The sequence below is a fragment of the Triturus cristatus genome, chromosome 7 (genome assembly GCF_964204655.1).
Source record: "Triturus cristatus chromosome 7, aTriCri1.1, whole genome shotgun sequence".
In the NCBI taxonomy this organism is placed as follows: Eukaryota; Metazoa; Chordata; class Amphibia; order Caudata; family Salamandridae; genus Triturus; species Triturus cristatus.
The window spans coordinates 510,304,769-510,448,947 of NC_140590.1; positions in this window are offsets into that span (position 1 = coordinate 510,304,769).

The following is a 144,179-nucleotide window of genomic DNA, read 5'->3' on the forward strand; positions in this document are numbered from 1 at the left end:
CTGTAAATAATCTATTTTTCAAACCAATGAACTTGATCTGGATTCTGTGGCTTTAAATTGTTTTGCCTTACAATTAAGTTGTGACAGTTTCATATAATTTATGTCACTCTCCCCTTTTACCTCACTCAATTCACTACCCCCTCTTCCCCTCCATGGCACCCCGCACTGTTTGATCACAGTCGATTGTATTTATGAAAATGTGTAGGTGTGATTAAATAACACTTTGTCATCATTCTTTTTTCATCGTTATTGATTGTTTGTTAGCTCCTAATAAGTCTGTATATGCTGGGACCCGTTTCCCCTCTATACTGCTTAATTACCCAGGTCCCAGTGAGTTTTGGGTTTACCCTTTGCTTTAACGTCCGTAGCTAAGTGCTGCACATGATTATTGTGCTTGGTTGACACCAGTCGGTGGAGTACACCGCAGTAAAGCAGGTCAGAACAGTGGAACGGGGTCTTGATCTGAAAATGGACGATGTTAGAACTGCATCTGAGAGTGCAGATGAAGGTACTCCCTTCAACCAGGTGTAACCAACTCTAGGTCCCAACCATGGAAGGGTGTCTTGATCCCAGAATGGACGATGTCCGATACTATGTGCTGCTTGGGTTCCACAGAACTCCCTCCGTTGAGGTGCATCAGACTCTGTGCTTCCGTAGCTAACTGCTGCACATGAATATTGGGCTTGGTTGACTGCAGTCGGTAGAGTACACCGTGGTACAGCAGGTGGGAACATTGAAACAGGGTCTTGATTCTGTGATTGAGGATATCAGAAGTTAAAGTTTGTGATGATTTCTGTGTACCCATTCCGATCAGGTGCAACCAACTGCATGCTTCCGAATCCAATGGCACGTGGCTGTGAGGCGTTAATGACAACTGCCTCTGGCCTACAGTGCAGTCAGCATAGCTCACAATTCAGATGGAGTGGCGATTGTATAATTAAAGAATCCAGTAGGCAACTAACTACAACGTCTATTGAAATATACACAATAGCCTTTTAGTATACTTGATGAAGAAGTTTTTTAAGATGACTTATAGGTCTAGTACAATGACCAAATTCTTCTTGGTAGTGGTAAAGAACACTGAATAACAGTGTACACAGTGGACAGCAGAGATCGCAATTCAAATTGTTTTGATTTATTTATTGCAGAGTTTTGTGTAATTTATGTTGTTGTATTTTGTGAAGAGGACATGAGAAAAAGTATTCATGGAAGACTGCTCACTACTGCCTTCAATTTGCACAGCAGACAGCAGTGTTCACAATTCAGATTGACTCGCTATTGTAGATGACGCAGTCCTGTAGGCAAAAGACATTGCTCCAGTGCGCTCTGTCCGCACCACACATATGCATCATCACAGGGTCCGCACACGGTTTTTGTTGCTTCACGTACGGCAAACTGGGCAGCTCAAGTCAACGCCACGTGGCTGTGGGCCCTTGCTGACCGCTCTCTGGCCTACAATGCAGACAGCAGTGTTTACAATTCAGATCGAGTCGCTATTGCAAATGATGTAGTGTTGTAGGCAACAGACATTGCTCCTAGTACGGCCCGCCCGCAGCACGCATCATCACTGGCTGTACACATGCTGAATCCTTTTACTGTGGCTATCTAAGTGCACTAGACCTGATGGACCCTTTATGATACAATCTTTTTGTGTATTATTTCAGATCTACTGCCTGTATCTTAGTATACCACAAGTTATGGTTGTTTTACGATAGAATCTTTTCTGTATTATTTCACATCTAGTGTCCCTACCTTACTGCAGCACAAACTTTTGACCCTTTTTTTATTGAATCTCTGTGTGTGATCCAATGATTACTGTTGTATTTGATGCAAGCAGCAGCCATTCCCTGAGGGCTGCTTTACACTCATCCCACACGCATCCAGCACAGACGTCACTGGATATGTAACCCTGGTAATAAAAAGGAGTCGAGTGCACGTGCCCGTACCCACTTCCACCATCTATCTGTGTCTGTGTGTTCATTATGTATGCATGATACTGCCCCTGGGCCGTACCACATTACATTGTGCTGTGGACAGCGTATGCAACCATGTTACCTCTGGCAGTGGGGAAATGTTCTGTTATGTAGCTTTTAGATGCATGGCTATCACAGGTGGAAGACTGCTTTACAGAGCATGAATATTGATGAAGATGATGGTTGCATGTTGTCTGTACTTTCAGATATGTGTACATAGCAAAAGGTTTTCAAAAAATCTCTGTAAGCAGAAGAGGAGTCTCTCATCAAACGCTGTAGAGAGAATGGCGAAAAAGGGTGGGGTTCTCCAACTGTTACAATGGGAAATGTTATGAACCAATCAAATGCTTTTCTTTAAGGTCACATGGCAATCGCGCAGCAAGCGCGCAAGTAGGCTGCACGCGACACGATTTTGAGTAAATATTACCATAATATAAGTATATTACAGATAGAAATATATACATTTTTAAAATATTTTAGATCATCGCTTGTTCTCATATACACTTTAAACTTATTTAGTTATAGTTTTGAGATGAAAAAAAAAAGAGGGAATTGTGTTCCTGGCGGGACACCATACATCTATGATATAACGCAGGGCCTGGCAGCGTGCACTCATCGCATACGCAACACGCAGCGGGCGTGACCCCATACGTACATGATGTAAGGCGCGGCTTGGTACTGTGTACCCGTCGCATACCAAAGTAGCAGCTGGCACGACCACATACATGTATGATGTTACATAAGACGTGGTGCCACGAACCCGTCAGATACAAAATGTGCATCCTTTACGAGTTAAGCAATATGGCAGATAGGATTGGCGTACTGATGGAGCTTGGTACACTACTGATACGGGACTTCAGTTTTCTCAACAAAAAAAATGATATACATACTTTTTTTTGAAGATATAAAATATTACATATTTTTCAAATTAAAAACAAAAAAAGATAATGGAGATCCAAAATATTACAAAAAAAAATAGAAAAAATATAGGTTTTATAAATATTAAAATATGAAATTAACATTTAAAAAACCTTCGAAATTTACTGAAAAAACCATAGGTTTTACAGACATTATAGTTAGTTGGACATTTGACTTATATAAAACCAGAGAAAATCGCCAGGTATAGTTAGTTGAGCTAACTATAACTCGTGCACCCGCAATGCACTGGTGATGACGTCACATATTACATCACTCATGACATGGTCAGTAACATCACTGATGACATCACTGATGGCATCGCAAAAGACATCACTGATGACATCATCCAGTGAATGTGTGTTTGTGTAAAGTTTAAATATTTTTCATATCTATGTATACCAAGGTGTATTGAAGAAAGAGTGAATTTACAAGTCCCTGAATGGATTATTTAGTAGGTGCGTGCCTGACTGTATAACTGAGTGATTGAACATGTGTTACTGAATGTATCGGTTAGTGACTAAATTGTGTGAAAAGTAAAGAGATAGCTCTTGGTCTGCTTTTTTTTAAAAGGTGTAAATTCGTTCAGTAGTTTTTGAGATATTTAAAGATTTACAGATATCAATATTTGAGAATTGTGAGATCTGATTGGCTGAGCCCACCCGAGCCAGAGATTGCCTCTGATTGGCTGCCAACACTTTAAACTAGGAAGCCTTGGCAGCAGTCTTGTGACTCGGTTGAGACGAGTAGGGGGAAAAAGGGGGAAAAAGTAAAGGAGGGCAGGGTAGGAACACTGCGACTTCCCTAGGGTGCTCAGAGGGTGCCACAGGGTGTCCAAAGGTAAAAAACCCATGTTTTATATGTTTTTAACGTGATTTGCATAGGGCCTGGAAATCATGGTGGGAAAAAGAAAAACGAACTGCGGTGTCGCGCGCTTTGTTTAATTAAACCCCCGGGTGGATCAGTTCCCAGAAGCAATGTTGAGTTATGATGCGGGATTTTTTATGTCACAGGGACCGCCTCTTCCTTGGAGCAAATATAATGATATGGGGGGTACGTGTCTTCCCTCCACTCCACTCCGAAGAGCAGCACATCTTTGGAGATAAACTTAAAATTTAAGTGTGGAGGGGTGAAGCTTCCCCCATACTGTTCCGGGGGCACTGCTTTCCCGGACATTCAAAAATTAAAATGGGGGGTCTGTTGCAGACTGCCGGCCCTGGGAGTATGATGTTCATGGGTCGTTAATAGGATGGAGGGGTATCGTCAAATTTCCCGTGAGGATCTTACCATGGCCCTAGGTATCGTTATCGCCAAGGGCCAGTTTCAACACTGACCCGTGGTGCCTACCCCTGGGACATTGTAGTTTGCTATGGCAGAGCGGGATCTATGCAGAGTTTCCGCTCTGTCATAGCTAACGTCTGCTTTGCTTCATGGAAGCAAGAGGAGGAAATTTGATTTCGCTTTTATGAAGCGAAGCAGATTTCCTTTTGGGGAAGGGAGTTCTCATGAAGCAGCTGGCTTTGTTCAAAAGGATTGCCGGCTGCCGCAGGAGGCGGGGAGGTGGCAGGGACTGCAGGGGATTGGGGCTCCTTGCGCGGTTCCCAAACATTGTGGCCAGGCTCCAGGGGTTGCAGTTCCCTGGGCCTAAAATTGCCCAGCCTAGTTCTGAGTTATAGCGTGGCTCTAAAAAGAACCCTTGTTTTCATAACAAGTTTGTTGGAGCTACATGTAAGTGCGAATGCACAGCTTCAGGTTGTTGAGAAAAACTGTTTCCTTGATCTGTGAAATGAACTTCATCACTTCTGTATATGTCATCCATATGAAAACATAGATTGTTGTTGTAGCTGGAACCCATTCTATGATCTCTGAGGAATCTAGTCACAGCTTTATTGACATTCTTCTTAGCTTTCTCAATCTGAGGACAGAATTGATTTGACCATTTCCACTTCTGTCTTTGGCACATATTGGAGTATACAAAGTCAGTTTGAGGCAAAAGCAACATCAATTGTGCAAAGGTATCCTTCATGAGCATTTCCAGACCTACCCCTGACACTGTGCCTAGGTCACTGCCACCACAGTGCACAATCATGAAGTCAGGGTGTTGTAGATGCAAATAGGTTTTAACCAAAGGCAACAATTAGTGCCACTTTAATCCTCTATAGGCAAACCATTTAATGTCCACATTTTGTAAACCTAGCTCTTTGTCAATACGTCTGTGTTCAGAATACCTTTTACACCAGAAAACTTAGCTGTGTCCTATGATCCATACTAGTATTTTGAAGGTATGGCTGGAAGGAATCAAAAGACGTCTGCAGCTCATGTAGTCCGTTGATAGAATGAGAGATATGTTCACAGGTGGAGAAGAAGCTTTTTTTGAGAAAACGATTACTGATTGGCTGATGAAGCACATTGTGCAGTGAAAACTAGGGTGCATGTTACTTTCGTGAAAAAGTATGTTTCTGATTGGTTAATACAAAAATGTTTGAAGCGTACACTACATAGGATACGATAGGACGTGCAGAATTCAACCACACCTGCTACTTGCATTTGGAAGGTACTGTTCTGAACTTGAAAAAATTGTGAACTTGTGACCTGCACCTGCCGTTGAATGTTGTAGAGACTGTAGGGATGAAATATGGTGAACTTGTAACCTGCACCTGCTGTTGAATGTTGCAGAAACTGTTGATATGGAAACTGGCAGTAAGGTGATTGGGGGACGAGTAGAAATAACTGTGGTATTAAAATATGAAATGCAAAATTAATTACAACTGATAAGCTATTAAAGTTAGTTTTTCAAAATGAGTAGTATGTTTAGAAGAAATGTGTTGTTCAGAATTTGCAGTAGTATTATTAGAAATAGGGTTCTGAATTGTCTTAAGGGTTGTATGGTGATGCGGCAGTGTGGGGGAGTTTCCAATCCACAAAATAAGAGAACCACTTTGGGGCATTTTAGAAGAGTGTTAGAGAGAGTCAAAATGAGTAATCAATAGAAATGTGTTTTGCAATTTGAAATGATGAAGGAAGGATTTTAATTTGCTATTTACATCTATTTCTGTGCTGAAAGAGAGGGAAATTTTGGCATTTCTGGTTCTATTCTTGAGGACAGTCTTGAATTACATTTATTGTGTGAGAAAGAAAATATTGCATGCATTTGTGAAATTTTAAATCTACATACCAACTACAGAGGTGAGTTACAAATTAATAAGGTGTGCTATATGTTGTGTAGTAGTGGTTAAGGGCCCGATTCACAGAACTAACTTAAGACAAAATGCTAAACTTACTACCATTTTGGTATTCACAGAAGGCACGTACTCATTTTGGTATTCACAGAAGGAACTTACTCATTTCGGTATTCACAGAAGTTAGGAGTCCTAACTTTAGGACTCCTAAATGCCTTCTGTGAATAGCGAAAGACTTAAAATTAGGATTTTTCTCAGTTTAGTAGTAGTATAGTTAGGACTCCTAACTCTAGGACTCCTAAATGCCTTCTGTGAATACCAAAAGTCTTAAAATTAGGATTTTTCTCAATTTAGTAGTAGTAAAGTTAGAACTCCTAACTTTAGGACTCCTAAATACATTCTGCGAATACCGAAAGCCTTAAAATTAGGATTTTTCTAAGTTTAGTAGTAGTATAGTTAGGACTCCTAACTTTAGGACTCCTAAATACCTTCCGTGAATACCGAAAATCTTAAAATTAGGATTTTTCTCAATTTAGTAGTAGTAAAGTTAGGAGTCCTAACTTTAGGTCTCCTAAATGCCTTCTGTGAATACCGAAAGTCTTAAAATTAGGATTTTTCTCAGTTTAGTAGTAGTATAGTTAGGAGTCCTAACTTTAGGACTCCTAAACTGAGAAAAATCCTAATTTTAAGACTTTCGGTATTCACAGAAGGCATTTAGGAGTCCTAAAGTTAGGACTCCTAACTTCTTTGAATACCAAAGTGAGTAAGTGTCTTCTGTGAAAACCAAAATTAGTAAGTGCCTTCTGTGAATACGAAAATGGTAGTAAGTTTAGGATTTTGTCTTAAGTTAGTTCTGTGAATCGGGCCCTAAGTCTTTGGGGCAATATTTTTAAGTTTGAAAATATATATATATTTTAAATAACATAGTATTACCAAACTGTGCTGTTTCACATTTGTTAAAAAATGTGCATTGAGTGTGAGTAGTTGCCGAACAAGTACCCCATATATATTTAGGTATGTTTAAGAAAGAAGAAGTGTAATCTGTCATGTTCAAAGGAGTGTATGGTTTTGAAAGTGAGGCACAGGGCTAATTTGGGTTCCAAAATTGACCGGGGAAACATAAAGGAAATGTTGCACGTTTGCAGATTGTTCCTTGTCAAAAAATACTGGCGGGGGGGATTAGAAGAGCCATGTTTTATTAACTTGAGGGAGATGAAAAAAAATGGAAATGTTGAGTGCAGATGTTGTGCTTGGACTTTTGACACTGGTGAGCTACATTTGAATATAAGTGAAGACAACTGTCAAACACACTGGCCGTGCAGAATGTGCAGACATTAGAAGGCCGGCAGATCGAGAGACTAAGAATGACACGTCCCTTCCTACATGTATTTTTACAAGTGTTATGTATTGGAAGATCCGATACCTGTAAAACATTGGTATATTTCTATTTGTATGTTTCTTGTAAGTATGTGCTACTAGAAAAAGGCACAGCCAGATGTACGCATGCTTTCAGTAATATGGTGAGACTTTCAACTGTGATATGGAAAGGGTTTCTGCTTTGCATTTGGGTAGAATCAACACTGTTAGTAGTTGCTGAGTAGTGAAGATGCAAAAGACAGATGAGGTCAAAAACATGCTGGTAAAGGGATCAGTGATTATGGTACTTCATATGAGTCTTTGGGAAGGTATTGTTGAAGTGCGCCGTATATATTTAAGTGTCTTTGTGAAATGAGGAATGCAGTCTCTTATGTTGAAAGGACTGCATGGTGTTGTGGCAAAGGTACAGGGTTGAATTAAGATCGAAAATTGGCCAGGTCAATGTAAGAGAAATAGGGATGTTTGTAGATTTTGCCTTGTCGGAAAATACAGGGGGGCGGGGCATTTCATTACAAGAGATATAGTTTATGAATGTCTTGGAGATAAAAAAGAAATGGAAATGTTCCCTTCATATTTTGTGTACGGATTTGTTCACACTGGTGAAGTACATGTGAATATAAGTGAATGTAATTGTCAGGCTCTCTCCCTGTGCTGAATTTGCATATATTAGAGGGCCGGCAGATCGAGAGTTTGGGAATGACAAGTCCCTTTACCCCCCCCCCATTTTCTCATGCCCAACAGTTCCTCCCTCTGCTCTTTTTAAAAACAAAGTAACAGAGGTCCATCTCCTGTGAAAAATAGCACATAGACCTGTTGGTGGCATCTGTAGAGCACAGAGAAAGTTGCAATCACTTTCAATGCTACACGAGTGCAGTGTGTCATGTTGCAAGGAGTACATGGTGTTGTGACTAAGTTACAGGGATAAATTGGGGTCCAAAATTTGCCAGGGAAAGGTAAAGGGAGTGGCCTTCTGCAGATTGATCCTTGTGGGAAAATACTGGGGGGGCTTTAACAGGGACATGCTTTATTAACTTCAGGGAGATGAAAAAATAAAATGTTGCATACACACTTGGTGCACGGGTTTGCACACACTCTTGAAGCATACGTGAATATAAGTTAAGGCAATTGTCAGGCTTCCTGCTCGAGCTGAAGCTGTGTACATTACAGGGGGGGCGATCGAGAGACTGGGAATGACACATCTCTTGACCCCCCTCCTTCCTCACACTCTCTAACGGTTTGTCTCCCATTGTTTGTGAAAGGAAGGTAACAGAGGCCCATCTACCATGAAAAATAGCACTTAGACATTAACTGGCTTGTTGGTGGCATCTGTACAGCACAAAGAAAGTCGCAATCGGTTTCAATGTGTCAGGATTCTGGGGCCGGTAACACAATGACGTCCCAGAGAACGCAAAGAAACAGGAAGTACCGTGCAAAACTACAATTCCCAGCGTCCTTCGCGGGAGCGCGCAACACGTGACAAGACTACCGGCGAAATTCAGATATAGGGACGTCAGACGCCGCTACCACTGCCGATGATTCTTGGATTACCAGCGGCAGTGGCGGATTCTCTGGTTGGCGTGATCCGGGATGTAAGGGTGCTGTCGGCACCACGTTCTGCTTCTGTTGGTGATACCGCTGTGATTTATGTGCACGATGACACGCCTTCTCAGGCGTTCCTGACCCGTGCTTCTCCGTTGGCTGTAACCGCACTTTCTGCTGCTTACATGCGGAGGAGCACAGCGGGCACTGCTAAGTGTTAGTTTCCTGGGAAGAGAAAAGTTGGGGTTACAGCGGAACTTTGTATGCTTGTTTCCCTGGGGAGAGCGCGTAACACGCTCCATTGTATACCGTGACTTACACGAGGCGGGAGAGAACCTATCTTCGCCTCGCTCTCTATTTTCATTTCTTACCCCTGTTGGCGAGACCCGGCGCTCCTGGGTGCTCATGCAGGAGGTGAACTGTTCTTTGTTGCCTTTCATAGGCTTTGTATTACAGAGGGATCCATGGCAAACAAACATCCTTGAAACCCTACTCATGGTTTGATAAACAGTGTTTCCAGAGAGTACTGAAAGGTGGCTTGAAAACTCCAGTTCCTATACATGGGGTATATTGAAGACATTATTACAGTCTGTATAAAAGACACCCCATGCCACGTTTTGTTTTGATTATTTTTGTTTGTTCTTCTCTACCGTTTCCTAGGGGAGAGAGAGAGTATCTAGAGCGTTATGAACTCCCTAGATTGTGATTGACCTCACTTTTGCATAACCAGGGTATGTGAATCACAGAGCGATGCCGCAATATTAGAGTGGAGGGCAAAGGGAGAATGTTGCTTTAGTAACAGCTGTACTTTCTCTAGCTCAGTGGCCTATGCAGAGGACCGCTATCGCCCTCTCCTCTCTTCTGGTGGACATCTCCTTTGTTTCCTTTACAGGTAGTGTGCTCTAGCGCAATCCTCCTAGGAATCACTGTTGTAGTTGTTGTACTGCTGGTTCACTACTGTTCACTTACCTTATTTTATGTGTCTTCCATAGGTCTCCCTCCCTGCTATTCCTTTCCTTTCCTTCCCTCACTTAACTAGCTCACTAGTCCGCATATATCTTACATTCCGGACTTGGGTCAGTTGAGAGGTGGACCCATTTGAGCATCAGCACCATCCCGAAGATTCAGAACGGGGAACCTGACACAATGCTACACAAGTGCAGTGTATCATGTTTCAGGGACTACATGGTTTTCTGACTAAGGTACAGGGATGATTTGGGGTCGAAAGTTAGCTCAGGAAATGTAAAAAAACATGGCCTTCTGGTGATTGAACCTTGTGGGAAAATACTCAGGGGGGGGTTTAACAGGGACATGCTTTATCAACTTCAAGGAGATGAAAAAATAAAATGTTTGCTCACACTGGTGAAGCACACGTGAATATAAGTTAAGGTATTTGTCAGGCTTCCTGCTAATGCTGAAGCTGCCTACATCACAGGGATGGCAGATCGAGAGACTGGAATGACATGTCCCTTGACCTCCCCCTCCTCCTCCGGCTCTCTAACAGTTCATCTCCCCTCGTTTGTAAAAGTAATGTAACAAAGGCCCATCTGCGTTGACCCTCACTGGGCTGCTGAGGGCATCTGACGAGACACAGTCATCTCCTGAGGCGGAAGCCGGGAGACCAATCGCTGGCAGATTTTAAGAATTGCATCCTAAATTGTGTTTTTAAACCTTGAATCGTTCTCCCTGGGCACTTATATTTGTATTTTGCACTTACCCTCATCTTCCTGCGCAGCGGATTTATCGCTGCCGCGGTATACAATCTATCTCCTTGATGCCATTACCTTGGGATTCCCCAGGTCACGCCCACTACTGTTGGCCACGCCCACCCACCGCCATCACTACATAAAGCGCTGACTACGAGCGCGACCTTGACACAGTCATCTCCTGAGGCGGAAGCCGGGAGACCGATCGCTGGCAGATTTTAAGAATTGCATCCTAAATTGTGTTTTTAAACCTTGAATCGTTCTCCCTGGGCACTTCTATTTGTATTTTGCACTCACCGTCATCTTCCCACGCAGCGGATTTATCGCTGCCGCGGTATACAATCTATCTCCTTGAGGCCATTACCTTGGGATTCCCCAGGCCACGCCCACTACTGTTGGCCACGCCTCCCCTCATTGTCACTTCCTCTATAAATCATGTGTATTTACCGGACGCGCAGCGGCGAGCGCAGCGGGCGCGCCATTTGCGCGCCGTTTGCGCGCCTAAGGCGAGCCCGTCTGCGCCCGTCCGCGCCGAGACCGGGCCCAGGGCCACCCCCGCTGGCCCATTTCCCCCTACCTCAATCAAATATACCTCCTCTCAACTACTAGCACTTAATCCTTTAGCTAACTCACCGCACTCTTTACCTCAACTTACCTATACGAATCCTCTAATAGGTCCATTTAAATGTCCCGCCTGTACTAATCAGACCCTCCCTACCAATACCAATAAGCAGGTTCTAGTTGCTTTAATAAACGTTCGTTCACTCCCAAAACACAAACTCGACATTCTAGAGTTTACTGTGTCATATAACCTTGACTTATTGTTTATTACTGAAACTTGGGGTGATAACTCGTCTGGCCCTGACTTTAAAGCAGCCCTTCCTGAAAACTATTGCGTTCACAGATTGGATAGAACCAAAAAGAAGGGTGGTGGTATAGCCATCATCTACAGAAACCTCTACACAGTAAAAATTACAGACCTCAACTACAGAGATTGTGAAGCATTTTCCTTCTCTATTAGCCTTTCAGGCAACCAGTCTTTTACAGGCACTTTACTCTACCGCCCTCCAGGTCCTAGACCTAGCTTTTTTAACTGTCTCAATAATCTAATTGAAGTTACAGCTGGAGCTCCTCATTATACCATTTTAGGAGACTTTAATTTTCATTTAGAATCCCCAAGCGACAATAACACGAATGCCCTTATTAGTGATCTTTCAACAGTAGGACTTCATCAAATTGTCAACCATCCTACCCATATAGCAGGTCACACTCTTGATGGAATATTTACTAACAATCCTGAGATTTTAATTTTCTCTCTCATTCCCCTCATTTGGACAGATCATTTAGCAGTCTGTTTTTCCATTAAAACCAAATCCTTGCCACTTCAAAGTGGACCATCTCTTCCTATTACAACACGAGACTGGAAAAACATTGATACTGATCAGCTTACATCTATGCTGACAGAGGGCATTAATATTATGGAACAGGATCCATCATTGGCCTCTAGCAATTACCTTGACATTTTGGGCACAGCATGTTCCAAACTGGCACCTCCCAAAACCTCTCAACGCAACAGAAAATCCCCTTCTGCCCCTTGGTTCTCCGAATTCCTAGGTCTACAAAGACAACACTGTAGGAATTTGGAGAGGCATTGGCGCAGGCACTACAACCCTATAGATAAGATCTCATATAAAAGCGCCTTATCGATATACAAAGATCTCATTACTTCGGAAAAGACGATTTACTATACTTCTCAAATCTGTCAAGCTCAAAACTCCACAAGAAAATTATTTCAAGTGGTCAATCATCTCTCTAACCCATCTGTTGCCCCTCCTGACACGTCTCAGGTCCTTTGCAACTCCCTTGCAGACTTTTTTATGGATAAAGTTACGACTATCTTCTCAGCCTTTCTTCACAAGGCCTCCTCGACCAGTATACCTAAACAATCGCCAGCCATTAATGTTCCTTCCTTCTGTAATTTTAACTCCGTTTCGGAGGAACAAGTCTCCCACCTAATCTCTAGTACTAAATCAGGATCACCCTTGGACCCATGTCCACCTTCCATTCTCAATCTAATCCCGGATGCCATTTCCCCCGCTTTAACCAACATTTGCAATACTATGTTCACTACTGGCTCATCATCATCATCAAGAAAGCTTTATTCGATTTTGAGATTAAAATCATAAAAGCGTACATCAGAATATTCATACATATATATATAAAGATAAAAGTTCTAAAAAAGATTTGATTATACATAAACAAAGTCAATCAGTATAGTCCCCTGTTAATGGCTCATATCTCACTGTTTATAAAAAGGCTATCATTAAGCCACTTTTAAAAAAAACCACTCTCGACCCCTCCTCCCATCCAGCTATAGACCTATTGCATGTCTTCCCTTCCCTGCAAAAATATTCGAAAAGGTCATGAATATACAACTTTCCAAATTCATTGACGAAAACAATCTATTGGACGATACCCAATTCTGATTTAGGCAGGGACATGGAACTGAAACAGCCTTAATAAAAGCAGCTGATGAAATCAGGATGACATTAGACAAAGGCGGTGCGGCAATATTAATATTGCTCGACCTATCTGCAGCTTTCGACACGGTCGATCATGCTACATTGATCGACCGTGTCTCAACAATCGGCATTCAGAACAAGGCCAAAGATCTTCTTGCCTCCTTTTTGGCAAATCGATCTCAGGCCATAAAACTAGGCTCTTTCCTATCTCATACATTCTCCCTTCCATGCGGAGTACCACAGGGTTCCTCGCTAAGTCCGACCTTATTTAATATCTATGTCTCGGACTTGGCGAGGGTAATCAAATCCTACGGCATCAATCTTACTACCTATGCCGATGATACTCAATTGGTCCTATCAGTTTACAACGACGGACCTACAGTTGCAGCAAATTTTCAGGAGGGAATGCTCGCCATCAGTTCCTGGATGTCATCAAACTGTCTTAAACTGAACTCTATAAAAGACGGAGGTGATGACATTCGGGAAACTGGAACCTGTTTGGTCTCCCCTATGGTGGCCTGATGAGATGGGACCACCACCAGAACCTGTCACCAAGGTTCGTAACCTTGGAGTGATCTTTGACGATAGACTGCTTTTCCACCACCACGTCAACTCGGTAGTCTCTACCTCCTTCTTCACCTTGAAGAAGATCAAGAAGCTCCTCCCATATCTTCCTACCTCATCTGGTAAAACTTTGATAAGCACCCTCGTCTTTGCTAGAACTGACTATTGTAATGCCCTTCTTCTCAATGCACAAGAAAACATCCTTAAAAAGCTCCAATTAGTACAAAACGCCTCAGCCAGAATTTTACTGGGCATCCCTAAGTTCACTTCCATCACCCATTATCTTCGACAGCTTCATTGGCTTCCTGTTAAAAGCCGCACAAAATTTAAGGCACTGTGCATTGCGTACATATCTATTAACAACTCGGGACCGCAGTTTCTCAAAGACGCCTTCCATCCTCCTGAAAACCTTAGAACTCTTCATTCATCTTCGGCAAAATTGCTCTATGTCCAACGCACAAGGAAAGCCAACTGGGGTGACAGATGTTTTGTGATTTCCACAGCCAGGCTATGGAATTCACTCCCTCTTACCATCAAAACGGCCCCAACTCTCCTTAGCTTTAGGAAGAGATTAAAAACTTGGCTGTTCCCACATTAAAAATCTGCCATAGCCATCATCTGTTCAGTTAAGCGCCGAGACACCCCTGGGTAGTTGCGCGCTCTAAAAATTGCCAAAACATAAACATAAACATAAACAGAGAAAGTTGTAATCAACTTCTGTGCTATACAAAAAATTAGCACACAGATGCGACTTAGATATTGCCCCAATTTACATTGGTCGACGATTCGTCTTAACAGTTTAATTTTGCTGAGGTATATCTATGCTCCAACATGTATTTTCACACGATTTATGTATCGGAAGATGCAATACCTATCAAACACAGGTATAGATCTATTTGTATGTTTGTTTTAAGTATGATGCCACTAGGAAAAGGCATAGGGAGATGCATGCATTCTTTCAGTAATATTGTGAGACTTTCAACTGTGACGTGGAAAGGGTTTCTGGTTTGCATTTGGTTAAGCCCAACATAGTTAGTAGTTGCTGAGTAGTGAAGATGCAACAGGCAAATTAGGTTAAAGACATGATGACAAAGGAATTAGTGATTATGGTACTTTGTATGAGTGTTTGGGAAGGTATTGTTGAAGTACGCACTATATATTTAAGGGGAATGAGTAGTGTTTTGATATTTGAAATCAAGAAAATAGTAATGTAAATATTTGCTTGGTAGTTAATATCAGTAATCATATGTAATTATTTCAAAATATTGAAAAAATGTAAGAAACTATTGAAACTGTTCTTTTTTTTGCAGAAAATTATTTTGTTTCGATCACAAATTCAAGATGAGAAGAAAAGATTGAAAAGAGAAGGAGACAAAGAAAAGAGAACTATTTAAAGAAAAGTAATAAAACTGTGTTACAAACAAATTCCATTGTTACTAAGGTTAATGTTTGTTTAGGTAAGAGCACTAAACACATTCTTAAAAGAGTTGTGGAGTTTTTCAACTAAGGAGAAGAAGAATGACACTTCAAATGGAAAAACAAAATAGTTTTTGGGAAAAAAACACATGTTACACGAAGACAAAAACAATTTCAACAGATTCGACAACTACTCTTTCGAAGTAGAGTAATTCAGAATTTATTGAAAGATTGTAAGAAGTATAAAAGAAGATGACTAGCCTATAAACAAAAGTAGCAGATTGAAACTGTAGTAGATATTGCATTAAATTTGAAACGAAAATTATTTATTTTAATATCGAATAGAATGAAATCATTGGATAAAATAATGAAGTTTCTGAAAGGCAAAAGTAAAAGACTTGTTAAGGAGTAACTTTTCTAAAGGTTTCAGTGGTGAATGAATACACACTTTTACTAGCGAGCCTTTCTTCAATGAAGAAAGCTACTTTCAACAGACTACATTGGCGTTTTCAGTTGATACTCGAGGTTGCTGTTGCGAATTTCGGAAAGGTTTTCCCATTCCGAAAGAAGAAATCATTTTTAAGAATGCAGATGAATTAATAGCTAAAGAAGTGCTTGGGAATCGCACACAAGCTCCTGTATATAAGTGGGATTGTAGCAGTATTCAACAGGAATCTATTGATGTAATATTACATTTTTTACAACACTATGTAAACAAAAGTGATAACAGAAGACTATGTTGTTACAAGGACTAGATCCATATAAGGTAAGACAATATACAAAGTTGCACGGACATTCTCTGGCTTGTCTTTAAAGAAAAGTGTGAAAAAGTACTTTTCATCACTTAAGAATGTTAGCAGTACACCACTCAGGAATGTGGAAGTTTGTAAGGAAAGTGTACTATGTAAAAACTCCTGCATTAAGTGTAAGTGAACTAACACGGTTGTTTATCAGATGTAGAAAAAATGTGTGCTGAAATTGAGTATAATTTTTTTGGTTGAGAATAGCAGTGTGTAGAAAGTGGGAGCATGACAAATGCAGATGTTGAAGAACATGGGAAAGAGATTAGCATTGATAAGTTTGTAGAAGAAATTAGAAAGTTTAAGACAGTGTGTTCTGAAAAACCAAGCTATGTTTGTATTTGTTGTCGACGTACTCATTATAAAAGTCAAACTAGGAATGGTAATTTATATTTAAAAAGTGAAAAGGAGAACAATAATAGATGGCGGCAATTTAGAGCTTACTTGTGGGTGGAAGGTAGATTTGATTTGGGTACTGATCAATGTATTTGTAAATATTGTTACAACAAATTAGAAGAGAACAAAATGCCAGCTAGAGGAGTACATAACAACATAGAATTAGTAGCTATTGCAGAGGGACAGGCAGATTTGAATACATATGAGGCAGTTCTTATTCAATCTGTTCACCCATTTCAAGCTATAATTCATATGGAGCCTAAAACAGGTAAACTGCCACCAACATATTTCCAAAAACGTCTGAAAGGAGGAGTTATGTACTTACCTTTAGATTTTAAGAAAAATATTGAAACTGTTGGTGGAGACAAAGAGGAAATGAGCTAGTAGTTATTCTAGTAAACGGTGTATCAACAAAGAGTCGGAAAATATGGCAAGAGTTTGTAGATGTTAATAAACTTCAAAAGGCTACGTTATTTCTTGTAGAGAACAATATTTATTATAAAACTATAAATGTTGATGAACAGGTAATATGTTTAGAAGATGAATAAGAAATTTCAAGTGGTCAAATAGAGAAAGTTGACAAGTTGAGGAGTGAAGAGATTTATGAAGATTACACAATTTGCCCTCCACATTTAAAAGAAGTAATAGGAAACAGCATTGAATTATTTCAAATGAAAAAAGCACAGGGATTTCCAATGAGTGTATGGGAAAAAAGCTGAGAAGCTCGTTGTTTCCCACAGCTGTTCCCCACTGGACAAGATGGGTGATTTGATGAGCGACCTGTACAGATTCCAGCTTCAGAATATCGCTCAACTATATTTTGACAGTGAATTCCATATATATTTCACCTTTTGTTTGAAAGTGATTTGTCTTCTCTTTCGTATGCAGTGAACCACATACTTAAATCGGGAGCTCATCAATCACTTGTTTCAGCCAAAGAATTCATGGACAAAGTTCAACGAACAGATGAAAATTTATAAGCACAGTTAATTAATTTGATGGCATGTCAGCGTGGAACCAATGAGTATTGGTTTCATTGTCATGGTGAACTTAAGTGTATGTTAAGAAACTTAGGTAGACAAACATAGTTTGTAACACTTAGCTATGCTGAGTAGGCATGGGAAAATGTACTTGAATTTCTACGAGAAGCAAATTACAATATAAAAAATATTGAAATGAAGACACCTGGAGAACTGCGTTCATTAGATCCTGTAAATGTGTGCAGGTATTTTAATCATAAAAATGCAATAAAAATAATGGAGAAGTTGTTGATTTTTTTGGGCAAAAAGAGAATCAAGCGAGAGGTGCTCCACATATACACATGCTATTATGGATAAGGAATGCTCCGAAATTTGAAACAGATACTGATGAAACAGTATTGTCTTTCATCGAACAGTATGTTACCTGTGAGATTCCAAAAGAAGGAGGAGAAAAAAGCTTGAGACAACAAGTTTACGTTTCCAAAGTCACTGTTGTGGAAAGTACTGTCGACGAAAATACTAGTGTAAAGGAAAAATTTATACCTAGTGTCAGTTTGGATTCCCATGTCCAGTAATTTCTAAAGGAAGAGTAAATTATTTTTTATCTGCTGTAAGTCATACAACAACTTGGAAATCTCCGAAGAATACGTACAACTTAATAAGAGCAGAACTGTCAAAGTATATTAATGACTACACTCCAGATATTTTGAAAATGTGGAATGCAAACATGGATATTCAAAATGTTGCAGATAACTCAATTGCCGTTGCACACTATGTTTCATCATATATGACGAAATCAGAAAAGACAGAGATGAAAGAAATGTGGGAAGAAATTTCACAAGAGAAGAGCGTTAGCAAACAATTGTAGAGCTTTAGCTTAAAAATGCTTTCCCACAGAGAAATTGTATCCTATGAATGTTCCGTTTGCTTGTGCTCTTCCAGTTTATATTAAAAGTTTTGAGGAATCATTTGGGTAAGTTTAGGTCTTGCCTGAAACCGAATTGGAGTGTTGAAAACATTAGAAGAAATTGAATACTTAGCAGTGAATGAACCAGAAAGTACAGAAATTCTTAAAACTAATATGTTGGAGACATACTATCCCAAAAGGAGTCCACATCTGGAAGAGCAATGTCTGTAAGAAATATTTCAACATTACAGCTTTAAAAGAAATGTTACACCAAATATAAAACAAGGAAAATATGCAGTAATTGGATGTGACGGTTGTTTAGTAAAACATGCCAAAGGAAATCTTATTAAACACAGAAAACTCAGTTGCTAAACTCCAGATAAGAGAGAATGTTTCTATTTAGCACTTTTGCAACTGTTTAAGCCATGGCGTAGCAAAACTGAATTACTTGGACATTTCGACTGCTATGAAGATTCTTTTAATGCATATGCATTGCGTGGACAATTTTCCCTGCATAGCTACAAATGTTAAATGATGAAATTGAACAAGAAAAGACTATTGCAGCTGAAATAGCTATTGGCAGTTCTCAAGATAGTCAAAGTTCTGGTCCACCTAGTCAAGATCCACTGGAACAACCAATAATTGAAAATGAAGCAGCAATAGCCATGAATGAAGTAGAAATTGCAATGCAATAAGCACAACAGGAGAATACTATGTTGGAAAACTTAGGAAAACAACTAAATATTGAACAGAAATAAATATATCTAAAAGTGACAGAAGAGATACAACATGGTTTGTGGCATGAAAAAAAAGAATGTGTATGTTCATCATTTAAACCTATTCTCATGTACATCAGTGGTGAAGAGTAACCAGGTAAAAGTGTTTTAATTAAAGTTTTGACCAGTTATCTACAAAAAACTACAGATTCACATTTATCTTGTATTGTAACAGCTCCGACTGGATTACCAGCTCACAATATTAAAGGAATTAATTTACATATTTTACTTCTGCTACCAGTTGAACATGATAATAAATTAGAATATCAGAAGTTGTCTGGAGATGCTTGTTATGAAGTGTCAATAGTGCTGAAAAAATTAAACATTTAATCATTGATGAGGTGAGCATGGTCTCAAACATAATGCTTGCCTTTGTACACTTCAGAATGCAACAGGTTTTAAAAACAGATCACGATGTTTTTAGAACATGTGTGCATGGAGACACTAGGAAATGTTTGGGAAGTATTAGAAATGTGAACATTTGGTTACATTTTGAAAACAAAGAACTTATAAAGAATATGAGACAAGCAAGGTAGTAATGAAGATTATGGAAATATTCTCAAAGATATAAGAATTGGTGTCCTAACCAAACATGGTAAACAAGCTTTAGAAAGTCGACTACTAAGGAACTTGTTTACAACTGAAAACACAGCAGCTGAAGTAATGTACAAGAAGATTGGAGAAAAGAAGTCTATAGCTTGCCTAATGCCTACACTGCAAGAGTGTTCTACATTTAATCAAGAGCTTCTGAAATTGGAAAAACAAGAAATGGTTCACATTAAAGCTATTGATAACATAGAGCACCAGGAAGTGACCATTCTTCTTTCAGAGAAACTACTGACTAAATTGCACTCTTTTGAAAAGTCTGTATCTAAAACTGCTGGCTTAGAAAAATCTTTAGATGTATGTATGAACTGTCGGGTAATTTTGTGGCGTAACTTGAATGTAGAAGAAGGTTTCCTAAATGGAGCAATGGGGAAAGCTGTTGATATTGTAAAATATCAGAATAGAGATGGAATAGAATTCTTGAAAATAAAAAATTGATCAGAATACAGAGGTGAGACAGATTGGGTATTGTGCTGTACGTTTTTTACTCGTAAAAGACTTGTATGTTCGCAGAAAACAGTTTCCTTTGTCTTTAGCATATGCAGTCACTATTCCTAAAGCTCAAGGTTTAAGTATATACAGCTACTTTGGAAAATATTGGAAGTACAGTGTTCAAAGAGGGAATGGCATATGTTGCATTATCTAGAGTAAGAGCATTGTCTGTTTAGTATTTGATTGATTTTGATGACAACAAGATTAGTGCTGATGTAAATTGTGTAGGAGAATATAATCGTTTCAGAACACTTTATAAACCAAATTTAGGTGAATATCCCATTTATAAGAAATGTGTTGTGTGTTCAATACAAAAATATGTTAAAGAATCAAGTGTGGTTAAAAACAACTAAAACAATTGAAGAGAATGGAAAAGGTGTAAAGAAACAGAAAATAGAAAGTGTTGATGACGTTGTGGGATATAAATTTTAAAATAGTTCAGGTATCAACCGTTACACTAGTGTGATTCTGAATGTTGTATTTTATCTACAAGATCCTCATCATAAAGTCATGGGAAATCATGAAAAAAGATTATGTCCTGCACTACATTATGTATTTCAACAATTGACAACTGACAGAAGTAAAATCCATACTGCTTGTGTTATTCGCCATCTCTTGGATATATGTACTGGTTCTTAGACCTTCAGTATTAATATACAACAAGATGCGCAAGAATTTCTAATGGTTATGCTTGGAGTATTAGAAGATGAAGGAATGCAGATTGAAAACTTATTTGGACTAAGTTACAAATGGGATCATAAATGTGAACAGTGTTCATTAACTTCAAACACTGAAGTCGACACAGGGCTATTCATATAATTAACAATACCAGACTGCAAATCTGTAGCTTTTAACACATTAGGAAAAATGGCAAATCATGATATGAAATGTTCTCATTGTAAATCAGAGTTGTTATCTAAATTACACATAGAAAGATGTTGAAAATATCTGATTTTAATGCTACAACGTTGTAAAGCAAATGGAAGAAAACTGGAAACCAGAATTAAACATTTTGTTGCCAGTCAAATATCTATTCTGGAAGAACATTTACGAAAGTGGCTATTATTTTCTATGTTGGACCTACTACAACATCTGGACACTATACTGTGTATTTAAAGTGTAATAAAGGATGGATACATTGCAATGATGCACACTTGGAAATAAAACCCACATTGCCTAACGAATTACCAAATTCATATTTGATATTTTTGAAGCCAAAGTTTTGAATACATCATTCAGCCTATTGGGAAGATGTAAAGATTCTTTAATGAAGTCATATTGGATAGTTTGCAAACCAAAGTTTTGAATACATTATTCGGCCTATTGGGAAGATGTGAACAGAAAGTAGAGAACACTGGAAACAATTACTAATTATAAGTAGTGTTGGGACTATTATTTGTGCTGATTGGTATTTCATTTGGAAAAATTGTGTTGAAATGCAAATAGTTTACCTATTTGTTCTGTATATTGTAGGAGATGTAAATAAGTGTACATTTTGAAAATGTTCCTGAGATAAATAAAAGACATCCTGTAGAAGAAGGATGTAATAAAAAAAATTCTAAGGAGAAACACATATAGGTACAGATATTGAAAATAATGTTGTGCGCTGATTTTGTTTTTTTTCAACAATCTAGTTGATTGTTTTTATTCCCCGCTGTTTCATGATGATACTACATTGACATCACTGTGTATAGTGAAGTTAAGTGGAATCTGAGAACAGCAATAAAGGAAAAATTAAATGTTATATAAATCTTCAATTATGTTGTAGTCTTAAAAAAGTAACAGTGTAATTTGTGTAATACATTACATTACATAACAGTTTTTTGGTTTTTCATGTACGTAGTGGTAAACTTTAAAAAGAGTTGTAATGATGAATAGCACAATAGTACTTTGAAATTCACTGAAATAAACATAGGTTTCAGGGATGTTATAGTTATTAATTAGCATATAAAAAACCTTTGAAATTCACTGAAAAACCATAGGTTTCAGGGACGTTATAGTTAGAAATTAGCATTTAAAAAACGTTTAAAATTCACTGAAAAAACCACAGGTTTCAGGGATGTTATAGTTAGAAATTAGCATATAAAAAACCTTTGAAAATCACTAAAAAAATCATTGGTTTCAGGGATGTTATAGTTAGAAATTAGCATTCAAAACACCTTTGAAAGTCAATGAAAAAAACCCTAGGTTTCAGGGACGTTATAATTAGTTGCACATTTCACTCGTACAGTTGAGCTAACTATGAGTCATGCCCCCGCAATGCACTGCTTATGATGTCACATATTACATCACTGATGACATGGTCAGTGACATCACTGATGACCTCTCAAATGACTGAGGCACCGACCAGATATATATATAAATTTTCCCTTTAATATCTCAAAAACTACTGAATGGATTTACAATCATTTCAACAAAACCGCGCTTTCTGGACCAAGACCTTTCTCCCTACCAAATTTGGCATAATTCCATTCAGCAGTTTGACCTGTAGTCTTGTCTAAAGTTTCCTATGGAAAATCCATTGAGAAAACATGTTTTCATCCCCCCCTTTTTTCTCAGCCCCCCCTTGACCAATCACCCCTAAACTTTCAAGATAGGAGCTCATCAAAAAAGAGAAACTTTTTGGAAAATGTAAGAAACAACGCCAAAGTTATAAGCAGATGGAGAGCTCCAGGAGGGGGGCCGCGTAACCCCCCTCCCAACATGAGTGAATCCCTGAGACTACGGGGGCCCAGCGGGCACCCTGCAGCCCCAGCAAGCCCCCGCTATTTTTTTTTAAGAAATACCCCCGGGACCTACCCCACCCCGGGGTCTCATTAAAATAAAACACGGGAACCCGCGACCACAGCGCGAATTAAGTCGATTTAAAAAAAATGATTTGGGGCCCTGGGGGTCCTTCTGGGACCCCCTGACCAGGCCTAGGGGGTCAGGGTGTTTCTATTCACTGAAAAAAACATAGGTTTCAGGGGTGTTATAGTTAGCTGGACTTTTCACTTGTACAAAACCATTGAAATTCCCCCGTTATAGTTAGTTCAGCTAACTATAACTCGCTCGCCCGCAATGCACTGCTGATGACGTCACATATTACATCACTCATGACATGGTCAGTGATATCACTCATGACATCACTGATGACATCTCAAATGACATCACTGATGACATCATCCAGTAAATGTGTGTTTTTCTGAAAATTAAATATGTTTTATATATGTATATCTCAAGGTCGATGGAGAAATAAATGGGTATATAAGTGTCTAAATGGATGATTTGTTTTTGAAAAATTGATTGTGTAACTGACTGATTAAGTGTATCATAGTGAATACATGGCTTAGTGGGGGCCGCCAGGAACTTTTGGAGCGCTACGAAACCTCACGCACTTGCCACGCTCACCTGTTATTCTTAGGCTTGGCTCTCTGGGGTTGCTGTGTTCTCGCCATTGCCTCGCTGGTCTGGGTCGTTTCTCCCCCCCGCAATCGCACTGGTGTCATCAGCGATAGGAGCGCGGGGGGGAGCAGCAGTACACTACATTTCCCAGGCTCCCTTGCCACAGGAAGCGGACCACAGCATCTCGCGCCCGAAGGCGCTACAAAAACAGCTCCACCCCCGGCAAAGCGGGGGCCGCCAGGAACATTTGGAGCGCTACGAAACCTCACGCACTTGCCACGCTCACCTGTTATTCTTAGGCTTGGCTCTCTGGGGTAGCTGTGTTCTCGCCATTGCCTCGCTGGTCTGGGTCATTTCTCCCCCCCGCAATCGCACTGGTGCCATCAGCGATAGGAGCGCGGGGGGAGCAGCAGTACACTACATTTCCCAGGCTCCCTTGCCACAGGAAGCGGATCACAGCATCTCGCGCCCGAAGGTGCTACAAAAACAGCTCCACCCCCCGCGCCGCGGGACGCGCGCGGGCGTCGCCGGGCGAAGCCCGGGCCAAGGGCGGGCCCGTTGGAGCCCGTTAGAGGCCGAGTAAGGCCGGGTCGGGCCAATTCTCTTTGAAAACATTGAAAGGTCAGTCACATTTGATTATTATTGTGCTACTGGAACTAATGGGATAACCTTCTATTGTGCTGTACCTGTATTACCATATAGAGTGCATATAGTGTATAGTGACCACAAGCAAGGAGTAATACAAAAGCACTCTCGAACAATGACCACCGCTCCTGTAACTGGCCGGAAGTCTCTGGTCGGCACACTAGACCAATTTCTGGTAAGAGTATCAGCTATCCTGGACAAGGAGATCGATCTTACCGAGAAGCGCTTGTCGTTGGGTTCTCTCACAGACAAGCGCTCCTCGCTGGGCTACCTGTCCCATGTACATTCCCCGGCTCGAAACATGGAACAGGGAATAGATCCCAATGATGTAAGCTTTGTGATGGAGGTACCGGGAAATAATTCTCCCTCTCACGAAAGACCTATGCATTTCATCCCAGATTCTGATGGAGTCAACCTTAACACTAGACCAAAAAAGGGACTACCAAACCTAACTCAAACCACTGGTGCTCCTGAGAGTGTAAAGACCCGGTCCGCCACGAACCCCAAGGCAAAAATACCTATCACGAACAACAAAGAGAGTATGAAAAATCTGAAAACCAAGAGGAAGCGCAGAGAACCGCAAAATGTTGGACATACAGCAAAGGCTAGGAGAATCACCCCCATGGATATCCCTGAGAAATCCCTTGCTCTCCCAGGAGTATCTGTAGTCGGTGGGAATGAGAGCGTTTTAATACCGCCCTCCCTAGTCCCACCCAAGGACTTGCAAAACGTGGGGAAAAATGGAGATAATATTTTATAAAAACTTGCCAACCAATCTATGACAGACTGGACGGTATTGAAAACAGATTGACTTGTTTGGAGCTGATGTATTCGTCAGCGCAGTCTCGGCAGAAAAATGTCACCAATTGCCAGGGGTGCGATAAATTATCTGTTATGCCTCCTAACAAAAATGTTTCAACTGTCGATGCTGCATCCATCTCTACCCCAACTATTACAAAAACTAATCCGCCAGTGTTGGGCAAGGTAACTCGGGATACCACTACGTCCCCTACTATGGGCAATTCAGTGAGCGGTGGGGAATGTATTGGCAACAGCTAGTAGTAGTCTAGCAGTAAAAGAACCAGGGAGGAAAGAATCCAGTATTTTGGCAACAAGGAAACCCCCAAGTATACATCTCCCCCCAGAGTCCAGTCCCTACGTGATAATATTGGCAGGGGTTAAGCCCCTGGGTCCAGACACAAGGGAGGACTGCAGGGAATTGAAGAACAAGTGTGTGTACTGGTTAAACTCCAATCGCCCCTTACCCCAGAATGTATCAACAGAAATTCTTTTTGCGCGTCGAGTTAATTGGGTGTGCCCAAAAAAGAAAACAATAGAAGGAGATTGCATTATAATTAATTTTAGAGATACAAGGGCAGTGGAGCATATCTGTCAGTGGCAGAACCCCAACCCTTGTACCCCCATTCTTTCCCTGCCCTTGTCCTTCTTTTATGGCGAATATCAACAGCCCAACCTAGTGGATTTTGGTCAGAGAGGCACTGATATGTGGCCCAGAAATAACAGAGGTCCCAATGTACAGTATGAGGCAATTGGGTCTTCCGGCCTGGAAGACTGCGATTGACGATTAAACCCTCACTGTATGAAGAACAATACAAGCAAATCAGTTATAACCCCTGTAGAAAAACGAGCAGTTTGTACTACTTTAACGGAGGATGATGATTTTGGTATTAAATCCATTAAGAAAACAATATTGGACCAGTACCCGAATGGGGAAAAACACCGCCCAATAAATGGGACCAGGACAACATCCCCTCTGAGTCTTGTTACAGTTTTAGATGGTTTAGCTGGCAAAACTGTGCTTGGTACTACAACTAGTGTGAGTACTCCTAACATTAATAACCTGATTTATCCAGTAAGGGAAAGCCCAAGCTCATTACGATGGAACCCAAGATCTAATAAGGGAGGATTGTTAGAGCGTGGCCAACTGACTATAATTTCTTGGAACATAGCAGGCTTGGGCCAAAAAATTGTAGACCCTGACTGGCTGGGCTTCATATCCAAATTTGATATATGTCTCTTCCAAGAGACATGGTTAACAGATCCTCTGCTATGTAACGGATTTCTTAATTATTATATCCCAGCCTTAAAAAATGTAAGAGGTCGCCCGTCTGGAGAGCTAACCATATGGCTCAAACAAGATTTAGGATGTCGAGTCACCCAAAGATCTAACATCAGTGACGATATCCTATCTGTAAAGATTGTTCCAAAGTCTGGGACAAATTTAGAAATCTTTAACGTCTATGCACGAGGTTTGCCGGGAGGAAAAAGGTCCCCAGTAGTACAATTACTGGAAGAAACTATCGATTCCCTGCCCTCGAACTTCTTACCCATTATAGCAGGCGATTTTAATACATCGTTTGAGCCCCTGGACCATGATATATCTCAGCTTACTGCAGAAGAGGATGCTAGCTGGGGAATCCCACCTCTTGAGATTGCACCAGTAAAAAGGTGGACGGAGGCAGCAATCCAGTTAAGTGGTCTATGTCTAGGAAATCATATGAGAGCAGCTAATGGTAGGAGTTTGTCTGATAAACATGGAATAAATACTTTTGACAATGGTCGCAGGGCAAGTAGAATCGATTATATACTGATTCATGTAAAACACTGGCCCCACCTCACTGATATGAAGGTAGTTAATCGCCTTGAGAGTGACCATCACCCATTAGTTTCATCATTTAATACGTCCTTACTAGGCCACACACTAATGCCACAAGGCATTTACGAGTCTGAGCACCACCTGTCTAATGACATGCGCCATCTAAAATGGGATCGGATCATTGAAGACCCTAAGGCTCTTTTAGCAATAAAAGAAGAAGTCATCTCTGCACTAGAAGAACCGGGTATATTGGTAGAGGGCCAAAATCCTCATCAACTAGTAGTGGAAATCCACACAAGGCTTTTTGCGGGCCTGCGACAATATTTCCTAAAACCTGCCTCTAATAGAAATCCCAAACTCTACAAAAAAGCGGGCTGGTACAATAACAAGTGTAGGAAAGCCCGGGACGAACTAGACAGCGCACTCAAACAGAAAGACCCATTACTCGTAAGGTCTGCTAGGTCATATTATGGGAAGGCACAGAAGGAGGCAAAGGCAACCTGGGAAAACAAAATATGGAAGGATCTTCTTGATGCCTCCAGGAATAAGAATAGTAAAGTCTTTTGGGACACATACAAATGGGACAGGGGTGGCATAGCAGAGCGCCCACAAAACAACGTGGCGCAGAACGCTTGGGTTGATTATTTCAAACCCCAGTATGCTGCACCCCATGAAAATATCCCTATTGAGACCTTTCCCCATGTGTACTACAAAAAGGCTATATTTTCATTAAAGGATGTGGATAGAGCCCTAGATGGGGTTGTCCGGGGAAAGGCCCCTGGTATGGACGGAATCCCTGCGGACATGTTTATCAATGATAGAAGCATCTGCTCCAGCTACATCATGCGACTTGCTGATGCAATTGCTCAGGGAGCGGACATCCCGCCCTCGTGGAAGGGTGCTGAAATCATTCCAGTATTTAAAAAAGGGGACAAATCAATTGCTAGCAACTATAGACCAATCAGTCTAATAGACTCTGTCCAAAAGATTATAGGCCTTATGTTTCTCTACATAACTCAAGCCTGGATGAACGATCACGATATTTTGAGCCCAATGCAGGCAGGGTTCCGCTCCCAGACAAGTACAATTGACCAAGTCTTCCGTTTTGTCAACCTATATTGGAAGACGGTGGTCTTGGGGAACGGTGCCCTATATGCGGTTTTTGTGGACTTAAAAGCAGCTTTTGATCTGGTCCCAAGAAGAAAGCTTTGGCCGGTCCTGAGGGGAATGGGAATTGCACCTGAGCTTCTCACCGTGATTATCCGCCTACATCAGGAAAATGTTGCCCGGGTGCGGTGGGGGGGGTGTGGGGGAGGTGACCGAGGACTTCCCGGTTGGCAGGGGAGTGAGGCAGGGGTGCGTCTTGGCGCCGACCCTGTTCTCGCTCTTTGTCAACGGGGTGGCCGGTCGGCTCTCACTGACCCCCACCGATGCACCTGCCCTGGCAGGTGTACGCATCCCTATCCTCATGTTCGCGGATGACACGTTGAATATTTCGAAGACCCCCAGTGGCCTACAAAAGGCCCTCGGGTGTTTTGAAGAATTTTGCACAGAAAGGGGTCTGGAAGTTAACACGGAAAAAACGAAGTTCATGTCATTCAATGGATCAAAATCCTTTAAAGGAAAAATATACATGAACAAGCTTCCTTTGGAGGAGGTCACCTCATTCACATATCTGGGGATATCACTACAAAAAGATATGCGCTGGGGATGCCAATTAGACCGAGCCGTGTTACAACACAAACAAAAAGCAGGGGCCCTTCTGACTAGATTCAAAACTTCACTCACAAAGCCAATTTCTCCAGTCATTGAAATCTATGGAACTAAAGTCCTGGGCTCATGCCTTTATGGGGCTGAGCTCTGGGGCTTTATCTGAATAGTCTGAAGGTCTTAGAAAATGTGTTTTTACGCAAAGTCACAAGTCTTCCTTCCAGTACGCCACTGTGACCTTTATTATTGGACCTTGGCAAAAAACCTCTGGAACATCTGGTGAAGCTACGTCCAATATTATATTGGCTGAGGACATAATAGAATCTGACAGGTCCCAAAAAATAACATGGTTGCTTGGGATAAAATCTCTCTTGGGCAGTATAGGCCTGATCGAACTTTGGAAAAGCCCTGCAAACACTGTTTTTCCATCTAAAGAAAAACTGAAAGAGATGTATTGGGAATGGGTTTACAAGTTGGAAATTACCCAAGGCCTTTCTACCCATTTAACGTCCCGCTTTCTTGATTTAAAAGCCCATCCTTTTTTAGAGAAGTTCTGGGACATTATCGAAAAAACCACAGATCGCAAGCTATATTTCCAGTTGCGGGTGGGCACACTACCCGTTGCAGAATTTACTTCCAGATGGGGGAGACAAGGCACCAATAATGATAAGTGTTATAGATGTGTTGAAGTATGCGAGAGCATAGGTCACGTATTATTCCTCTGCCCAATGTACGTAGGACCACGGAAAAAAGGGTTAAAACCAATCTGCAAACTTTTGGGTATCAGAAGATATACCATTGCCATTCGCATTCTATGCACCGATTCTACACCCCCGATTTGTATAGAGGTGGCCAAATTTCTAGGGTGGGCTTGGAGTATAAGAACAAAAGCCCTGAGGCATATAGCAAACTGTTCTCCCTAAAGCAACACTGCATTTTGTAAATACTATCTGTTGTAGCTACCACATGTAGGTAGCCAAGTACCGTGACCATAAAATCGTATCATGCTATTATCCGTGTAACATAAGTTGATATGGGCTGGCCTCATCTCCATGTTTCTGATTTTATTCAGATTTTATCTTTTATCAAGAATTTATGCTTGGCGGTTATTTAAAGATTTAATTGTAATTTGTATCTTTTTAGGTAATTTATATGTATCTATATGTAATGTTTGTAAATGTGCTTTTATGACTTAATTGCCGAATAAAGCTGATTGAAAAAAAAAAAAAAGAATACATGGCTTAGTGAGTAATGTTTAACTATGTAAATATCTGTATCAGTCTCTCACTTTGTGTATAAGTGGCTGCATGGGTTGGTGAGTAGCTACATGGGTGTCTATATAGGTTATTAGTTGGTTTTTTGAGTATCAGTCTGAGTGTCTGCATGGTTCGGTGGGGGGTATTACGTAGTGCATAGGTGCATGAATGAGTGACTCACTCTTTGTATGTGTTGAAGACAGCATGTGTGCAGGACTGTATGGGTGGATGAGTGTGTGTATGGGTGTGTTAGTGAGTGAATGACTGTCTCAATAGTGTCTTAATGAGTAACTACATATGTTTTAAACTAGTATATATGACTATTGGTGTATATAAGTGAGTATATGTGAGAGTGAGAGATTGAAAGAGTAAATTTCCGTAGAAGTAAGTGTGGTGGTGTGTGTATAACTGTATATGCAAATAAATGTATGTTTGATTCTTTATTAGCATGAGTGACTATGTGTGTGAGTAACTCTATAGATGAGTGGCATTGTGTAACAGGATGTATAGGTGTATGAGTACATATGATGAGTGAATACATGTATGAGTGACTGTATAGGACTGTTGGTGAATGAGTGGATGTGTATGTGGATCTTAGAATTACTGAAGAGGTTGTTGTAACTGGTATTGGTATGTCCATTGTTTTGAAAAGTTTAGTCTCTATTTTTGAATGTGTGTACCAAAGGTTATATTAGGGTGAGAGGAGGTCTGCCACTCTATCACAAGGATGATGGCATCAGTGATGTCATGAGTGATGTCATTTGAGATGTCATCAGTGATGTCATGAGTGATGTCACTGACCATGTAATGAGTGATGTAATATGTGACGTCATCAGCAGTGCATTGCGGGCACGCGAGTTATAGTTAGCTGAACTAACTATAACGGGGGAATTTCAATGGTTTTGTACAAGTGAAAAGTCCAGCTAACTATAACACCCCTGAAACCTATGGTTTTTTCAGTGAATTTCTGAGGTTTTTTAAATGCTAATTCCTAACTATAACGTGCCTGAAACCTATGGTTTTTTCTGTGAATTTCAAAGGTTTTTTAAATGCTAATTTCTAACTATGCCTACAGAGATAGGACATGTGAAGAAAGAAGAAAAAATGCACAGAAAGAAAAAAAAGAAGTGCAGAAAGAAGCAACAGAAGTCCTCAAAGACGAAGAAAAGTACAGGAAGAAGGATAACGTGCAGAAAGAACAAAAAGAAGAGCAGAAAGAAGCCTTGTTGCAAAATCATCCTGTACCCTCAACTTTTTCAGACGGATACTGGTGGTAACTGAGTCTGACTAACCGGTCCTAGAGCCAGTGCTATGTTAAAAGACACTTAGAATACAGTGAAAACACCTACATACACTAGGGAACATTATGCGTTGGGGTCCCCCTGTGATTAGCATGACCTCCTCTGTAAGCCCCTAGTATATAATAGGGCAGGGGGATTAAAACTACCTCTTAAAACAGGCCACAGGGCGTTTTTGCACAAGTTAACTCAGGCCCCGTCCCCTCCCTTCACCACTGTGTAAACACACCATGTGTCCGTTTTTAGTAGGGAGATTAAGTTCATTTGAATCCAGAGGGTCCCTAGGGTCCAACTAGCCCACTAGGTACCTCCAGTAAGTGCCACAGAGCTGTGTTGCGGAGAGGTGTAAAAAGTGGCACGGCCTGGACCACCTCTCTGCAATGCAGCTCAGTGGCGCTTACTGGAAGCACTTGGTGGGCTAGTTACCCCCCCAGGGGCCCTCAGTATTGAAGGAAAATTATATCCCCAATTTAAAACGTGCCATAGTGCATGTTTGCACATGACACCTCAGGCCCCGTCCCCTCCCTTCACCACTGTGTAAACGCGCCCTGTGGCTGTTCTAAGTTGAGAGATTACGTCCCCTTGAATCCTAAGGGTCCCTAGGGTCAAACTAGACCACTAGGTACCTCCAGTAAGCGCCACAGAGCTGCGTTGCAGAGAGGTGTAAAAAGGGGCTTGGCCTCAGAACACCTGTCTGCAGCGCAGCTCCCTGGTGCATACTGGAGATGCCTGTTGGGCTAGTTGGCCCTCAGGGACCCTCAGTATTGAAGAGGAATTAATTCCCCAACTTACAACTCGCCAGGGGGCGCGTTTGCAGAGTGCTGCAAGGAGGGGGCGTGGCCTCCAGCACGAAGCCAGTCTTTTATTTATTTTAATTTTTTAAGAAGGGGGGCTGTGTGGTTCCCCTTCTTATTCTAATTTATTGGCCCTGATTACCCTATCCCCCAGGGCCTGTCTCCTAATTATATTTTCTTGACCCCAATCCCCAGGGCCGGCCACTGTTTTTTATTATTTTTAAAAAATATATATTTATAGACACATCTAGGACATGCTGGACAAACCGTACGTACCTATCACCATGACGATTTGCGTGATATTCATTAAAAGGCGACTATGCATACAATGAATCCATGTGGAATGTATTTACACCACTAGTGAAGCTCTGACATGTCTGATGCCCTACCGTGCCAAATCCCGGTAGACACCCTTGTCATTTATTTATACAAACATGGGTAGCTATTGACGGGCACATTTAATACACATGCACACCAAGCCATTCAAAGGGGATTCAACAAAAATTCGACCAAAACTATGCAAGAAACCCCCCTCACGGTTAATAAAACACACATCCACTGCCGGATGTGTAATACTTTTTATTTTACTCTGGAAAGGGGACGAACATCACTTGAGAGTCCCAGCGCGCTCCTGGCAGAGCCTAATGCTGTGTTACACCCACCATTGACTGCTGAGTGCCACACACCTCTGTGTTGTATTCCACTAGCTAGTGCATATGCTATGACACTCTCTAGCCCATGTGCACTGTAACACCACCCCGTGAATATGTCATGCCACACTTGTCTTCGCACAGGTTATATTGCCCCATCTAACGTGCCTTCCTCGATGCCTATGTTATAACTCACAGTGCTATGCCATACATATTACAATCTGGGATCCATATCTTTGTCACAGTGCATATGCAACGTTACACTCCCCAGCACATATTTTATATTACAACTTTAGAGACTAGTTAGGTTACACAACACTGCCCTGTGCATATTACACTCCAAGGCGCATATCGCATAGCACGCGCTAGTGCCTGTGCTATCTCGCGCTCTCCAATGAATCTGTCATTGCGCACAATGTATTGCATATTATATTTCACACCCGGTTCATCTTATATCACACTTTTTGGTGCATAGTTTATACCATACACTATATCTAGTTTTCATTTTCAATCGTGCTCTCAGGACTATGTTCTATATAACACTGTGTTCACCTACCCTTTTCACAGGCATTACATTTTGCGATAGGGGGTGGAGGGTCAGGGGGTGTTTCTGCCAAGTGAGCCCGGAGTCACAGTCACAAACGTCCTCTTCTTCCTGAATAAAAGTGAGATTATGCTGCATACTTGTTCATATTTTTAAGTAGTTCGCACAGACACACGCTTTAAAAACAATAAAGTTCCTAATACCCGCCTTCTCTGAATAGTTAGCTTGCTGCCCCATCCCCCTCCTCCCTATCCTCTGTTGTGTGAATCCATGGACTAGCCTCCTCCCTCCTGCCATGCATGGTCTGATGTGCTGCCACTGCCCTCCATTTAGTATGATGTACCAGTCCACTCCTCCTGCCCTCCATTGCCCAATTCTATGCCCCATCATTGATCTCCTGCTTACACTCTGTGCTTAGCTTGCTGCCCCTATTCTCCTTCCCCCTGCCCTCCGATGTCTTTGTGTATGCCCCTGCTCCATCCTTTTTGCCCACCATGTTCCATGTACCTGCCACTCCTATCTACTCTGAGTTTACTGTTGAGCTGCCACTCCCCTCCCACCTGCCTAGCATTGTCAGATGACTGTAACCTGTCCCTGCCACCTCCACCCTGCCTGTCCACATGCCATGCCCCTATCCTCTTCCTCCTGTCCTACATGGTCCATTGTACTGCCACACCCTTCTGCCCTCCCTGGTCTGTTGTGCTGCAACTGCTCCTCCTGCCTGCCCCGTGCGGTCTGTTGTGAGGCCCCTTCCCCTGAACTTTCTTGTCTGTGCACTGGTCCTGACCCTCCCTTCTATCCTCCATCGTCCTTTGTGCATGCCCCTGCACCCTCCTTCTTGCCCATCATAGCCATTGTGCTACCACTAACCCTCCCATTTGCCATGCATGGTCTTCTGTGCTGCCATGGCCCCTCCCACCTTCCCTGTGTGGTCAGTTAGCTGCCCCTGAACCCCTCCCACCTTCCCTCCATGGTCTGTGTGTATGCCATCACAGTCTCACTGTTGCTCTTCATGGTGTGTCTTGCTTCTAGTGCCCATCCTGCCTGACTTCCATGGCTATCTTGCTGCTCCTGCCCTGCCCCCTTGCCCCCAGCCCTCTGTTTACATGTGCAGACCCCTACTTCCTCCCTCCTGGCTTGTCTGTTCCATTGGAATGCCCCTGATCCATCCCTCCTGCCTTTTATGGTCTGTTATGCTGCAGCTTTCTCTCCTGTCTGTCCATTATGGTCCTGCCTCTTGCCCCTCTGTTCTCTGTTGTCCATGTGCATGGTCCTGTCCCCTCCCTCTTGCTTTCTATGGATTGTTGTGCTGCACTCCTGTCCCGCATGCCCTGTGTGGTGTATTGTGCTGCTGCAAACCCTGATGCCTGCCCTGCAGGGTCAGTTTGGTGCACCTCTCCATGTCCCTCCTGTCCTTTGTTATCCAAGTCCATGTCCCTACCCCATTTCCTTCCATGATCCAATGTACCATACTTGCGAACATTTTGAACTTGGTCAGAGGGAGATTTTGAAAAAAAACTGGGGTATTGATTTTCCCCTTTGAGTTACATTGAAAAAGAGGAGATTGTAGACAGGAGACAGATAAAATAAAGCCCATTTGAGCTCAAAAACATTGGACGTTTCCTGGCTGAATCGGGTCTGTTGCATGTATGGTTGTACTACCATTGCCTCTTCCTTCTGCCCACAATGGTCTATTACATTGCCACAGCCTCTCTTGCAAGTCCTGTATTGTTGGTTTGTTGCCCCTGCCCCCCTTTCCACTGCCCTCCATGGTCTGTTGTGCTGCCACGGCCCTTCCTGCCTGCTCAGTGTGGTTAAATTGTTGCCTTTGCACCCTCCTACCTGCCTTCAATTTTCAGAGTCCGTGCCCCTGGCCTCTGCCTCTCAACAGTATCCTAATGAACAACTAGATTGCTAACATTCTATATTTATTACAAAATTGTGGAACGCCTTACGTCATCTTGATGTAATCAAAACTGTAATACCTAGAGCACTTCCTCTAGAAATTACATATATGAGAGGGTCTTATTGGCATCAAAATTATGGTTAGTGCTCTAAAAGACTAAAATAAGGACATATTTTCTGAGTTTTCAAATAGCGAGAAAGCACTTTTAAATTATTTGTTACCTTTATGTTTTTTTATCCAGTTGACCACTTGATTAAATGTTGCACTTAGGGGAGAGGATGTGGTATTACTTCCAGAACTGCAGACTTTGCAACTGGGGAACCAGGTTGGAGTTTCTGCTTCAGCTCGACATTCTGTGATTCTGGTCAAATCACTTAGTCTCCCCATGTCTACAACCAAAATGAATTTGTTCTTGTTGGATGTAACCAATGCTCATGTAAAGCACTCCAATACCTGACAAGTCTGCACTATATAACACTGCAAAAACACAAAATAATAAGTGTTTTGCACACTTCTGTCATTGGGCTGTATTTGGGCTACATCTGGGTGATTTTGGGCTACATTTGGGCTATTTTGTCTCCGGTGGCCATCTTGGGAGATTTATTTGTTATGAAGTTTCCTAATTTCCTCATGTACTGCAGTCTCCTCAGTAGGAAATGCTTTCAGTTTTGTACTTTGATTCCATCATGAAGGTATTCAGATATGTCACACATTTGCCATAAATTCTGAATGTTAGCACTCTTTTTGCTCATTAGATCACTGTAGTAAAGCTACTGCTCACCAGGGAAAACTGCTGCTGGTATTGAAAGTGCATGTTTCAGTCTGCATGTCAGAATTTTTTAATGAAATAGAAGAGGATTTGAGAAGTCACTCAAAATGTGCCCTAATTTTTCTTTCTGCAGCACTAATCATAGTTTTTATGGAAAAATGAACCCCCTCATTTTGTTCCTTTTTAAATTAAATGTTTTAAGAGTTATCACTTTAATCCAAGCAAGATGGCTTCAGGTGTGCCATACGTTTATCATAAGTAGGACTGTTAGCGCTCTAGTTGTTCTTTGGAACACTCTGGGAAGCTGCAGTAGAACACAAAGGCATCAACTGACAGTCTCTGCCCTTGTTGGATGTACATGTTTTACTGAGAATGTCAGACTTCATTCTCACATGACTGAGAAAGATAATGTGAATTTACAGAAAATAAGCTCTCAGTTTAGTTTATAGATCACCTTCCAAACCTCTGTGGGAAAAGCATGAGAAAATATTTTTCTCTCAATCATGATATCCCAGCAGAAGGCTTTTTCACATGGTGAAATCACCTTAGAACATACCACAATTCCTAAAATGAGTATGGTACCATCAACAAATGATTTATAATGTAACTAAAGTCTTAAAACCTTCTATTAACTGCAATGCTTTTTAATGAGGTGCTATCATGTATATTGGTCCCAAGATGGCTGCCAACACTTCTTGGATGAAGTGCTGACAGCCAATCAGATCTCAGGATGAGATGTGTGGTTAGGCTCCGCCCACATATATATATGATTTTACTTTTGAATTTCTCAGGAACTACTGAACAGATTGACACCAGACCTGCAAAAGGCACATCCCTGACCTGAGGACTACCTCTCTGCCAAATTTCAAGTAATTCTGTTCAGCCGTTCGGGCTGTACCTTGGACTAAAGGTCCCTATGGAAAATTGCATGGGGAAAACGCGTTTTGGGACCCCCTTTTTTCTTGGCCCCCGCTTGACGAATCCCCCCGACACTTTCAGGGTAGGAGCGGAGCGGAGTGCCCTACCTATTTTGAAAATTTCGCGAGGATTCGTCAACCGGCGCCAAAGTTATTCTAAATAGAATGTTGCGGATTTCCTATGGAAACACGGTCCTAACTATAACTATCTACTGGCGACCGCCAGTAGATAATATATATATATATATATGTATATATATATACGCGCGACGTGAAGTGGCCAATGAAATATTTAAAAAGAGAACAGATACCCGCTCAGGTGGCAGCGGTAGTGACGGCGGACAAAATGGGACCCGCGGGTCCAATGCATTGAAGGAACAGTTTGCTCGTTTAGAAAGACTCTACGAACGTGAAATACAAAAATGGTGGGAGGCCACCTCGTTACAGCACTATATTGATGTAGATAGAGTCCCTCGAGGTCTCAGAATTTACACCATTCCCGCCTATGAAAACCCTAACCCCAAATTGTTGGAGGAATGGGCGGAGCATACAGCGGCCTCCTCTAAGGGCATGTTATTGATACTGATTAAGTTCGCCTGGAGCGATAGAGACATCACGCTACAGGAGATCAAAACATTGGAAGAGGAGATTGAAAAAGAATGCGACAAGAGTAAATTGGACGAGTTCAAAGAGGGCATGAAAAAACGTATTACAACATATGAACTTAAAATAAGACAAAGGAAACAAAATAAGTTTGAACGCGACGAGCGAGATTATGAGCAGGGGCGCGTCCTGACCTTTGCCTAGAGGTATGACTTATCTAGAAGACAATTACTCAGTGGCAGAAGTAAAGCAGCAACTGAGCAACGTGACACATCGGAATCAGAAGTCACTGATGCGGAGTTGAGTAGCGATGAAAGGGAAATAAGACGTGCTGAAAACGTAGTGGCGACACCTTTTCACGAGGAGTTCCGTATTATCCGGGAAACATGGGGCAGAGGTGGAAGAGGCAAACCGATGCCACAAAGGAAAAAAGCAAACGTAGAACAAGGAGAGGCGGCTGGAGCAAGCAGCAGTACCGCATCTCCTCGGATTACCCGGAGCAGGAGAGGGGCGAGACGATAACATCGGAATCTCTTACAGTGGTAAATTTAACACCGAGAACACTAACTGAGGCCGAATTACAAGTTCTACAATATGGATTAAGTTTCTGCCCCTCAAAGAGATCTGAATACACGCAAACTAAAATTGATTTGTTCCGATTTGCGTGGAAAATGAAACTCGCAAAATATTTTCAAGGCAAAAAATCTACAAAAGAGAAAGGAATACCATCTGCTAGTGAAATGGAAAATCTCACAGCGGGCGATTTAGAAACATTGGCAGTAATGGAAGACCTACAACATGAGGGTGACCCCAGACAATGGATCCCAAAGAAAGGGGTGGACAAACCAGAGATTATTCAAATTAATCCTGGCAGCCCATTTAAACCAACGTCTAAATTTGTGCCGATTATGCCGGCTGACTCTATTGATGTATTCACAGAAGCAGTGACGAAGGATTTGATCAAACTGAGAGGAAGCAATATGGACAACAGAAGGAGGGGCAACATTACCGAGAAACAAAAACAGGCGATCAAGGATTTACAGAATGACAAATCGATTATCTGTAAACCATCTGATAAGGGAGGTAACGTCGTTTTGATGACTTTCGAATATTACCAGAAGGAAGCACGGAATCAACTTAATGATGCATCCAGTTACATGAAGATAACACGTAAAGAATTTGAGAGCAGTGTAATATCTTACAGGAATCTGTTGAATAAGTGGTACCATAAAGGGATGTTATCCAAAGAAGAGTATTGTTTCTTGGAATGCAGGTATCCTAAAATTCCTACATTTTACCACCTTCCGAAACTACATAAAGATCCCGTTGACCCCCCTGGTCGTCCAATTGTTTCCTCACTGGGAAGTCTAACCGAACACATGTCTAAGTTTGTAGATTTCTTTTTGTCTGTACCTGTCACTAAACTCACTTCCTATATCAAGGATACCAAGGATTTTTTTAAACAAGTGCAAAATGTACATTGGGAAAATGATTATGTAATGATGACCCTCGACATATCTAGTCTATACACAAGCATTAATCATGACCAAGGAATTCAGGCGGTCCAATACTTTTTAAATGACCGACCAATCAATTTGGCAGAACATAACACGATGATAATTGAGTTTGTGAGATTTTGCTTGTATAACAATATCTTTCTGTTTCAGGATGTCTTGTTTAAACAGATACGCGGTACCGCGATGGGGACCTGCTTCGCCCCCAGCTACGCGAACCTGTTCGTGGGCTGGTGGGAGGAGCAGGTGGCCTGGGCGGAGACCAATGTGTATTGGACTCAGAAAGTCATCTGTTGGACAAGATACATTGATGATTTGTTCATTGTTTTTAATGGTACTGAACAAATGGCGAATGATTTTGTTGACATGCTCAACAACAATGACTTAAACCTCAGGTTCACAGGGGATATTAGTAATAAGTGTGTGAACTACTTGGACCTAGTGGTGTTCCCCATGGAAGGCAGACAGTGCACTCGTTTGCATAGGAAACCGACCGCGGGGAATTCCGTATTACATGCCCGAAGTTGCCATTTTGAAAAGACCATAAGTAGCATACCTTATGGTGAACTCCTTAGGATTAAGCGAAACTGTTCCCTAGATAGTGACTATCAAGTGGCAGCAAGAGAAAGCATGAACAGGTTCAGGCAGAGAGGTTACCACCAAGACATCCTAAATGAGGCAGTCAAAAAAGCAGAAGTGAAGTCTAGACTTGATTTGATTAAAGACGAGGATCACATTACTAGACCAGTGAGAAAGATTGACAACAAATTCAGGATAATTATCGATTATTCTGAGGATGCTCAGGCCATCAGAAATATATTGAGAAGGAACTGGCACATCCTGAAAACTGATTCAGTTATAGGCAGAGACATACCTAAGGCACCACTATTGACATTCAGGAGAGCAAGAACGCTACGTGATGACCTAGTACAAAGCCATTGCAGTAAAGAGAGGATAATATCACTTTTGAGGGAATAACAGGATTTTATCCGTGCTTAAAATGCAGGGCTTGTAGAAACAGTAGGAAAACCACTCATTACAAAGTTCCAGGTCTCAAGTATCCCAAAAAGATTAACAAGTTAATGAATTGCAACACCAGTTTCACAGTTTACTGTCTGGTTTGCCCCTGTGGCTTATGTTACATAGGGAGCACTATTCACCCAACCAAGGTACGCATTTTAGAACATATGAGGGCCATCAACAACAGAGATGTGTCATATCCAGTGGCAAGACACTTTGAATCTTTTCACCAGAGCAACAGGGATCTGTTGAGCTTCTTCTGCTTGGATCACGTACCATTAAATGTTAGAGGGGGTGACAGACAGTTACAATTAAGAAGACTTGATTCCAGATACATCATTGATGTTCAGACCAAAATGCCACTGGGTTTGAACAGTGGGGAAGAGTTGGCTGTCCACCTGTAGTTTGAAATAATTATGTACTGATATCTGCTCCCGATTATGAAGTATTATTATTATTTAAATTGTTTTTCAAAACATGGCAGGTTAAAACCCATCCAGGGTGTGATGTTAACTAATTTAAAGGCCCATTCAGGGCATGAATTGTTTTGCAATTAAGAATGATGTTTGCATGTTCAGTAATGGCCGCCAATTCGGACTGAAGTAAGTCCTATGTTGATGTCTATGTTTCAAATGATGTTTGCTGTAAGCTGGTCCTTTGAATAAAATTGGACACTGTTCCCGTGAGTGCTGGTGCCTTTGTACCCGGAGCTTTGACTGAGTGCGGTGTCCGTCGCCGCATAGAAAGCACCCGACCGCGAGTGAAGGGGCGTGACGGAAAGTGAGCCGGATATATATATATATATATATATATATATATATATATATATATATTACCTACTGGCGGTCGCCAGTAGGTAGTTATAGTTAGGACCCTGTTTCCATAGGAAATCCGCAACATTCTATTTGGAATAATTTTGGCGCTGGTCGACGAATCCGCGCGAAATTTTCAAAATAGGTGGGGCGCTACGCTCCGCTCCTACCCTGAAAGTCTCGGGGGGATTCGTCAAGCGGGGGCTGAGATAAAAGGGGGGTCCCAAAACGCGTTTTTCCCATGCATTTTTCCATAGGACCTTTAGACACAGCTACAGCCCGAACGGCTGAACAGAGTTACTTGAAATTTGGCAGAGAGGTAGTCCTCAGGTCAAGGAAGTGCCTTTTGTAGGTCTGGTGTAAATCTGTTCAGTAGTTCCTGAGAAAATAGCATTTAAATCAATATATATATCTGAGCCAGCTTACGGTGCGCTTACCGTGCGCTTACGGTAAGCTTACCGTACGCGTACGGTGCCGTGCGCGAGCGCGATTCTGATTGGCTGTTTGATCTTAGTAAACATTTGAATCGTTCGAAACCGGGAAGCAGCGGCCGCCATTTTCTCTCTCGCACTCTGAGGGGGGGAGGAAAAACAAAGGCAAAAAACATGTAAAGGGACTGTTTAGACAGCTCCTAACCACCTAGCCTTGATTAATGTGTCCCCAAAGATCCCCCAAGGCCAAAAATACATTTTTATTTTTTTATGAAAAATCGCCGATTATGCTTACCGTACGCGTACGGTTAAAAAATAAAATTATCCACACTCTCCCCACCCCGTGTACAAATGGTGCCCGAAGGGCACCATTTTCGCATGGCATCTTGGCAATTTGTAAAAAATTTAAAAGCGTACCTTTCACAACGAAGCGCATATTATGTCTTCCATGTGCGCACGGTGCGCGAAGCGCATCGTGCGTACATGGCCCATCCACGGCACTAACTGCGTTAAGTGGGCGCGCACGCCACGAATGGCGTAAAGTAACTTAGCATTTAAAAAACCGTACAAATTCACTGAAAAAACCATAGGTTTCACACATGTTATAGTTAGGAATTAGCATTTAAAAAACCTTGCAAATTCAGTGAAAAAACCATAGGTTTCACACATGTTATAGTTAGCTGGACATTTTACTGATAAAAAACCAATGAAATTCCCCCGTTATAGTTAGTGCAGGCAACTATAACTCACGCGACCGCAATCCTCTGCTGATGACATATGTGTCTTTATGAAAAAAAAATATTTGTAATATATGTATAGCTAAAATTTAATGGAAGAAGACATGGGCAAATAAGTGTCTAAATACAGTATTAGCATCAGCAGAGGATTGCGGTCGCGTGAGTTATAGTTGCCTGCACTAACTATAACGGGGGAATATATATATATGTATACATGTATATATATTATCTACTGGCGGTCGCCAGTAGATAGTTATAGTTAGGACCGTATTTCCATAGGAAATCTGAAAATTCTATTTTGAATAACTTTGGCGTCGGTTGACGAATCTTCGCGAAATTTTCAAAACTAATGGGGAACTCCGCTCAGCTCCTACCCTGAAAGTCTCGGGGGTATTTGTCAAGCAGGGGCTGAGAAAAAAGGGGGGTCCCAAAATGCGTTTTCCCCATGCATTTTTCCATAGGACCTTTAGACACAGCTACAGCCCGAACGGCTGAACAGAATTACTTGAAATTTGGCAGAGAGGTAGCCCTCAGGTCAGGGATGTGCCTTTTGAAGGTCTCGTGTAAATCTGTTCAGTATTTCCTGAGAAAATAGCATTTAAATCAATATAAATATCTATAGGCGTGCTCCGAGCGCGTACCGTAAGCTTACCGTACGCGCACGCCGGCGTGCGCGAGCGCGATTCTGATTGGTTGTTAGATCTTAGTAAACATTTGAATCGGTCGAAATCAGGAAGTGTCGGCCGCCATTTAGTCTCTCGCAGTCTGAGGGGGTGAAAAACAAAGGTGGAGAACGTGAAAAGGGGGCAGGGTGGACAGTTCCTGACCCCCTAGCCTTTGTCAGGGGGTCCAGGAAGGACCCCCAAGGGCAAAAATTAATTTAAATTTTTTTTCGAAAAACCGCGGAATGCGCGTAGCGTACGCGCACGGCGTAAACGGAAAAATTCCGGAGCGCGTAGCGTCAGCTTACCGTATGCGCATCGTATCACGTAAGCGCACCGTACTTATGACGTACGGAGCGCGTAGCGTCAGCTTACCATACGCGAACAGCAAAAAATGCATAAAAAAAAAATACAAGTTTCAAGAGTTGTAGAAGATAACAACTGTATGTAAACATTAATTTTAAAAAAATTAACCATTCCATAATGCAGGATATAGTACATATATTATTTTATACATAGGTTGGATATTATTTTTTACCAAAAATTTCCAAAAAAAAATTCCAGTTAAAAAACCGCACAAATTCACTGAAAAAACCATAGGTTTCACACACGTTATAGTTAGGAATTAGCATTTAAAAAACCTTGCAAATTCACTGAAAAAACGATAGGTTTCACACATGTTATAGTTAGCAGGACATTTCACTCGTGAAAAACCAATGAAATTCCCCCGTTATAGTTAGTGCAGGCAACTATAACTCACGCGACCGCAATCCTCTGCTGATGATGTCAGATATTACATCACTGATGACATATGTGTCTTTATGAAAAATAAATATTTGTAATATATGTATAGCTAAAGATTAATGGAAGAAGACATGGGTAAATAAGTGTCTAAATACAGTGATGTAATATCTGACGTCATCAGCAGAGGATTGCGGTCGCGTGAGTTATAGTTGCCTGCACTAACTATAATGGGGGAATTTCATTGGTTTTTCACGAGTGAAATGTCCTGCTAACTATAACATGTGTGAAACCTATGGTTATTTCAGTGAATATATATATGTATATCACATTTTGCAGATCTCTTCCCTGGCTGTTTTCGGCCCCAGGAACCCCCACCTCACAGGGCCAGGCCATTATTTTATAGAGAGAGGGGATATGAGCCCCCCTCCCCAGGTTTTTTTTGGTCTTGGGGACCACAACTCCCATGGGTGTGCACTTTAAAAGGAATGGGGCCATGTGGCATAGTCATGTGGAGAAATCATAGGTCTTTATATCCACCAAGGCTTGCCCAGGCAAAGTTGGGTTGTGCTGCAAAGCTAGACAACTCCACAGGGGCTTCCACATCATTTTCTCTAGGAGATACTGTACCTGCACAGTGCAGAGGTGGACAATAACCCTACTTACCTGAATAAAGTGCTATTTTGCTGCTTGTGTAAGAAGATCATTTTTTCATCAGGGACAAGCAGGTCTACCCAGGTTAAGCTTTTCTAAGATCACAAGTGCTCCCCTAGGCAGATGTTTTCTTTAACAGTTTTTTGTAGATGTTTCTCCTTTATGTTTTTAAGGAGATGCTGTTGGTGTTTGTTTAAGACCTCAAGTTGTATGTTTTTGTCCTACCCTAATAAAAGAATTTTGAAATACAATTTTTTTTAAGATTGAAAACAAAAAAATGGTTTATAGTTGTTCAAAACTGTTAAAATCAGCTCTTTGCAAACCTACCCTTTACTTTCATGATCAATGTTTTTTGTACGATGTTTCTCTTTCTCTCCCTTATTAAAAACTCTTGCGAGAGCCAGAGAAGTACACCATTAACCGCGGCTCTCACAGCCTCTTGTGAGAGTTCACAAGAATCCACGAGAGCTAGGGAGGCAATCCCTTGCTGGCAGTCCGAGGGGGCAGTGCTTCCTGTTTTGATCTCTCAAGCTCTCATGTGATCACACTTATTATAATTGAATTTTCATTTACACTGAAAATATCCTAGAATGAAAAATGCATATACACCAGAATAGTAATAGTGGGTTTAGTTTAATGAGACCAGCATAGGTACACAGCAAAGCACACATTTATATTTATTTATTTTAAGTCCATTTATTTTTATTAGAAAAAGTTCAATTATTCTATAGTCATTGTCCTTGGTAAGTCACTTAACAACAATGAATATGAACTGTTATGCTTTTTCTCTATTTATATCTACATAGAAGTTTGTAAAGATAACGTCCTCTAGAATTTTGTTTGTAGAAATATCAGATAGGAATTTGGAAGTTACCAGGATAATAATCTGCTTTATAGTAAGAGAAACATCATCACATTTACTAAAGCCAAATACATTTTTAAGGTATACTGTATAATGACCAGAGTTGATTGAGTATGCATGATGGAAAATAATAGCCACAGTAGTATAAGTTTTCTTATAAATTAATGTCTAACAAGCTTTAAAGTTGGAAATATCAGTATTGATTTTGCTACCAACAGTTTGTCATCTTTGTAGCATGAGAATGAGATATTTCAAACTGTGTCTTATAACTAACGTAGATAACAGTTCTAATGTGCCATCTGGATAGGAGTTGTTCTGTACAGCTTTGGCGAATAGTTTTTCAAATTACACTAACATGCGATCTGGTATTGCAAAGTGCTGAAATGATTGAATGTCTGTGCTGCCTGAATTGTGACAATTGGAACATTGATGGGTCCATGAATAGTTTGTTGCAAAGAAATCATTTATTACAATTCCCTTGTTTCTAACGCAATTAACATTTCCATTAAAAACCCTTGTGCATTTTGTTGCATATTCAAAGTGAGCTGCGTAGGAACATTACAGTGGTCAAACATATCACATTTAAATGCAGTAGAATTATACATGCATTTTTAGTGGGTAATACATTAAAAAGAGTTGTAAAAGCTTGACATTAAGGTTTCCCTTTGTGTTGAAGAATGTTTTCAACTGCCGTCTGAATGTGGAATAGAACATTAACTACGATATTACAGTAACATAAAACTCCAGAAGTGTTAGGAAATGGAAAACCTATTTCATTACTGACTGAATTAATCTTTAGAATTTTTGAAGTCTTTGTAAATTCTTCACTTCATTTTGAAACTTTTTAAATATCTACTATCTCAGAGCCTTTTTACTTTCTATAAATTGGGAGCTTGCCAACAATGGGATATAAGCTCAGATGAGGAGCACAGATCCCTCACAAGCAATTGTACTCTATCATACAAGATGAATCAGCATTTATTCTGCTCTCATGTAAATCTAGAAGGTACAACCCTGACAATGTCCTCACTCATGAAAAAGCAACAAAAGACATTCCTTCTTTAAAGACTGCATGGCCCATATTTATCATAGCTTCATCTAAACTTAATCCTTGAGATTTCTGAATGGTGACAGCATATGCAAAACACAGAGGAAACATACAGATCTTTTACCTAGAGAAATCTGGCGGTGCACATTCCTATTTCTTTGCTTCCTCAATGTGATTACATTTAATCTGAATATATTCATACTGTTTTCTGTTGGGATAAATAATACATTCTATCACATTCCCCATTGAACTATTCCCACCTTGACATTCAGATTTAGTCCAAAAATTACCCTGAAATTTTTACCGAAGTTAGAGTCTTCCCTTAGCCAGCAGTATGTGAAACTGTTTTCTCTAAAGATTCCAGTTTCTTTACCACTGACTGACATAGTGGTAAGCCTAAACCCTGATGTTCCAATTAGTCCATTTTAGTAAGAGTCGCAATCACCTGTTATTTCCAACTGAAGCATTTCTAAGTTTGTGTGCACTCGTCCAATTTTGACATTAGGCAACCAATCTGTTTCTGAGTTTTCATAATGTGCTGCATTATAGAATGCTGTGACTTCTTGTGTGGGACTAGAGATCTAACCATGAAAGAAATAGCAGCTTTTTAGATTGTTTGCTAATTATTCCTATTCCCATGTCTTTTAATATATTCCCATACTCTAGATCTGCTGCCTGTCTCATATTTTCTAACACAGCATACTAGAAATGTAACCATATGTTAACATTTCCAATGCTCCCTAATGACAATTTAGTTTTTTCATGCACAATTTGTTTTTAAACTGGTTGACCGTTCAATGGAGTCAACTGTAGAAGATTACCAAAGACTATGACTCGTTTGCTGCCAAACCAAACATTAATAATCAGAACTTTCAATTTTTTGAGAACTCTTGACACCACATGACAAGCATCACTAGATAACTTTAGGTATTCTAGTCTGTTGTCATGTTCCACAGGCAACATAAGTAGTCTTTGCAATGTGATTCCTTTAATGTTCTGAGCAGCTAGTCGAATAGGAGCAGTCACAACATGTGATAGATTACAGCTAGCTTTCCTCTGAACAATTGCAGTCAGAACTTTAATCAGAAAATGTTTTCCTGTATCTGCCTGATCACTAACATAGAGAAGGATAGACTTGAATGATTTACAAGTACATTCAGACTTATCACATAGCTGTCCATGCTCTACAGATGTTATTTGCTGAAAAATCTTTAGCAGTCCTTCATATAGTTGGGAGATCAAACTTTCCAAATTAATGCTCTCACTCCTCACTTGACCCATAGCATTTTCTACATCATTATAGCTATAGAGGCCTCATTTTCAATGATAGGCTGGAAAAGGGGATCTTGACTATTAGACCTTGTGCTCCAACACTCTTGTGAGCTGTCCTTCAAAATGTCTATAACAATTGTTTCCTTCTGTTGGATTTTATCATTTAACATATTAAGATATTTGGGAAACACGTCAAATTGGATGCTATCTTCGACTGTATTCAAAGCATCTCCATACCAGTCATAGTCACCTAGCAGCTCACTTTTTAAATGGCAAGGTTTAAAACGTTTCAGTTAAAAGAATTCTGTTTCGTCACCTGTTTGACAGCTCAACTTACAATCATTAATGATGCTTGGTTTTCCATGTCTCACTACCCATCCATTACAGACAGTCATCCCAAACTTTCCTTGTTCTCATATATGTAATTTCTGTATGTATAGTACTGCAGTAGTTCATACAAACATTTATTTTCTTGATGGACACTTTGATTAGGGTAATGAGTGTCCATCATATTTGTTTTAAGAAGCTCAGTGCTTTCTGGATCAAACTGAGATAGATACTCAGTTTTGGGTAAATTGGCATCAACACATGTTTTTGTGTTGATACCAAGCCTAAACTAGCCCATAATATTGATTTGGACTTCCCGTATACAATTGAAGAACTACGTTTGTCACAAGCTTCATAGGATCCAATTTCCCTGTGTGAGAGCATCTTTGAACTGAAACTGTAATGCTTTTTACTCAAACACTTCTCTGCTGCTACCTCTTCCCATACATTTTCATCTCTGTATTTTCTGACTTTGTTATATATGATGTGATTCATCAAACTACAGCAATAGAACTGTATGCTACAAACGGAATATCCATGTTGGCATTCCACATGTACACAATTACTACATTGTAAGCATTGATAAGTTTTGAAGTCTAACTTCTTTTCAGGTTATATGTATTTTTCGGTGATTTCCCAGTAACAGTGTGTCTTGCTGCATGCATAAAACTGTTCCTCTTCCTTTGGAGATTACAGGCCTAGGGAATCCAAAACAACACTTCGTATAGTATTTCACTCTTGCTCTGTATCTCAGTCAATATTTGCCATGTGTATGGGACTGGAATTCCAAGACTTGTTGCCTCAGAGTTCTAATCTGAGAATCTTCTGGAATGTCACAAATTACATGTTGCTCAATAAATGACAATACATCAGTATCTTGACCAAACATTGGTGCAACTTTCACCCAAAATAACATGTATCTCTGGGTTGGTATTCTTTTCTCCAGAAGAAGTCCACAACCTCACCTAGTGGTGGATTCCATTTATTGTAGATAAAATTAAGCATGGCTATAAGTCTGTATCTAAAAACATTTGGAGGATCAATGGAACACATTTCACCTGCAAATTTGAACCAGGTTGAAATTCCCCTCCCACCAGGAGATCTTTATCTGGAGAGGAGAACCTGGCAGAGTTCTGCGGTGATAAATTTCTTCTGATGGTCGTTGGGCTACATGAGACCAGTGTAAAAGAATATCGAACATCTACAATGCAGAGAGACCCTGGAATTTCTGCCTGGGTCTCCAAAATACGACCCTTGAATTTGTTGGAGAAGACGATAGCCACACTGGCCTGCTTAGTAGGGTCTGAGGAGAAATGCTGTGTTGGGAACCATCTGGTTAGTAGCCTTATCCAGATGCTCTTGAGGAGGTGGGTTCCTTGCAAATTCACGGAGAATTGATAGCGTTGCCAGGCTCTTTGCTAGGGCACTAAGACCTCAAACATTAAGGCTGAGTACCTTTACCATATGATTGAGACACAGTTGTGCTACAGCGCTGGGATTTACATAGGCTAATAGCAAGAGGGTTGGATCGGCAATAGGAAAGTCTTGAGCTGGAGAGGAGTGAAATGGAATTGCCACAGCAGAGCAGGAGTGGGGTGATGTCACTGATCAACGTGAAGGGGTGGAATCGGAGAGGGATGCATGTGCTCCGTAGGTGTCCACATGAAGCCAGAGCTGGAGCTGTTGAGCACTTAATGTGCCATCTGATGTCCTTGGGCAGGTCTGATAGAGCCAGCATGGGTGGGGGGGGAGTTAGTAGGGTGGCTCTAACCCTTGGATGGGCTTTGCTGTTGTAGCTGGTGGAGGAGCTTGAAGTGCTCTTTACGTTAGTTAGCATCGGTTGGACTGCAGGCTTTTTGAAGGTCCCTTATACCCTGTGGGGTTGAGGCTTGTTCATGTCTACTTTGGGATCTGAATCTTGGGCAGGTGATTCTAACCCCAGAGTCTTTTGGGCTTCTTCCATGGTGCAGATGGCTCTTGTCTCTATGTCCCAAATAAAGGGCATCTATATCTGACTTACCTGTTGTGAATGAAGGTAGTCCTTTCGCAGGGATTGCCACAGCATTTGAGGGTAATGGGAGAGAGATCTTGATATTGCTATACTGGATTGCCTTTGAACATGAGAGGATTATGGGCCCTCGCTGCAGCCAAAAGTGTGTCTCTGTGCTTATAATAATGGATGCTAGTGAAGATGTCCTGAGGCATACCAGGAGACTCTGCCAGGCACCCCGCTCTGTAGGTGTGGTGGAGGATGATGTGTGTCACTGTGAGGTTAGAAAGGAGGTGTTTGAAGAGGTGTATGACCAGTACCACAAGATCTCCATTCTCTGAGTTAAGGGGGATGCCTTTAATTATAGTGTTCCTGGTCCTCGACTTGTGAGAGTAGAACTATGTTCTGCTCTGGTAGATCCAGGATTGCCTGCCGATGGTTGTCAAGCTCTTTTTCTCTGGCATTACCACTATCCTCTAGTGTGGCTATACGTTTGTCTAAGCCCATCTCCTCCCATTGAGCCTCCTTCATGTCCGCCGCCATTTCATCCCTCAAGGTTGCAAAGTCAGCCCATAGCTTGTTAAAGAGGGACTTGGGGAAGGAGATGGGTGCCTCAGGGCTCTCCTCCTCTGCCGGTGGCTGTGGGGAGTTTGCAGCGGCATAGACTGAGAGGCGTACGTCGGTGGCAGGTGTGGCTTTATCGTGGCCACCATGAACAGAATGTCCTGTATGGTGGTGTCCTTTTTCAGTTAATGAGATGACATTATGGTTTCTGCACTGCCCTGATCAGGTGCTCTGAGTTGAGACCACAGCTGTAAGGTAGAAGTCAAAGTACAGAGGGTAATGGGCCTGGGAAATCCAATAAACTATCGCCTAAATGTGAGACCATATGTCTAAGTCCATCTTTTTACCTGTGACAGCCCCTACTCACTCATTGGCAACACACCAGTGAGCCTGGGCATCCCCAAACTAGCGTTGGTCCTCCCGATGTGATCAATGAGCGCTCCACCAGCCTGGGTACACCCTCCTCAGGGAGTTATAGGCCGCTTTCTTTGTGGACCGTGACAGGTTGTACACTTGTTCCACATGGGGTGAGGTGGATGAGAACACCAAGTCATTGAGATGCCCACCTGTTGGGCCTCTGTGTGGGCTAATGCATCAGACCTTCAGGGAGCCTCAGCACACAGCTAAAACTCAGCGGATGCTGATGGGGCTCCCATGGGATTCTCCTTCATGGCTGGTTTGCCCTCTGATGAATTTTTGTGGCTGCACGGTATAGCCGAGTTCTGGTTAGGGGTGGGCGGAGTTCATGGAGTCTCACTATGCGTAATTCAGCAGAGTCACAACAAAACTCTGCCGCACTACACGGAGTTCCGTGTTGGAGCAGAGTTTGCTGACAAGCTCATTGGCATTGCATTAGAATGAGGAGTGCATCCGCATGCTCCAAAATAATGCAGGAACGGCACTATGTGGTCCTGTAGTGTTCTTAAGTTCGAAATCACACGTGAACAGCATTACGCAGTCCACATGGGCGTGGCCATCTCTTTTTCCTGCTCTTTGTTATGGTGCTGGGCCTTATTTTTAATCTCTTATTAATCTTTGTCATCCTGCTCCTTTATTACTTTTCTGCACCTAATTTTAGCTTTTTACAATAGTGTGCATCTTTGTGTTTGCTTATTTTATGTTTTTGTATGCATTTTTCCATGTTTTTTTGTGACTTTTTGACTTTGTTTATTACCCTTCTTTCTGTATTTCTTTCTTCTTTCCTTTCCCTTCCTAGTTTATTTCCCCACCCAGCACCATGGCAGAGGGACGTCTTCGATGCAGGTGGCGTGGCTGCCGAGGTGTGCAGCCCTGGGCGATCTTTGGGGAGGAGGTGACAGCACTAGTTTTTTTGTGCAGCGCCACCTCCCCTATATGCTGGCAGCAGGCAGCAGGCAGCAAGCCCGGTAAGCAGCTATCCCCTGCGGGAGCGTTGGTAGTGCTAGGGGATGGTGCACCAGTGCGTATGGCACACCAGTCATGTTCAGCGCACCACCCAGTAGCTGACACACTGCTGGGTGATCATTCTCGACCAGGAACAGGACCTGCTCAACCTGCTAGGCGTTGAGATTCTGGGGCTTGGTGAGTATTAAATATTTGTTGTGTTTGTGTTCTATAATACTAAAAACAATTCCAAATAGCATGCTGCTTATACTCAGAGGTAAGTTATGTTTAGTAAAGTGTATGCTGGTATATTATTGTGTGATCTAATTTCTAGTTTCTACTAGGCAGGTGCAGTTCCCTGATCGCATTCATCAGGCACTCGCTTTAGCTGATTAATTAAGAAGCCATTCCAGACTGTTTCTTCTGTCACTATAGTGAATCCCTGAGTTGCGCATTCTCTCTGTGACTTTGTTTATGTAGCTTGTACAGTTCCAAGGTTAATTAATTGAATTCACAGTGAAGAAGTGATGTATGCAAGTGTGTACTGCAAAAAAGGGAGCCTGAGTTGGCTCATCAAGGGTGTTGAGAAATGGGAATAGAAAAAAATTATCATTAACTGCAATACATTAGATCCAAATGTAGTTTTTGTTAAGGATATTTGGAATATGAATTTAACGACAGTCGACAGACTCGAGTCTAAATAAACTAGTAGTACTATAGGTGATCTGTTTTACCAACTGTGTATGCTTTTCACAAAACATTCTGTGGAGATTATTAACAGAATCACTAATCTCTTTTTATTCATCTTCTTAATTTCTTTCATCAGCACCCAAGGGGAAGAAGAGGGACGATTCTGAGGGTCCGGGAAAAGCTGGTCAGCCAATGCCAACCACCTGTGTAGTTGCAGAGGGTCCTGGAGATCCCAGTAAGTCCTTTCATAATTTTTGTGGACTTCTCAGGGTAGAACTATAGAATCTTAGGGTATTTTGGGGCATATTATCATAGACGGCGTTAAAATTATCACCAGTTTAGCGGCAGAAAACTGCCGCTAAAGCGGCGATAATGGGCTTGATAATATGCCCTGGAGAATTCCAATAGAAGCCCATGTTCTCACCAGAACAGGGACTTCTACTGGAATTCTCCAGGGCATATTATCAAGCCCATTATCGCCGCTTTAGCGGCAGTATTCTGCCACTAAACCAGCGATAATTTTTAACGCCGTCCTTGATAATATACCGCTTTGTCTTTTGGAATATTGGTGCTATCTATCATGATTCATGAAGATTCAGATAGTAGGCCCAAGTAAGCTAGTATTTTGAATCAAAAAAATCACCATGTATGTTTGTTCACAGGACTTTTCTTTTCCTGCTTGTGCCTAGCGCACACAGATCAGTTGACGAGACAGTGGCCATGGTCATCATGGACCCCCCGGCCCAAGAGTAGTATGCTGCAGACCCGTTCTTTATAGTTACAGTACACCACCAGTTTCCATGGAGAGTGCAGCAAGGCTGGAAAAACGTATGAGATGCCACTCACATTGTATTTGCCACCCAACACCATAGGTTTTTCAGTGAGCGTTATTCCACGCCTGGCTTGTCTAACTTTGTGAACCAAGTCCAACCAATCAAATGCCCAGAGTGATATTTGGAAGATACGTACTACAGTTACAATGCAGTACTGCATTGCTGCTGAATTTGGGGTTGTGTTTTTGGGATCTAAATTATGTGTAATGTTTTATATTCTAGCCACAAAGAACATCGGTGGAGGAGGAGACGGAGATGGCTCCATTGCAGGGCGAGAAGGGGCAGCAGGGACGGGCACTGGTAAGTCACATATTTCTTGCAATTACTATGCTCACTAGCTATTGCCATGGCATCGCTCATCATGGTCATCAAAAATGAGAGTGAGGTAAACCCCCCCCCCAGCTTTACCAGCCACAGCTGTGGTTGAGTTATTATGGACTCTTCTATCTGCAATGCAGCAAAATCTCATAATGAGCTTTGATGGCTTGAGAAAGACATTAAAGAACGGAAGGTAACTTAAAAGAAAGAAAATGGTATATGAGTGAAAGAGTGGGTGGGTCATTCTTGGTATGTGCTACATTTATTCATACGATATGCATGTGAGGTTATTCTAGTACATATAACATGGTTTCCCATTGTAGATTAATTTACACTTGTTCAGATTTTTCCCTTGTGAATTGAACCGTGACTGAATAAGCCAAAGATGATGAATCGATGATCAGTGTAGTGGCCCTATTATGATATATAAAAAAAGCTCTACCCTACCTGTCTAATCCCTCTATCCTACCCCCTGCAGTAGAGAAAATTAGGGTTCCTTTCTTTGGTTCTTGCCCAGCAAATTAATTTGTTGGAAAATGTGGTGGGGGGTGAGGCCACAGAACAAAGTGGGAGTCAGTGCATGATTTGATATCAAGTTTGGCATATCGGATACACAGTAACCAATATGCCAAATAAATCTACATACAGGCCATTAGATTCATCTTCTTGAATGTCTGCAGGATTATATATTATATCCGCAATTCATACATGAGGTGTGTGAGTGATGTAATATCTTATTTATTATTCATCAGCCTCTTTGGAGACAGGGTAGAAAGAGAAATGCATTTGGCAAAGAGCAGAGCCATTGGAATTAGATAATTGTCAACTATAGCTACAGCCAGTAGCAAACTAGCAGAGGCACTGGCTAGCAATGAGCATGGCTTCATTATTTTAGCCCAAAAAAACAAAAGAGGGAGAGAAGAGGGGAGAGGGTAGAATCGTCCTCCTCTAGATACTCTAATTCAACAAAAAGATTCTCCCACTTACAATATATACTTCCTTGTTTAGAAAATTATAATGATGGTGGTGGGAAAAGGTGTTGAGTCCAAGAATTGTCCTGGGAAACACTTTGGGGCATATTCTCAAGAATTTGTGATAACCATCGCAAAAGTTACTTAACGCAACCCTCAACATCGCAGTCCATAGCAGGACATTTACGTTGTGTTAACCAGGTATTCACAACACAGTGGTACTATGCGATAGTCACCAGATAATGCGTCAACTGACGCGCATTAAAATCAACGTACGCTGCCAAAATGCGATACACAAACGCCAAAAAAGCTGCGATGAGGCCAATCCCGATACAAAAAGCAGCGAAAACCAGCAGCAGGCCTGCAAATCCCACGAGTCTGGTGGGAAAATACGCTATAAAAGCAACAAAAACAACACACCAGAAAGAAGCCAAAGAGCATAGCAACATGGATGCACCCTGACAGAGCGCAGATGCCAACGGGAACCCCACAAGCCCCACAGACCACCACCAAGGAACAACGGGCTCGGGGAAGGCCAAGGAGAAGAGGGAGAGAAAGACGGGGTGCAGTCCGCAAGAAAATAAGACCAGCGTCACAGAGGTGACAGAACACAACCAGCAACTGACCAACAATCAGACTACCTTGAATGCAGTTGGAGTGTTGACAAGGCCAATGGAGGAGGCCAAGAGGCGCTGGCATGACGTGAAAATCTAAACCAGGCACAAAGATTCCGCCAACAGGAAGGCAGCAACGGTGACAGAAGGTGGGAGTCCTGTGCTACAGGAGGAGCTGGAGGAAACGGAGGCCACAGTCAGCAGTGTGGAGACCGTGCAAGGAGTCAGGAGTGCAGACACAGCTCGGGAGGACCGGACACAACATCAACAGGGTGATTAAAGACCAGGCACTGGGGGGACGGGGGTGGGCACAATGGCACACATGCACAAAGAAGCAGATCACACTGCACACCCACAATGACCCTGGATCATGTCCCTCATCCCCGTGGCGCACTGCAGCACACACATATAGCAATAACAGCACACCCACATTGACATCAATGTGTTACAATGTGCAACCCCGACACTGCAGAACAGAGGACACAACTGGCTCCGCACACACGCAGAAACAGGCCCACTATATCTGACAGAGCTGGAAACTGTGAAATGGAAATGAATGCGTAAAACCTCACACCCGTCATGTAGTCCAAATCTACACTGTCCTGCATCTAAATCCTGCACCTCCAAAACAGTCACAACGTACATTGTCATACAGTCTGCATGTAAACAAGAACAATGTGCTAACACACATGTCAACATAATGTCAACATGCATCTCCCCTCCAGATTGCAGAGGGACACACAAAACCTCCAGCATAGCACATAAGACCACACATCAGTGATGCCGGAGAGGACCACCACACCTTCGACACCGACGCCCTACAACAGCCCATGGACATCCAACGCAACCCACCACCAGAACCAGGGCAGCCAAGCTACTTAGAGGAGAAACCAGCCCCTGCAACAGACCACACAGCATGAAGCACCCGCAAGCACGGCAGGCTCACAACACTTCACCGACCCACACATGGCACCCCAATGCCAGGTGTCAGAACACCAAAAGGAGATGGCTCAATAGGTGGGGGTGTGTTCCGAACCAATGGAAGGCAAACTAGATCACATACATGGGTGTCCATTACCCTTCAGGGACCACCTACACCCCACAAAGGAGACCCACACAGCCATAGAGACACATGCAGATGCACATTCCCAGTACAATACCACGCCCAGGTGCATGCACATATCAGTCACACACCCAATTTGGCTCTGAGTACAACAGCACAGTTCACTGCCTTTACAAATTGTGTGGGTGATGACAAAGTTACATGTCCAAGCTCTAACCCGCTGCCTGCGGTGACATGTCTGCATCCGCTGTACACAGCACAATGTAATGTCCTAGGGCCCAGGACCCTCATGCATACAACAAGAGGACAAGGACACACGCAGATATCATGTTGAACTGGCTAAGGGCACATGCGCCTGGCCCCTTTATTGGCAGTGCCACATGTATAGTGATGCCTGTGCTGGATGTGTGTGGGGTGAGTATAAGGCAGCCCGCACGGAGTGCCTGGTGCTGGCAACAACTTGAACAGTGGACAGCAGTGCAATGGAAACAGAAAACACCTGCATAACAAAAATCAACTGCTGAGCAACATGGAGGGAGCCGGAGCAAGTACAGAGGTCACCCAACATACAAACAGAGGTGTCGGTGAGTTTCAGTGCGCTGGGTTGGGGCCCCAGAGCTGAGCGTGCTCATGTGAAGAAAATGTCTAGGATTGTGTCCCTTCTGGACATTCCTGATGCAGCTGCAGTGGGGGGTGTCACATCTGCATCATCTTCCTCATCGCCGTCCCAGGTCTCCCACACTGCCTGAGGTGACATTGCTGCATGAGCTCTCCACAGCACATAACCAAAACAGTAATGGACGATGAATCATGGTGTACAGAGCTTGTGGCACCTGGAGTGCTGAACAGGGGATCAGGCAGAACATGGCATCCACGACAGGTGCAGGCAACTCCGTCAGGCTGCCAGTACAATTGTTTAGACAATGGCAGTTGGCGGTTGGAGTTGGTCCCAGTGGTGGTGGCATGTGCCTCCTGCGGTGATGCGACGTCCGGGCCGGTCAGGACTTGATTTGATGTGTGAGCCCTGGTAGGCTGCATTTGAGGCCGGAGGCAGCAGATAGCGCAGGGTCACAGACACATGGCGTTGATGACCCCAAGGCCATCGCATCAGAGGCCATCCAATAGCTCAGAAGAAGGGATCCCGGACCTGACCAGCACAGAGTTAGTGGCCCCGGATGCACTGCGGCCGGCACAGGCTCCCCGCCATGAGATGGTGACTTGCGGTGCTGTCCGATAGGCCACGCGAGCTGAGCGTGTCCTCATCAATGTCTGAGGTGAATGTGGCAGAGGGTTGTGGGGGACAGTGGAAGGTGTCCTCCAGGGCATGATGCAGAGGGTAGAAGCTGTCTGGAAGCAGTAAATGGAGGAGTGGAATGCCACTGCATCGTTTTAGCCACAAAGTCAGTATCACCAACATGATGGTGACGACAACCTCAAGTCCATGGACTCAGTCGCCACCAAAGTTCAACCAGAAAGTGTCCATGGGTCTCGGGGAACAGACTTAGTGGCACTGGGGCTGAAAGGGGATGCAGTCTGCGTTGAGGCCTGTACAATGACATCAAGTCAGCCATAAGTAAATCAAGACTGAATTCGAATAGTGTGTGACCTTCTCGATCGCAGTGGAGGCCTGAGGCAGCAGTCAGCACAGTTCAGCGAGCTCCTCCTGGAACTCTAACACACGACATTGACATGACATTTGGGGGTGACTTGTGGTTGACGGAGGCAAAAGTACCAGAGCCGAGCGGGTGTTCAGTCAGCGACGATGACTTGTCCTGCCTGGTATGGACTGGATTGGATTAGCATGAGGCATGCTGGACCACAGTGTAGGCCGACGGCATAGTCATCAACAGCCCACAGACATGTATGGTTGGGATGCCAGGCACATACTTGGTGTCACCACATCAAAGGGAGTACAGTGATATAAACTCTGCATTAATGTGCGTACTCGGATGATGTTTGATCAAGACTCAGTCCCAAATGTGTGACCTACTCGCCTGCAGCGTAGGCCGGAGGTAGTGGTCAGCAGGGGCCCACAGCCACGTGTCATTGTTTGCGATGCACAGAGTTAGTGGCACCAGGGCAGTTGTCTGAAGTGTTCGATCACCTCCGTAACGATGATCCTTTTACCCTCCGGACTGAAACATGTCATCCTCTTACACCTCTCCTTGCGTGCAATGATATGTACTCTGCCATTGACAAATCAAGACTCAGTCCCACATGTGTGAACGACTCGAACGCAGTGTGGCCCGAGGGCAGTAGTCCACTTGGGCCCACAGACACTGTGGATGGACTGCTATACACAGACTTGGTGGCACCACATCAATGGGAGTATAGTGAGATACAATCTGCCATAATTGATGCTCTCTGCCATAGTATAATCAAGACTCAGTTCCAAATGTGTGACCTACTTTCCCGCTGTGCATGCAGGTGGAGTACCTCAACTAGAAGGGAGTACAGCAGGCCGGTGTCGCGGAGGCCGTGATGGTCTGAGGAGGCTGCCAGGTTCGTGACACTCTGGCTTGGAGCTTGCACCGGCACATGGTGGACCTTCATTGACACACGCCGGTGTTAGCAGGTATGCATTGAGGCCAGGGTGCGCCAAGCCTGGCAGGACTGGTATGGGGTCCTGTAGCCCGGGGTGCAGCAGGTGCACAGGAACGCAGACAACACCGCTAATGGCGTCGGCCTCATGGCGGGGTGAGGGGCACCTCCCTGGCAGAGTCGTTGGGCATTCTGGAAGAGGACCATACTAAGAGCTATGTACTTTTTATTCACACCTCTACGCGTGCCCGGTGTAACCATGGCCAGCCCACTCTGCTCATGCTTATAGGGGGGGATGTAACAAGCTATATTTCCGGGATTTTCCACACTGACTGAGATGACATGGTTGCGTCCACTGTCCACTGCACTCCATACATCAGCGGTGTATGTCGACATGGATATGTGTGTGGTCTGCATACTGCAGTCTGGCCATCGCTTTGACGCCACACTTGGCATTGTGTACATTGTCATTCATTGGTCAGTTGCGTCCTTCGCACATGCCTGGTCCCCACCTCTTCCCACAATCTACTATTGTGAGGCTGAGGTGCCATGCAGTTGATGACTTATGTGCATGGCTGGCCCAGGTTGCCAGAGTGAGTTGTGCTGTTGTGTCTGGTGGGTGAGCATGGTGTTTGGCATATTGTATGTGAGTTTGTGACTTGTGCATTCCCAGTGTTGTGAGTTGCATGGTTGTGGAGTTGAGGTGTGTGGTGTGTTCATTTGATACTTGCCAACGAGCAGCACATTTACGTAGGTGCCTGCCAGGAATTGCCGTTTGATGATGGGCTGTCGGAAGATGTAGGACTCATGCACTCGGAATGGGTGGTTGGCGTCGAGGTAGGTGAAGATTCCCAGGTTGTCCACTATTGCCTGCACAGTGATGGTATGCATGTGCTTTCGGTTGCGGATATTGTGTGCAGTGTCACCAGGGGGCACAAGTAGGACATGTATGCATTCAATTGCCCCCTGACACGTGAGGGAATCCAGCTATGGCTTTGACACCTTGCATGGTCTACAGCTGTTCCTGCGCAGTGTAGGGGAAGGATAAGTAGTGTGGTACCAAGCTGATGATGGCATCCAAGACAATTGGGAGAGGCTTAGATGTGGCTGGCTGTGAGACTCCTCGGACTCTGACGGCTGTTGGTTGGCAGGTCCCAAAGGCCAACAGGTGCGGCACAGCCAGCAGCTTTGTCTGCAGAGAGATGTTGGTTGTCCGCTGTGTTGGTACCGTTGGCCTGTGGGCAATGGTGGTCAGGATGCATAGGATGGTTGTCCTTTTGAGCCTGTGGTGGGCAATGACGTTCCCAGGTGTTGGGTCTGTGAGGTTGGTGCGTTTTCAGCAAGTCGCTGTCTTTGTCTGCGTTGCCTCAGTGTTGGTTTGAGTGGGGGGTTGGGGGGCCTGGGGGTGGTGGCGGTGGGTGTTGTTGCTCTATTGGAGCTCAGGGCTGCATGTTCAGTTGCCTGGGTGCATCTGTTGTTATTCATGTTTGGCTCTTGACTGTGCTCCCTTGTCTGTAGCCGGTTGTTGTCCGACTTTGCAGCAGGTCAAAGCAGGTGTTAATTTCCTGCTGCTAACGTGCCTTATCACATGTTTTGTGATCTTATCGCCGATCTGGCTTGTTGTTGAGAATGTTGTGGAGTGGTGTTTTCGCGACTTTTTGCATGGGAACGCATACTCTGCATCTCATTAGTGATAGTTGCCGGGGTCATCTGTGGTTGTGTTTTTTGCGGCTGCTATCATAGGTAAACTGGTGCTATAGGCTGTTAGCACCAGCTTGTGAATGGGGTAACAAATTTATCGTGACTTTGGCTGTGCTAAAGTGCCGTTAACTCGGCGATAGCTCCTTGAGAATATGGCCCTATATGTTTTTAAATACCCCTCGCACACTAAAAATTAATTCAGTGTAATGCTTCATCATAGGGGTCTTTCCATCCCTCTACAGGGCGGGGTGTGCTGCGACCTGCGGAGGCACGGGAGCACTTAATTAAGTGAAAAACCTGTGATGTGCAAAGGTGGGAGTGGTAGGGTCAGGAAAGATAGTGGTGCAGAATTAAAAGTTACCTGGCTAGTGGAAAAAATAAATGTTGTCGCCTTCCCTAGCTGGAAACATTAGCTGTAGGATTGTTCTGAATGATTGATTGATGATTATTTAGGCAGCTAAATGGAAGTAGAGAGACTGAGTAAGCGGGTTACATATTTTTACCAAAGATTTACAAACCGTTTACACCACCTGAGTACTACGTGATGATGATGAAATGATAAGAATGCCTTACTGTGTTAAAATAGAATAAAATAGCAATACTTGTAAGTTTTGGCTAATGTGGAACTAACAGTATTATTTGTGAAATCCATAAGCAATCAAAAATGGACTCAAAGTCTGGAGTCTACAAGCTTAGGTTAGGTGCTTAATGTTATTCAACACAAGGCCTTAATGATGATGATGCTGATGTTCTTCATTTTATATTTAAAAAACTATGGTGCATTTGAAAAGGGCGGGTTGGTAATGGGCTAGTGTGGGCTACGGCTTCGAAGATTCTACAGTGAGTTGGTGCTCCTTTTAACACATCTGCCCCACCAAGTGTGTGATCCATTTATGGTGTAATTTAAGCCACAGCTCAATAAATCACACAGCTCCGGGGAAGAGGGTTAGGGGTTTGATGAATGGATGGGTAATGGGATTTGACTAAGACTACAACACAAGGCCAACATTAATCTAGGCAATACACAACAGCACATTATTCGCCATCAATCTGTTATTAGAAGGAAGCAAAAGAATTAATATGACAGAGTACAGATACATGCTTTGCAAACAGTCCTGTCCCTGGACTAAGGGTGGGTAAAGTTGGTGGAGTACCACTATATGGAATTCAGCGGGGTTGAATAAAAACTCAGTGAAACTACACTCTGTAACTCTGCTCCTGTCTTATCCCAGTTAATAAAACAGAAACCTCACATACCTTTGCATATAGTCATCTCACGAAAGTGAAAATGAAAATATAGCAATCAGTGAGAGAGGTGATGATTTTGGGGTCCTCCCTAACCAAGGGAGAGAACCAAGCAGATGCCTTGAACACAAAGAGCACGTCATGCTGAATGATTCGGTGGTTGTCCTAGCCTCCTAGGACCACCCCAAGCAGAGTTATGGGCAAAAATACAATCCTAACCAAAGGCCCAGCAAAGCATTATGGGGCGAGATTCTAGAGTCCAGTGAATATCATAGTATTAGCTCTCAGCTGAGCCCAGAGAGCCACTGCCAGTTCCCAGTCCCACCCTGAGTTCTTCCATGATACTCCTCTAGTCCTGAGTGACTCCGAGTAACCCCGTACCAGACCAGTCCTCATCATCATCATGATTCGCGAGGACCTGAGCAAGATAGACGAGGAGTGCAGTAGAGAATGAAACAGAATTGCAGTATTTTGCGCAGGTTTCTTATTTTATAAATAAAGTGATTGTTCTCATGTCTGAAGACCAGTAAAAAAGGAGAACACCCCTGCAATTAATTAAATCTGGCTGTGTGAACGGGCTGATCCTCACCTACAGGCCAAAAAAAATAGGCGCCCATCAATCAAGCCCCAAATAATGCAAATCAATAATCATCTCAAGAAATTTCCCATATTACAGTTCATCACACACCCTCCCTGAGTGTCTGCCACCACATGAATCATCAATCTACTTAAATCATCACTCAAGCAATCAGTCACTCACTGTTGCAATAGTTTAAGTTACCTCATCCAATCCAAGACAAGCACAGGTAGTTCAGGTATTGGGTATTCAATCATCTTTGATGCAGGCAACACATTGGAATTTGGTATTGGCAGGCATTCCTGTAATAATACATGATTTTATGGGGCAGCCGTTCTAGTACTAAGTGAAACAAAAAAAAGGATTAGGCATTAGGCAATAGGAATTTGAGGGGGGCAGGCATTGTCCTCAATGTCATGAAGGAATTGTGGAGGCTTCTTCAATGCACACTGATCCAACTGCAATCTGGCAATATATATGTGACTAATAAAAAAATGTGGGGCAGCAATTATCTGACACAAAAAGAATAATGTTCTTCTAGCTAATTGTTTAAAAATAAATTGCAAATAAAGAACTGAATTCAGCGAGAAAATGTTAAAAGTTCTTTGGGGGAACTTGCATACTTAGTCTGGGAATAGAGTTTGTCCTCAAACTCAGTTGGCTCACCCAGAAGATGGTCAGCAAACACATTTGATTCAATTTTTTACCAATCACCCTCTTTCCCCTCCTGTTCTGCTGTTTCAGGAACGGTGCAATGGTGTGGTGTGAAATGTTGGTTCATTTTGATCAAAGTCAATTTCTCCACATTTTGAGGCAAGAGACTGGTCCTTCTCACTGTGACGACTGCACTAGCTGCACTGAACACATGTTCAGCAGATACCCAGGTCACAAGTCAAGCCAGATACTTTATTGCTAGCCTGCTGTGCTCTGGCAATTAAAGCATCTTTCCATACCAATATATCAATGGATTTTGATCCACATAGACCTCTTTTGGATTTTCCAGATACTCCTGGAACATCCTGTGGATGGTCATTGGTGTTGCCACTTATTCTACCTGTTTTGCCATTGCCTCTGCAGTGGACTTGAGCCCTGCCTATTGAAACCAATACAATGCAGAGGTTCGGTCAAGTCCTCCTTTTGCTGTTGTTGCCGGTGTTCTGTTTGATGGTGTTGCTGGCTGCTGTGAGACAAGACTGCCATCTCTGGAAGCTGAAGGCGGCACCCAGGTCTGCGGGGTGGGACTCGAAGTTCCAGACGTTCTTCTTCCAAGCCTCCAGCTTGCTCTACAATCCACCTCCTCTTGTATTTCAAAACATCCCCTTCAGAAAATGGGATGAAAGTGGGCAGATTATTTTTGTACCATGGATCAAGTAGAGTGGCACATTTGTACTCTTTGGACTTAATGATGTCATGTTCCAGCCATATATTAGGAGCCAAGCGCAGGACTAAGCTCTCAACCAAGGCTTGTGCTTCTATATATTCATTCACACCTGCAGCGGTGAACTTTTCAGATGCCTTCTTTACCTGGTCTTGTAGGTGATGCAGTAAAGGAATAGCTTGGTCCATCGTACTGTCCCCCTTGCTAGCTTCCTGTGTGAAAACCTCAAAAGGGAGTAGCATCTGTATCAGACATTTGACTGGGCCCCATTTGTCCGCATCCATGGTCATAGCTTTCCCAACTGCATCCCCTCCTCTTTGAATGACATAGTCATTGATCTGTTTGTACTGCTCAAAAAGACGTTGCAGCATATAAAAGGTAGAGTTCCAACATGTTGGCACCTACTGTATTAGGGCTTTAACTGATGCTCTATTATTAGTAATAATAATCTGCAGTGGCTTCTGGGCTTTAAAAGAATGGCTGAAATGAGTGCAGATTCGTCTGCAAGTTGTCAGTGTGTTGATAACTATGTCTTCCTTTTTGAGGAAGTCTTGCACCTGCAGGTTGTAGCAATGGGCCAAACACAGGACCCTGAAATAGCCTTATTCTGACATGGCCTTGACTATGTTACTAAACAACAATGATATCCACGGGTCTAAAGCTTACTAAGGTTTTCTAGAACAACACAACACAATATGTGGAAAGACAAGAAGACTTGCCTGGGCATACCTATTGGCAGGAAGGATTCCCATCACTCACCGAGGTGACATGCTTCATCATCTTGGTCTCCTCCTAGCACCACACTAGTGACGCCAAGGGCTACAACCCCTCACCTATGAGGGGGAGCTCACGGATATTTTTTTAGAGTAAACTGATCCACTTGATGTGAAGGAATATGATTAGGGGAGTGATGGACGCAGTGTGTGAACAAAGTGAAAGTGAAATATAAAATGACCCCTGCGGGAGAAATTGTATTTGATGTCCCTTGAGGGTCAGGTTACAAATGGTTCAGTGACAATTTTAACAAAATAACTGTCTGTGTCAAAAGGTAGACATATTTCAGCCTGACGGACTATTTTACTGGAGCCCCCCACCATCCCCAATAGGAACTTGGAGCAACAAGAAGAAAATCTTACAGCAGCCGGGGACCAGCAACGAGACAACCTAATTTTAAATCTGAGCTCACGCATTAGGAACCGGATGAAAAATCAGTGCTAAATAGGGGTTTGGGATTTGTCCGCACAAACACAGGAGATCCTTCCTTGACACACTGTGAACTTTTTTCGTAAAATACGCCTTCACTTCATGTTTAAAAAAACAATTCAGAAGAAAATCGAGATTGTGAGGATACCAACACTGGTTTGAAAAAGAGATCCACATTTAACTCTCCAACACACTTGGCTTCAGTTCAGGTTCAAACCTTTGAGAAAGCTGTGAGGGCGGATGTTGAAGCATTGCTTTTGACAGACACGAGTTCTTTTTGCAATCTTCCTAAGAATGAACAACAAGCACTCAGAACACTTATGGCAGATGATCAAGTGATCATTAAACCGGCAGACAAGGGCGGTGCCATTGTCATACTAGACACCGAGGTATATCGAACAGAATGTCTCTGACAACTTGGGGATAGAAGATCATATCGTCCTCTAAAAACAGATCCCACAGAGAAATTGAAGAAACAGATTGCAACTATGGTTGAGGAAACCAGCAATGAGGGCTGGATTACCAACCAAGAGGCGGCCTATGTACTTCCCAAAGTACATAAACCGCAATGACCACCACCAGGACAGCCTATTATTTCAGGATTAGGTTCTATTTTAGAACCTTTATCCACCTTTGTGGACTTCTTTTTGCGACCATTGGTCAAAGAGATGCCGACATATTCACAAGATACTAAAGACGTTTTACGTCTTTTACCCGATGTTGAATTCGATCTACATAGATCACATACATGGGTGTCCATTACCCTTCAGGGACCACCTACACCCCACACATGAGACCCACACAGCCATAGAGACACATGCAGATGCACATTCCCAGTACAATACCACACCCAGGTGCACGCACATATCAGTCACACACCCAATTTGGCTCTGAGTACAACAGCACAGTTCACTGCCCTTACAAATTGTGTGGGTGATGACAAAGTTACATGTCCAAGCTCTAACCCGCTGCCTGCGGTGACATGTCTGCATCCGCTGTACACAGCACAATGTAATGTCCTAGGGCCCAGGACCCTCATGCATACAACAAGACGACAAGGACACACGCAGATATCATGTTGAACTGGCTAAGGGCACATGCGCCCGGCCCCTTTATTGGCAGTGCCACATGTATAGTGATGCCTGTGCTGGATGTGTGTGGGGTGAGTATAAGGCAGCCCGCACGGAGTGCCTGGTGCTGGCAACAACTTGAACAGTGGACAGCAGTGCAATGGAAACAGAAAACACCTGCATAACAAAAATCAACTGCTGAGCAACATGGAGGGAGCCGGAGCAAGTACAGAGGTCACCCAACATACAAACAGAGGTGTCAGTGAGTTTCAGTGCGCTGGGTTGGGGCCCCAGAGCTGAGCGTGCTCATGTGAAGAAAATTTCTAGGATTGTGTCCCTTCTGGACATTCCTGATGCAGCTGCAGTGGGGGGTGTCACATCTGCATCCTCTTCCTCATCGCCGTCCCAGGTCTCCCACACTGCCTGAGGTGACATTGCTGCATGAGCTCTCCACAGCACATAACCAAAACAGTAATGGACGATGATTCATGGTGTACAGAGCTTGTGGCACCTGGAGTGCTGAGCAGGGGATCAGGCAGAACATGGCATCCACAACAGGTGCAGGCAACTCCGTCAGGCTGCCAGTACAATTGTTTCGCCAATGGCAGTTAGCGGTTGGAGTTGGTCCCAGTGGTGGTGGCATGTGCCTCCTGCGGTGATGCGACGTCCGGGCCGGTCAGGACTTGATTTGATGTGTGAGCCCTGGTAGGCCTCATTTGAGGCCGGAGGCAGCAGACAGCGCAGGGTCACAGACACATGGCGTTGATGACCTCAAGGCCATCGCCTCAGAGGCCATCCAATAGCTCAGAAGAAGGGATCCCGGACCTGACCAGCATAGAGCAAATGGCCCCGGATGCACTGCGGCCGGCACAGGCTCCCCGCCATGAGATGGTGACTTGCGGTGCTGTCCGATGGGCCACGCGAGCTGAGCGTGTCCTCATCAATGTCTGAGGTGAATGTGGCAGAGGGTTGTGGGGGACAGTGGAAGGTGTCCTCCAGGGCATGATGCAGAGGGTAGAAGCTGTCTGGAAGCAGTAAATGGAGGAGTGGAATGCCACTGCATCGTTTTAGCCACAAAGTCAGTATCACCAACATGATGGTGACGACAACCTCAAGTCCGTGGACTCAGTCGCCACCAAAGTTCAACCAGAAAGTGTCCATGGGTCTCGGGGAACAGACTTAGTGGCACTGGGGCTGAAAGGGGATGCAGTCTGCGTTGAGGCCTGTACAATGACATCAAGTCAGCCATAAATAAATCAAGACTGAATTCGAATAGTGTGTGACCTTCTCGATCGCAGTGGAGGCCTGAGGCAGCAGTCAGCACAGTTCAGCGAGCTCCTCCTGGAACTCTAACACACGACATTGACATGACATTTGGGGGTGACTTGTGGTTGACGGAGGCAAAAGTACCAGAGCCGAGCGGGTGTTCAGTCAGCGACGATGACTTGTCCTGCCTGGTATGGACTGGATTGGATTAGCATGAGGCATGCTGGACCACAGTGTAGGCCGACGGCATAGTCATCAACAGCCCACAGACATGTATGGTTGGGATGCCAGGCACATACTTGGTGTCACCACATCAAAGGGAGTACAGTGATATAAACTCTGCATTAATGTGCGTACTCGGATGATGTTTGATCAAGACTCAGTCCCAAATGTGTGACCTACTCGCCTGCAGCGTAGGCCGGAGGTAGTGGTCAGCAGGGGCCCACAGCCACGTGTCATTGTTTGCGATGCACAGAGTTAGTGGCACCAGGGCAGTTGTCTGAAGTGTTCGATCACCTCCGTAACGATGATCCTTTTACCTTCCGGACTGAAACATGTCATCCTCTTACACCTCTCCTTGCGTGCAATGATATGTACTCTGCCATTGACAAATCAAGACTCAGTCCCACATGTGTGAACGACTCGAACGCAGCATGGCCCGAGGGCAGTAGTCCACTTGGACCCACAGACACCTGTGGATGGACTGCTATACACAGACTTGGTGGCACCACATCAATGGGAGTATAGTGAGATACAATCTGCCATAATTGATGCTCTCTGCCATAGTATAGTCAAGACTCAGTTCCAAATGTGTGACCTACTTTTCCGCTGTGCATGCAGGTGGAGTACCTCAACTAGAAGGGAGTACAGCAGGCCGGTGTCGCGGAGGCCGTGATGGTCTGAGGAGGCTGCCAGGTTCGTGACACTCTGGCTTGGAGCTTGCACCGGCACATGGTGGACCCTCATTGACACACGCCGGTGGTAGCAGGTATGCATTGAGGCCAGGGTGCACCAGGCCTGGCAGGACTGGTATGGCGTCCTGTAGCCCGGGGTGCAGCAGGCGCACAGGAACGCAGGCAACACCGCTAACGGCGTCGGCCTCATGGCGGGGTGAGGGGCACCTCCCTGGCAGAGTCGTTGGGCATTCTGGAAGAGGACCATACTAAGAGCTATGTACTTTTTATTCACACCTCTACGCGTGCCCGGTGTAAGCATGGCCAGCCCACTCTGCTCATGCTTATAGGGGGGGATGTAACAAGCTACATTTCCGGGATTTTCCACACTGACTGAGATGACATGGTTGCATCCACTGTCCACTGCACTCCATACATCAGCGGTGTATGTCGACATGGATATGTGTGTGGTCTGCATACTGAAGTCTGGCCATTGCTTTGACGCCACACTTGGCATTGTGTAAATTGTCATTCATCGGTCAGTTGCGTCCTTCGCACATGCCTGGTCCCCACCTCTTCCCACAATCTGCTATTGTGAGGCTGAGGTGCCATGCAGTTGATGACTTATGTGCATGGCTGGCCCAGGTTGCCAGAGTGAGTTGTGCTGTTGTGTCTGGTGGGTGAGCATGGTGTTTGGCATATTGTATGTGAGTTTGTGACTTGTGCATTTCCAGTGTTGTGAGTTGGATGGTTGTGGAGTTGAGGTGTGTGGTGTGTTCATTTGATACTTGCCAACAAGCAGCACATTTACGTAGGTGCCTGCCAGGAATTGCCGTGTGATGATGGGCTGTCGGAAGATGTAGGACTCATGCACTCGGAATGAATGGTTGGCGTCGAGTTTGGTGAAGATTCCCAGGTGGTCCACTATTGCCTGCACAGTGATGGTATGCATGTGCTTTCGGTTGCGGACATTGTGTGCAGTGTCACCAGGGGGCACAAGTAGGACATGTATGCATTCAATTGCCCCCTGACACGTGAGGGAATCCAGCTATGGCTTTGACACCTTGCTTGGTCTACAGCTGTTCCTGCGCAGTGTAGGGGAAGGATAGGTAGTGTGGTACCAAGCTGATGATAGCATCCAAGACAATTGGGAGAGGCTTAGATGTGGCTGGCTGTGAGACTCCTCGGACTCTGACGGCTGTTGGTTGGCAGGTCCCAGAGGCCAACAGGTGCGGCACAGCCAGCAGCTTTGTCTGCAGAGGGATGTTGGTTGTCCGCTGTGTTGGTACCGTTGGCCTGTGGGCAATGGTGGTCAGGATGCATAGGATGGTTGTCCTTTTGAGCCTGTGGTGGGCAATGACGTTCCCAGGTGTTGGGTCTGTGAGGTTGGTGCGTTTTCAGCAAGTCGCTGTCTTTGTCTGCGTTGCCTCAGTGTTGGTCTGGGTGGGGGGTTGGGGGGCCTGGGGGTGGTGGCGGTGGGTGTTGTTGCTCTATTGGAGCTCAGGGCTGCATGTTCAGTTGCCTGGGTGCATCTGTTGTTATTCATGTTTGGCTCTTGACTGTGCTCCCTTGTCTGTTGCCGGTTGTTGTCCGACTTTGCAGCAGGTCAAAGCAGGTGTTAATTTCCTGCTGCTAACGTGCCTTATCGCATGTTTTGTGATCTTATCGCCGATCTGGCTTGTTGTTGAGAATGTTGTGGAGTGGTGTTTTCGCGACTTTTTGCACGGGAACGCATACTCTGCATCTCATTAGTGATAGTTGCCGGGGTCATCTGTGGTTGTGTTTTTTGCGGCTGCTATCATAGGTAAACTGGTGCTATAGGCTGTTAGCACCAGCTTGTGAATGGGGTAACAAATTTATCGTGACTTTGGCTGTGCTAAAGTGCCGTTAACTCGGCGATAGCTCCTTGAGAATATGGCCCTATATGTTTTTAAATACCCCTCGCACACTAAAAATTAATTCAGTGTGATGCTTCATCATAGGGGTCTTTCCATCCCTCTACGGGACGGGGTGTGCTGCGACCTGCGGAGGCGCGGGAGCACTTATTTAAGTGAAAAACCTGTGATGTGCAAAGGTGGGAGTGGTAGGGTCAGGAAAGATAGTGGTGCAGAATTAAAAGTTACCTGGCTAGTGGAAAAAATAAATGTTGTTGCCTTCTCTAGCTGGAAACATTAGCTGTAGGATTGTTCTGAATGATTGATTGATTATTATTTAGGCAGCTAAATGGAAGTAGAGAGACTGACTAAGCGGGTTACATATTTTTACCAAAGATTTACAAACTGTTTACACCACCTGAGTACTACGTGATGATGATGAAATGATAAGAATGCCTTATTGTGCTAAAATAGAATAAAATAGCAATACTTGTAAGTTTTGGCTAATGTGGAACTAACAGTATTATTTGTGAAATCCATAAGCAATCAAAAATGGACACAAAGTCTGGAGTCTACAAGCTTAGGTTAGGTGCTTAATGTTATTCAACACAAGGCCTTAATGATGATGATGCTGATGTTCTTCATTTTATATTTAAAAAACTATGGTGCATTTGAAAAGGGCGGGTTGGTAATGGGCTAGTGTGGGCTACGGCTTCGAAGATTCTACAGTGAGTTTGTGCTCCTTTTAACACATCTGCCCCACCAAGTGTGTGATCCATTGATGGTGTAATTTAAGCCACAGCTCAATAAATCACACAGCTCCGGGGAAGAGGGTTAGGGGTTTGATGAATGGATGGGTAATGGGATTTGACAAAGACTACAACACAAGGTCAACATTAATCTGGGCAATACGCAACAGCACATTATTCGCCATCAATCTGTTATTAGAAGGAAGCAAAAGAATTAATATGACAGAGTACAGATACATGCTTTGCAAACAGTCCTGTCCCTGGACTAAGGGTGGGTAAAGTTGGTGGAGTACCACTATACGGAATTCAGCGGGGTTGAATAAAAACTCAGTGAAACTACACTCTGTAACTCTGCTCCTGTCTTATCCCAGTTAATAAAACAGAAACCTCACATACCTTTGCATATAGTCATCTCACGAAAGTGAAAATGAAAATATAGCAATCAGTGAGAGAGGTGATGATTTTGGGGTCCTCCCTTACCAAGGGAGAGAACCAAGCAGATGCCTTGAACACAAAGAGCACGTCATGCTGAATGATTCGGTGGTTGTCCTAGCCTCCTAGGACCACCCCAAGCACAGTTATGGGCAAAAATACAATCCTAACCAAAGGCCCAGCAAAGCATTATGGGGCGAGATTCTAGAGTCCAGTGAATATCATAGTATTAGCTCTCAGCTGAGCCCAGAGAGCCACTGCCATTTCCCAGTCCCACCCTGAGTTCTTCCATGATACTCCTCTAGTCCTGAGTGACTCCGAGTAACCCCGTACCAGACCAATCCTCATCATCATCATGAATCGCGAGGACCTGAGCAAGATAGACGTGGAGTGCAGTAGAGAATGAAACAGAATTGCAGTATTTTGCGCAGGTTTCTTATTTTATAAATAAAGTGATTGTTCTCATGTCTGAAGACCAGTAAAAAAGGAGAACACCCCTGCAATTAATTAAATCTGGCTGGATCTTATTGGACAAAACACTGAAGGTGTTAACAAAAGTGATCCGATTCATAGGTGGATTCAATACTGGAGGGTCTAGCAGAGCCTCTCTGTTATTGTTGGCAGCCCGTTTGAAAGCACGCCGTATTAGATTCTTGGGGTATTTTCTGGTACGCAATTGTATTGAAAGAGATGTAGCATGGTACTCAAATGCATCTCTTTCAACGCAATTGCGGCGTATCCGAAGAAACTGGCCATATGGAAGATTATCGCAAAGCGACCTGGGATGATGGCTCTCATAGCTCAATAGGGAATTCCTGGCATAGGTTTCTTAAACAGTTCGCTTACAAGGCCCGTGGAAGTGGAACAGATCAAGAGGTCTAAGAAAGCCAATTTTTTTTTTTTAATTTCCACCGTAAACCTCAAGTAATCTTTCCTCGTGTTCAACCAACTAAGAAATGTCAGAATCGATTCATGATCTCCCCGCCAGATAACTAAGATGTCATCTATATAACGCTTCCAAACGCAAATAGACTGACGCAAGGGATTGGTCTCTGATAGTACATGTTATTTTTCGAATCTATGAATGAACAGATTGGCAAGACTGGGAGCAAAAATGCTTCCCATACTAGTCCCGGAAGTCTATAAATGGATTGTGTCTTCAAAGCAAAAGAAATTCTCTTTTATTGCTCATTGTGCACAGGACATTATAAATTGTACTGGTGTTATGGAGTCCATATTTCTACTGTCTAGCAAGCTGTGAATAGCATCAAGTGTCTCATCCTGTGGGATGGATGTATAAAGGGACTCCACGTCAAATGACACTAGATAATCAGTATGTAGATCGAATTCAACATCGGGTAAAAGACGTAAAACGTCTTTAGTATCTTGTGAATATGTCGGCATCTCTTTGACCAATGGTCGCAAAAAGAAGTCCACAAAGGTGGATAAAGGTTCTAAAATAGAACCTAATCCTGAAATAATAGGCTGTCCTGGTGGTGGTCATTGCGGTTTATGTACTTTGGGAAGTACATAGGCCGCCTCTTGGTTGGTAATCCAGCCCTCATTGCTGGTTTCCTCAACCATAGTTGCAAACTGTTTCTTCAATTTCTCTGTGGGATCTGTTTTTAGAGGACGATATGATCTTCTATCCCCAAGTTGTCAGAGACATTCTGTTCGATATACCTCGGTGTCTAGTATGACAATGGCACCGCCCTTGTCTGCCGGTTTAATGATCACTTGATCATCTGCCATAAGTGTTCTGAGTGCTTGTCGTTCATTCTTAGGAAGATTGCAAAAAGAACTCGTGTCTGTCAAAAGCAATGCTTCAACATCCGCCCTCACAGCTTTCTCAAAGGTTTGAACCTGAACTGAAGCCAAGTGTGTTGGAGGGTTAAATGTGGATCTCTTTTTCAAACCAGTGTTGGTATCCTCACAATCTCGATTTTCTTCTGAATTGTTTTTTTAAACATGAAGTGAAGGCGTATTTTACGAAAAAAGTTCACAGTGTGTCAAGAAAGGATCTCCTGTGTTTGTGCGGACAAATCCCAAACCCCTATTTAGCACTGATTGTTCATCCGGTTCATAATGCGTGAGCTCAGATTTAAAATTAGGTTGTCTCGTTGCTGGTCCCCGGCTGCTGTAAGATTTTCTTCTTGTTGCTCCAAGTTCCTATTGGGGATGGTGGGGGGCTCCAGTAAAATAGTCCGTCAGGCTGAAACATGTCGACCTTTTGACACAGACAGTTATTATGTTAAAACTGTCACTGCACCATTTTTAACCTGACCCTCAAGGGACATCAAATAAAATTTCTCCCGCAGGGGTCATTTTATATTTCACTTTCGCTTTGTTCACACACTGCGTCCATCACTCCCTAATAATATTCCTTCACATCAAGTGGATCAGTTTACTCTCCAAAAACATCTGTGAGCTCCACCTCATAGGTGAGGGGTTGTAGCCCTTGGCGTCACTAGTGTGGCACTAGGAGGAGACCCAGATGATGAAGCATGTCACCTCAGTGAGTGATGGGAATCCGTCCTACCAATAGGTATGCCCAGACAAGTCTTCTGGTCATTCCACATATTGTGTTGTGTTGTTCTAGAAAACTTTACTAAGCTTTAGACCCGTGGATATCGTTGTTGGTTAGACTAATGATTTTGTGGAATATATCCACGCCTGGTCTCAAAATGTTCCCTAAGACCCTTTGACTTTGTTACAGCCATTGGACGTTGCAACAAATTAAATTCTAAGACCTCTGGGTCACAGCCCTTCATACGCCTTGCTGTTCAATTCCTCCAAGATGTTTACAACTGTATGTGATTTCTCTATGGAGAACATGGCCACTCTTGCATGCCGTTGAGCGTGCTTAAAACTTACTTGAGGGCCAAGATCTGAAGATATCTTTTGCTTTACCCCTGCAAAAGAGATCCAGAGTGCAGTGATGCACATGTAAGCAGTCACCTGACAACTGGTGCGCATATCTGTTGTCAGGTGGATGGTTTGAACAACACTTTTGCTCAACGATTGTTCAACCAACTGCAGCACATCGTGATGCAGCGCTGGAATAGCCAAATAGGTCTTACTTGGTACCTTCCATTTTGGGCAAATGGCTGCCAGAAATTCTAAAACTCACTGACGTTCTGTTTTTAACAGAAACATGGCTGAACAGTGAGGCTGATCCTGCCATTGTTCAGTCTCTTCCACCTGGGTTTGCTATTCAGAGGCTTGACATGGTGTTAGGCAGAGGAGGCGGCATAGCTATTATTTATAAAAGTGATTTTAATTGCCACATCTGCAAGCCCGTTACTCGATTGCGAGAGTCTCTCCTTTACAATTGGTTCATCCCATGTTTGTACTCTCTCTGGGATTTTAATCTACCGCCCCCCCAGGTGCCCCTGGTCACTTTTTTAAGGATCTTCCTGACATCACAGCCAATTTTGCTAGTCCCCTCCCTAATTTTACTTTATTAGTGGACTTTAACCTCCATTTTGATGATATTTTACACCCAGCCACGTGTGTGCTGGTTGATGGTCTGGAGGCTTTTTAACTTAATCAGAACATTGGAGGATCCCACTTACTCTAAAGGCCATTTACTTGTGCCCATTTTTTCAAATATTGAGAATCTTTTGGTTGGGGATCCTATTCTGGTTGCATGGTCAGACCTGATTTAAATCCAACCATTGCTAATCATAAGTTTAATGAGTGGCTGGAATCATCATTAGACACTGTTCTCCCAAAAAATGGATCTCTAATAAGGTAGGAGCCAATCGAAGTGCTTGGTATTCCCCCAAGGTTCGCGAGCTTAAGCAGTCCTGCAAAAGACTTGAGAGAAGTTGGAGAAAGGACTTCTCAGCGGCCAATAAAGTTAAATACAGGGAGGCCATAAAAGTCTATAAAGAGGAAATTAAGTCTGCTCAGGCACTCTATTATGAAGAGAGAATTACATCGGCATCCAATTCTCCATGCGAAATATTTCGCATTGCAAAATCCCTCCTCAAACCTCCCTCCCCCTATCACATCTGATGATATTTCATCTCGCTGCAATTGAATGGCAGAGTTTTTCTTTAACAAAATACAAGAGATATATACATCTTTTTCTCAGGTCACAGCCCAGCACCTCCTGTGGATAACGGTTCTCAAATTAGAGAATGCTCTTTGGAGGAAATTCCTCCTCTGAACCTGATATAACGGCAAGGTATTTTCAACCTAATAAAATCTGGCTCCCCCACAGACCCTGCCCCTCCAATCATTCTGAATCAAGTTATTGATACCGTGTCCCCAGCTTTTCTGAAACTGATTAATGCCTCTTTCGTGATAGGACTTGTCCCCACCACCTATCCCGGAGACGGACAATGGTTAAAGCACTTCTAAATAAAAACAATTTGGATCCAGAGGAATTGGGGAACTACCATCCGATTTCATTACTGCCAGGTATTAGTAAAGTTGCTGAGAAGCTTGTTAATTTTGCTCTCCCTGCATTCTTTTAGAGTTACAACTGTCTCCATCTGTCAAAAACTGGATTTAGACCTCAACAAGGCACTGAAACTGCCCTTCTGGCAGTAGTAGAAGAATCCAGAAAAATCTTAGATGGTGGAGGCTGTGCTGCTATTATTCTTTTAGATCTCAGCACAGCCTTTGAGCTGCTGATTCAGAGACTCAGTGTTGTGGGAGTGAATGGGAGATCTTTGAAGTGGTTGCAATCTTTTCTGGAGAACAGTTCCTTTCAAATTTTCGAAGATGAAATCAGCTCTGAACGTATGCCCCTCAGATGTGTGTTCCTCAGGGATCTTCCCTGAGTCCCACTCTATTCAATGTTTACATGAGCCCTTTTGCAGAGGTAGTTACACCCTTTGGAGTCCAGATTGTTACCTATGATGATACTCAGCATTCTGGATGGAACGCTCATATCTGAAGCTTAATGGGGCTAAGACAGAGATGATGATCCTTGGTAAGTCTCCTACTTTGAACGTAGTGTCGTTTTGGCCTAGTTGCTTTGGCCCTGTCCCCCCACCCCAAAGACCAGATTAAGAGCCTGAGCTTCTGGTTTGACCGCAATCTAGATTTTAAGGAGAAAGCACGGAAGGTTGCAGCTAGTTGCTATGGGATTTTGAGGATGGTGCAAAACATTCTCCCTTTGCTGCCTTTCCCTGCCAGAAGACTGATGGTTCAGGCATTGATTCTTTCCCAGCTTGATTATGCCAATGCCCTCTATTTTGGAGCCCCATGCTTTACTACTAGAAAATTACAGACGGTGCAAAATTGCACTGCACGCATGCTCCTGAATATTTATAATTGTCTATCGGCAAAGCCTGCCCTTGCTACTCTCCACTGGCTTCCTATTCAGGAAAGAATTACGTTTAAGGCTCTGTGCATTGCACACAAGGGACTATCAAGCAAGGGACCGCCCATCATCCATTCCAGTATTCTGGCCTATTGTTCAAATAGGGCCTTGAGGTCAGATAGTAAACATCTGGCAGCAGTTCCTTAAATTAAAAGATCATGTAGTGGAGGGCGTCTCTTTTCTTACAATGTTGCTAAATTATGGAACTGCCTTACCCCCCAGATTCATCTTGAGGCTAATTATCTGACCTTTCGAAAACAAATTAAAACATTTCTGTTTCCCTAATACTGCTTGGAGTTTGTGATTGCACTGCTAGCAGCGCTGGGATGCCCAGGGGTAACCACGCGCTTAAGAAATGCTGATTCATTCATTCTACAAAGGAAAAAGGGAGGAGGGTTAGTGCTAAATTTTGTGTGAGCTTCCCATTGTACATATGTGCGTTTGGGTGGTTTTGCTAGCAGGGCCCCTCCTGCCTAAACATGCTTGTAATAGTATCCTGGATTTTATTCTTTCCTTTGGGCACTGACACAGGGGTCTTTTAAGAAGTAGATGCTAGTGGTAGACTCAATGTGGTTGGTGGTGGCGGCGCAGTCACTGTATGCTGCTGTGTCTCCATCATTTAACTCTGAGTCTTATTGTGCCATTGTGAAGTCCCTGGGGTGGGTGATTCTGTTGGTGCACTGCTGGGGACATGGCTGCTTTGCTTGAAGATGTCACCCTCTTCTTCCTCATCAACACCTTCTGCCATAATTGGACTTGTTGCTGATGTTCCGAGGCTCGCCTCACCACCACATCCAGTAATTTTTTTAAAGGGGCTCCTCCCACTTATTTTTGTCATGTTTTTTCATATGGGTCGTCTGGCCTCCAGTACTGAAATGTGTACCAGGCTTAGTTCAATGAACATTTGTGTGGCAAATGGTGCATACAGCAGTGTGATCCCCCTCTTTGCTAACAGTAAAATCGGGCCAATGCCTGAAGACGAACTGGAGGTAGGTGAGCATGTCGTCGATTGCCTCTCTGCTTCTCCTGAGCAGGGTTTGATGCAGGCCTCAGCTGGGGCTTTGCAAATATGGGAGCTGGTGGCGGTGCTACCTGTGCCACATCCCTCAGAGCTGGTTGAATAGCAATGCCAAATCCCTTTGTGACACCATCCACCATGACTACCTCGTCATCATCATCCTCCTCTTCATCTCCTTCCATTAGTCTAAGTCTTTCTGGAACTTTTCTTTTCCTTTGCTTCTCCTGTTGTCTCCTGGTCTCTGTCGGGATCCACTCCATGTACCCATGATCATCATCAAAAGTGGTGCTTGGAGAAAGATGGTGCCTTAGTAGTACCCTTCCTTTTCCTTGCAGGAGATGTGGGAGCCAATGAGTCTAAAAGAGGAGGTTCAAAATCTTGCTCTGAAGGAAGCTCAACCTCCTGTTCTGCTCCAACATCAGACAAACCCATTGCTGGCTGCGGCTGCTGTCCACTTTGCTGTGTCTCTTGGAATGTTTATGTGCTACTTTGTGAAGGGAAAAATCTAATTCAACATTGCAACTTGTCGGCGTCGACATGATTGCACTGGCAGACTCACTGACAGACATGGTTCTGGGCTTAGGTTGGGAAGGTGGTGCGGTTGATGCGGAGTGCTGCTCTCAGCTTGCTCGCTGGAGGGCGGTGAGCCAGGCACAACTTTCCTGAAAAAGGTTGTGGTTGGCACACCAGTGGTGGAAATCTGCTTCCTCTGCTCCCATCTAAGCACATTCCTGACAGCACCTTTCTTTGGGCCCATTTTGAAGCTGTCAGTTGGCAGGTATTGTCAGGTAAGTGTGCCTACAAGGGATTTGTTAAACTACAAATTCATATTAGTTTCTGCAATCAATGTTAACAAGCTCTGTCCAGTAGCTTACAATTCAATTTTTACAGATATACTTTCAATTATTTCCATATGAACAAATCTTCAAAAGAATTCTTAAACACGGTATATGTATTCTAGAAATTGGATTTATATTAGCAAAACATGTATTTCCATGAGGCTCGATTCAACCGATGTCCTGCTGCCTACACAGACTGATGTGTATTTTGGACAAGAGTGATAAGAAATAAAGACCACATTTAATGTTACTGCTCTCTAAGTATCTGCATTCATTGCTGGTACCAGTGGGAGGCTATTCAGCCACCAATTATTTTTGATTGTGGATCATTAAAATGAAGCTTAATTTTATCCACATAACGCTTGAAGGGCCATTTATCTCTATACTAACTGAAGATGGTCTAGCAAATATATACAATATTAGACCGAAATGTCGACCTTCACACCTATTTCTTGCATTATTGGAATTAAGGACATGCTGTCTGTTTAGTCGGTCACATTTTCCTATGACTGTCTTTGAAAAGGTGTTCACAATTGTAACAAAGGGGTGTTTGTAATATTGAATCATTGTAAACTTCTGGTTACATTGTGTTTTTTTATGGAATATTTTTTATACTTGTCTCAGTACCCTTTGCAAATTGTTTTGCTAATATAAATCCAATATTTTTTATACATATACCCGTGTTTAAGGATTCTTTTGAAGATCTGTTTATTTGGAAATAATTGAAACTATATCTGTAAAAATGTAATTGTAAGCTACTGATAGAGCTTGCTAACATTGATTGCAGAAACAAATAATGAATTAGTAGTTTAACAAATCCCTTGTAGGCACACATACCTGACAATATCTGAATTGCCCAAGCCTCCAAGGGTATATTGGGCTTCCCACTTTTCTTAATAGTCAGCTGGTAGTGGCACTTAGCTTTTTAACAAGTTGAAGAGATGACCATGTTGCGTAGTGAGTCACACGTCAAGTTGCGCTGAGGCCATCTGTCTGACAGTACTGTGGGTGATGTCTCTTCTCTTGTGAACCTAAGCAAACAAGCAAGAAGCGTCATTGTTGCAGTTCAAGTAGTAGTGCAAACAAACAATATCATTTAGTGTGGTTACTTAAGTAATTGTAATTAACAATAGTATACAGTGCTCATTCGTAAAACGGAAAACTAAACCAACATAAACTTTCATGTTCACAGTACACTCAGGAAGGATTAGAAAGAGCAACATCAATATCAAAACAATACAGCCGTAACTGTTTGCTTTATGTGCAATGCATCACAAGGGATGTGGCACGCAGGAAGGTGGACCTGATAAATGCATTGACAATCCTTACACAATGATTGCTGTTTTGCACCTATAGCAGACATGGGGTTGATCCATTAATGCCAAATGTTATGAAAATGGTTACAAAAAATTACAATTCCAAAATTTACAAATGTAAACAAGTGACATTATCTTCAAGCATATCATTTGTTTTAATGTATTATACTGCTGTCTCATTGCTCAACCAGCCATGCAAGCATATGGCAGAGGGGCATACTGGCTGGATACACAGAATGGCTGCCTGCCATTGCCACATGGTCATCAACAACACAGAACAAATAGGCATTGGGAATGGGAAAAAAGAGAAGAAGACATGCAGACCTATGCGAAAAGCACACAGGCTGACTACACAAAATGGCCACCTGTCACATGGTCACAACAACAACAAATAGCAAGGGGGCATGGCCACAAACAAAAAAGAAATGCTGGCCTATGGGGAAAGCAAACTGGCTGGCTAAACAAAATGGCCGCCAGCCACATGGTCACAACTACCAGCAAAGAGGCATGGCCACAAACAAAGAAGAGATGCAGGCCTATGGGGAAAACACACTTGCTGGCTACACAAAATGGCTGCCAGCCACATGGACACAACAACAACCAGCAAGGGGGCATGGCCACAAACAAAGAAGAAATGAAGGCCGATGGGGAAAACACACTTGCTGGCTACAGTAAATGGCTGCCAGCCACATTGGTCACAACAACAACAAGCAGGAGTCCTGGAAAACAAATGAAACATGCCAGCCTAAGGTGGACATCGACTATACAAAATGGCTCCTGGCCACATGGCATAACGATTCTTGAACAACAAAGGCAAATGGTGGCCTATGCCGAACACACATACACACAAACAGTGGCCACATAAAAGAGGCATGGTAACACAGAGGGGAAACAACCTTTACAACACAGTCATTACATCGCACTACCTTTACAATGCAGTCATTACAACGCAACATCCTTTACATCGCATGCCATTACAATGCAGCCATTACATCGCATGTTACTACAGTGCATGTCATTACAACGCATGTCACTACAACGCAGGCATTACATCGCATGTCATAACAACGCTTACCATTACAAGGCATAGTACCCCTCCACTAGCCAACACTTACCCTACTGTTGCACTCACTGGAGTTAGAATAGTAATTTCTACCCCTACACTATCCAACATTTACCTCAAATGCAATGTAATGGTATCCGTTGTAATGGTATAATGCAATGCAATGGAATGCGTAGTAAATATAGTTTCTAAAAATGCGTTGTAATGGCATGCAATGTAAAATAATGGGTTGTAATGAATGTTGCGATGTAAAAACTGCATTGTAAAGGCATGCATTGTAAATGTTTGTGTTGTAACGTCATGCATTCAAAACAGAAAACACAACATTAATTCAGCAATGGCAAAAACAAAAATTAACAGGGCTAAAAATGTTCACAACGGCACACATTTTCCAAAGGCATTACCCCACCTAAACACGTGTGCAGAGGAAAAAACATGAAATGCCACTAAGAACCCACAATTTGTATTTTAATCCAATACCAGCTATGGCCTAAATGATGTTTCAATTGTACAGACACCACAGAAACATTTGTTTCATGCACCCATGAATAGTACAGGGCATACTTTCTGGAAGACCCATTGGCAAACTAGGCCACATGAATTAAATCAATCAATATTGCAAACTTATTACAAAACACGGAGAAGAAAATGTACTGAACTGTGCAACATATTTCCTTTACAAAAGAAGATACATTTCATGCACAAACAATCTAGGCCCCTACTATAACTGCAGGCCACCCATCACAATACATTTTAAAAATTTAATAAAAGTACAAAGAAATCCAGGTGAATGCCCCCCAGTCAAACAATCAACACCTTTATACACCAGTTTTTCAACTGACTTGTGATATCTCCAAAACAACATCCTTAAATCCAATGGTATATTTGTAGCAGACAAGGCATGTGATCCTTCCAGCTCCAAATCCCAATGAAAAGTGACCAGGGGAGGGACAAAGCTCTGGGAGGAGCCTGCTGTACAGAAATAGGAAGTTAGGGCCTTATTTATGAGCCTTGCGTTACTTTTGCGCCGCCGGTGCATCACTATTTGTGACGCACTAGGGGTGCAAAAAATTAGCCTTGTTGCATAATTTTTTAAAAAGTGACGTATCTAGGTAGATGCGTCACTTTGTAAATCCCTGCGCCACATTATACCTGCGCCAGGTATAATGTATGTGGGGGGCGTTCCAACGCAAGAAAGGGTCGTAGAATTGACGCAGTGAAATCTATAAGATTTCACTGCGCCACTTCTAGGATGCAAATGCATCAATATCTCACGCCTGCCTCATGGCAGGGGTAAGACTGATGCAGCCACATTTTACATGGGGCTTGCCCATGTGTAATGACCCATTGCTGGAGTTTGTGACACACTTCGTGTCATTTTTGCGCTTACAGATATGTCAGAAATACTGACATATCTGTAACTCCTTGCGACATGATTCGTCACACTGTAAATATGACGCACCATTGGTGTCGCAAGGAGGGCCTTAGAGTCTCTGGGGCACTACCTTCTGGTTTAAAAAAAACAACTCCAACGACCAGTTTGAGAAGAAAATCCACTCCAAACGCCTCATAGCTGCATTCTCAAGCAGAAAAGCTGCTCAACAGTTCTGTTCACGATCAGCTCTAAGAATGCTGGATTGGTGCCGTCATGGCCGGAAGCCATGTGAGTGAGCGCAAAATCTTGTGGGGAGCTCTCTAGCGGTGTGAGAAGTCTTGCACGCTCTTGTGAGCGGCCTGAAAGACTTGGCGCACGCAGTTAGTGTAGAAGGCATTTGAGAGCTAGTACCTCCTGTAGTACGTGACTTTATAAACAAGGTGTCTACTGATATTTGGGAACATAGTAAAGGGCGTGTGTAAAAGCACTCAGACAAACACTAGCTCACATGCTAATACATTTTACCTGAGGGGACATGAGGGATGATAACGTTTCATAAAAAAACAGAGCTTGGTAATGTAATTCTTTCCAATGTGGATAGCTCATTTGTATCAGAACATTCCCACTCTCTACTAATAGGTGTTTAGAGGTTGTAGGTTGGGTGTAAAAGGGTTTAGTGAGAAGTTCTCCTGTGCACAAAGGCATGTCTTCTGAGAGAACATGGTGTATGAATGGGTTTACAGACAGAAAGGACTCTACTGATATCCCTGAAGCGAGTAAAGGGTTAGTGTAGAATGTTTAGGCAAGTACTAGGAACTTTGATACCAGATTTAAATAGGGTACAGTTTGATTGAGGTACTCTGTTATCGAAAAAAAACTCCCTCTTACACAAGCCCATACAGAGTGAATGCATCAGATTTATATTAGAGCACCATCTCGCCTGACAGCCCTGTATATGTTAGAAAATTTGGGGCATATTTACAATGCCCCTGCAGCCCTGTTGTGCCACCAGAACGCCACTTTTATGATGCTCCGGAAGCACAGTGGCTTGTGGGGCTTTTCAAGGCCTTCTAAATATGGAGTAAGGCAATACCTTACTCTGCATGGAAATGGAGTTCCATGGGTGTTGCTGTGGGTGTTTCTACGCAACACCCATGGTTATTGACACTGCCCCAGATTTACAACATTTTGTAGATCTGGGGCAGCGCCAAAACTAACGCCTTCCCAAGACAGGCGTGTTAGACCTGGCATCCTTGGCATAGGTTTCACCTATATTTTTGCGTCCTTTGTATATACTATGTGTTGGACTTCATTGTTGCTGGTCTAGAAGCTTTGGGCACTTTGTCACTGCTGTTCAGTGCCAAAGTGCAAGTGCTCCCTATGTAAGTTGTTGTCATGGATTAGTGTTTCCATAATTGGCTTATTTGGTTTACTGTTAAGTCCCTAGTACAGTGTACTATGTGTGCCCAGGGCCTGTAAACCAAATGCTGTTAGTGGGCTTGCAGCACTGATTGTGCCACCCACACAAGCAGCCTTGCAAAAGGGTCTCAGGCCTGCTATTGCAGTGTCTGTGTGCAGTCTAGAACTGCCATATCGACCTCGCAGGTGCACCCACTTGCCAGGCCATAACCTTCCATTTCTTACATGTGAGTCTCCCCTAAGTCAGGCACAAGGTAGGATATGCCCTAATATGTGTGGCATGTCCTGATAGTGAAATGCTGCCAATTTAGTTTTTCACTATTGAAAGGATATCTGTCCCACAAGATAGAATGGGGAGTTTACTTATACCATCTTATAAGCATAACTGCCCATGGGAACAAGATAGGAAAATGGATATGCCTGAATTCAGAACCTATATATGCATCCTTTAGTAAGTATGATTTATACATTATGGTTTGAAAATACCACTTTTAGGAAGTAGTTTTTTTTTTTCTTAGCCATCCAGTGTGCCTCTACTAGGTTTTTGTATTGTCTGCCTGGTTTTGGAATGACAGGGGCTGTAGATGTGAATTATGTTCAGACAGCCACTTGGGGGGTGGGTGAGGTGTTTCTTGCCTTTCTAGGGTGAGTCAGGGCTGAATAGACATGGGCTGCATTCAGAGTAGGGGTGGGAGATTTCTTTCACACTTGAATGGGCCTGATCTGCCTTGGACAATGCTGTCTCAACCTCCTGCCAGGAAGCTGGGCCAAAGAGAACAATACTGGTTTTGCTGGGTACAGGCACGCTCTTCCTCCAGAGAACAAAGGATGTTGTATTATAAAAAGTGGGACCAGGCCACTGACCTTTAGATCACTTTTAGACTTCAAGAGGAACCTCTGCCAAGGAGAAGAGCTGGAAGAAGTTGGAGGATGAGTACTGCCCCTTTACTGTGTGCTCTCTGGGGTTGGCCTGCTGTAGCTGTTTCTGTCAAGGATAGGAACTGTGTGTGTGTATCCTGCTTGGCAAAGTATCTCCAAGGGCTTGAGGTAGAGCTTGCCCCCTGTTCAAGAAGTCTCAGGAACAGCAAAGCCTTCACCATCCTTCTGGACACTGTCTCTAGAATCGCTGGTTTCAGTCGCTGCAGAAGAAAAGAGCAGCCAACTCTGTCACTGAGTCCATTGCTGGTCCTGTGTTCTGAAGGCGCCGGTGTACATCGCACCGCATCCTTGGTCTCACCGACACCACTGGGTGACCATCACTGAGTCATTGCTTGCACCGCGTCCTGTGGACACCGCACTCTGCACCGCCTATTTTTTATTTATTTTTTACGGTATTGTATGTTGGATTTTTGTTGTATTTGTTCTTGTTGGTTTAGATAAAGTTTTTTTATTTTTCAAAACTGGTGTGTTGCCCATTTGAAGTGTTTTCACTGTGTTACTGTATGTGAGCACAAATGCTTTACACACTGCCTCTGAGATAAGCCTGTCTGCTCGAGCCAAGCTACCAAGGGGTGAGCAGGGCTTTTTTTAGAAGTGTATCCCCCCTTACCCTGACTAGGAAGGATGGTCCCTAATTGGACAAAGGTGTAGACCATTGCCAACTAGAGACCCCTATTTCCGACAAGATCATAACAAGGAGAAATGTTTACATTTTCCTCGTTTCTTCTCTTTACACTCAGCTGCATGCTACAGCACACATAGATTGCCTCCTGCTCAAAACCAATCATGCCATCAACACAGACAATTTTGCACCATGGTGCAAAGGTGCCTTCCGTTGGCGCTTCGGTGCAGTTTGTGCGCTGGCAGAAATGACAGGCATATCAAAACAAAAAGAGGGAGTATCCCGAGGACATAGAATGTCCCTACGAAATGGAGAAGGAGAGAGAGACACAGGAAAGGAAAAGTTTTTCCTTTTTAGAGAAACACCTCACTCACCAACCTTGTTGGTGACATGCTTCATCATAGGGATCCACCCGAGTAGCTGAATGCCACTCGGGCGTGCTTTAACACCTGAATACAGCGGAGCAGGTTTTTTGGGGAAAGTGTGAAAAAAAGTGTAAGTGAGTGGATTAAAAATGTCTTTATTGTGCTCCCTACGTTTTTAATGTGGAGCAATAAGGCAAGATTAAAACCAAGTGTAATACTTAAAATGGCTTGATTGACCAAAAGTATCAGTGAGAAGTGAAAAAATTAATGGTCAACATGTTTCAACCTATATGTGATAATACAAGGTTTTTGTGAGGACCAAATGTTGGGACCGTGTGGTGTGCACACGCTAAGGCACACCCGTCCCTGGATCCGCATTAAGCCAGACCGTGTACTTATGGTGAGGCAACCTTTCAGCATTCTGTGAAGGGAAAAAGATTTACGAAACTGAATTCAGTCTCTCCCCATGGAGACCGTGGGGGGGCGTTGGTTGTAGTCACATTGTTCTCTAACCAAAGTGCCCGCTGTGGAACCTACAAGTGAACCGTGAACAATACGACACCTATGAAGAGATTAAAGGGTTAGTGTACAGTGTTTTATACAAGCACTTTGCCCTCTGCCACCAGATTTAAATAGGGTGCACTTTGTTTGTGGTACTCTTTCATTAAATAGTAAAACCCTCCTATACAAGCCCCTACACAGTAAATGCTTCAGATTTATAGCAGCACACAATCCCTCCAGACATCCCTGAATAGCTTAAACAGTGGGGGTGAGGGGATTTAGTAATATAACAATATCTCTCAACCAATGTTTTCTCACAGTGAATAGGGTGTGCAGTTCAGATCAGAAAGAGCTATCTGTATACTGACACTTCTAAAGAGGATAAGAGATGTATGTAGAAGGATCAATCCAAACACTAGGGCTTCGATTAGCAATCTTTAACAAGCAACACATTCTGTCTGGTTCAGTTCAGGAGTGAGGGGCTCCTTTTCTTCTAAGTGTATACAGTCTAAATGCTTCTTTATGTTATCACAACATAGCCTCTCTGTTCACACATCTTTTCATGGTGAGAGCTGTATGTGGAAGGCTTTATTGAGACAGTCAGCCATCTCTAAAGATATTTTGCCTCAGTAAATAGGGTGTTCAGTTCAGTACAGTAAGACCACCCTCTCTAATGATTCCGCTGAGCAGAAGACACAGTCTCAATAGAAGTATTCACAGAACATAGAGGCCCTGTGCAACTGTATTTCAGCACTCTATACATTCTGCATGGTACAGTTTAATCAAACAATGATCCTATCTCATACTACCCTCTAACAGCATTCTAAGTGACAGCTCAACAGAGCTCAACTGCTTTGCGTAGAAGAGCTTTATAGCTAGTCCCTCCTGTGTTACATGGCTTCATAAACAGCAAACTGTTTGCTGATATCTGTGAACAAAGTAAAGGGTATGTGTACAAGGCCTCATAAAAACACTAGCCCATGCTCCACATTTTACCCGTTGAGGAAATGAGGGATAGTGAAGTTTGATTTAAAATAAGAGGTTTGTAATAGACTTGTATACAAATTGATCTTTTATCAGAACATTCTCTCTCCACTATTTGGTCTGTCAGAGGTTATGGGTTGGGTGTAAGAGGGTGTGGTGAGTGTTGCACCCCTTCACAAAGGCATCTCATATCACAGAGAGTGGTGTATGAATGGGTTTACAGACAACAAGATCTCTACTGATACCTCTGAAGAGAGTAAAGGGTTAGTCTACAAGGGTTTAGACAAACACAAGGCCCTCTCTTATCAGATTTTAACAGGGTATATTTTGGTTGTGGTAGTGTTTCATGAAAGAATACCTCCTTATTTTACAAGTTCATACAGAGTGACTGGATCAGTTTTATAAGAGCACAGCATCTGTCCTGACACTCCTCTGCAAGTTAAACAGTACCAGTGATAGACATTACTAACATAATGGCATCTTTACTAAAACCTCTCCACAGGTTAAATTCTGGGAGTAAAAGACATTTGTTAGAAAGCCATCCCTCTACAAAGACTTTTTCTGTCAGTCAATCAAATATATAATTGCTTTATGAAACAGAACCCTATATAATTGCTGCACAGAACACAGCACAATTTAGCAGTGTACATATTTTTTTAAAAGTGTGATTTGATCAAATCTTCAGTGTAGGTCAGACATTTTTATAGAGTATGAATGTTTCAGTTTAATTTAAACATGCACTCCCTACAAAACACATTTGTATACTGTGAAACCTCAGTCTTAAATGGTTAGTAAGCAACTTATTCCTTATCCAAACATGTTTTCCCTGAGGAAGGTGCATCTATGAATAAATTCACATAGTGCACACACTCTAGTGCAAAAACATTCTAGTATATGTTTACCTGTATTTAGGAAACCACTGTTGAAACTTATATACAATAAGTTGAAAGGTAGAATATACATCAATTATCCTTCAGAAACATCTAAATCTTAAAACAAAACTATCTTCATAGCCACCTATGAAATCAACAATATATAAATATAGAAAAAAAATACAATAAGATAAGGTTTAATAGCAAGTACTTTCAATTTCTATTCAGCATTTTAATCATCCAAATTACTAGTACTGGCAAAATAAACAAATACATTATATTTTGTTTCTAAATATTTATTTTTTTACTATTTATTTAGAGACTTTTTCATTAAATTACAGTACATGTTTACTTATATGAAAATAAAGCTGTGACTTAAAGATAGCTGAATACACCATTCCCATTATATCAAAAGTCAAATAATCCTCTGCTGAGCACAAGTCAAAGAGATTACACTTGCTTCACGTCCAAACCACCAAGGGTAATCTCAGGTGTCTGAGATTATGTAACACATCTACGTATATGAACCCTCAAGCCTCGCAGCCGTTTACATCAAAGCTTTTTAAAATTTGTTGAGGAAAGTCAACTATTGGTTAACTCTAATATAACCTCAGTCTTGCATTCTAGATGGAAGAAATTCATCTGTTTCACAATATATGCCACATGTACGACACTCCCCTGTAAAAACCTTTGTAACCTTTTAGTTTAGCCTAATAATTGATCTTGACTACCTGTGCTTTACTTCTTTCACTTTATGGTCGTTTTAACTAGTTTATGGCACTGGTACTGTGGTAATACACAGTCTTTCTCTCCCTGTACAATCCGACTCGTGAGACTCTCGCGCGATTGCAAAAAGACCTTGTGGCAGGATTGCTCTGTCAAGTGCCATGCTGATCTCACAAGACTCTCACTGGATCGTGGGATGCCACCACATCAAACTCATGTCAAAATCTGAAAATCAGCCAATAGAAAAATTCATACTGTTTATCAAGAAACTGTGCACCATACAAACAGCAGTTGGTCACTACCTAGCCTACTATTGTAACTGCCAAAAATCTACCAATTATATTTATAATTTTGGTACCCACCAATTTTTTCTCTCCACATTTGCTCCATATTGCTCCAAAAGCTTTTTCATTCTGCTGAGTACTCCTCTTGTGACTGAGCTCTCCATACTTCACCATGGTTTGCCTCTGAAGTTTGGGACACAGCTTCATCTACTGTGCTATAGAATATGCCATTAATTTATTGTTATTGACAAGAATCTTGGATTTCCAAACTTGAAAATAACTTGGATTGGCCATTGAGGTAAGAAGTGGCATCAGTTGTTACCAATGGTTGAGAGCATTTTGGACTGTGAGCACCCATACCTGCTGATAGTACACTCTGGTGGCAATGACATAGACACAATCACAGGTGTTGTGCTTGAAATCCAAATGAAATAGACATTTCTTTTTTTGTTTAATCTGCTTACTGAGGTTTTGCACATTAACATTGCAATATTAGGATACAATAATTCACAGTATAAGCCTACGCCAGTTGAGGAATAGGACTGAGCATTGCAATAATACAGTGTAACATATTCCTTAGGTCATCTTTCACAGAGATCTCAAAATTGCCTAGAAGAAGCAATTCTAGACAGAGATTCTATGTTTAAATTGCGGTAGTACATCCTTTGTTTACACTTGGTGCAGTGCGATCATGACCATTTGACTGCATGCGAATGACGTCAAACTTATTCATAACATGTCTACTTTCAATAACCATCAACCATTAAAAATATATAAGGGAATGAAGAAATGAACAATAAAAGGGGGGAAAGGAAAAAGAATGTGCAGCTACTCCAAACAGTCCCTGTTTTCCCTCGGTCTCCCTTCATTTCCACAATAAATGGCACGCAACTCAGTGAACAGTGTGCAGTATGCAAAATTACAGTGCTGTACGAGCGTCAAGTGCTGCGTGGATGCGCCTATGGAGGTTTAAGCGGTGGGTCAACTGACTCATGTTTCTCTGCATCAGCTGGAAGGGAGGTTGGTCAGGATGACACTCCAATTAGAGGAAATATGGTATTTGCAGAGGCCTAGATTATCTTCCCTTCGAAGGGAGACACCTTCTGCTCTGGCCTAGATGACGACGGAGAGTGATCAAGCCTCTACCGATGGCGGCTCACTAAACTTCCAGCGTGTGGTAATCAGACACTTGCCTAACAATGAGCCTGGATGAAGAAAACGTGTAGTTGCCCTGTGTTTCTTGTCCCTAGGGTTAAGGCCTAAATGGCAGAGCTCCCATCTACTTGTGGGTTATCTCCAAGTGCATGTAAAGAGATGTCGCATCACCTCACACCAGTAATGATGAAGTGAAGGACATGACCACAACATGTAAAGAACATCAGCATCTAACTGGTCACAGCGTGGGCAGGCAGCATCTTTCTGTGAAAATAGCGGTTAATTTTGTCGGGCCTAAAGTATGCCCTGTGGATTATATAAGGTTGTATCAGTCTGAACCTGGCATTTCAAGGGATGTGGTTAGGGTCCGCTAAAAGTGTGCTCCACTCTTTTGCAGTGCAGGGACGAGCTAGATCATTCTCATAGTGTTAACTCAGTGAAGTCAGTGGTACAGCAGCCTGCACCCAGAGCACGTCAGCAAACCAATGGTTGAGATGACCTCCCGTGCTCATGGCATGAAGATATTGGATTGTGAGGTGCAGTTGAGGCTCGTATGAAACGTCCCTCCATTGTCGCAGTGTATTGACCCATGAGTTGTAGCTAAGGAAGTGTCCCGTGGGTAAGTCCCTCTTATTGCTTCAGTGTCTTGTTGCAGGGATTCTGCACATACACAGAACTATGCACAGGAAAACAGGACCACTGTGTATAGTGGTTGTACCTTCCTACTACCTTAGTACCCAAAATCCTGAAACAGACTAGCTATAGTGTCTCATTTGTTCTCCTACATAATCACGAAGGTACAAATGATTAGACAACCCAGAACACAACACTCCTTACTCTCTCAGGAATCGTGGTAGCAAGACGTACCCTTTCGCTCACTTACTTGTACTTGTCCACAATAAGAATTGTCAGAGTCACGGTTATAGTTCAAAATGTTTATTTTAACTATTGTGCTCTATAATGCAGTATATGAGCCACTAACAGCAGCGAAATGCATAAACCTAAAACATTTAGCATTGTTACAATTCCATAGACCATAAAGGGGGATGTCATCATATACAGACAGTGGAAAAGGGACTATAAGGCCTAACCACCCTCCCCTTGGTACGGTGAAGTTTATTATACAAAGGAAGATCTCTGGGCTTTGTAAGCAGACCCCATACCTTAGTGCCTAGATAGAAGTTTTACATCATAGGAACAGCATAGCTCTTCTCCCTGAAAAGGTCCCTCTCCAAGTGTGTGTGTGAACAACATGCATCCCCGTAATATCAAAGCACGAGTTTCCAGCAACACTGCTGTGTTAGCATGTTTTGTCTAGGTGCTAGGGACTGACCAGAACAGAATGACAAGGGGCATTGTTTGTTGACCTTGCACATCGTGTTCAGACTAAACTCCAGGAACAGGCAGAGAACACAGAAAGCAGACAGTTTTCATGTAAAAGGCACAAACAGAGTCTTGCAAAATAAAGTCATATAGTAACATGCACAAAAGCAGAATCATGGCAGCAGAGCTCAGGCTAACTTAGCAATGTCGACAATGACCCTAATGGCCATATAACAGTCTCATAGGTAAGGAGAGTGTCATCACGATATAATGGCCCTGCCTTGAACACCTGCAGCAGTACTGCCCTGAGAGAGCACCAGTGTGTTAGGCATTGAACACGATCAATGCTAATATTTTTAAGCAAGTTATTATCCTCTGACAGGGCTAAGTAACACACAGAGTTATGTTAAGTACCTATGGCATCAGGGCCTCTGAATATAGTATCTAAACATATGGTGCAAATTCTACCTGAGGTGCTTTTAGCGGTGTGGTTTTAAAATACTGACAGGCGCAGCACTAATCGATCATCTTTGAGGTCTATTAATCACCAAGTGTATGTAGACTTGCAGCATGCCAAGCTGTCAGTTCCGCCATTAGGGTAGTACCTCGGCCCTTGGGTGTGTCAAGCAGTGGGATTGCGGGAACATAAGGTGTAACATGCTTAGTGACCTATAGGCTGTGGCGAAAACATCGGTACACCAGGTGTAGTAGTACAGAATGAGGCCGGGCGTCTTAGTACATGGGTGGAACTGATGGAGTAGGGCCACAATCTCCACGCAGGAGTGGATTTCTTCCATATTAAGTCATGGATCAGTCATTCAAGAGGACGATAAAAAGATGGTAGAATGTACAGCGGTAAACTTGTAAAATAAGGCAGGTAAGCACCAACATTTTCAAGAGGGCAATACACACTGCCGCAGATAATGACAGTCTCTACCAGAAGGATATCTGGGACATCAGGGAGATAATCGTCCATGTAAGGTTGCCATCAAACAGATCTTGGTCTGCATGATAAACCTTCATTCCTATTAATGGAACATTGTAGCTTGCTAGGTCACAGATAATCCATTAGTAATGAGAGTTGGGTCAGGCAAGGTGGGACAAATAGAAACAAGCAAGATTCCCGCCCAGTTCTTGTGTCATCCACATAGGTATGCAAACATACCTAGGAGATGGAGAACCCCCTCTGGGACACAGTAGCTATCCCTGATGAGTAATAACAGGTTGTCTGCATACAGCGATATGGCATGCACCCCATCACTCAATGGCATACCCCAGGTCCCCACCGCTACACGCATGGCTAAGGCCAGTGGCTTTTTAGCCAGAGAAAAAAGTAAGGGGAAGATGGGACATCCCTGTTTAGTGCCCCTATACACCTGCACTGAGTCAAATATAAGGCTCCCTACTTTGACTCTAGAGGTTGGTCACTCATAAAGGAGTTTCACCAAATGAAGGTATTGGTGTCCACTGCAATATTGTGGGAGGACCTCGAATAGGTATGACCATTCAAGAGTGTTGAGTGCCTTTTCTAGATCTAATACAAGCACCCTGATCGTGGCCAGGTATGTTGGGCATAGTGCCAGAGTCAAAAGAGACATTGTATGTTGAATGAGATGGTGCGGACTGGGACAAACCCATTTTTGTCAGCAGAGAAGGCACTAGAGGTCCCAGTCTCTCTACTAATATCTTAGCCAGTATCTTATAGTCTGTATTTAGCAACACCAGTAGCCGAAAAGTGCCCAACAGCATAGGATCCCTCTGAGGTTTTGGAAGAGAGACAAGTGTGGTCTCATAAAGGGAGTCTGGAAGGTGGGAGGATAAAAGTGCCTTGTCGTATATATATTGGAGATGAGGGACCAAGACTTCCACATAGGCTTTGTAAAATTTGGTAGGGAAGCCGTCTGTGATTTCCCAGCGGCAAGGGTCTGTGTCACATCTCAAATTTCCGCGGGTGTAATGGGGTCATCGAAATCCGATCGTTGGTCTATGGTTAATCTGGGGACAGTCAGTATGGACAGGTAGGAGTCAATGTCCGATGCAGGCACCAACTGTGTTGACTGGTATGATAAGGTGTAATGGTGAAACATCTCAGTGTAAATCTCTCGTTGTATGTAAAGTAGAGTACATTCGGCCGACCTCAACACAACCATTGGTTGCATCGGCTTCTCATGCCAGATCAGCAATGCAAGAAGGGGTTCAGCTGGTCAGCTGTGGCATGCACCCTGGCCGAGTGGGCTTCATTATTCAGACATCGTAAGGGCTCCAGCAGGGCTGCGTGTTTGTCCCTTGCTCTTTGAAGGTCAGGTACATGTAATGGCTCTTAATCAGTGTGGATCTCTGGGAAGGAGATCCTGTTCTATTTGGGAAAGTTAACCCTATAACTGCTTCGGCATGCCACCCTCCAGGCCCAGACAGCAGCCCCTCAGTGTCACCTTCCATGCATCCCATTCTAATAGATTTGAATGCCTGTGTTCTGCCAAAGTATAGCAGTCCCTAAGCCAACATGGCTTTTCTTCAATACTAAAGGACCGGTTCCCTGGAGAAGACTGCCCAAACTCAGACATGAACTATGTCAAAGGTAATAAACCCCAAAAAGTATAGGAAGAGAGGCATGAAGCTACACCACCAAGAAGAGAATACCCCCTGACTAGATGAAAATGATAAGAGCCCCAGAAGCTCTGTACGTTGATTGGCTCCTAACACGTCCCGAAACATACAAACACAGAGTGAGAAAGCATGCATCAACCAATGTTTTCAGGTCCAGCTTTGACAGATTAGTTGGCTGCCAGTACCACAGGGCTGCCCATACAAGAATAAATAAGTGAAGACTCACAAAGTCAATAAGGTCAACATCAGTGTGCAATTTGGCTCACATACATTACAATGAAAGGCATAGTTAAGGTGTTAAGGACGGGAAGGTCATATGATGTTATCCAATGTCTTCAGGGTGATTACAGGTGGAGTCATAAAGTTAGTCACGGATGGGTATCCTGCAGAGGATTCCTCATTACCCGAGGACCCCGCAGACATCGCCTCCTGGTCAGACCCTATTATGGCATTGCTAATTGGTGCAGCCTCTTGGAAAGTGTGTCGTCGTTATGTGGTGATATGCTCCAAATTGGGTCCGGCCAGGGGCCGTGAGGGTGGCACCAGTGGCGCAGTCTCCCCAAATTTTCAGTGGTGCAGTGCTCTACCCCTGTGGAGGGGGGCATAAGACAGTCCAGAAGCCTCAAGCCAGTCCCAAGCATCTGTGGTGTGTCAAAGAATCTTTAATGTCGGCAGTCAACACATGCAGCCATGTGGGAAACAGCATAGAGTATTTCATTTCTAATTATGGGCGGCACTGCTTTATGGCGAGGAAAGAGATATGCTTTTGCTGCACTCCTACAGTTTAGTCCGGAAAAAACGTCACTCCTGTGTTCTCCACCCTGATGTCCTGCAATTTCCGGGTCTCCCACAATATTGAGTCCCTGTTGCGGTAATGCTGCAATTTGAATATGAATGGCCGGGGGCCAGAGGCAGGCCTACAAACAGAGATATGGTGACCCCTCTCAATGGTGAAGTGGCGTGAGAGGGAAGATGCCGGCAATAATTCCTTAAGCCACCGCTCAATAAATGAAACTGTCTTGTCCCTCTGCTCCTTCGGGAAGGCAGATAAGGTGAAAATTATTTTGCCTAGTGCAATCTCTACATCTTCCACCCGTGAATCTAGGGCCTGGATCCTAGCGTCATATTTTTGCAATGTCTGCACAAGTTGACAGGAGGTTGGTTGGATCTCTGAGAGAGATTGCTCCGTAGTCACCATGCGGTCTACAAATTTGCGGTGATCAGCATGCAGCAGCGTGAGGTCTGCAACAACATTGTCAATTTTGGACTCTAGTGATACGCAGGGACTTCTTGATGGCAGCCAATACAGCGTCAAACCTGTCTCCAGCAGAGGGAGGGTGTTTGGCAAGGTCCACAAGGTCCACATGGTCTGTTTCCACAGCTGAGGAGGAACAAGAGGAAGATCTGGAGTTGGCATTTGGTAGGCAGCCCATCTCAGCTCTCTCCGACATCAGGTGCGGTTTGAAATAGTGTGGGCGACCAAGGTCAGGCGCTGGTGAGGTGATCAATGGCGCTGAACCACAGCACCAGAAGCCCTAGTATCGGCTCCAGGCATCAATAGTACACTACTTTCTCACCTCGCTCAACAGTGAGAGAGTTCTATGGGAGCAGTCCCCACCTGGCTCCCCTATGCAATCCCTCCAAATGCTTCACAAAGAAAGCTGGGAATAAAGAATGGTGAGCGGTGGGTCGTGAGCTAGCAGTTTCTGTGGATCTGGGGCAACTCAGCACATGCAACCCAGGGCAATCCAGTCCTCAGTGTTTAGAATGGGCCTAGCTACCTGGTGGTGGGAGAATTGCAGCATGCCTCTTGCTTACCCAGCAGTGAGAGCCAGGTCTGTCCACTATGACATGTGTTGATGCGCTATCCCTGGGAGCGAGTCTCAGTTTGTCTGCCTGGGCTGAAGCTAACCCTCTGTTTGTCAGTGATCCAGCAAGCTTCAGACGGTGAGTAGCCCCTGGCATGTCCACAAGCCACCACTGGAGTCCTCACTATATACCGCCAGTGGAGCGAGGCAATCTGCAGAGGCACAACCTCTGTGTTAATTGGCAGGGGTGGGGGGGGCCCTATCATGGTGGCAAAAGGAGTGTACACTTGGAACAGAAAGGGGAGCAGGGCACCCCAGGAAGACCTCAAAACCTACTGGCCTCGGGGGTGCTCTCCCACCAAAAACATGCAGTGTTCAGCAGGCAGCTCCCAGGCCGGGATGACTCTGTCCAATGACCAATGGCCCCCTCAGCAGCTCAATAGCAGTTGATTGATGTGATTCCGCTTCGGAGGGGGGGAGCCTGTCTGAATGGGAAGAGGGGGCGTACAAGGCAGGACACATGGCCAACCAATGCAGCCCACGGGTCACATCATAGGCCCGCTGTCGCTTCCCCAGCTCCCCTCTTAGGCTCCTTGACACCAGCACACCATGCAGTGTCTGTTTGAGCTAAACGAGATGCTGATGAGGGCAGGAGACAGCCAGTAGGTAAAGGGCACCCAAAGCGCCATGCCAGGAGTGGAAAATTAGGGGTCCAAAGGGGGGCGATGTCCACGCCACTGCCACTGACCATGCAGGCCTCACCTCCTCCGCAGGGGTAGCACCCCCACTCAAATACCAATTTGTGGTCCTACCTCCTGTCCCCTCCGCCACTCTCTGGGCTGCCTCCACCATCATCTGACCCCCCTCAAATATTCAGAATCCGGCCGTTCCCCTGGCCAGCGCCGGCTGCCTCACACCTCCAGTGGTCACCACTGCTCTCTCCCTTCTCTGTCAGGCTGTGGGTCCGTCACAGCAACCCGCAGGACACTCCAGCCCCAGAGAAGCATGGCACTGGGGGAGTCAGCTGGGCAGCACAGCAGGACACCTCATGTGTAGATGCTGCTCCTGGGGTTTAATAAATGGCAAAATAAGTGGATGAGTGGCAGAGCAACGTTAAGGTGTGTCCCCAATCTTGGCCTTGCAAGCGACGTCCCCATGAAGGAGACCTTTTCATGCCTCTATTTCCTCAAACTGCCTTTGTATATTCTAATATATGTAAAAGGTGGAGATGTGGCTATGTCAAAAAAAGTCTGTCCTAATACTGACAAATACCAGAAGCATGTCAATTAAACAGTTTCTGCATTTCTTCGTGACCATGGCATAGGCTCTTTATATCATAACAACATCTGGTTTGATATGCCAGGTGTTTCTAGGAGAGATGGAGTGCACTTCACTGCAGAAGGTAACAGGATCTTTCTAAATAACATCAAGGCATACATTCAGTTCTACATGTAACTGAACATCACTAGGCCTGTGCAGTAAACTTTGCTCCGATGGCAGAGTTCAAGTTCAAGTTAAGCAACTCCGCTCTCCAAGCGGAGCACGGAGTTCAGCAAAAACTCTGCTGACCACCGCGTATCGGAGCTCAGTGTCGCGTGCGCCAATTACAGCGGTGCTCATCGCTTATTTCAGAAGAAATTGCTTTAACATTGCTAAACCTTACTGCATTTTCCGTACAAGCCACAAGATTGTGCTAATTCCAAACATTAGATCTTGCTGACGGCAGCATGAACACCTTTAGACTTTAGGTTATTATTTCAAAATTGGTGCATCTGAACTCAATAGCCACGTTGAACAAGCGTACGTGCAAAGCAGAGTATGGCATAACTGGGGTCTTACTGTATTTGAGTCCTCCTCCCCAATTTTCACATACACTTAACCAGCCATTGATTGTGTGGCTTTCTGTCTTTGCCCAGACTCACTCCACCCAACCACTGGTAGCTCTGGACAGAACTAACAATGAGCTGCCAATGTGTCTCCTTCGCAGCATGGCACAGTTATTTCTGCTAGAATGCCCCAGACTGGACTGATGTGCATTTCTCCTTGGGGTGGGTAAGTATTCCTGGAATGCTGCACATCTAATTGGACAGCTGAGGGAGGTACAGTGTAAACAGCACACACACACACACACACACACACACACACCATGTTTGTGTTTTGTGCTTTTACTCTTGCCTCTTTCTCACAAGCTTGTGTTTTTAGCATTAAGTAGGTCGAATTTGATTGTGAAGTAGTTGTACACATGATGTAATGTTCTTTGATGGTTTACGAAGAAAGCCAGTCTCAAACTAGCTTGCCAAATCGTTGGGGAGATGGGTGTAGGAGCAGGTAGGAAGTAGGATAGGATAACATGAGGAACACACTAGGTGCCAAGGCGCTGGACGGTCAAGGAGAGAAAGGAGAATGCATAGCAGATGACTATGTTGAGAAAAACCATGTCTTAAGCAGCTTCCTGAACACCGGGAGGGATTCCTCATGAGAGATAGAGGAGGGCAGGGTATTCCAGAGTTTTGCGGTTGCCACAGAGAAGGGGCGACTGCCCCATCTAGCCTTGCGTAGTTTTGGAGAGATTAGCTTTCTCTGGGAGGAAGATCTCAGAGTCCTCCCAGGCATGTATAATTTAAACATGGTTGTCAGCTGCTGCGAGCCTTTGCTAGACTTTGAAAGAAATGCACTTCCTAATAGGGAGCCAGTGCAGAGTACGAAGACCCTCCCTAGCTGACTGCCATTTAGGGTAATTAAGGATCAGCCTGGCTGCTCCATTTTGGACGACCTGAAGCCTGTTCAGGGAGGCCACGCTGATATTAAGGTACAAGGCATTGTAGTAGTTGAGCCGGGAGGTGACTAGTGCAATGATGGTGGGTCGGTGCAATGCTCCTGGAATATATGGGAGCACCTTTCTGAGAGTTCTCAGAATATAGGAGCAGGAGCTAACAGTGCGGCTGACCAGAGAATGGAAGGTCAAACCCTCGTCAAAAATGACCCCCAGGTTTTAAATGTCCTAGCCGGAACAGGGAGGGGACCACAATCTGCTGGCCATCAGGCGTTCAACCAAATCGAAGTCTGCCGACCAAAAACTAGGACCTCAGTTTCTCTGCATTGATCTTAAGGGAGTTATTCTGCATCTACCAGAAAGTGCTGGCCATGCAGTGGTTAAATATTTCTGCTACCGACTTCAGATCATTGAAGATAGAGACAATGATCTGCGTGTCGTCTGCATAAGAAATCACATTGAACCCAAAAGATCTTACCAGCTTGGCCAGCGGGGTCACATACACATTAAAGAGGGTAGGGCTCAGAGATGAGCCCTGGGGTACGTCACAGGGTAGGCTCAAGGCCTTAGATCTGAAACCCCGGCAGCTAATGATTAGGCCTAGGCGGTAAATTTCGTTCCGTTCGCGGAATTTGCGATATTTTGACATTTTCGCGTTCTGCGGAGAGCGCTAAAATGTCAAAACTTTCGCAACCTGCCACGAAACGGAAGTATTTTTCTTGTTCACGCTTTAAAAATGCATTCTCGCGCGCGCGGTCGCGACTTACCGGGTCCCTGCGTTCGCCGACGAGTTTTCCTATCCGTTCGCGTGCGCCACAAGATGTTGGATTGTTGGTAGCCGGTCGCGCTATCCCGTGAGAGTTTGCGATCGCAAACACGTCATTGCGATCGCGAACAGGAAATAAGCATTGCGAGCAAGATGGCCACGCCCATTAGCGACCGCATGGGCAAGTTGGAGATATATTTCCCCGCGAGCACGCAAAAAAACATCGCGAACGGGCGGGAAAAGCAATCTCCGCATCTTCGCGAAAGTTTTGCATGCTCGCGGAGATTTTGTGCAATTTCGCAATAATTTGCGAAAGTCATTTTCGCAAATTCCGCCCACTCTTACTAATGATATTCGTTCTCCCTGTCAGGAAGGAGTGGAGGATCTGCAAGGCCTTTTCTGAGACTCCCACCTCTAGCAAACATTGGACCATCTGAGTAGAGAAAACGGTGTCAAAAGCAGACAACAGATCGAGCCTAATCAGCACTACCAAGCCACCCTGGTCTACCTGCACACGGATGTGATCAGGGGCAGCAATAAGGGCAGACTCGGTGCTGTGATCGGCGTGGGAACCATTTTGAGTAGAGTGTGTGGCTTGATTTAAAATAGCACGCATGCATGTAATCTGCACATATTTCAGCTGCCTGGTGTGAAGCTTTTCGCTTAGTCGCGCTCTGTCTTCACAGAATGCATGTTGCAGTGAAAGATGTGCCCAGAGGGGCTTTTCAGCACACTGGGTCTCATTAGGATGGTGGACGGACTCCAGTCCGTCCCCCATCCAGGTGTAAACCGGGACCGTCCGCCATGCATTCGGTGGTCCCGCACACCTGATCAGGGTGCGACTGCCACCATGGCGGTCGGACCTTGATTTTTAACATTGCGGCGGGGGCTGCTGAAAGCAGCACCCGTCACAATGCTAAAACAGCATGTTGTGCATTTCACAGCACTAGGTGGCAGGCACCATGCGGTGCCTGACACTTAGTGCTGTGAAATGTAGGGGGGTACCATGAGTGCATCCTCACCGCCCCCAACACAAGGGGGGGCCTGCAACGGGCCCCCGTCACCAATCCCCAACAGCGATGCTGCCATGGAAAGGCCTGCAAAGGCCAGCATCCTGATTTGGTGGACGGTGCTTGGTAGGCACCACCACCATTCAGGGCTACCTGATCCGTCCACCAGGCAATCTGTTAGATTGCTTTTAGGGGACCCGTGGCGGACGGTCTGCATCCGCCACGGTCCGATCGCGATTTCCTCCGCCATCATAATGTGGCAGAGGGAAAATCACGTTACAATTGAGGAAGGACTGCCACCGCATGGCTGGCGGTGATGGGCCTTCTGCAATCTTAATCGGGCCCACTGTGCTTGGGCAAAAGCAAACAGATTGGGCTCCAAGTTAAGGTTGCCAGGCTTGGCTCCCCAGCCATGAACCAAGCTCTCTTTCAGTCCCACACTACATTTCAAAGACCTGTCCTGTCCTGTCCTTCCTGTGTGACGTGTGGACTGTGTTCTGGTACTTTGCAATATTAGCTCACATTCTAAGAACATAATTCAAAACCCCACTCCTCCGGAGACAAAATTGTTTGATTCTGGGCATCTTTGATACTTTCTAGCCTGGTTTCTATATCTTTTCAAAACAGGGGTCCTTACAAACAGTACGCATTCAAGGCTTTTAGTTCATTGTGGCCCAATCAGAGAGCAGGGTGCATGAACTTGTCTGAGCAGATGATTCAAACAGGCCAGCACTTGGGTTAATTTATATACTCTGTGTGGCCGCCCTTCCTCCCTGTCTATCCAGATGGCTGCCGAAGGAGCAGATCGGGGAGGCAGTAGCAGTGCCTCTCAAATCATTCTGTCTGGCTCTCCCTTTTCTCTCTATCCCCCCTGGCTTGGCCAAAGGGGCAGATGGCTCTGAGCAATAGGAAGTCAGTGAGACACTTCAAATTGTTTGCACACTGCTGCCAGTTGTGACATATATATGTTCATTTATTTTACAACATTTATATAAAACAAATGCATGAAAAATGCCCCACTAACAGGCTTTATGATGGAGATGGATCATTAAGAGGTGGATGCAATTTTTCTTTTTCTTGCACTAATATCTGATCGCTAATATGCTGCAGAGAAGGATATCAATTATTTGATGTGCGATGTGTCACAGTGATTGTGTTTCTGAACATTCAAGCTTTTCTAATTTGTGGTGAGGGAAATAATGTCTCAGAGGCCTCTAGCTTGTCTGTAGACTTCCATGATGAAAACCCAGCAAACCGAGTGAACTTTCATTTGACTGCACAGTGCTGCACACTCACCAGGGGAATTTCTCCCAACCCCAGTGCTCTAGTCCAGTACACGAGATTTCCCAAATGCATCGTCTGGAAGCATGCAATTCAACGAGATCCTAAAAATACAATTATAGAAAAAGAATCCAGTCAGTGGTTTCATCCTGGAAAGTCTGCAGGCATTCATTTCTGGGGAATTCAAATTCATCAAAGATTCCATCTCCTATGCCGGCAAATGAATAAATTAGTTGGCTGTTCTGTATTTTTCTTTCGTACTATTAACACTACTTGCTGCCAGTCAGCCTCGAAACACGTAGGTTGCACTTCTTAATTAAACTGCCTTTTGATCTTAACTTGTAATCAACAAATGGCGCCAATGCACTTAATTGAGATTGCCTCCTCGTTAGCATGTGATTAGGCCACAGGGCGGTGGGCTCCTGAGTGCAGGAGCGCATGCAGTGAGGCAGTGAGTCACTGAGTGCTTCGCTCCAGGTCTCTGGTACAGGTGTGCTCATGTGCGAAGGGTTACAATTTTTGTGGTTTCATTGCCAGCAACGTAACATTGTGCCCCGTGTAGGTGCAGGATTACCACAGCTGTGAAGGTAATCGGCGTGTGCGGGCACATCTGGTAATGTAATGTTTCTCACGCTCGCTTTTTCTGATGATGAAGTTAAGATGAGCTAATCCTTTTTTTTTTCTTTCCACAACAGTGAAGAAAGGAGGCTTTGCACAGAACTATGCATCCTTATTTCCCAACGTGCTTTTTAGGTCTCGCCTGAGACAGCGCTTTAGCGCTGCTCTGGCGAGACTTATAGTAAGCACTTTTGGAAGTGCAAACGAGTGCTTTCAGGCCGCCAACTACTGTGCATGTGTGCCGGGCGCGCGCACCATTTGGCAGCCTGAAAGCACTCGTAGTCTTTCACTTTCGCGGCCGCTCGGCCGCTTTGATGTTTTATCGCGATTGCGATCACTTTCAGTTTCGCGCCGCTTGTTCTTGTTCTGACTTTGTCTATCTCTTCCTGTATTTTTCCTTCTCTTGCTGTCTATCTCACTCGCTGTCTCTCACCATCGCTCCATGTCCCTCTTTGACTTTGTGTTTTCCTATATTTTTCCTTCTCTTGCTGTCTCTCACACGCTTTCTCTCCCCATCGCTTCATGTTTTTCTTTGACTTTGTCTGTGTATTCCTATAGGTTTCCTTCTCTGGCTGTTTATCAGCCGGTTGCTTCTAATTTCTTGGGCAGACAACTAATGTCGGGGTGCTCCGGCGCGCGCAGACTGAACCCGTTCATCTCTGGGAGGCTGTGAATGCCCTGGTCCATGGAACTGCAAAGCGTCAGGACCAGAGCCTTACGTTGCTGTTAACTGCAGAATGCAATTGGAAAAGTTTCGGCCGTGAAATGCAGTCAGTAGCGTTAACCGTCCTGGGTGTTTGTTTGTTTTCAATGCCCTCTTTCCCCACACCTGCGAGGAAAGTGTAATTTTTGAGCTTATATCATTCTTTAACATCACATCTTCAATGAAGTGCCTGGTTCGACATTTTCTTGTACGTTCAGGAGAAATGCGTGCCTTCTAGACATCGCAAGTGAAAAGGTCTGCCGCCCAGTAGAATTAGTTCCTTTAACATATGATGACGATTTACAAAACAAAGAGAACTGAGAGTGTAAGAGGGGCAGATATTTAAGATGCATTATTCATTTAGGTATTGCAAATATAATTTTAAATTAGAATTGAATGAGCAGTGCCCTGACCTCGGTTCGGAAAGTGCCTCAGGCTATTTTGCAGCAATTCCAACCTTTCATATCCCGTTTCTATAACAGACTTTTTTGTTTTTACACAAGCTACAAAGGCACGTTTATATAGTAGCAAGTTTAACACGTCAAACCATTTTTAGTGTTCCTGAAACTACGCACAAAAAACTAGTAAGCCTTTCCATTTTCTTGCCTATCCTTTTGGCGCCTCATTCTAAACTATCTCTTTCACCATCTCTTGTTACACTGTAATTCACACCGTCGAGCAAAGTGTTCTGGGCTCCAGTCACATGCTGTGACTGTTTGCCACCTTCACACAGCTCCAGGCAAAGCCCTTCTTATCAACGGCGCCATCGATTTCCCACTCACATAATATGCGCTTTCAAACCACAGTTAGGCACACCCTTTCACCATTGCTACGCGTATTCTTACAAACCCCTTCCATTTACTAACACCACGTTGGATTTAACTTCACTTAAATTTTTTACAAAAACAACTGTGGCATATTACTTGAAGTTTATGTATTTCTTTTACTAAACACAATGTCTATACTTCTGTAATTACAAATATAGGTACGGTAGGTAGCCTTTGTTGATCACAACCAGTAAATACCTTGGCTCAACACTTCTAACGCGGCACCAGATGCAGCTCACGTCTGCAAAAGGTTTCTAAGCTGACGGACGGAGGGGTCATAAAACACCCGCCCCCCCCCCCCCCCACTCCACTTCAAAAGAAAACCCAAGGAATTCTTCTGGTCGAGCAAAGAGAGCCCCATAACACTTGTGCTTATCTCAAGGAAGCACATTCCTCAAACGCTCGCAAAAAACAGGCAGAAAGAATAGTAAGGCCCCAGCAACAACACAGGTCATTCGTTAGCTATTACTAGGGCTCTCATACATATTAAAACATGCACTACAAGGGGGAAAAATGCAACAGTTTGCATTCTCTATAGCCGTCCAAACATTCAGTTTAAATGCACAGCATTTAATGTTTATAAAGCAACAGTTCACAACTACCCTATTGAGGTGCCTCAAACACGCACTAACACGTGGAACAATGCTACATTTACCATTTCTCATTGGTAGCGTCACCTCAGCACTTTTTACCACAGTGACACAGCCTCGTCTTTTTGACACCTTTCTTTAGCCCTGCAATGAGCTCTCTGCCCGCTCCGCTCCGAATTGCCAGCCCTGGCGCAGAGCCTGCAAAAACAGCAATGCAGCGCGGCAAGCGAGAACCAGGAAATGGTGGTTTGCGAACGTTCATGCAGCTCGTTCGTCTCGCATCGAAATAACAGGAAACAATGGCTGTGATGTTAGAATAGCATTCAGTATGCATGTCCTCATATCTTAAAACAAGCATTTGCAATGCAATAGGTCTCGCAGTTATACGAGTTTGAGCTATTGGCATTATAAATGACAGTGCCTTTTATTTATGTTTTAAAAAAAACAAACTTAAATAAAAAGCATTGTCATTTACAATGCCAATAGCTCAAACTCCTATAAATGCGAGACCTATTGCATTGCAAATGCTTGTTTCTGTTAGGTTTAAACATTCCAGAAAAAAACTATTGGCCGACAAAATACATTTACAATACACCATTTTTGATAACAGCAATTTTACCATTTTATCTTTCACCCAAAAGGTGGCACAAGCGGGCAATAAATCGCCTAAGGAAGGCAACGTTTAAAGAATACTAAAGTATATCCAGCAGCAAGAAGGCAAGCACTTGGTAAACGAATCGTGGCAGATGATAGTACTCTGCCACATGCGGAACTCTGAGGAATTTAGCAGAATGAAACTCCGTGAGCTCTGCCCAGGCCTACTATAAACACAAAGGCTCTTGTCAGAGTTGCCCTACTGTAACTTTATGTGACTATTTCCTAGCATAAATACCTTTTTTTTGGGATACTGACACCCGCAAGAGTCTCACGAGAGTGGGACTCCCCAAGCGCCTGCCTTCACTCATGTATTTGTCTGATTTTCTCAAAAGTCCTGCGAGCTCCTAACGGTAACCTATAGCTCCTGAATCCCAGCTTTGCATGGTAGGGCGTGTATCCAACAGTTTGCAAACACAGAACTCTCTGCACGGAAACCCCTGTTTTGATACATAATTTCTTTACTTCCTACCTTTTCTATGATCCTGCAAGAGTCTTGAAGATTGTCAACTTTTTTGGGGGTGGAATTTACACTTCCTTTATCACAGTACTTACGCTTATAGTCCCCATTACTAGGTTGTGGGGAGAGACAGGCTCTCAAGTAACACCTTGCATCAAGATTTTGTGTATCCCAGTACTTTTTTATGGTCCATTGAGAGTTTCACAAGATTGTACACTTTTTTTAGAAGAAGAATTTGCATTATCCTTTATTTTAGAACATATGCATTTTAGTCCCTACTAGAGTAGGGTGTGGGGACAAAATAGACTTTCAAATGAGAACTTTTCAAAGTATGAGAATAGCACACAGCAGGGTATAAAGAGTAGGCCTGGGCTAAAATTCCGTTCCGCTTGCGGAAATTGCGATAATTTGACATTTTCGCGTTCCGCGGAGAGCGCGAAAATGTCAAAATTTCAGCAATCCGCATTTTACCAGAAATGTTTTGCTTGCTCGCGCTGTAAAATAATACATTCTCGCGTGCACGCGATCGCCTTCCCTGAATCCCCGCGTTCGCCGACAAGTTTTCCCGATCCGGTCACGTTCTCCACGAGATGTTGGATTGTTGGTAGCCATTTGCGCTGTCTCGCAACAGTTCGCACCCGCAGTAACATCATTCGTCGAGCGATCACGTCTTTCTTCTCGCGATCATGCACCGCGAGACAAGTGAAAACAAGATGGCCGCACCCGCGAGCAACCGCATGGGTAAGTTGGCGAGCCGCGACCACGCAGAAAATACCGCGAACGGGTGGTTAAAAAACTTCCGCATCTTCGTGATATTTCCGCGTGTTTGCGGAGATTTTTAACATTTTCGCGATAATTTGCAAAAGTGAATTTCGCAAATTCCGCCAACCCCTAATAAAGAGACACTTGGGTCTCACTGACACCTCCCCACAGCCTAACACCTGTGTATAGTACACTATGGGGAGAGACTAGCCTCTACACTGAGATCTTGCATGAAGGTAACCTGTGTGTAGAGTAGGGTGTAGAGAGACACTGCTTTTCCACTCATAACTTTCCCCAGGCACAGCACTATACATAGTTGGGTGGAGAAGGTACTCACCTCGCATGTAGGACCTCACTATTTCATAGTAAGTATAACAAGTGCTGTCCTCTTCACTGAGACCTCTCCCCAGTGACATAACCATATATATTAGGGTGTGGAGTTGGGTTTGACTGTCAAATCACAGCTCTCCCCAACATGGCAGATATGTCCAGTAGTATATAGGGAAACATTTTCTTCTTCACTAACACCTATCTCTAGGACAACATTGATGAGCAGTAGGGTGTGGGCAACCAACAGCCACTGTACTGACATCTCTCCCTACAGCTACAGCGATAAGCAGTGCTGCCTGGGAAGGGAGTAAGCTGTCCACCAACACATCTTGCTAAGGTGAGAGGTATCTATAATAGGGTTAGAGAAAAGCTTCTCTCTCTGCTCATACCTCTTTCCATGCTGACAGGTATGCATAGTAGACTGTGGACAGGAAGTTCCCTGTTTGCTGACACATCTCTCTTGCATGATAAGTCTTTGTAGTACATTGTTGGTAGGAACCGGACCCTCTCTGGACCTGTGTCTTGGATGAAAGGTGTGCAAATCAAACTGAGAAAATGACCTGGTGAAAGCTCTCCCCAGGATAACAGATGTACAAGTAAAGTGTGGGGATGAAACTACTTCTATGCTGAGAAGCCTGCCTTGCATTAGAAGTAAAGAAACTATGATGTGGAAGTAAACTGCTCTGTCAGCTGAGACATCTCCCCAGAGTAATATTTGTGCAAAGTTGGCTGTGAGTAGAGACTGCTTCCTGCGCATGCCTCTCTTCATAATCATGAATGTCCATAGTAAAGTATAAAATGGAGTATCCTTTCTGTTGCAAACTGCCTTGGAGAACTGGTGTCTGTATTTGAATGTGGGAGCATAATCACCTCTCTTTCAAACATCTCCAAATAGTGACAGCCAAACGTTGTAGGGTGTGCAGGGTGTACATACCACTTTTGATAAACTTCTCTTCAGAGTCACAAACGTGTAGTAACAGCTGCAAAACAATTGCCCTCTCCATGAGGCTATCTCCAGTAGCTGGTAGAAATGCAAAGTACAGTTTGAAGATGCACTGCCCTCTATGCCAAGATCTCTCTCTTGTATCAGAGATCCCTGCACTACAGTGTGGACAAGGACTTCTCTCTCTGATGAAACCTCACTATTGCATGACAACACACCATAGCTGCATACTAAAATAATTGGCTTCTCCATTACCACATGTGTGTAGCATAAAAGATGTGCATAGCACCATATAGATACATATACATACAGCAACACATTTACAGTCCCTAAAGATTGAACTTTAATTGTGTAACAGACATACACTTAGATAGAGGACACACCCCATTGAGGGAATCCCAGAGGTTGTGCACAGCCTGGGATTATGGGGACTGGTTGATTCCTGGAGAACCCTACACCCCCAGGATCGAGACTACTCCTTTTCCTATGCCCTGCATGAGGTCCACATCTGGCTGGATACATTCCTCTGCACAGCAGTGATTCAATGCTTGGTCCACACTGTTGAATATTTGGCTTGTACGATATCCAATCATAACCTTGTCCTCCTCTGTTTGAGGTGTGCCCACTCCTGACCCTCCATCCCTACTTGGAGATTCAAGCTAGAACCACTATAGGATCAGGCTTTAAGGGACGTGATTAGGGAAAAAATAGTTGAATATTTTAATGAAAATGATGGCAAAGCCTCCTCATCCCCGGCAGAGTGGGAAGCCTTTAAGGCAGTTCTGCGTTGTCATTGCATTGCGCAGTCCAAGGGTGTTAGAGGCACTCTCCTGACTGAGGTACTTGTTGCAGGACATGATTTGAGGCAACTGGAACCTAAGTTACTGGAAACTAAATAAACAGTAGCAGCACAGACAGAGAGACTCAGATGCTTTGATTTTAAGCAGTACATGATTGCACACATGCAGACCGTGACAAGTCCAGTCCTCTTCTGGAGTGGCTAACCAAACCAACCAGTTGTGGCTCCCCTATAGTCGAGTAGTTGGAGGGCAACGGAAGGGACAGAATATACACTCAGGAGGGAGTCAATGGCCTCTTTGCCCAATACTACTTCACTCTGTAGTGTAGCACCCCTACGTCTTCTGCGAATCAGGAACGAGGAGGCAGAGGAACTGGGTGATGACATCACTCCCTAGGAAGTGCATGTAACCATTAAGGACATGGCTCTCAATGAAACCCTGGGCACGGATGGGATCCAGGCAGAATTCTATGCCACCTACTCTGTTGAGCTGGCACCTAGACAAGCTGTCATGTACGCTGCGACCAAGACCGTGGGGTCCTTACCTGAAACTATCAGGGAAGCACTCATAGTACCGATCCCGATGCGGGGGAAGCCTTCAAAAGACCACATAGCCTACAGGCCATAGTCGATGTTAAATATTGACTACAAAATACTGAGTAAGATACTAACGACCAGACTTTTGCCTTTTATGCCTAACCTGTTTCAGCCCGACCAGGCAGGCTTCGTTCCGGGCTGGAACACAGCCGCTAACATTAGGCGACTCCTAGCCATCTTGAACACTGACGGCTCTGACCGGACCACAGCTGCTGTATTCGTGGTGGATATAGAAAAAGCATTTGAATCTCTTGAATGGCATTACCTCAATGAGGTGCTAAGACATAAAGGGCTGGGAGGAGCCTTCCCACTGTGGATGTGACTTTTCTATACAAACCCAATGTCCAGAGTCTGCACTGGGAAAACTATCTTTCCGAGTCAGAGGGTGGAGCGGGGAACCCAACAGGGATGCCCCCTGTCCCCCCCTGCTCTTCACACTGGCCATGGAGCCTTTGGCAAGCAATTGCAAGCGGGGACCACTTAATGGGGACTGGACATACGAGGCTCACAGAATTGCTCTAAATGCCAACAATCCCCTGCTTTTCCTCCGTGATACCGCAGAAGACCTGAGGGGAGGCAGGGACAAGCTGTAGCACGATTGCCTATTATCTGGCTTGATAGTAAACTGGCAGTAGTCCAGACTCTTTCCTACAACATTAAACAGAAACCCACCGGAATAATCAGAACATTTACAGTGGGAACCCCCCTGCCTAGCGTATCTAGGAGTAAAGAAATATCACGGCCCCGCAGACCTTTTGGAGGGCAACATGGGTAGGAGCGATTCGCTCACTACCCTCTTCCACAGAATTCTGTAAGACACTGTCACTATCAGTGGCGGGCCGGGTGACTATCATGAAGATGATGGCTCTATCGCGACTCTTGTACTTCTTTGGCACCATCCTGGTTCGGACCCCACAAGCAATGGTCCGAGTCCTGGACTCCTTGATTACATACTTTGTGCGGGGGAAGGGCTGAAGACAGCTGGCATTGGCCATGGCTCAACGACAACTGGGAGATTGGCAGTCCCTGACTTTGAGACATATTATATAGTGGCACAACTGAACTGGCTGATCCAGTGGCTGGCATCCAGGAGGGACCAGGACAAAACCCTGGGCTTGTTTGTGCCAACATCATCGGATCTTGTCAAGGTACTACTGACTGCCTACTGCTGGGAACACTGGAGAGCTCAGAGTCATTGCCCGATGCTGGGCTAGATGTATGCAAAAAACATACTGTGGGATCCCATACTCCCTGTATATGCCTCTCCTCATGAGTCTCCATTGAAACTCCGAAGCAGATGCGGCGATACTGCCCACGCTCACTGAAGTAATGCGATCGTGCATTCTCCAACAGCTGGCACACAGCACCCAACAGGACTTTCTGCCATAAAGCAAACAGAATTGATCCCGCCGGTGTCAGCAACCCCCAAAGTCCAGATGTTGAGCGCTCCTGCGCCTATAATGAACCGTCGACTCTCTGCCACCTTAGAATTGTAAAAAAAAGGTGTGATATATTATCAAGACAGCAGTGCATTATTTGTTTGTCCTGAAGATGATGCCCTATATTCAATGTGGCATCGAAACGTCGTCGACACCCAAACACCCTATGCACTAGACTCAAGCTATAACACATTGTGCAACGGTGTTAAATGATTAATTTGTGTCTGTCTATACTGAGAACAACTGTACAGACCCATTTTGGCTTGCCCTTTGGCCAATTCTGTGTTCATTGTTCTGTCTTGTGTTCTGTTGGTCACGGCTGTGCCCACTTGTCATTTGAATGTTTTATTTGATACTGCTTTTGAAAAATACTATGAAAATAAATTCTTGTCCGGCTGGACAAAAGACATACATTCTATTCTAAGTGTATGGTTATCTATCACACTGTATTCCTCCTGAATAGGAACCACTGTTCTCTATAACATCTCCTCATGCTACAGCAGTTGCCGCATGGTGCAGGCTGGGGAGAACTCGATGCTTGCACTGCAGAGGAGCAAGCATAATGGGAGAGTGGAATTCGACTTGCCTCATGGCCATTTCCTCCTACTTAGGGCTCTTACCTCGGCGTTCAGGAAAAATTGGGGCACCGGATCTTCTGAACCACCAGCACTCAGCTGCTGCCACTATGTGACCCTATCAGTGCTATTAAGGTGGTCTCCTGTCTAAATAAAGCAGTACACAACGACATCCAGTACCTGCTGGAGCATCTGTGAATGCAGTGGAAGATGACTTGGAGATTTCAATCCCTGCGAAAGACTGGGAAACCATTGTGTAACGAATGCCAAAGGGCTCGAGAAACACACACTTTAAACTAATTAACTACTATATCCTACATAAATCTTACCTTACTCCTGTACGGATGAGGAGATACTTCCGGGTAGAGGAGGCAGCTTGCCCCCGATGAGTGGGAAAAAATATCACATATGTTGCATATGTTCTGGGAATGCCCCGCCCTGAGTGCATTTTGGGAGGACATCCCATCCTCAGTTGAGACTGTTATTGCAAGGAGATTCCCTGCTCCCTGGGTCATTGCCTACTGGGTTGGTTCCCACACACAACCAAACATCTAGCATACGTCTTAGCCAAACTAGAAATTGCTAGAAACTGAAAATCACCGGGAGGGCCTCAACTGACCATATGGAGGAAGGAAATGGAAAAGTGGGCAGGATGTGAGGGAAGGATACTGTTAAGGGAGGCCCATTGCAGCATAGGTACATTAGAGACGGGCTTAACACATTGGTCTCAGACACCCCTGGAGCTTCACCTGCTAGGTCACAACCTCCAAAACAGGGATGAGATGCATGTGGCCCTCACTTAAAACACCCCACTGCTCCCACACCCTGCCAACAGAATCTCTGAATATTTAAACATCAACATGCAGCAGCACCAAGACTGCACAGACATATTACCCATACTAGTAGTCCTGAAATATGTTATCGACTTATTGGAAGAGGTTGGGGGAGGGGGCATAGGACTGTTTGATAAAACAATGGGTCGGGAAACAGTAACTGGGCCATTGTTTGCTGGAAAAGTACTGAATGTACTATTGAGAGAAGATGTATATTTTGCAAAACCCCAAAAGAATGTTTAAAAAAAAACAATTAAACAATAATACAAAACTATGAATATATTAATAAACTATATCACCAACTGTGAAACAGACAAAACAATCCACTTTACTAATGCATATATTTTTATTCTGATGCTCATCAGCAGGTGCTAATGTCCCCCCGCCTTTTTCTTCATTTGCCTACTGGATGTTGATGTACATAGAGCTTCTTTTCCTGCCTTTTAGCCACCTCAGCATGCCAAAGAGTCTTGAGTTCGCTTCTATTTCACAGCAAGCTAGGTGGCAAAATAGTCTCAGCAATATAGCCTATCTAGAAAATACAAAGCTTTTGCTGCAGAACTCGAAAGCTCTTCAGGTCCTTCCCCATCACTTGAATCTGCATACACTCTGCCTGGTCAGGTAGTTACTGCTAAACGTGACAATAATCCTGCTTGTGTTAACAAGGCTAATTTGTTCTGCTTATGTATCATTATTTCCTCAGAGACAGGTAGACCTACGCAGGACAAGCTTGTCTAAGATCACAAATGTCCCTTGATCCAATAAAAACATTATCACTTCTCCAACTAAAACTTTTTTATGACTTTCTACAGTCATTATTTACTGTTTTTTTTCAAAACCATACACAATACTTATTTTTCTCCTCCAAGTATTTTGTTACATGGTAGTTTTCTTGTTGACAACTTCTGTTTCCCATTTTCCTCCAACAAAAAGACAAAATAATCCAAATAATAATAGTTACATACTAGTCAATAAATCATAACAGTCATTCTTCACTATATTCTGTAAAGCATTCTACATCTTTCACCCAGAATCACATATTTATATTTAGCTTACCGCTAACTTATTATTCCTTGCTCAAGAAACATTCCACACCCTAATCAGTGCATTTTGTTTCACATATAAATTATAACATGCCATCAAATTGAATTTCATAATAGTTTATAAAGTAACACATTCCTCTTAAGACACCTTTGCTAATACTGACCATGGAGTTTCACTCTAGAAATAGCAATATCACCACTCAAACACCTTATAGCGCTATACTATATGTACAGGGAGTTTCATAAAAACACTGTGGCTTGTAGTAACTCATTCCACATTCTTTATTTTGTAATTTGAGAAACACTGCTTTCTTTATTCTAACAAGTACATACAGTTGGAATATTTCATTTTTCAACACAATCTGCAATACCTGCTGATATCTCTCTATAGTCTAATGTCTACATCTCAAAGCCTCACTGGACTGCACCAACAAGCCGGTGGGAGAAACATCCATCATCCACAAAGAAACCATACAGTGTACCCCAGCACCCCCATGGAACATCTCAACATCAAGCTCCACACGGACGACACGACAACCATCAGAGGCACCCTCGCAGACCGACCCCCAGGCCGGCGTTCCAGCTTCTGCAACACTGTTGCAGACTTCATTGCACACCTAGCCTTAGACTCCAGGGACTACGTCTTCCTCAAGTGACCTAAATTTCTACATCGATGTTCCCAATGACAAAAACAGTGCGCACCTCCTCAACAGTGTGAGCAGCCTTGGATTGACCCAGATCACCCACGACCATACACACACTGCAGGACACACGCTGGACACACTTTTCACCTCCAGCAGCAGTGTCGAATATAGCCATGTTACATAACTCACATGGACCAATCACTCCATCGTCCACTTCAGCATCTCCAGCCCCTACATTGCCACCCTAAGATGACCAATACCCCCCACCAGAGGTGGAATAAAATCTCACAGACCAGCTGGGCAAATGCCTTCAACACTTCCAACCCTGGCACTGCCACCAACTTTGAAGGGGGAGTGAAAAACCTCAACGCCCGGATCACCAATTGCTTAGACAGCATCATCCCCATCAAGAGCAATAGCCAGAGAAAATCCTCTAAAAGTCCAGCTGGTACACCCAAGAACTCAGAACAGTGAAACAAGACAGCAAACAGTTAGAGAGGAGATGGTGCACCAGCAAGGACACTTCCAACAGGAAAGCCTTCAAGACCTCACTCAACCTCTACTACTGCCTTCTGAGGGCAGCAAAGAAGACAGCCATTGCTGCACACATTGAAACCAGTGGCAACAGCATAAAGGAACTTTTCAAAATCATTAAGGAATTCTCCAACCCGACTTCCATCGAAAACAACATCACACCCTCACAGTAACAATCTCGCCCACTTCTTTCATAACAAGATCGCGACCATATGCAAAAACTTTGTGTCCCATTCCACACCTACGGACTTCCTCAACAGATATGTCACCACTGTAACCGACACAAACCACACACTGACCACCTTGAACATCCTCTCCACCCAGGCCACCATCTCATTCAGGTTGCTCCCATTATGTTTATCTCAGCAGCAGAAAATCTGTTCTAGTGTAACTTTGCAGAGAAGGTGTCCGGCCTCGTGTAGCTCTATTCGGCTACATTATACAGTCTTGCTCCACTGGAAGAATCGGAGCTCCAAAAAAGTGACTAAATACGAAGGTAGAAATCTTTACTGGGCAAAGGTATGGAAAGTATCAGGCCTGCGAGGGACCTTCTCTGGGCGTGAAATTCAAATTTCTCCCACTTCAAATTCAACAGCTTTTCTGCTACCTCATTGAGCGGCTCTCAGATGGTGTGTAGCCTTCTTCAGCCACAGCCTGCTGACTTGCCCCACTGAGTATTTTTGACTTCCATCCCTGAGACCTAAATAATGCTGATAAGCTTTGTGCTACTGTTTTAAACCTTAAACTTTAAAAATTCACATCTCAAGATCTACTTATTGGATTTGTATTGTTTTGGTTTCATTTCGTTTATTACAGTTTAATCTATTGTTCTGAATTGGTTTGTGATTTTTGTGTTTAAGTTAAGCCTGGCTGCTTTTTACCAAAGTACCAGAAAGTCAAGCACAGGTTTATTTAGTGACTTTGCAGTTCACCCTGACAAGAATTGTGATTATTATTTTAGTTGGGTTCTCGCCCCCCCCTCAACTAATACTGCAATTTCTTACAGAATAATCATTTCTAGTCTCTGCCAGCAGAGCTATACTTGCGGTGACATTGAACCTAAACGATCATTCATCAGACAGCAGATCTGTGTTCCGTAGGCTTGCTCTCAAGTGACACCTCTCCCTCTGAATGAGTGAGAAACATTACAAACCATGTGAGGTGTACTAAATCATGCACAGAGTCAGAAAGGTGTGAGGAACTAGTCACCTGATGCTAAGGCCCCCTATTGTAAGTCAAGTCCCCACTCTACTTTGCCTCAGGGATTTTCAGTATTTTGAGTTCACTTGTATTTTACAATTATATGAAATTGGTTTAGTTGTGCAGTGTATCTGCTTCCAGCAAATTGCTTCAATACTAAAGCCTCCTTCAGAAGTGAGCAATAGTGTGACCTTTACCAAAAAACCACAGGGTATGCTGACCTCACGCCTCTCTGTTACCCCATTATTTAGTGTTAGGTAAGGCAGAAAAATGATCACAAAAGCTTAAAGATGTGCTTTCGTTTGGACTGCCATGTCTGTAGCTTAAGGCTTTTGGAAGATGGTGGTGAACCAGTTACCCAGTCTGCCACAATTTGGACCTGTCTGTCACAATTGTCTGCACCCTCACCCCTGTGACTGACTCCTTTAAAAACATAGGGGCATATGTACAAGGAGTTAACACCGCCGTACCGTTTTGTTTTTTAATCGCCATATGTACAAGTTGACGCTAACCGCGGTCAGCGACAGTTTGCTGGTGAAATCGTGCGTTTTTCCTATCGCCACTGCTGTTAGCAATAGCTAACGAAAATGAGATGCAAGGTAGGCGTTCCCATGCAAAAATGGCCACTAACCCCACTTCGCAAAATTTAGAAGGGATTCCCAGTCCGGCGATACGTTCAAAAAACAGCCGCTAAGGCCCCTTTAGCGCCTGGATTTTAAGACCAGAAACAAGGTGTTCTTAAAAATGGTGATAAAAAAACAGTACACAAGGGAGACTACCCCAGAGCCTCATTTGCTAACCTACTGATGTCATGGAGGTACTACTCTTGCAGCTCGGAGCCCCAAGAAGTCCACCACAACAACCACCGCCACCACCTCCAGGACCACAACAGAGGCAGCGCCAAATAAGACAGCGGGTCTATTGCCAATGCACCAACCTGATAGACCTCACACCAGAAAATGTGATAGCCCACTACAGACTTTAAAGGAGCTCCATCCTCCGCATACTGACCCAGCTAACCCCCAGGCTGCAGACAACATCAAAGTGTAGCACCAACATCCCTCATCAGACAAAGCTACCGGCAGTGCTGCACATGTTGGCCTCTGGTACCTTCCAGCCCACAACTGCCAGAGTTGCTGGAGTCTCCCAGTCATCCTTTTAAAGTTTCCTCCCAACTGTCTTGGATTCTATTATCAGCCTGATGCCACATCACCCACTCTTCCCCAACACTGCGCAAGAACAACTTGACACCAACCATGACTTCTATGTCATTGCTGGGTTCCGCATGTGTTTGGGGCAATTGACTGCACTCATGTTCTTCTTGTGCCTCCTGTGGACACTGCACACATCTACCGGAACAGGAAGCACACACACTCCATTAACGTGCAGGCAATTGTGGACCACCGGGGCTTGTTCACCAATGTTGTTGCTAAGTTTCCAGGGAGTGTCTATGACTCCACATCTTCCGACAGTCCATCATCACTCAGCGGTTTGAGAATGGCACATATGGAAATAGACTGCTCGTCGGTAAGTACAAACTGAACACACCACACACCTCAAGTCCCCAATCATGTAGCTAAACACTAGATAGTGTACATGTAGCAAATGTCATACAACATGCCTTGTAACAGGTCCACCAACCATACACAAAAACACAAGGGACTGCGGTTAGTGGGGGTAGCCTTGTAGACAAACTTTCTTCAAAAGTCCTGCCCCACATCACACATTTGCAAATGCTGGGAGAGGTGGGAAATAAGTAGGTGTGATGGAGGGTCAGGACCTATGACTATAGTGCGAACACAAGGCTACCCCCAAAAAACCGCCGTCCCTTGAGACACTACAGAACTGGATGGGAGATAAGCATACCTTCCACCTTTTCACTGGAGTGCAGCTGTCTGCGCCCTCAATTTAAAACAAGATAGGGAAACACCCCCACTGAAGACCCATGGAGGTAAGCCCATTTTACCATTAAGAAAACCCAGGACCCATGTGGGCCACCCAATAGGGGTGAAACATGTTGGCATGGCATGAGGACCATCGTCTCCTGATGACACACGTTCATTTTATTTCTCACATCCCCTGCAACTCAGTCATCAAAAGGATACATGGATACGTAGGAGCATCAGTAATCTTCAGACCCCCTGGCCTATCTCTCTTAAGTGCTCCCTGAGATATGGTTGAGCAAACCCTGACCTTTATGATTCCGGGTGAACCCGAAGATGAAGTATGACACTACTAGAGTGTGTGAGGGTTATTTAACAAAAGGAATTGTGTCCTTCCCTGCATTTGAGCGATTGACGCCACAAGAGTTTAGTGCCAAGCTATCATTACACTGGCTAGGATACCTCTGGTGAATAGTATTTAATTTTGCAGGACGATCCACACCCAGGAATACCTCTCAACATTTGCAGCTTAGGTGAAGGGCTCTACCACCTTACCCAAATATAACATGCATATGACTACGCTGGTGACGTTCAGCAATATGATGCACAAAAGCTGAAATAACAATGTGTGTTGAATGTTAACTGACACACACAGAAATATTGATGGGTATTACTCAAACATGCATACATGCAGAGTCAAAGTCAATTCATGCACAAGGACATCAATGCATATGTACATTGTCATCACATGTCCCAGTGAGTACAATGCACCATGTAGCAGTGCCACTGTCACTCAAATACTGACCCACTCGTGGGGCAAAGTGGATGTAATTCGCCCACAATGACATCAACGTTTAGTAGACAAGGAATATCTCTTACAGCTACCCTCAGCACAATCACTCACAATGAGGAATATAGAAGATGTCCCAAAATAGTAATCGTCAAAATACTCAAGGGAGATGTGTCAGCAGGTACATGTACCAATGGTGCACAACATTAAATATGTGCACATGAGAGGATCAGTATGTGCAACGGGCCTGTAAACAAACTGTAATCAATTTACGAGTTAAACATACATCCTGACAGTCACAACATGGAGACAATACACAGGATCCAGAAAATGCCACCATGGTGACGTGTAGGCTGTCAAGTACAGGCAATTTAATATGCAGTGATGCTGGTCAATTTTCTGTAGCTACGCATGACAAACCTGAATTTACAAAGTAGCACAAATAACAGACCCCAAAATAGAAACTATGCAAACACAGCAGGCACAAATACTAATGGTCACATCTCTCCATTATACGTTTCAGGTGATCAAGGATATGCACTCTCTCCATGGCTGATTACACCCCTCAGAGCCACAACCACACAGGCACAGAGACAGTATAATGTTGCCCTTGGACGCACCAGGTCCATTGTCGAAAGGACATTTGGCGTGCTTAAGTCAAGGTTCTGGTGCCTCAACATATCAGGCGGCAGACTGCTGTAAAGCCCAGAACTAGTGTTGAAAATAATCCTGGCATGTTGCGTCTTGCACAACATATGTGTCCTCACAAATGCACCATACCTTGAAGTGACAGATGGAACGTACAATCCTGAGGATGAGCAGGAAGATGAGGCAGATGCTGCACACACCACAGCTTCTGCTGCAGGAACAGCACAGAGGGAAAGAATTACTAATAATTTCTTCACATAGGCATGTCAAAATATGACATCCCTTTTTTACTTTTCTGTGGAAAATGCATATAAACATGGTTTGTGCAAAAAAATTTCACTACACCAAAACCTTGTGTGTCTGTTTAGTCTCTGCATAAGTTCATATATCTGACAAGTGAAAGTTAAAAATTGTGCGGTTAGTAATGGTGAATTGTAAGTTTTAGGGTAGGTATGTGCTTTGGGGTCAAATATGAATTTTAGTGTGTGTTTTGGGGTCAAAGATGAATTGTGGGGTGTTTTTTGGGGTCAAATATTAATTTTAGGGTGTGTTTTGGGGTCAAAGATGAATTTTGGAGTGTGTTTTGGGGTCAAAGATGAATTTTAGGGTGTGTGTTGGGGTCAGAGATGAAATGTCATCAAATCCTTTCATCTGAGGAACAACTTGCACTTAGCGACCCAAATTTGGCCACATTAACGCAAACGGGATAATTTTTTTATAACGGCTATGGAAAATAATCGCTAAATACATGTAACAACACGTTATATTACAGCTAAAGCCAATTTGCGTGCATATTCTCACCGCAAAGTCAAAAACAGGCTGCAAACACACAGAATGTGATGTCAGCATGCATCCTGTGTACTGTGCACTTACACTTTCTCTTTTGAGCACACTGCTGGTGAATGTAGAGAGTGTTAGAGATGTTTTGAGCTGTGTGCTGGTGATTTGGGATTTTGAGAGTGTTGTTGTGTCCTGTGAACTGTCCCTACTGTCTTTGTGAAGTCTTGTGTACTTGTCCTTACATGTTTTTTGCTTCTTGTACTAAATCTTGTCGGGTGTTTGTCCAAGGGGTAATTTACATAATTAATAGTTGTTGGGGTATATATTTGGCCTTTATTTTTGTAGGAGTGGGTTTAGGTGTGTTCTGGGAGATGGTGGGTGCGGGTTGGGAGGGCAGGATGTCGGAGGGGGCATTGGGGGCTTCCTCTGGCTAGTTAAGAACTACCTGCTCTAGATGGTTGAGAGTGGGGTTCAGATTATGCAGGGATATGCCGTACGTGTGCGGAAGGTGAGGTGGGAGCATGCGAGGAGTCAGATGCTGCGGGTCTTCGGTATGGACAGGACTGTCCAACAGTGCAAGCACTGATGGCAGGATTGCTTGGGCCATGAGGGTGACCTTTTGGACCACCTGGGAGTCCTCATTGGCCGACAAGGTGGTAAGAACAGCCTCAAATTTGTTAAATGATCACTTTAGTAACAAATCAAAAATGCTGTCTGTAACACAATGGGGTATATGTTCAAGAAAGTGGCGTAGTGAGGCGTTAGCCGTCATGCCTTCACGCCTAACTTTGCCACTTCTGAAACACAAGGCTGCACCATATTCAGAAGCATATGGTGCAGGCTTGTGTTTCCCCCTGCATTGACACGACACTTAGCAGTGTAGTGCCCACCCAGGCACCCTTGCACCATAGTGCAAGGGTGTCTGAATGAAAGGGGAAAGATTGTTCATGTACAGGAAGGGTGACCTTGCTGTACATAAACAATCTAAGGCATTTTTCTTTTTTCATGTGTGCTGCACAAAGCAGCACACATAGAAAAAGCAAAAAGGATGAGAACTAATGCATTCATCCTCATTTTGCAAAGTGAGCATCAGGTTTTCCATGACCTTAAATTTTGGTGCTGCCTCCTATGTACTCTGCCCTTGTACCTAGGTTTTGTGTAACGTTTGATGAGATAGGAAAAATTGGTCATTTAAAATAGGACATCTCCAGAGTGTCACACCCGAACAATAGTTGTGACACACCCTTGTGCGATCTTCAGTGATGCTATTGTGTTCAAACCATGGAGAACATGATGTTGTTGGTGAGAAACGGCACCTTGGTAATGTGTCACACAAGTAGTGTATGCAAAATGTGCAAAAGTGCAAGCAGGATTGTTTTGTGTTGCCAAACTCTGCATTATCATGTCTTGTGGGAATAAAAGGCAAAGTAAACACAATCATGTATGCAACCTGAACTGCATCGGTACAGTTACAGTGCATTGTCATTGATTTTGATAAATCGGATGATGAATAGGACACGTGTGGATTTACGTCTGATACCAACACACATTTCTTTTCATGTCTCACAGCTGGCAGACCACTGATCACACGGAGGAATTTGACACCTTCACGGATCCACATGCCACTGGTGAGTTCACCCATTAAATATTGTCATTGTGAGATGTGATGAATGTCTGACTAAATTCCTGTACATATTAGTATGCAGTATGGGGGTGCATCACATGTACCTTGCCTCCAGTGTGATGATGGTTCGTGGAAGTGTGAAGTGTGAACTAATCAGTAAGTGAAGATAGAGCAATGCATATGTCTTCCAGATGTAACTTTGCAGATTCCCTGTCAGTGATACCCATGCAAGAAATATCAATGGGTTCCGTCACTACAGCACATGCATGTGGATCACAGAGTGTACAGATAGGAGAGGAGACATGTGAGTGGTGTTGGTGATGAGTATGACTAGACATGGAAAGCGTGTACATCCTTGACTGAGATGAATTTGCAGGGTGTAGGTTTAAGCCAAGGATACCAATCTCACACTCCTCAACCACCTAGCAAAGATGGCCCTTTGTATATAATTGCCATGTTTTGGTACTGCAATGATGTTGTCAAGCTGTCTCCTTGGGGTCATTCCCCTGGAAGACTCATGGGCAAATGTACAAGCCCCACTCGCCACCACCTATTGTGAATTTGTGGTGCGATATGGGCTGTGCAACATGTACAAGTCAGTGTTCAGCCAACTAACATTGTTTTTCCATGTGTGTTGCCTTGTGCAGCACACAAGGAAAAAAAACTATTTCATAGTTTGATTCTGTGCAGGGAGTTGTCCCTTCCTGTGCATGTACAAATAAAATGAAAAATGTGATTTTGATGCTTCCATTTGTGCTGCTTGAGGCAGCACAAATGAAAGTTGCAGTAGGGCTTTTCCAGGATTGGCCATGTGTAGGAAGGGACACCTTCCTACACATAAACAATCCTTCCCTGCACACAGTCACCCTTGTACTCTTGTGCAAGCAGGAGATGCATATTACATGCCGGGTAGTGATTCATTGTAAAACATCACAGATGCAACATTATAGTTGTACATAATCAACTCACAGTTTACAAGTATGCCAAACGTGAGTGACCAATTTCTATGCACTTGCAGAACCAGTTATGTCCTCTGTTCAGTAGTGACAGTGATGCAGTTTATACCACATTGATTAGGTCAGATTTATGTGAGCATGCCACCACCAGTGTCAGCACACATGCACAATTGTGCATGGGTGCCTGAGTTGTGTGCAAGAATGTGTATGTGCAGTAAGGTCCCCTTTCATGCATATATACAATCTTCAAATCAATTCAGACACCCTTGCACAATGGTGCATGTGTGCTGACATTGGTGGTAGCATTCTCACTTATGCACATAATCTGTCGTATTCACAGTGCATCCTCATATTGTCCTCAAAGAGATGCAGCTTTGTGCAGACAAAGTGTGTATGCATGGTGTTGAGGCACGGGGGCATTTTGACACCCTGCCGCATCTCCAGGCAATGTGCCCCTTTGCTCTTTCATGTTGCCCTTATATTGTGGTCTGAAATAAATCTTTGGCTATATTTTGAATTACTTTTCTGTGCAGAGTTCCAAGTCTGTGACCCCACCAATATATGTCTTGCAATATATTTGTTAACTAGGGTGATATGTGTCTATGACCCAGGGACAAGAGTATCTGACACAATATCTTCAGTCATTGTGGGTGTGCACTGGTAGACATTTAATTGGGCATGAGTGACATTGAACCCATCCACCCCTGCCCCTCCAGTTCCTGGTTGTTACTCACCCTGTTGCCGATGTGCCTGGTCATGTTCTGCACTATCCTGTCCCTGGAGTCCAACCACCAACTCCTCACAGATGACTGCGGACTCCTGTTCCTCCAACGCATCCAGCTCCTCCTGTGACTAGACGCCCACCTCCATTCTGCAGTGCTGCCTTGCGATTGGTCGACAGTTTCTCCTTGGTCTTGCGCTTAGCATCATGCCAGCGCTTCTTGCAGTCATTCACTGTCCTCCTCACCTCTTCAACAGCATTCACCTTGGCTGCGATGGACTGTCATATTGCATTTTTGGTCCCCAATGACACAGTGGAGCTGACAATGAGCTGGTGTTGTTTCTCTGTCACCTCCGCAACCAGGGCCTGGTTTTCCTGCTGGCTGAACCTGGTTTTCCTCTTCCTCTTGCCCTTCTCCTGGGTATCTGGCTGGTCCTCCTGGCTGTTTAGGGGGTTGTTGTGTTCAGCTTCCTCCATGGTTCTTCAGTATTTTTTTTTTTTCTATTTGTGATAATTCGCAGGCGTTTTGTAGTCGCTTTTCCTGCCTAACATGAAAAAAGTGGCGTCACGCTAATTAGCGAGCAGTTTCTGGCCGCTGACCGACCTGCCACTACTTTTTTCACATTAGCGGCAAGATTTTTATCACTGTAACACTGTTGTTAACATCGACAATTTCCGTCGAGATGAGACACTATTGCCATGTGACGACGTCAAGTGTGTATACGTCGCTAACATGGCGATAGTTTTCGGTGGTACGCAGCGATAAAAAAATTGCTGCAAATGAACGTTAGCGATAGTTATTGCCGGTCCTTTGTACAAATGCCCCATATTGTTCAGGCGTGGAGGTAAAACACACTGTTCCTGACACACTAGAAGAAATCAGGTATATTTCAATGTATTTCCTAAAAATGTACCTCCCCCGTTTGGGTTACAGCTCCGGCACAAGTATTTGATTCATATGTTGGGATTTGTCAAAATGGGGCTGGAGTACAGTGAGTGACACAAAACTGTCAGAGTCACAGGAGCCTCGAAGCAGGAGAGGAGGGGCAATCTCACACATAGGGCTGGAGCCGTCACGGCAGGGTTTAGTGACAATATTGCTCAAGGCAGCTCCTTCCCTGCAAGTCCTACTGTATTGTGGTGGGAGTAAAGCTTAGTCAGACTGTTCTCTTCTACTGTGGCAGAATAGTTTTCTATGTCACACTAGAGGACTGGTGACCCAGGGCAGACCACCACACTTATGTTGGATCATCAGTTCAAAGGTGTAGCAGAGAAAACACCTCTGATTTCTCAGCTGGTGCTACAGGACTTGTATTCCCATAGTCGTATGTGAAAACTGTGTATAGGTTTATCCCTACAACTCGAGCGCTCAGTGTGACTCTGTGCACCATCCCCATATCGCTGCCCCTACAAGATTTAAAAAATACCAAATGCACCAGCTGTAGGACAGACATCAGAATTAGCATCAAATGCATCAGAATGCCATTCAGATAAAGATTGTCTGTTCTGACCATCATTAGGGAAATCATTATAGTACTGGCAGAGTCCGGGTGTGATGCGTGTAGAGCCCTTAGATGTAGCACAGTCAGTCACTATGTTCCAGAGAAGAGAAAGTTGGCATGCAGAGCTGTATGACCAGAATGAGGTTACCTCTGTAGCAGCTGCTCTGATGACACCGTCTGGGCATATTGGAGGGGTCTTTTGATAGGGCTAGAGAGACACTGATGTACTGTGAAACCATGGGGTTTTTCTTGGAAAAATACTACTTCATATCTGACCATCATGAGACAACATAACTTCACATTGTGACCATCTCTGAGCCTGTACTGTGCAGGTCACTTCCCGGTAGAGGGGCAGCTGGGGCACCTAAGCATAATGGTATGTGTTTTTGCACATTTAATTAAAGTACTGCAAACAAGGTAGTGCTCACAGTTTCTGTACTCCGGTGTTTTATGGAACAAATGTCAGGTATTAGGAAATGCTTTTAGATATTAAACTGGTATTCAAGCAACGTCTTCTGCTCTCTAAATTTAAAAAGTTGTATGCTGAATTTAAATATTTGTTTCATTTGACTTGCCAGTCAATCATTGTAAGTGATGAAAATGTGTAGCTGCTATAGTGCCAGGTGTGCACAGTCATTTATCTATGGCAATTGCTGTGATTCACCAAATCTAAGGGTTTGCACCACTAAATGGTTTTTGCAATGTACTAACAGGTTACTGAATTGCAAAATAGGCTTAGAAGGGCAAATAAAATCGCTATGTGGAAGGGTTGTTTTTAGAGTGTCCTTTCTAAATAGTCAATTGTTATGGTATGTAGCCATGTTTTGCGACCCAATTCTGGTTGCAAAACATTGACATTTTACCAACTTCCAAAATGGGGTGGTAAGCCATTCAAAAAAATGAAGGGGATTCTTAGGAACCCTTCCTCTTTATGAATGTACAAAATAAAATGTGGGGAATAGGCAGTGCTCCAGGGACCACTGTCTACTCTCAAACTGCAGGCTCCATACATTGTGATGGAAGCCTGCTACCAGTGCTGTTATATTTTTATGGACGCAGGTGTCCAAGATTTATGACTAAGCATTGCTTAGGCAAGGGGGCTGCATATTAAGCTTCTGTTAGTGAAAATCAATTCAATTTGATTTAGTGAATACATTTTCCGGAAAGTAATGGGTTCTCTGTGGCTTCCCTTTTTCCTCTCATTCCCTCTGTCTCTTCCTTTCCAGCTCTCAACTTCTTTCTTCCACACTCCCTCTACCATGTCCCCCATATAGCTCCTAACAGATCCCCTTTCACTTGTTCTTCGCCACCTCAATCTCTCTGTGCCCTCCTTTCCTCCATTCATCTCTATCATTTTCTTTCCTCCCCATTCCAATCTCTCTCTCTGTTTTTCACATTCTCTCCATTCATCCCTATCTTTGGGGGTGAATTATAGTTTGTTAGATAGGATACTCAGTCACAAAATGACAGTCTGCTCGCCTTTTTGAGGGTAATCAGGATCATCAAATTTACGTTGAGGGTGTCCCAGGTCACTCAGTTGATGGAGTGCTTCCTCCTAAGACCTGATGGAGTATTGGCTGTTGGAGGAAAGGTATTACACTGCCTGCCCTATTTAGGACAGATTAGTGAGGAACAGAAAAAAACTCCCTGGTTGTGAAGATCATTATTTTTTGTTTTTACAACAAACTGTCATTTTGGGAGTTTGTTTTTGAAAAACAAAAAGTTTGTTAAAGTTTGGTGGGTGACTGCCTAAACAGACAGCAGGCATAAAGGGACCATGTCTGTGATTGCTTTTAATTGAGTTGTGTTTTCTTTAACGAAACCAGTGCAACATTTAAACATTTCGAAAACTAGCCTGGCTGATGAGGGCTGATACCCGGAAACTGGTCCCAGGATGCTTGTTTCTGGTCCAGGGAGGACCTGGCCTGTCAGTTCAGGCTGGACTGTTCCAATGGGGAGCAGGGTCAAGACTGATTTGCATATGGCTGGGTTCAAACTGGGGTGGCGAATTGAGCAAAAAAAAAAATTATGGATTAAACCCAGATCTGTGATTGGGTATGAGTGTTTGATTTGTTCAGCATTCCTTCCAGCATCTGTTCTTGTTGCCTTCATAGTAAGGTAGGCTTAGGCATTTGCTATGACAGGGCTTTACATTGTGTGCAGTGTATTAATTCTGCTAATCACATTATTGACTTGCATCTCTGCTAATTGCAGCACAGTTTATTCATGATAGACGACGCCAGTTTCAATAAATGCTGGAAGCTTTCTTTGTGTCTCTTTCCTTTTAATTTGCACACATGTGAGTGAGAGAACGAAAGGTGATGACCTGTTACCATGACTCCTGAGAGAGTTCAGAGTGTTGTTTTCTGTGATGCAAATTTAGGTGTCCCCCTGGACGGTTAGGAGGGCGGGAAAAGCACTGTGAGCTAGTCTGGACTTGGGCCCTTCGGTACTGAAGTGGTATGGTGACTAAGCCCCTATATGCTGATGTCCCAGGATCCCAGGCATAGTTCTGCTTCTAAGCAAAATCACTGCAACAGTAAAATTGGATCCAGTGTTCCCTCAACTATGAAATCCAGGTACCAGGACACTGGGCCGATTATATTTGGACAGAATGGTAACTCACTGGATTCACTTAATTTCATTTATTCATGTATTCAAGTTTATGTTTTTTGACTACGAATGCATAGAACTTATTGTTCTTTAATATTTGTTTGATTACAGGTTGATAATTCATTTTCCACTGATATATTGTTTAATATTTGTTTCAGAGTGATCTGATAGCTTGGTTTGCAGGCATATATTGTTTGATGTTTAGGTAGTTTGACAACTGTTTTTTCAAATGTTCAACAATATTTCATGTTGTTTAACCCTTTCGATGCGCATGACGGAGCGGTTCCGTCATGCGTATCAGTCACGCTGTGCGTATGACGGAACCGCTCCGTCACGGCCCCGCCCGCGCAATGAACCTTCAGCACGGCGCGGTAATCCGCACCGCGCTGAAGGGGTTAATATTTATTTCAGGTGCCTCAGTAATCATTGATACAGATAATTAAAACAATCAACTATTTTTTATAGACGCATCAGTAGGCGAAAGTGCATTAAGGCTCATATATTTATTGCTGATTTTCATATCATTCAAGAACCTGAAAGGAGAATTCAAGCTACATATACACAAAGAAAAGATAGAGGGAGATCTTGGGATCTTACAGAATGTCATGGAAAACAATATTGACTTACCAAAATATGGCCAAAATAATATAGATGAAAAAAAAATTGGCATTCTATACTGAACCAAAAATAACACTAATCTCAATGTTGCATACATAAATATCGTTGTGTATTTAAATATATACAGAGTATCAAAAATATTGAAACACACATCTACTACAATAATATCACTCAAATTAAGCAAAAAAAAACCTTTACATCATAAACTTTTTTATATTAAATATATACATAAATTAACAAGAAAAGATCAAACTACTTTAATAGATTAAAACTTACATGCAGTTCTTCTTATACATATCCACATATTTTTACCATATATTTACTATTAAAAATAAATACATTTTATAAAAACAAACATTACTGCACTAAAAAATACACAGCACACATTAGAAATAAATAAAATAGGATTAACATTTAAAATATTTTAATAATAAATGCAAACATATTATTAATACAACAACCCAATAAATATACATAATTAAAGGTGAAACATAAGCGCTAACTAGCATCAAACAAAAAAAGTAATCACTGAAAAAATTTAAATAACACACACAGTAGGCAATACAATTTACCATAAAACAAACTAAGAAATAAAAAGATAAACATAATTAAGACATTACTATAAAAAGTGTGCCAAACCTCACTATTTTTCCCTTTTAACTCAGTGTCTCTGAATGACTGCACAATGAAAAGCCAAAAGGAGGAGATCAAGAAACTAACAAGATACACTTCAAGTAATTTTGAAAATGAAAGGAATTGCAAAATAACCTACATAATTTTTTTCATACAAATCTAAAAACTCTCTTTTCTTTCATATATTAATTTTTGACACTGAAGAAGCACTTCATCAAAACAAAAATGCACTTTACATTGAAAGATCCAATTCCACACTTGTAAACCTGGACAAAGGCACTTTCAAAATAGAACAGTCATAAAAATAAAACGAACCCTATTGATTAAACTTCAAACTAAAACCCTGCCACCTCAAATCTGACCAAACCTATATTTTTAACTTTTTACATGCATTAAATGCAAACATGTTTTTCATCGACAAAAATGGAAAGGCCAACTGACCCAAATCTTGACGACATCAGAAATAAATGGAAGAAAATCAAGTGCAACTAAAAGCAGCAGCAAAACTGTTTAAATTTTGTTTGCAATCAGGGTGGGGCTAATAGATGCAACGGAGCATTATTTTACCAAGAACGAGGCCTTATGGAATCCTTTCAGACCTTAAAGTAAGCATATAAGGCGAACAAAGCAAACACAAGGAAATGATGGACGGAGGGCTGAAACTTTTCAGACACTCACCCCCAGTCACAGATCTGGGTTGAATCCATCTTTGCTGTTTAGCTCACTTCGCCACCCCAGTTCAGACACGGCTATATGCAAATCAGTCTTGACCCTGTTCCTCAAGGGAACAGTCCAGCCCGAACTGCCAAGCCATGTCTTCCTGGACCGGAAACAAGCATCCTGGGACCAGTTCAAGCTAACAGCCCTCATCAGTCAGGCTTGCTTGAATCCAGTGGCAAAGTGAAAAAGGGAACCACGTCTGGGCATTCCGTGCCAACTTAGGGTGAGCAAAGGAAACACAAGGAAAGCATATAAGGCGGTAAGCAAAGGACAGACACTCTCCCTGATTGCGGAGCACAAGAAGGAAAAAACGATCAGGCTTGAGACAGTGGAACAAGAGATTCAAATGCAGGAGTGGGCACTTATTTCGCTGGAAAGTAGTGAAGCCAAGCATGCTCTCCTACTGAAGCAGAGAGAATATAAGGATGTGTCGACAGACACCACCAAGTTGAGCCAGTGGGCCATGCAGCACCATTTGTATGAAGTTGGTAACAAGGAAGGCATGCTGTTAGCCTGGTTAAATAGGAGGGAACAGACACTTGGGTGATAGGGGTGAAGTCAAGAGAAGGTATACAAGTGAGAGATGAACAAAGCGTGGTGGATGCATTTGCCGCCTACTACATCCAGTGATACTCCCTGGCTGTGGGGGCCACAGTGGATGAGTCCCAGGAGCTCCTGTCAGACATCTGCTTACTGAGTCTCACCAACTCTGACCATGGTATCCTTGAAGTGGAAATAACGGAAGATGAATTAATATGGGCAATACACGATCAGACCTCGGTCATGGCTGTCAGCCATGATGGGGTACCGATCGACCTCTACAAAAGAATGGCCCAGAAATTGGCCCCTCATATGTTGAGGATGTTTTATGGAGAGCTAGCAGTGAAGTTCATTACCTAGCATCCAGAGGCTGTTCACCTTTGTGGTCATATCTAAAGAAGTGAAACTGCCAGATGACTGCTCCTCTTAGAGGCTGATACCACTCTTCAATACAGAGGTTAAGACCCTGGCTTAGGTATTCGCTCCCCGACTAACCAAGGTGATAACAACGTTGGTCCTTCCGGTCTAGTCAGATTTCATGCCTTATTGTAGCAGTAATCTCAACTTGACGTGCCTACATGGTGTACTGAGCCAGGCACCCAATTTGCAAGTGCACACCCTGGTGCTCTCGTTAGACACCAGAATGGCTTTTGATATGGTGGAGTGGAACTATATGTTTGAGGTGCTCGCTAAAATGGGCTTCGGCCTGTACTTCATACACTGGGTGTGACTCTTGTATGCTGATCCGTTAGCACAGGTGAGGGTGAATGGGGGAAATTCCCAAGAATTTAGGCTTCAGCTGTCACCGTTAATCTTTGCCCTGGCACTGGAGCCCTTGGCAGCATGAATCAGGCTTGTTCCGCTGGTCCATGCTCTACAGTGGACAGGTCCCTGGGAGGATAAAATACCATTATATGAGGATGACATTTTGCTTTATGTGATAGATCCTGAAAATACCAGAAACAGGTTAACGCAGATTATTACCATATTTGGCTGCTACTCAAGCTATGCTATTAACTGGTGAAAAATCCAAATATATAATTTACAGGGACGACTACAGAGACTGCCCGATGACTGTGAGGAGAAGATAGCCACATAGGGGTTCCGCTATCTAGGGCTTTATGTAACTACGGACCCTGACTTCTTCTTCCGCAGACATCTGCTACTATCACTGGAAAGTGGGATGTCCAGCATTGGAGGTCCCTGCCGTTATCACTTTTAGGCAGGGCCTCTCTTTATAAAATGATGTCCCGGCACCATTTCCTCTATGTCCTGCAGAATATGCCTTATCCCGTACACATTTTATATTTCAAGACAATTGAGGGTGAGAACAGGACATTGGTCTGGGATGGGGCCTGGCACAGATAGTGCAACACAAACATCTGTAAATGCTACTGGGCAGTACAATTGACCACCATCAATGGTTGGGCCTTCTGCCCACTGGAAGAATCTGCATTGTGGATGGATAGGCTGGTGGTGCGACCATCTGAGGGCTCTTTATGGTAGACCGAGGCACACAAACATTCATGGTCTAACGGCAACTGTAGTAGATCTCTGGCACATAGCCACTCATGCCCTGAGCTGGAGAGGTAAGATCACACAGGCGGCTCTCCTCTGGGATGCAGCAGAGCTGGGTATGCTGGAAAAGCAACCGGTGCTCGACAAATGGGACCTAATTAGTCTTTCTAAGGTGGGAGACTTGTGGACCCAGGGAGACGTTATCCCTCTAGCAGGTCTACAGCATGACTATCAACTGACAGCAATAGAGACATATCGCTACATACAAGTACTCCATGCACTGAGGATGATATTGCTGAAAGGAGTGGTGCTCCCAGAGTCTTCCCCCATGGAGAACAGACTGCTAGACAAATACATGAGACGAAAAGCCATGTCCCTGCCATACAAAACCTTGCTCAATAACACACCTGATGCCCTATTGCTACTGAAATAATGCTAGGTCCATGACTTGGAGGGCCTAAAAGACGATGAGTGGGCGGAAGCCCTGGCATTCCCTAGAGAGGTGGCTATACTGGCAGGTTTCCAACTAGTTCAATTAACTATTCTTCACTGCTCCTACTACACTCACACCACACTAGTTAAGATGGGTAGAGCAGCTAATGGAAGGTGCCGGAGAGAGCTTGTGGACACCTTTGTATATTTTATTATATTGTTTGGGACTGCCCAGTCTTACAGAGTTTCATCGTGGTGGTGGTAGCATGTATGGGCGAGGTCTGCGGTGGTTCCTAAACTATCTCTGGAAAGTGGGGCCTCCTGAATGTTTGGGACAAAATGGATTTGTACTGTATGGAGCATATATGGATAACTCTGGGGTCAGCTGTAGCTAAACGAAATGTTGCAATATTGTAGTGTAGAACTGGCGCCATTGATGGGGCATTGGAAATGTGATATGGGCTAGTGTATGCTGGCCAAGAGGGTGGTCTGTGAAGGCCGGGTATGCCCTCAAAAGTGGAAAAAATTATGGGGACATTGGAATAGCTAAAGGGGCAATATTTATGATGACCTCGCCCTCACTCATCTTGACAAACTGCCATCTAACACGGTCTAGTTGAGCATTGCGGTTGACTTTGACGGGGTGAAGAGGGGGGCAGAGATGTTTGATGCTGAACTGATGAAAATGTCAAAAGAAATAACAGTGCACAGTTTTATTTTGTAAGTGTTTTTTTATTGATCTCAGACTTATCAAATCCAAATGTAGACATTTTGAACGGCTATGGAGGATAGATTACAGTGAGGAACGTAAAGTGGCATATAATCTAGTTCTAGAAGAATACATGGCAGCTATCAAAAAAAGCTAAAACTATATATTTTACCACAAAAATAGATGCGGCCAAAAACTCCTCTAAGGAGCTTTTTAAAACAGTGACGGTTCTATCCAAGCGACAGCAGGATAACCAATTTACACCAGATCAAAATGTCTGTGGCAAGATTGCTACCTTTTTCGAACCAAAGTACAGACATTCTATAACGAACTCCTTAAGACGTTACCTGATTCTATTGAAAACAATCAAAATACCCCGGAGGATAATCCAACTCATAGCAGCCTGTCGAGGTTCTCTACTCTAATGAGAGAGAAAGTTAATGATCTGTTATTACTGACCACGTCAGGGTCTCCTACTGACCCATGTCCTCCTGCCATCTTGCATCTGGTCTTTAAAAAATATCAGCACCCATTTGGCCCCTCTCCTAAATGAAGTTATTAGTTCTGGGACCTTTCTGCAGTCATGGCAAAAGGCTTGTATTAGGCCTGTCCTGAAGAAACCCAGCTTGGATCCTACTGAGTTGAAACACTATCGTCCAATATCGTGTCTACCAATACCAGCAAAAATTCTAGAAAAATCTATTAACATGGAACTCACCGACTACCTAGATTGCAACAACCTCCTAGATTCCACCCAACATGGCTGTAGATGTATTTATTCATTTGCAGGTTTATACAGTGCATAGCTGCCCCAGCGACGGGGCGTCCCAGCGCTACCCAGGTGTAAGTGACTAGAGACGGTCCAGAAAAGGAATGAGAGTTACGCCAGGAAGAACCAGGTCTTTATGGCTTTACGGAACACCATGTGGTTCTGGAGTCCTCTAATAGAAGAGGGAAGAGAGTTCCAGAGTTTGGCCCTCCAAAACCTTCAAAGAGTGACCACCAGCTCTGGGTCTTTGAACTCGGGGGATACAAGCCAGCCCTTGGTCAGTTGAACGCAGGAGTCGGCTCGGAACATACGGCACTAGCATGTTGGCTAGAACCGGAGGTGCTTGTTGGGTCTAGATTTTATGAGCGACACAGAGTGTCTTGAACTGAATTCTTCTATCTACTGGTAGCCAGTGTAGCTTAGGTAAAAGCTTAGACACTGAACATGATTTTGGGAGTGCCAACAGAGTCCGAGCTGCCGCATTTTGTATTCTTTGAAGGCGTTGAATACAGGAGTTTTTTTGCAACTAAATATAAGGAGTTGCCATAATCTAGCCTGGATAGAATTGTGGCCTGTAGGATGCTCTGATGAATATATGGGTAAAAAAAAACAAGCAAAGGTTTTAACCCTCTCAGAAGCCCGAAACAAGTCCCTGCGACCAACTTGGATTGAGTGTCAAAGGAGAGACTTCTACCAATCCAAAGTCCCAGTTTCTTAACAGCCTCCTTTGGTAAGGGTGCAGGTTTTAATTTGTCTGGCCGCCATTGCTCTGACCACATGTCGCTATCTCTCCCAAGCAAAAGTATTTCTGACATGCTTGCATTTAACTGCAAGCAGTTTGCTGTCATCCAGTCAGCGATCACCAGCATATCCGCCTTAAATTTTACGAGGTTATTTTTGCATTTCTTAAAAAAAGTGATAACTAGTTGGGTGTCATCGGCATAATATAGCAATGACAACCCTCTGTTTCTAGCTGCTGCAGCCAGGGGTTGTACATAGATATTAAAGAGCATGGGGCTCAGTATCGAACCATTTGGCACACCGTGTTTGATGACATACTCCTGGGAGTGGAAAGGTGGCACAGTGACCTGGAAGGTTCTACCCTCCAAGAAAGACTGAAACCAGGCTAAAGCCAGACCCCCATTCCCTATCTCCTGTAGCCTACTTAGTAATATCTCATGGGATACATTGTCAAAAGCGGCACTTAAATCAAGAAGAATTAAGGTCGCGGAATTTCCCTTGTCTAGGCTGCTGCGTATTTCCACGGTCACCGCCATCAGAGCAGATCCGGTGCTGTGGCGGGATCTGAAGCCATTTTGCGAGGCATCCAGAATTTCATTTTGCTCTACAAACTCTGTAAGAATAGTATTTACATGAGATTCCGTGGCTTTAGACTGGAAAGGAAGCTGAGAGATGGGGCAGTAATTACCAGGTTCAGATGGTTCTAAAGATGGTTACTTTAGCATGTTACCAGGCTGATGGTAAGGACGCTGAGGACAGAGACAGATTAATCAGTTCCCTGGCCACTGGTAAAATGATGTTATGAAATTGACGAAACTGAGCTGGTCTCAAAGAGTCAAGTGAGGAACCTGATTTGATTTTCAGGCAAAGGGACTCAATCTCAGTGAAGGATAGTTGAGAAAAGGAACACAATGTATTTATTTCCATAATAGATCCACTATCCTCATGCCTTTCCTCTAGGTCAGAATTAACAGTGATCAAAGGAAAGCTTTTGTAAATTTTCTCCACCTTGTGCACAAAATATCCAGCCAATTCGTTGCACCGCATGTTTCAGGTGATAAGTGAATCAGCTTTCGGGTTGGAACATTTCATGACCTTGAGAAGGGAGAAAATCGTTTTTGGGGGGTTATTACTCTCCTAGATTTTATTTGCGATGTACTCTGCTCTGGCTCTCCGGACCAGTTTATGGTATGTCTTAATTGACTTGCGGTATTTATTTTTGGCTTCTGTATCGTAAGCGCGCTTCCGGGCCCGCTCCAGTTCTTTACAGTTTTTTTTGCTTTACTCAAGGATTCATTTAACCAAGGATTGGATTGTCCTCTTTTGTTTTTTCGTGCTAAGTTTAGCAGGAATACAGCTGTCCAAAGCTTGGGTCAGCCAATCCTGAAAAAGCGTATTAGCTGATTCTATATTGGATAATACCTGAGGTTTATGGCTTAACAGTAAATCTGAGAATTTTTTGATATCTACTTTATGCCAGGGTCGTTTTAATACTGACAATGAACAATTCTGTGCTGGCTTACCTTGCCAACAAATAGAGAAAGGGACAAGGAAGTGATCTGTCCATGCCATGTGAATCGGGGACGCAACTGTTATGGAGCCTAAGTTGGAAAATATAAGATCCAACAAATGACCTGCTACATGTGTACTGTTAGAGACACATTGGGTCAACTGGCAGGCCTCTAGATCAGTTAAAAAATTAGCAAAGCCTGTCTTGCAGTTATCTTCTAAATGTAAATTAAGATCTCCAAAAATGGTAACATTTGTTGCTTTACTGGCTAGTAGGGTGACCTTGTTCACCAATTCTTCTCTAAAGACTTTAGATGGCCCTGGTGGATGATAAATGAGCAATCCAGAGACCGTGAAATTGTGGTTTAGGGTAATTTTAAAGAGTGCGCTTTCGCACTCAGGAATGTCCTCCTTCTTCAAGCTGCATAAATAAAGCTCCCTATGGATTAATGCAATGCCACCACCTCTATTGTCGATTCTATTAAGTTGATTCATAATGTAACCTTGAGAAAGTGCCAACCATGGGGCATATTTACAAGCTGGCGATAAAAAATTATCGCCGCTTTTGCGATTTATCGCCTAATCAGCAAGGCCACGCTAACACGTGAAACCTTGCTTTAGCGTGGGGATTCCTAACGCCCAGCTTTGCATCTCTAATGAGATTCAAAGTGGGCATTCCTAACCTAACATGAGAGGAGAAATGTCACGAAGCGACATTTCTCCTATCATCAAGCCCCACGCTATGAAGCATAGCAGCAGAAAAAGTAGCGATAACCCCTGTTATCGCTACTTTCCTTACGCCAGCTTCAGGACTGACTTAGTCATGATATCCTATGGAAGGTGGATATCATGGCTAAGTTTGTGAGTCCCTATCAGCAAGCTAACGCCACACTACGTGAGAATATCACTGGGTTTCCAGCGATAATCTCACGTTAGGCAGTTAGCGTGAGGATTTTTATCGCTGAGGAGATAAGTGTTGCTAATAGCATGCTATTTCAGCGATAAAAATCCACGTTACCCGGCGATAATTATCCTCAGGCTAAGAGCGCTGAGCGATAATTATCGCCAGGTGTTGCTCATATGCCCCCATGATTCTGCAATGGAATCCTGCATCAGCCAAGTCTCAGTCAATAATAATGCATCAGGAGACTCTTCTGTTAATAAATAAAAGATGTCTGCATGGTGTTTAGCCAAGGACCGACAGTTCAGGCTAAGAAACCTGAACTCGGTGGAGTCAGGGGGAGAAATGCCTCTCCCATCTAGCTTACTTTGAAAAGGACATTGTTTATACTTAAAAGAGCCAGCCAGTGGAGACCAGGTATGTTTAATGCAAGTGGAACATTTAGTATTAAAAGGCAAGAGCTCCTAGCGTGAATAGTAAAGTGTATCTTTCATGGGTCGGGCAGAGTGTTTGGCATCTGACAGCGTCCAGGCTCTGACGGGTGCAAATGGGCTTGTCTTAGGCGTGCCTTTGGCGCATCAGCGGCGCACCTGCTGCGCGTGTCCACATCTGGTGTGTTTAAAATAGACGGTGGGCAACCACAGGCTCCTCCCGTCTGGCCTAGATCTCACCATTGCACTGAGTCAGGCCTGATTATGGCCGTAGACACATGGATGGGGGGAAGAACCGTCCTCCTCCTGCTTGACATATCAGCAGCATTTGATACCGTTAACCATGCGGTACTGATGCGGCGGTTGAAGGCAATAGGTATCAAAGAGACGGCCTTAACCTTACTATCATCTTTCAAGACATCCAGGGAGCAGATGATCTACTGGGATATCTCAAATCAGAAAACGTCTGTCTTCCATGTGCAGTACCACAAGGGTCAGCTTTGTCACCAACGTTGTTTAATATATATGTCAACCCTTTGGCTAGGTTAAGCAGATATCACAGTTTTATGCTAATCTCATATGCGGACGATACCCAGATAGTTGTATCTTTCACGCAGAGGGTGGACGCCACAGCCACCAGCTTTCATAACTGTCTAAACTCCATTATGGCCTGGATAAATGTAAACATTCTCAAGCTTAACACTGAGAAGACTGAGGTCATTGAGTTTGGGCAGCGTCCTTCTGTATGGAGCCAATTGTGGTGGCCATCTGAGGCTGGTAACTGCCCCGTTCCTTCTACTAAGGCAAGAAACCTGGGAATCATATTTGACAATGAACTAAAGTTTTCAAAACAAATCAATCATCTAACCTCCTCCTGTTTCTTTACATTGAAAATCTTGCCGTTTATTCCATTGAACCTCTGGAAAAAGGTAATAGGAGCTCTTGTCCTCTCGAAAATCGATTATGGTAATGCGCTATTCTTGGGAATTGACAAAGGCCAGACTGCCAAACAGCAGTCTTTGCAGAATGCAGCAGCACAAGTACTACTTGATATTCCCAAATATCATCCCACATCTGCCAGTATAAGGCAGCTTCACTGGCTCCCAGTCCAACAGTGAGTACAATTCAAAGCTCTCTGCCTTGTGCATAAGTCACTATGTGGTGGGGGAGCCACGGACATTCACAAACTATTCTCCTGGTACTCCCCGCAACGGCATCTTAGATCAGCCAACACAGGGCTAGTACAGGTTCCCAAAATACAAAAAGTCAGATGGGGAGGCAACAGCCTCTATCACCAAATTATGGAACACGCTACCTACCACGATTAGACTACAGTCTAATAGGTTTCTCTTTAGGAAATTGGTCAAGACAGCTTTTCCCTCCACAATAAACCTTGGTCGAGCCTGTGCAACGGCAATAATTCACTCCTCGCGCCAAGACGCCTCGGCAATCGAGCGCTTTATAAATATGTCTGTCAGTCATTGAAATGCCAATAAACATATTTGTAAAAAAAATTTTAGTAAATAAAAAAAGCATTTTTAACACAATAATTCATTTGAAATGTATGCTGATTTCAGATAGAATGGCTAAAAGAACCACAAATATCACATCATAGAAAGGTAAACAATTGCTTTCACACATGGGATACACATACATCAAGGAATGTATAAGCAACAAGAACATGAATTAGAAATGCACTAAATATTATGCAAATGCTTGTTAAGGGAGGGCTATGCCAAAAAAACAATATTGTAATTAACATCAGAGAACACAACCGCCCCCTCAGATTGTAACAGAGACAGACGTAAGGCACGTCCTACAAGATTTAAAAGAGGCAAGGGCAAGTTCCCAAGAGCCCACTACTATTGTTAAAAGACACTCCCTAAATAGAATAGGTGGGCACGTTTAGAGGTTAGTCACCAGTAAGCCCCACACTAAAACAACAAATATCATGTACTAAAAAAGCCACAATCAAATCCCTGTTGCCTCTAAAAGAGACCAAGACATTCAGTTTCCAGAACACCTAACCTCTACACATAAAAGAGAAACCAGTACTCCTACATGACAACCGCATTAACGATAGAAGAATAATTATATTTTCTATCTTCTAAAACGAGGTCAATGTTAAACATGGATGATAGACATAACTTTTAAAATGTGCCCGCCACCTTTAACAGAGATATACACTCTACATGATGAATATCATAACACTAACATACTCCTCATTTAACACTGCTGCCTAACAAAGTGCAACTTACTATGAACCTTCAAACCACATCAAGTAAAAATTAACAACTACTCTACACTCAAAATTATAATAGACTTTGAAAAGGCAATGATACAAAAATACTTAAACTTTTTCCATACACGGTCATGCAAGGCTGCTATTACCACTTCAACCAAAGAATTTGGAGACATTTGCAAAACTGTAATCTCTGGGCCTTATTATTATTGGTATGACAGTCCCAGAACCGCCATACTCGCTGTGGCAGTCCAACCACCATCACCACTGTGGGTCTGCCCACAGTATTTCGAATGTGGCAGTCAGACCACCACAGGACCACTGCGTCCACCTAGATCCAGGATCCTGTAGTGGTAGCTCAGTGGTAGGGAGCAGGGATATGGTGGTGTTGCTGCAGTGGCACTGCCAAGCATATTCTAAGTTGCTTTACCACCATCCATTTCATGAAAAGGGTGGCAGAGAAGCATCTATGAGGGCCTGATTCTAGACCATGGGGTGCATGCGGGGTCACATATCTTGCCCCCTGGAATTGCACCCCTGTTCCTGCATAGTGTGGCATGCACCACATGGTGCATGCTGCACCCTGCAGGAATGTGCAGCAGGTACTCTCACGGCGGTGGTCTGCTGTTAAGGCTCTCGTATGAGCCTAACATAGCTGCCACCATGAGATCATCACAGCACTGCCCGCCCACCCTAGATTAAACTCATAATCTGGCGGGCAGGCGCACCATGGGCTTGGCGGTCCTCCAGCAAGCACAGTGGTGGTGGTGCTGCAGGGCGACCGCCAAACTCATAATAAGGCCCTAAGTGTTGAATATGCAGCAAACAGCCAGTTTGCCTTGGAAATTTAAAAGTTATTAATTTTGGCATATGTACCTGGAATAGATATAGATAACCACTACAGCATACTAATAGTGTACCCAATTTACCAAACTAAAAAAACAAAAACGAAGTCCACAAATGGACTTTCTCTCGGACAGTTAGGGCCTAATTACAATGTCAGGCAACTTATGTGTTCCTAACGCTGTTGCGGCAAGAAACCGCCCAACCTTAGGTCAGTGGTTTTGACCACAGTATTACGATGCAACTGTCGATAGGGCAGTCGCAAACCTCAATGGAAGCTTGTGCAACGGGTGGAAAAGGCCCGCAGCACAAGCTCCCATTGACAAATGGAGGTTTGTAAACTTCCCTGCACTGTGGGGTGCCTGCCACACTGCGCAGGGATGTGTAGGGAACAACAAAGGGCCCCCCCCAGACCCCATAGTGGAAGGCCAGGGTAAGGAGGCCAACACGGAATGGCTGTCGGAAGCCGACATGATAATCCTGACAGCAGAGCTACCGTCATTAAGGGATTATACGGAATGTCCGACGCACCAATGGGCTCAAGGAGCCTGTCGGGACCATATCGGACTCACCTGCAGATTTACCTCCAACTGCTGTCATCCTAATATGGCAGTCGAAATGTAAACCTACCATGTCAGGCGGAAAGCCTCTGATCGCTGATCCACCAAACATCATAATTAGGCCCTTGGTTGGCAGACTGCACCATTCTGGACAAAGATGCCAATCCAAATTTTCATTTATTATGGTTGAATGTCTAGAACAGCACCAAAACTCAGGAAGCCAAAATCAACAATGCTGTGGAAGGAAGGTACAATGCCTTCCGAGCCACACTAAAAATAATCCAGCCACCACTATATAAATTCATAGCAGCCCTACAAAAAGAACAAAGCAACCAACAATTATGGATAGAACAGTCAGTAAACTAAATTAAACCTAAAATAACTAAATAAACCTGGGAAATATATGAAATGCTGCAGTTCAAAGTCAGACTCTTTAAAAATACCAAAGGAGTTGACTTACTAGAAATGATTGATAAATCACTACTATAAACCACCTACCTAACAAATCCTAAACAACTAAAATAGAACAGAACCTAATACCAATATAACATAAACTATTTTAAATAATTATTGGAATAATTCTTATTAATCAGTCTATAACAACAAAATACATTAATAAAGTAGAAAATAAGACAGATTGAAATATTAATTTTAATATTTCATCACAAATATTCCTAGGAGGACATAAATATATAACAAAATAAACAAACCAACTCAAAAATGAAAACATACCCATACAAAATAAAACTTTTCAGATGTAGTAAAAGCAAAATACATATAATTATTAAAATATATTATTTTCCACCCTAAAATAAGTTAAAACATCAAACGTACAGTTGTGTAGCTGAAGATCTTGATCCACCTTCACCTCACTAAATTCCAATCCACAAAATGGTAAAAGAATTAAAGTCAAAAGTCAAAAAACGTTAGATGTCTAAATTAAATGTACTGAAGTAATCCACGGTCATTTAAAATCATAAAAAAACAGAGACATTTAAATTAAGATCTGCTACAGGAATTACAAAAATAATGTTTGTTTAAATTAAACCAAACAAAACATGAAAAAATCCCTTCAAATATTCCACACTGAGGGGTCGATTCCGTTCCGGGTTGGACAGCCCTCTGCGAGCTGTTGGTAGCCTTACCTTGCGACCAACTCGTCCCGGGAGCTGGTCTGTCCAGGCGATGAAGTACGATGCGCATAACTGAACGCCGATTCGAGTCGCAAATCCTACGTGCCGGAGGGGTCGCCACTAGCAGCACGTCACACCATCCAGGAGAGCTGCATATCAGGTCCGATTCGGACCACAAGATGATCCACGGCTACGAGACGGACCAATTCTCACTGTGTACGAAACGGATCAACGAGCAGCAAGTACGAGACGAACCAACGATGAATCCCATCGCGCAGGTCATCCCAGTATGGTACATCTATGACCGGATCAGGAACAGATGCGCACAACGCTGGCGGTCAGTCAGACACCCCCACAAATTAACGTCACGAACACGTGAAAGGCTACACACACATAGGGGGGTGAAATCCCTTCCACCAGCAAAAGCAAAACCACAGGGGTAGCATGTTACCCATTACTAGGAGTCACCACACCTAGGGAGGGTACCCATCACCACTCCCCTCCCCACTCATAGGGGGCTGTATGTCCTGCACCACTACCCACAACTCATAGGGGGATAATGCCCTGCACCACTCCCCTCCCCACTCATAGGGGGCTGTATGTCCCGCACCACTATCTTCCCCACTTGTACAGGGCTATATGCCCTGCACCACTCCCCTCCCCACTCATAGGGGGCTGTATGGCCTGCACCACTATCCTCCCCACTCATAGGGGGCTGTATGCCTTGCACCACTCCCCTCCCCACTCATAGGGGGCTGTATGTCCTGCACCACTACCCACACCTCATCAGGGGCTGTATGCCCTGCACCACTACCCTCCCCACTCATAGGAGGCTGTATGCCCTGCACCACTCCCTACCCACTCATAGTGGGCTGTATGTCCTGCACCACTACTCTCCCCACTCATAGGGGGCTGTATGCCCTGCACCAGTCCCCTCCCCACTCATAGGGGGCTGTATGCCCTCCACCACTACCCTCCCCACTCATAGAGGGCTGTATGCCCTGCACCACTCCCCTCCCCACTCATTGGGGGCTGTATGTCCTGCATCACTACCCACAACTCATAGGGGGATGTATGCCCTGCACCACTACCCTCCCCACTCATAGGGGGCTGTATGCCCTGCACCACTCCCCTCCCCACTCATAGGGGGCTGTATGCCATCCGCCACTACCCTCCCCACTCATAGGGGGCTGTATGTCCTGCACCACTACCCACAACTCATAGGGGGATGTATGCCCTACACCACTACCCTTCCCACTCATAGGGGACTGTATGCCCTGCACCACTCCCTTCCCCACTCATAGGGGGCTGTATGTCCTGCACTACACTCCTCACCACCTATAGGGGGCTGTATGTCCTGCACCACTAGCCACAACTCATAGGGGGATTATGCCCTGCACCACTCCTCTCCCCACTCATAGGGGGCTGTATGTCCTGCACCACTCCCCTTCCCGCTCATAGGGGGCTGTATGTCCTGCACCACTACCCACAACTCATAGGGGGATGTATGCCCTGCACCACTACCCTCCCCACTCATAGGGGGCTGTATGCCCTGCACAACTCCCTTCCCCACTCATAGGGGCTGTATGTTCTGCACTACTCCCCTCCCCACTCATAGGGGGCTGTATGTCCTGCACCACTACCCACAACTCATGGGGCTGGATGTCCTGCACCCCTCCCCTCCCCACTCATGGGGGTGTATGTCCTGCACCACTACCCAGAACTCATAGGGGGCTGGATGCCCTGCACCACACCCCTCCCCACTCATAGGGGGCTGTATGCCCTGCACCACTCCCCTCCCCCTCATAGGGTGCTGTATGCCCTGCACCACTCCCCTCCACACTCATAGGGGGCTGTATGTCCTGCACCACTACCCACAACTCATGGGGGCTGGATGTCCTGCACCACTACCCACAACTCATGGGGGCTGGATGTCCTGCACCACTCCCCTCCCCACTCATAGGGGGCTGTATGTCCTGCACCACTCCCCTCCCCACTCATAGTGGGCTGTATGTCCTGCACCACTACCCACAACTCATAGGGGTCTGGATGCCCTGCACCACTCCCCTCCCCACTCATAGGAGGCTGTATGCCCTACACCACTCCCCTCCCCACTCATAGGGGGCTGGATGCCCTGCACCACTCCCCTCCCCACTCATAGGGGGCTGTATGCCCTGCACCACTCCCCTTCCCACTCATAGGAGGCTGTATGCCCTGCACCACTACCCTCCCCACTCATATGGGGCTGTATGTCCTGCACCACTACCCACAACTCATGGGGGATAGATGTCCTGCACCACTCCCCTCCCCAGTCATAGGGGGCTGTATGCCCTGCACCACTCCTCTCCCCACTCATAGGGGGCTGGATGTCCAACACCACTACCCACAACTCATGGGGGCTGGATGTCCTGCACCACTCCCCTCCCCACTCATAGTAGGCTGTATGTCCTGCACCACTACCCACAACTCATAGGGGGCTGGATTCCCTGCACCACTCCCTTCCCAACTCATAGGAGGCTGTATGCCCTGCACCACTCCCCTCCCCACTCATAGGGGGCTGGATGTCCTGCACCACTACCCTCCCCACTCATAGGCTGACCAAGCAAACCATCCCCCTAACATCTTGGCAAGATCATATGTTTGTGTGTGCAAAATGGCCACAACCCAGTTCCCTACAGTGAACATACAATGTGACTCTGAGGTAATGAGGGGATCAGACCAAGAAGGAAGGATACAACAGACTCACATCACATGTCTGCCCAAAAGGTTTTTGTGGGGTTACAAAAATACGATTTCTAGGATCATTGTGGTAATGGGGTACAAAACCCCCATCACTACAGTGACCAAAAGGTGAGTGTGGACATAACAAGAGCAGCATCACCATACCAGCATTTTTGACTGCCGCACCCAACACCACAACCAATGTAGTGGCAATGTGGTGGTTGTGTCACTTACAAAACATAGATATTAGAGGCAAAGAATGCTGTGTATCACAAGAACTTCCTCTGCCATGTGCAGATAAGCATTGGCCATGACCCCTGACAATGCCAACAGTGTAAAATTAGACTATGTGAAAAGAGAGCATCATGATGCATACACACATATCTCTACAAACAGACACACAAACTGAGGAATCCTGTGGAGACTGTCGATGTTAGGTGACAAAGTCACATACCATGGCAGCAATGGGACATACCAACCATGGTCAATATGCAGGATGATGACCTACAAGACGCATGGACACTAGGGACAGTCCCACAAACAACATCCCCCCAATGGAACACTAAAGCCACACCAATGCAGAGGCGCAGATGCACAAACACAGACAGGCAGCCACACACTGCAAATCATATACAACACGTGTGTGTCACTGTGTCCCCAGGCTAGTGCACAACGCATGATGGTGGGCTGAACTACAATGACATACATGTGTTCACAGTGCCATACAAAAGTAAGTCTTTGACTGGGCACACCTTTGGGGGGCAAACAGGTATTGTCAGGTAAGCAGGATCACAAAGGATTCATGTGACACAAGGTGGGTGGAACAGCAACCAACACAACAAGAGGCAGACCCAAAACAGCACTACCCTCTAGTACCTAATTTGTGGTGACATTAGCCTGTACACCAATCCCACTGTTATGATAAAGCTAGGTTTTCCCATACTGTCTAGCACAGTCAGATGTGCATCCTGGGTCATGTGTCCAGGACCACAAACTCACATCACACCTCCATAAACACAAATCACTGGCCATGGCCTGCAAACAATGGGCAA